The sequence below is a fragment of the Myotis daubentonii genome, chromosome 4 (genome assembly GCF_963259705.1).
Source record: "Myotis daubentonii chromosome 4, mMyoDau2.1, whole genome shotgun sequence".
Taxonomy (NCBI): Eukaryota; Metazoa; Chordata; class Mammalia; order Chiroptera; family Vespertilionidae; genus Myotis; species Myotis daubentonii.
Window position 1 is genome coordinate 113116094 of NC_081843.1, and position 124655 is coordinate 113240748.

General features: G+C 42.8%; 1 protein-coding gene across 6 annotated transcripts; it reads left to right on the forward strand.

The window, feature by feature from the left end:
• The first annotated feature begins 42129 nt into the window (after positions 1-42129).
• ZFR (zinc finger RNA binding protein) lies at positions 42130-114505 on the forward strand. Of its 6 annotated transcripts, XM_059694994.1 has the most exons (21): positions 42130-42284; positions 42592-42691; positions 60648-60671; positions 62077-62359; positions 64244-64388; positions 66523-66741; positions 70420-70667; positions 74461-74652; positions 75135-75426; positions 77559-77752; positions 79397-79516; positions 80410-80555; positions 87784-87946; positions 89187-89392; positions 90493-90643; positions 92447-92588; positions 97171-97268; positions 98134-98229; positions 111311-111422; positions 111529-111626; positions 112997-114505. In XM_059694994.1, the coding sequence occupies exons 1-21, from the start codon at positions 42248-42250 to the stop codon at positions 113174-113176; spliced, it is 3246 nt and encodes a 1081-aa protein (XP_059550977.1). In that variant the 5' UTR covers positions 42130-42247; the 3' UTR covers positions 113177-114505. The 6 variants fall into 6 exon arrangements, 5 of the variants coding, with proteins under 5 accessions (XP_059550977.1, XP_059550979.1, XP_059550978.1 ...); XM_059694996.1 differs by lacking the exon at positions 98134-98229; XM_059694995.1 differs by lacking the exon at positions 60648-60671.
• Positions 114506-124655: the final 10150 nt, after the last annotated feature.

Sequence of the window (124655 nt, forward strand, 5' to 3'; positions counted from 1 at the left end):
ATTTTATATTTTTAAAATATATTTTATTGATTTCAGAGAGGAAAGGAGAGGGAGAGATTGAAACATCAATGATGAGAGAGAATCATTGACCGGCTGCCTCCTGCACACCCCCACCTGGGGATCAAGCCTGCAACTGGGACATGTGCCCTTGACCGGAGTCGAACACAGGACCCTTCAGTCTGCAGGCCAACACTCTGAGCCAAACTGGCTAGGGCTTAATGATCTTTTTAAATTTATAATTCAGAGAATTTCAATGGAAATTGTCATATAGGTGATAATCTTTTAAGTGCTGAAATTTATTATATGTCATCTATTCATCTATCAAATCCATAGATAGATAAATAGATGACATATAATGTATATAATTTTATTTGCTACAGCAACCCAGGAGTTAATACAGGAATTCGTCTTCTCTAGGTACAGAGATAACAGCAAAATGGATGATGTTGGCGTAGCTTCAGGTGCTTCGACACAGGTCATCTCGCTGGATACTCACAATAAGGTGGGAACACATCGGTGTCATTTCTTGTGTATTTGGTGTCCATGTAGGTCACAGGGATAATGGGCCCTAACTACCTGTCACCAGAGGACGTGCAGGGCGCCAGGAAAGAAATGGCCTGTCAGGATTGTCCCTTTCTGCAGCCCCAAGTCCTGTCTCCCAGCTTTTTATTTGTGTTGCTTAAAAAAAAAAAAAAAAAAAGCCCAGGCCTACCTCGACCTTCTTCCCCACTACAGCCCGTCCCCTCCCTTATGGGTTCTGCCTGCAGCCAGCTCTAAATTCATCAATTTCAATCACCTCAAGCCAGCACCCCAGCATCCTCCCAGCCTCCCCTGCAGTCCCCCGCACCGCTGGCTGGTGATAAGCTGGCACAGGACAGAGATGGACCATCGTGGCCTTGACCGTCTCCTCTGTGCACACGCCCAAGGCGGTGGGGAGGCCGGAGTGGGGAGAATAAACAGCCTCAGGATGAGTAGATGGAGCTGCGATGGGGAAAGAGACTGATTTAAAAAATAAAAACGGTCCTTGGGAGGCAGGCTGCTGCCAAGCTCCCCTGCTGGTTAAATCAGCTGGCAGTGCGCGTGTATGTCCTCCAGGCCTCCTGGCCTCCAGGCCTCCTGTTGCCCCAGAGCCAGGCCACCCCACCAGCTGCAAGTACCCACCCTAACTCCAAATTCTAGGAGCGCAAAGGCCATGTGTCTTTGGACTTTATTGTATTATATTAGGGTTCTCCAAAGGAAAAACAAGTGATAGAGGGTATGCTGGGGGCTAGGGGGGTGTGTTTAGAGAGACAGAGAGACAGAGAGGGAGGGACAGAGACAGAGGGAGAGACAGAGAGAGTGGAGAGGGAAGGAGGGAAGGAGGGAAGGAGGGAAGGAGGGGGGGAAGAGAGAGAGATTAAGAATTGGCTCCCAGAATTGAGGGGACTAGCAAATCTGCAAGGCAGGCTGGACACCCAGGGAAGGGCCAGTGTCGCAGTCCTGAATACAAAGTCTTGAAGTTGCAGATTGCAGGCAGAATGCCACCTCACGTCCCTTGGGATGCCTACTATTCTTCCTGGGGAATTTCTGTCTTTGCTCCTAAAGCCTTCAGTTCACTGTACGAGGCCCACCCACATGATGGAGGATAATCTGCTTTACTCAAAGTCTACTGATTTAAATATGAATCCCGTCTAAAAAAATGCCTGCGTGGCAACATCTACAGCAGTGGTTCTCAACCTTCCTAATGCCGCGACCCTTTAATACAGTTCCTCAAGTTGTGGTGACCCCCAATTTCACTGTTACAAATTGAACATAATGAAAGCATAGCGATGAATCACAAAAACAATATGTAATGATATATGTGTTTCCCGATGGTCTTAGGCGACCCCCTGTGAAAGGGTCGTTCGACCCCCAAAGGGTCGCGACCCACAGGTTGAGAACCGCTGATCTAGATGGTGTTTGACCTTGCCATAGCCTAGCCACATTAACACATAACACTGCCCCTCACTGGAGTCCTCGAACCCTACCTCAGGGAGCAGGACTGGACTCAATAGGCCTCGAATCAGAGCTAACAGAGCCAGAATGTTATAGGACTTGAATCAGAGCTGAAGTACCAGCAGCTGCTCGAGGGAGCCTCTCTGCAGAGGCGTGGACTTGGGGAACCCCTGCATGAAGGAGAGGTCTGCCTTCCACAACCTTCTCCTTTCCCATCTTGCTACGCTGCCTCTGGAACCTCACCATTTCCCTCCCGAGCACTCACGGTGCCGGCACGAACCCCTCCTGCACGAGGGCTTGCTGGGCTTTGTCTCTAGTTCCGCGTCAGGAGGGTGTGCTCGGCGACATGAGCTCTCACCCAGCGCAATGTGTCAGACGTCCACTAAGAATGAATGAATGCCACCTCACACCCATTAGGATGGCTACTATTTAAAAGCAACAAAAACTAGGAAATAACAAGTGTGAGCAAGAATGTCGAAGAAATCACAACCCTTGTGACTGTTAGAGGGAATGTAAAATGGTACAGCCTGTGGGAAACAGTATGGCGGTTCCTCTAGACATTAAACATAGAATTATTGTGCGATCCAACAATTCCACTTCTGGGTATGTACCCAAAAGGAGTGAAAGCAGGGACCCAGATGTTTGTACTCCCATGTGTATAGCAGCGTTGTCCACAACAGCCAAGAGGCGGGAGCACCCAGTGACCACGGACAGGTGAGAGGATAAACGAAATGTGGTAGGTACATACAGAGGACTATTGCTCAGCTTAAAAAAGGAAGGAGACTCTGACATGTGCTACAAATGGATGTACTTTGAGGAGATTATGCTAAGTGATGTAAGCCAGTCACCAAAAGACAAACGCTATTAGGTACCTAAAGAAGTCAGGTTCATAGAGACAGAAAGTAGAATGGCGGGGGAGGGGGGGTGTGTGGCTAGGGGCAGGGGAGAATGAGGGGTTGTTGTTGAATGCATGTAGAACTTCAGTTTTGCAAGATGAAAAGAGTTCTGGGAACTGGTTGCATAACGATGGGAATGCACTTAACACGACTGAACTTAAAAACGGTTAAAATGGTACATTTTATGTTATGGGTATTTTACCACAACTTAAGCAACTCCTCAGTAATGAACGTAGATACGTTCAACATGAATCAACCGTGGATACATGGACTACGGGAAAGGAGCCAATAGCAAAAGACCACATACTGTATAAGTCTGTTTGTATGAACTGCCCAGATGCAGCAAATGCATAGACAGGAAGTAGGTTCGTGGTTTCCATGGGTTGGGAGAGGAGGGGGAATTGCGCATGACTGCTAACGGGAACGGGAACGAGGTTTCTTTGGGGGGTGATGAAAACGCCCTAAAATTAGACAGCAGTGATGCTAACTCTGTGAATACACTACAAACTACTAACCTGTACACTTTAAAAGAATGATGTTTATGGTGAATTATTTGTGAATTATTTTCAGTAAGCTCTTATTCTTTTTTTTTTTTAATGAATGTATGGATGAATTGGGTTCTAATTATATCCAGATCCTTGGGATCATTTTAACTCAGTGTCCATCCAACAGAACAGAGGTTTGTCATGAATAATGTGGGTCGAATATAAGGGAGCAAGAGGTTCAAGCAGGTCGCCCTGGCAGAGGCCCAGCACCTTTGAAATGTGTTGGCTTGTGGTCTGGTGAGGGCTGCCGGAGGCCGAGGCTTGGGCCGTTGGCCAAGGGACCCTCATCTCCCCGGAGCCAATGGTTGGTCAAACCCTGGCATCTCTTCAAGGCAATAGGATTAGAGAGAGGACATTTATGCCCCGGAAACGCCCTCCTGGGACTCAGTTTACTGCTTGTCGTTACGATGATGTCAGTGCATGCGACTCATTGATCACGTGCAACAAACATCACAGGAAAGTATAGACAGACAGCTGGTGAGCAACCTCCTTGCAAAATGCTTAAGGCAAACTTCAGAGGATTTGTTAAAATCGCCTTTGCCACCCCGATGCAGCCATCCCAAATGTGCAGCAGAGCATATGCGGCTGCTCGGAAGTGACATGGCACATGGTCAGAACCGTTCACAGGAGAAAACCCGCAGGCCATGACGAGCCAGAAAGAGGAATGATGATCCGCTGGTAGGCCTCCATTCCCAGCAACGATCCAAACTCCTCATGCTTCAGAGCGCCATCTGTCCCCAAGTGCGTCTTCATCCAGCAGGAAATTTCATCGGCTTCTCCCACCTGACTTTCCCCCTCAGCCAGCGGGAGCCTGGGAGCCTCCCTGATCAAGGAGCCCAACCTGTTGAGACCTGTGTGCTGTTGCCTGCTGGGCTCATGCGAAGGGTAGTCCCCAAGATAGAAGCCTGCACTGAATTTCTAACAATCTGAATGGGCTTCTAGAATTGGATGTTTGAAAAATAACACACACACAAAATTAACTAAGTCTTTGAAAATTAATACACCTCTTGCAGAAAGACATACAAACAGCCAACAATCTATGAAAGGATGTTCAACCTCACTAGCAATCAGGGGAATGCAAATCCAAACCACACTCTTACAATGGCTGTAATTAATAAGATGGGCAGCAACAAGTGCTGGAGAGGTGGTGGAGAAAAGGGAACCCTCATTCACTGCTGGTGGGAATATAGGCTGGTCCAGCCACTAATAAAAACAGTCTGTGATTCCTCAAAAAGTTAAGAATAGAGTTACCATTTGACCCAGCAAACCCTCTTTTAGGTACCTACCCAAAAAACTCACAACATGTATTTGCAAAGACATATGCACCCCTACATTCATTGCAGCACTATTCACGGTGGCCAAGACACGGAGACACCAAAGCGTCCTTTGACAGAGGACTGGATACAGAAGATGTGGTCCATGTACTCAATGGAATCCTACTCAGCCATGAGAAAGCATGAAATACTGTCATTTGTGACAACCTGGAGGGACCTTGAGAATATGATGCTAAGCGAAATAGTAAGTCAGAAAAAGCTAAGAACCATATGATTTCACTCATATGTGGGATATAAAACTGAAACTCACAGACATACACAGCAGGGTGGTGCTTGCCCTGGGAAAGGGGCTTGGGGTGGGGGGTGGGGGTTGAGGATGAAGGGGTCTAATAGATGGTGACGGAAGATGATTTGACTTTGGGTGGTGGCCGCACAGTGCGATATACAGGTCTCGTATCATAGAAATGTACACTTGAAACCTATTTGATCCTAGTAACCAATGTCACCCCAATAAATTAACAAAAAATATGAACAAACCAGCCCTGTGGCTGGAATATAAACATATGTAAACTATCAATGTAGGTAGGCTGAGAAATAAACCATTATTGCAAGTATAATAGGCATAGTTTTGCTAATCACCAATTCCTCGTTTCTGAGAAACGGATAAATTCTTCAAGCCCCAGGGGGGAAAAAAAACAAAACACAAAACCGTCTTAGGCTCTACCAGGCTTATCACCTGAACCCTGGGGCTCTATCTGCAATCTCTTGAGGCAGAACAGGCTCTGTGCTGCTTCTGAGTTTTTATCCACAGGATGTGGGCTAGCTTTATTTACTGTGGTTGCTCCTTTCTTTAAAAAATTTTTTTTAATTGAGATATAATTTATATACCATAAAATTCACTTTTATAGGGTTCTGTTCAGTGGGTTTTAATATATTCCCAAGATTGTGCACTATCTCACTTCAGAACTTTCTTCCCCCAAAAGGGAACCCCATGCCCATTCACAGTCACTCCTCATTTCCTCCTTCCCCAGCCCCTGGACACCACTTAGCTATCGTCTGTGTCTACAGATTTTCTTATTCTGAACATTTCGTGTAAACGGAAGCCGACAATATGTGTCTTTTGTGACTGGCTTCTTTCGCGTGGCATAATGTTCTCAGTGTCCACCCGTCCTGTTGCCGTAGCAGATTTCACCCTTTTCTGTGACTGAGTAATATTCCACTCTAAGGCCCCCTCATGTCGGTCCACCCATTCCTCCCGTGATGGGCCCGTGGGTTGGTCCCCGTTCGGCTGTGATGAGCAGTGCTGCTGGGAACATTGGTAGCAGGTGTGTGTGAACATGTGCCTCCTGCTCTCTCTCTGTACCGAGGCGTGGGTTTGATGGGTCGGAGGGTGGCACTGTGTCTGGCCTTTCCGAGGAGTGTGCACGCTGTTTCCCACAGCGGCGGCACCGTCTCATATCTATGGCCGCTCCTGGTGATGTCTGGGCCTCTTCTCGGCCTTTGCATTTTGTGCTCCTCGTTCTCCCGCCTGATCGGCAGGTCCTCTCACAACACGTTCCGGGCGTGTTCTTTCCTCCTCCCACTTGCCTCTCCCTTCGGGCAGCTGCGCCCGAGCAAAGGGAAGGGAGAGAGAAGGAACACAAGGCGAGGGCCGCTGCGCGCCAACCTCTGTACTCCACACTCCATGTGTCTGGTTCTTTCTTACTCACAGGACAACCGTGAGGTGTCCCCACCCTGTCGACCAGGGAACCGAACGGCCTGTGCTGGTTTCACTGCTCCGAGCTGTCTCCCAGACCCGGGACCGGGGTTCTCCATCTGTGCCCATAGAATCCACTGCTACAGCAGAACCCCCTGTGGGTTTTAACATATTCCCAACAAATTCACAGGGATGGAGGGATAAATGCATACCATGCAAGCAAGCTTGGGTTTCCCCTTCTCTCCACCAATCAGAACGAGGCAGGAGTTCCCACAGGCTCAGTTCTTCTTTCAAAGTGTCGGAAGCCTTCGGGCCCATAGAATGGCCTGGAAAGGTTCTGACTCGGTAGACCTTGGGTGGGGCGCAGGGATCTGGGTGTGTAGCAAGCACACAGGTGATGGTGACGCCAGAAGTCCCAACTGGTTTAGTTCTGGATGGGCAACATGAGGTTCCCACCCCTGTGCGCGCACTATGTTCGGCAGGCTTACCCAATATTTCCCTTGTATTCTTCTCTTTTGCCCATTCTCCGTTTCCAACAGATAGTCTATTTCATGCCATTGCCATTTGGAAGTGCTGTGAGAGGACAGAAAGCTAAAGAGAGTGAGAGCAAGAGACACAGGCAGACAGACAGACAGACTTCCTGACTGTGGAAGTGAGAGGAGTTGGACAGAGCCAGGGGACTGGCGGAGAGGGGACCTGAACTGTCTACCCCAGAAAGACCAATTCATGCTAAAAGCGTCGCCTTTGTACCGGGCGATGGAAAGGCGGCTTTTACACCAGCTCCGGGAGTCCAGTGGCCAGTGAGGGGCGGTAGCATCTCGGTCTCCTTCCTGCAGTGAGACCTGGATGGACGCAGATATGCAGAGGGCAAGAGAGAACCCCACACGCATTCTCCAGCCACAGCTGTTTCTGCATAGGAACCTTTCCCGCTCAATGAAAAAGCAGCAAGGTCTGGCCTGGCCGGTGTGGCTCAGTGGTTGGACCTGTGAACCAGGAGGTCACAGTTCGATTCCGGTCACGGCACATGCCCGGGTTGCGAGCTCGATCCCCAGTGGGGGGCATGCAGGAGGCAGCCCATTAATATTTCTCTGTTGTCATTGATGTTTCCATCTCTCTCCCTCTCCCTTCCTCTCTGAAATCAATAAAAACATATTAAAAAACAAATCAAAAAAAAAAAAAAACTCAGAGAGGTGTGTCCTTGTGCCAGCCCCACCTCTCCACACCTGCCAGGAGCCTCCACGGGGCAGCCTGCCCAAAGCCCCCTGGGGACAGGGGTGGGCCTCATTCCTCCTCCAAATGCCGCAAGGCTTTTGCTTCCCCTTTTCCAGGCTTGGAGAAATGGCACCGGCGGTCGCAAAGTGGGTACAGACAGCTTGCTTAAGTGACTCAGATGACAACCACCATGTCTGCCTGCCCCCGCTTCCTCTTCCCGCTCAGCATCCCCGAGAGCTACCCGTGGCGCCGCCTCCTTTGGCGGTGGCACCTACATTGACAGTATGGCCTCCCCGCTCTATGGTGGGACAGCCAAGTGGAGGGGAGCCCATCGGTTGTAGGGTGGCTGACGACAGTCATGTGGACAGAGAAGGGGAAAGGCGGGCGTTGGAGGGAAGGAACTGTGAGGCGGAAAAGTGAGAGACCGTCGGCCAGTCCTGCTCCTGCGAGTTCACTTCCTGCCTCTGTACTTCCACAAACTTAACAGCCCTTGGGTTCCATAGAGCATCATTGTGCATCATCCCAGCATCTTATGACTCCATCTGGGATCCACCAACTGGACTGTCTACTCCTCTCACAGTCATGCAGGCTCTCCGGGACACCAGCGGTCTCCTCCATTATATGTCTAACTCCAGCCCTTGATGGAGAAATCTGGCACAGAGAAAGTGGTTCAAGTGTTGGTTGAATGAATAAAAGGATATCACACGTTATCCTTAAAGGACATATGTGTCATGACCAAAATTGTTAGATGTCATGTTTAGTGCTTTGTGCACACGCACACATGCACACACACAGACACACACACACAACTTTTTTTTTTCCAACCACAGTTGACGGTTAAATAGGATATTCTTTTGTAAGTAAACATGATTATTTTTTCATCACATGCTTTTTAAAAATATATTTTTGAATTGATTTTAGGAAGAGGAAGTGAGAGGGATAGAGAGATAGAAACCTCAATGATGAGAGAGAAACATTGATTGGCTGCCTCCTGCACACTCCTTACTGGGGATCAGGTCCGAAACCCGGGCATGTGCCCTGACTGGGAATTGAACTATGACCTCCTGGTTCATGGGCCGATGCTCAACCACTGAGCCACACTGGCCGGGCTCATCACACGTGCTCTGTTGGGCCTAGAAATAAGGGCTCCTGAGTGGCACTCACGCCTGTGAACTCCCCTGCAGGACCTTCAAGAGTGAGTTGTTGCCTCCCTAGCAGCCATTCTCCCGCTGGGCAGCAGCACCCACAGCCGCCGGAGAAGTTAGCAATGCCAGAGCGCAACTTCCGCCTCCTGTGCAGCTAGAGCACAGACAGATGGCCCGGTCCTGGCTCCTGGACCTGCCACGCATCTGCCCTGACCCTCGGGGAAAGCAGGTCCTCCTTGGTGATGAAGAGGAAGGACGGAAACAGCCTCCCTTGTTGCTGTGAACAGGCCTCGTGAGGATGTGATGCTTAGAGCCCTAACGCGACGTTCAAACCTCCAGGGGAGACGGTTTTCCATTGAGAATGGATGAGCTGCCGCTATAAACATGAAAACTTGGATGGATACGGAGGGCATTATGCTTCACTTACATGTAGAATCTAAAAAACAAAACAAGCCAGCACACAAAATAAAACAGGAACAATCTCATAAATACAGAGAACAAACTGATGGTTGCCAGAAGTGGGGGAGAAGGAGGAAGGAAATTAAGAAGTACAAACTTTAAAAAAAAGTACGAACTTCCAGTTACAACAATCGTCAAGGGGTGTGATGTACAGCATAGGGAACACAGTCAATAATATTGTAATAACTGCCTATGGTGACGGTTCCAGTCTGTGGAACCTGCAAATCTTACCTTATATAACCAAAGGGGCTTTACAGAGGTGACTAAGCTAAAGACTTTGAGCTGAAGAGATTCTCTGGGATTGAGCAGGCGGGCCCTAAATGTACCCACCGGTGTCCGCACAGGAGGCAGGCGGAGGGAGACTTGGCAGAAGCAAGAGGGTTGGAGTCATTTGGGGAGGATCATGAGCCAAGGAATGCAGAAGTCTCCAGAAGCTAAAAAAAAAAAACAAAAAAAACAACACAAAAAAAACAAACAAAGAAACAGATTCTTCCTAGCGCCTCAGAAAGCAAACAAGCAAATAAAAACCCCCAGTCCCGCCAAATGACTTTTGTCCAGGGAAACTGACCCGGGCTCCTGGCCTCCGGAGCTGGAAGAGAGCACAGATGGCTGAGCAAAGCCACCAAGTTGCTGGTAATTTGTCACAGCAGCAACTTGTCAACAGCGAGCCAGGCTCCCACCTCTGGACTCCTGGTGGAGCGACAGCCTGTCCTGTTGACGCCCACGCTTCTAAGCCGCTTCCAGCAAGGCTGCTGCTGACAGCACAACGGGCTCGCCCCCCCCCCCCCCCCCCCCCCCCCCCCCCGGTGCCGTGGCCAGCCCGAGGTCCCGGAGCCACACCTCCCGGTCAGGGGAGCTGGGAGTCTTTATTCCAAGGGGCCCACTTAGGAACCCAGGACGAGAAGGGGAAAGCACGCGTTGGGGAGTGGCAGGCCTGGGCACCTCTGGAGCATTCGTGTTCAGGGAACACGCTTTGGAGCAGTGCGTTGCTCTATGAGGAAGCAAAACTGTGCCGCCTGGACTGCAGGCCCACACTGCCAGGCAGCAGTGCTTGGGGGTTCCCAACTCTGCGGCGTTCATTTCTCCTGCGAGAGCTCCCCAGCCCTGCAAAGAAGCAGGACTAGCCCTCGCCGGTTTGGCTCAGTGGGTAGAGCATTGGCGGCCCGAAGGGTCCCTGGTTTGATTCCCCTCAAGGGCATGTAACTCCGGTTGCAGGCTCCTCCCCAGCCTGGGCCCTGGTCGGGGCTAATGCAGGAGGCAACCCATTGAGGTGTTTCTCTCACATCGATGTTTCTCTCTGTCTTTCCCTCTCTCTTCCACTCTCTCTAAAAAAGAAATCAATGGGAAAATATCCTTGGGTGAAGATTAACAAAGCAAAACAAAACAAAACAGGGGCTGGACTAGTCCTATTGCTGCATCCAGGGCCTGGTACCTTTTAGAGTCAGTGGCCGTGGGGGAAACGGAGGCCTGAGCACTCCACTCAGCAAGTGAGAAGCCATTTTCAATTACACCCTGTGGCTCACGGTGCTACCTGAGGCCAGAGTGAATGCTGGTTGCCATGGCACTGCTTTAATCATGTTTGTGCCCACACACTGTCACATGCTGCCCCCATACACTGGAGCCACAGCGCTCTCCCTACCGCGTCTTGATTGATGCTTGAGCTCTGCACCAGGCATGGAGACGATCAGCAGGAGAGCGGTTCCTATGCCAGGCACCAGGCATTGGAGACGCCTGAACCAGGAAACAAGAGCCAGCTCTGCTTGCAGATCTCCGCTGGGTGGCTTTGGGCAAAGGTTTTCATCTCTGTGCCCGGGGTCCCTCCCCCCGTGCCCTGACAGATGGAGGGCACGCGCCCAAGGTCTCCTGACCTCCTGGGGTAACGGGCCCTGGTTCCCCTTCGAAGCTGCAGGGTGAGCAGAGTTGTGGGGAGTGAACATCACGGCCTGAGGGAGGCCATTCCTGTAAGCTCCTGCACAGTCCTCGCCCACCGACTGCTTCTGCAGCTCCCCTCCAGCCCCTCCGGGGCCCTCGAGATGTGTCTTGAGTCAAGTCCCTGGCAAGATGCCACTTGCCACTTCCCTTCTGAAGGGCTAAGGGAGCTGTTTTGCACTTGGGTTGAGTCATTATTTGCCCTGGAAATGATTTCTTCTTGGGGGAGCCCCTGGTTCAATGCTCAAGACTCGGGTCCCAAACATTGTTTGTTCCCCCCTCAAATAAAGTCTGTCACAAAACTAGAGAAAGGCACTCCGTGAGCCTGGCCCAGGGGCCTGCTGGACAGGGAGTGTCTCCTGGGACAGAGGGAGCCATGAGGGAGCAGCTGTCATGCTGGTCTAACCAGCCGTGTACAGCTGGGACCACCAGGCAGCATGCCAATGAGGTCATCTCTACATTCCTGCCTACAGTGTCCTGACCCCTCACCTGCTGACTGCAGGGCTCCTCCCCAGCCCGGCCGGCGTGGCTCCGTGGTTGAGCATCGACCTATGAACCAGGAGGTCACAGTTCGATTCCTGGTCAGGGCACATGCCCAGGTTGCGGGCTCTATCCCCAGTGTGGGGTGTGCAGGAGGCAGATGATCGATCTTTCTCTCTCATCATGGATGTTTCTATCTCTCTCTCCCTCTCCCTTCCTCTCTGAAATCAATACAAATGTTCTTTAAAAATCTAAAGTCTCCTCCCCCACCCTCAGTTATTTCTGAGTGTCTCATGTATCTCCACAGAACAAAAGCATGGCCTGGGAAACAGAGGTTACAACAAAGGTTTATGTCTTGTCATAAACCAGAGCTACACATGTCATAGGGAAAAAGTCCAGGCCCTCGACAACAATCACCATCTCAGTAGCAAGGATTGAGCACCTCAGTTTGCCTGATGGGGGGGGAGGGGGGGGCACAGAAAACTCTAGGTAGACTTTACAGAGGAAGCGGACCTCTGGCTTCCCTCTCAAGGACAGATGGTAGATCATGATGATACCTTCGGAGAAGACACGATGAAGCAGATGTGTAGGGCCTTGCTCCCTGACTAGCTAGCTAACTAACTGGCCCGCTCTCGACTGGAACATTTGTTCATTCATTCTGGTTTTTTTAATTGTCCAAACTTAGAATTAAGGCAAAAAGGTCAGTGCGTGTCCTTTTGATGTCACGCTGACCCTCCCGGGTGCCATCAGACACTCAAGCAGAGTGCCTTGGAGAGAGGGGATGGGTGCAGAATCTTGTGAATCTACTGAAACCACTGAATTGCACACTTTAAAATGGAGACTTTTATGATATGTGCGTTATATCTCCATAAAGCTGTTATTTACAGAACAAAAGAGCCCTACCTGGTTTGGCTCGGTGGATAGAGCGTCAGCCTGCGGACTGAAGGGTCCTGGGTTCGATTCTGGTCAAGGGCACGTACCTCGGTTGCAGGTTCCCGGCCCTGGCAGGTGGCAAGCGGTAGGCAACCAACAATGTGTCTCTCTCACATCAGTGTTTCTCTCTGTCTCTCCCTCTCCCTTCCACTCTCTCTAAAAATCAATGGAAAAAAATATCCTTGAGTGGGGATTAAAAAAATAAAATAATGAACAAAAAGAATAGTTACTTCCCCCAGGCTGTGGGTCTAAGGTGGCCTGTATCCTGGGACCAGATGTCAAATCTGATTTCCAGATGCTGAGCTTTTTGTATTGTAGTAATACCAGTGCCTTGAATCGCTTTGAAAGCTATTTTCACTGCAGAAAGAGAGAAGACAACCTCACCTGTCCATGCCAGCATATAACTGCACCAAAGAGCGCTAAATTCAGCCCAAATGAAACCACGTTCCACCATTCTTGTTTAAGCATCCTCCAAATCCATTCTCAGCACATCATGGGGACTGTTACAAATGTAAGCAAGCAATGAGCTACAGATGTGGAGTTCCTGGTCCCCTCCCGGCGGCGGTGGCTGGGTGGAGCCGGGAAATGGAACCCCTGGACTGGTCACCCCAGCTGTAAGCAATTGCGTCTGTGTAACCCGCCTGCTGGACACAGGATCATTTTTTATTGTCATGTTCTGGCTCATTTCACAACCTGCTCTGCCCTCCCCGCTCCACCCCCGGCCATGGCGTTTTTAGAGTTTGGTTACTGGGGAATAGTAAATGGGAAGGAGGGCCTGCATCAATTCCTACTCCATGGTGGCGGTGGCGGGCCGAGGTGGGGGGGAGGGGCTACTCCCTCCTTCAGGCAAAGGAGGGACCCCTCCTGAGGCAGAAAAGCTGAGGGAGTTGGGGTTCAGAAGCCTTTGATGTTGGAATATTCCATTTTTAGTTATTGTTGTTGACCTAATGGATCTCCTTGATTTTGCTTTCTAATTTAATGCTCCCCAACTTTTTTTTTTTTTTTCCCATATCATGGCACAGTCTAACCCAAGCATGTCAAACTCACAGGCTAACACAGGCCAAATAAATAAGGTGTAAATGTATGTGGGCCACAAAAAAACAAAAGCTTCACTTTTCATAGAAACATAGGTTTATTTCGATAGAGACATGCTGAATACAAGGGCTGAAATAAATGAGTCATCAACATAAAATAACAGAACATTTTAATAAAAATTAATATTTTTTCTTGAACATTAACTTACCAGACACTGAATAACTGCACAAATTAATAAGCGTAATGCAAATAAACCTATTTTTCTTGTTTGCCGGAAGCGAAGTATTTCCTGTTATACACTCAAAACAAGTCAGTCCAAGAATAATGACATGGCAGTCGGCTGCTAAAATATTCGCTGCTGGTATTAGTGGAGAGAAATGATGCACCTGCGCATAAGGCATGTAAGGGAAATGAATGCAACATGATTATAGTAATCAGTCATTAGTGAGCGTTGTAGTTCATTATTAGTAACTAGGGGCCCAGTGCACGAATTTGTGCACTATGAAAGGAACTGTGGGCCGAGAGGCTGCATTGGGCACAGGGGTGGTTCTCAGCCCCTCCTGCCGCAGCCCAGGTCCCCTGTCTGCCTTCAGCCCCACTCCTGCCGCAATGCGATGACAGCGCCGGCCCCACTCTCACCTGCTGACGATGGGGCGGTGCCAGGCACTGGCAGCGAGTTCGAGTGCCAGGTGGGACCGCAGCACACGGGAGCAAAGAATTTTCAGTAATCACCAGAGGCTTGCCCCGATGACAGCGACTGGTGCCCCGCCTTGGTCTGGCACCTCGCTCACCTGCTCCACCATCCCGCCCTGGCCAACGCTCGCCATGTTCCGCACTCTGCCACCTGCTGCTGATACCCACCATGTTCTGCACGTGCCCCCTGGTGGTCAGCGCACGTTATAGCGACCGGTTGTTCAGTTGTTCCGCCACTGTCTATTTGCATATTAGCCTTTTATTATATAGGATTATGTATAACAGGCTATCATAAAAATTAAGCTACAAAATTTTTATTAAAATGTTTCTTACATACCCTTATATTGACTGGGCTGCAAAAATATTTGTCGTAGGCCAATGGGCTGTGAGTCTGACATGCTTGGTATAACCCCCACTGCCTCTAAGTCACCACACCAAAGTGTGTGCTCTTACCCAGAGATGCCAAGTGCGGTCATACCTCTGGACCGTTGTCCGTGCCATTTCCTCTGGATGATGTGTTCGTAAGATCAGTTAAGTCCCACAAACATATGGGTCCATACCACATAACAGGCTGTAGCACTGTACCTTCCCTCCACCCCACACCAGCTCTAAGTGGCCTGGCCCGAATGTCACCTCCACACAAATTATGCCTTGTCTCCACCACAGGTGGATTTAATAGTTTCCTTATTCTGTGCTCCCACACAGTTTTTATACACATTTCCAGTTCAGCCAGTTCAAAAGGTACTCCACAGAGCGAGTCTATAAAGTGTCATCATTTGTCATTTGCCAACACACAAATGGGCGCCATCCTCCCTGAAGAGCTGTGAAATCAGAGTGAATTGCCTCCTCGCAGGAGCCTTTCCTGACACTCCATCCCACTCACTCTCGGACTGGGGGCCCTCGGAACCAGTGGCCACACGTACAACTCTCCCTGCAAAGGGGAATGACAGCATTGCATTGTTCACACCACAGAGAGCTTGAAGGTGGACGATTCCGGGGTTCGCTTCGCTCCTCAGCACTGTCCAGGCTCTGGGTCAGGTGTTTGCAGGACACAGCCATGTCCACATGGACACAACATGACAGTGGCAGCTCCAGAGAGTGTCTTCTCACGTAGCTCTGCTCACGTTTCCCCAGGAGGCAAAACTTCCTCCTGAAATTCCTCCATAGGCTTTCCTGCTCACTTCATTGGCCAGACCTTGGTCATGTGCCCAACCCTAAACCACATGCCAGAGCAGGTGGGCCATGTGGCCACGCTTGATTTAGCTGAGCGACCCTCCGGCCAGCAGCAGCAGCATGGCCTGGGAACTGGTTAGAGTGCAGATTCTTGGGCCTCACCTGGACCTCTTGAGTCCGCAACTCTGAGGGTGAGGCCTGGGGTTCTGGGTGTTGAAAGCCCTCTAGGTCAGCGGTTCTCAACCTGTGGGTCACGACCCCTTTGGGGGTCGGACGACCCTTTCACAGGGGTCGCCTAAGACCATTGGGAAACACATATATCATTACATATTGTTTTTGTGATTAATCACAATGCTTTAATTATGTTCAATTTGTAACAATGAAATTGGGGGTCACCACAACATGAGGAATTGTATTAAAAGGTCCCGGCATTCGGAAGGTTGAGAACCACTGCTCTAGGTGATCCTGATGCATTCGAACATCTGAGCGGCACTGGCTAAGATCTCTCATGTTCATCCCGAGCCTGTGCAAGTCCCGAGCATCTTGCCTCCTTGAATAAAATCAGGATTCCATGAACTAAGGAAGAAGAGAGGGATGCTGGTGGGTAGGCATCACACTTGGATCATTTCCAGTTAACATAGCACTGATTACATTATTTATCCATCCATTTTCTTGCCTGACTCTCTAACGCACCTACAAGCTTCCTGAGAATAGTAAACAAGAAACTCACACGGCCAAAAGCTTTTCTGAAAGAAGGGGTTTATTGAGCCAAACACTGGCCAGAAAAGGCCCAGGTCCTGGGGGAATGCAGGCCCCAGAATCGCAGCAGAGCTCCTGGGCAAAGGGCTCTCTAGGCAAACAGCTGGGGGAGGGAGGGGGAGGTTGTTTGGAGAGAATTCACATTGGCTATAGATGCAGGGGCAGGAGGCGGTGAGGTGGGCCGTCCTGCCACAGGTGCGGACGTGTAGGGAGGAAGTGTTTGTGCCTCTGGATTGGTTGTGCACAACAGTCCAGAAAGTCAGTGCTGGGCCCAGAGGGGTGGCGCCTGCCGGCCTGTGGCTCCTGGCTGTTCTCTTCCGGTGTTCCTGCCACGGCTCCCTGGGCGTTCATGTAAAACTTCTGTTGGCTTTGCCCTGCAGCTGTTACCTGACTAACCTCTCCTGTCTGTCCCCTCCGGCCTGCTGTGACTTCATGCGGGGCATCAGAAAGTTCTCCTTGTCCAGGGCGTGAACGCTGTCTTTTATTCGTGTTTCCATCCCTGGCACAATAGGAGGCACTCGGTCAATATTTGCGGGACAGATGCATAAATACGAAGGTGGCCTCTCCTTTCTACTCGCCACGCCCTTCCCAGCTGCTTCCTGCTGCCTTCACTCAAGAACATTCTCACGGCGGCTCCTGTCAGCGAGCCAAGAGCTGTCTCTTCCAGGGGCTGGGGACAGTTCTTCCTTTACACTCGGTGCCAGTGGAAGGGCTGGCTTTCGGGACGTGTGTGGGGCTTGTACACACATGCGTTTGTGTGCGGGTGTCCTGGGAGAGTCCTGCTCACCATAGCACAGCTCTGAACATGCTGACTGTTCCGCGGGTGCCGGCCGCCAGCCTTTCTCGGGAGCAGCTGTGCTCCCAGGCAGCCGTGACCCGGAACCGGGCAGCCCGCTCCATCCACAGCGGGTGCGGCCCGGGCACCGCCAAGCAGCAGCGCCCACTGTGCTGCCCGGCACAGGGGCCGGGACGAGCCTCCCGGGCCCTCCAGCCACGTGTCCTAGGCAGGACCCTCTGGGTTGTCAGTGACAGAAACCCAAATGGAAAAGGGTGAAAATAAAAGGGAGGGAAGTAGGCTTTTAGGCACATATATTTGAAAAGTCCTGGGGTGTGTCAACGTAAAAAAAATGTCCAAACCTGTAAGAATGTTTATGAATTTATTTGAGCCAAGCTGGTGACAATGGCTAGGAAGCAAAATCTCAATGAATTGAGAAAATGCTCCGGAAAGTGGTTGTTTGACCACTTATTTATACATCAGAATCAAGGGGGGAAAGCACAGGGGTTACATGAAATCCATTGGTGATAGATTAGGGAGGTGGGAAGAAAGCAAAGTGGGGGAATCTCTGGGATTGGATAAAAAATAAAACAAATAGACACACTTCTTTTACATGGGTGGGTGCAGGAGAGTTGACAGTCAACAATTAACAGGATCGCAATGACCATGAGGGGCTCTGTGGGCCCCCGCTGTGGTGGGAGACTGTGCCCTGAGGGGTCTGGGGGGAAAAATGAGATCACCTGACACTCCCCAGGTATGATATGTAGCTGTAGAAAGACTATAGGCAGGCTGTTAAGGTAAAGACTGACCTTTGTCATGAAAGGTACGGGCCTAGGCCTTGACTACCCACCACACCTGCTTTTAGCTGGAGAGTTTCCATGGCAGACCCTCCTGCGTGGTCACCGGAGGCCTCTGAGTTTGGGAGGCCCCTGCTGCAGGCCTCCCCTGCGCTTGTCAGCTTTAGCACGCAGCCCCCTTTGCGCCCACAGATAGTATCAGTTCCAGCTGCAGCCACTGGCTGGCTTCTTCCTGGCCTCCTTCTCAGGCAAGCTGTCACGCCTGCCTTCTAGCCCACCCACTTAGCAGCCACCGCAGGAAGCCACCCTCTTCCACAGAAGGGACCCCCGAAGTCCTGAGCTGACTCCCATCTTCCTAACTCAAGTCTTGTGGACACCCCCCCCCTTCACCCCCCTCCCCCACCGCCATGTACGGTCACAGGGACCAATGGCTCAGGTTGGTGTAAGTGCCCAGTTTGGAGTAGGGGTGCTGGGCAGGGTGAGAGCCAGTCGCACTGACCATGTGGACTGAGAGTGAGGAACGGGGTGTTCCCCATGAACCACCGGCTGTTGCCAGAGGAGAGGGAACGGCTGCAGGAGGCAGGATCCACACAGGCCCGGGCTGATGCTGAGTCTCCGGTGACACTTCAAGAAAGTCGCCCACATACAGACATGCAGAGCTGGGAATAATTTCCCCAAACCAGGGAGAAAAGAAAGTGCCTGCTAAAAGGTACAGTGCACTCTTTCCCACTGGCTTGAAAGAGCTCCCACCCTACTGAGCTTGGGGGAGAGTGGAGGCGGGGAGGAGGTCGGGGGGAGCTCGGGGAGGGCCGAGGACGAGGGGCACCTACCACCTCATTCTCTGTAATTCGATCCCCGGGAGCATCTGCCCTGAACAGTCAGCTCTGAGAACAACCCCCTCTCCTCCAAGGGTTTCTTGGCCCGCTTGGCGGTCTTTTGTAATCATCAGCTAACATCTGCGATATTTTCTATGTGGCAGGAAAGATATTTTTTTCCTCCTTTACCCTTCTTCCTCCTGGGGTTGAATACAAAATAGATTAGAACGAGTGAGGCAGCCTTGCTCTTAACAGCATAGCCTGCAGATTTGTTCAGCTGGGAGCTTCCGTGGTCTGGACACTTCCCTAGGCCACTCCCCGAGGGCAGGCTCTTGCAAAGGCCTCTCCGGCCCTCCTTTCCAGTGTGCTCCTGGCCCAAAGCCCTGGATCTGGTGGCAGTGGGACGGCACCACAATGTTACCAGCGATGGGACCTCGGGTCAGCGACCTCGGTATTTGAGTTCTGGCTGAGAAAGAATTCAGAGCCAAGACTCAAACTCTAAGACAAAGTTTATGTAGAAAGTCTCTGAGGTAGAAGTGAGCTGTAGAAGAACTGGACTCAGGAAACAAGTAACAGAGGCAAAAGAAGGGCCCTTGGGGTGGCGGGGTGGGGGTGGGGGGCAGGAAGGAAACGGCACCTGGGGCAGGTGGGGAGAGCATGGCTGTGCTCCAGAGAAAAGCAGAGCTGGGTCTCCCATTGAGGGCATTGATCTGGGCCTCGCAGGGGAGGGTCCTCATAGAATATTCACCAGCTGTCCAGGTGTGCCCTTCCGGGATCCTGGTCTCCCCTGATTGGTCAGTCGGTGCCAGGGCAGGGGGTCATTTGTCCACGCAGCTGGTCCTGCTGTCAGCTATGGCTTGTCTGGTTTTGCTGCTTTTCTGGGCCTGGAGCTGAAACAAAACTGGGGCATGCAGGAGGCAGCCCATGGAGGTTGCATCCTCCCAGCAATGTTTCTCTCTTCTCCCTTCCTCTTTCTCTAAGAATCAATAAACTCTTCTTTAAAAAAAAAAGTAGATGGCTGGATGTACATTCTGTGGAACAGGATTTCATCACGTCTTGAGCAATGTTAACAAATGTTAATAGCGCACTGCCCTGCTGGTGCCAACAGGCTGGTGGTTGGATTCCTGGTCAGGGTACACGCCCGGGTTGTGGGCTTGATCCGGGGCGAGGGGTGTTTAGTTCTTACATCCATGTTTTTCTTTCTCCCCCTCTCCCATCCTCCTTCTCTAAAAATCAATTATTAAACATCTAAAAGAGAGAGAGAGAGAGAGAGAGAGAGAATACTTTCTTAGCACTTAGACTCCTAAGGATACCAAGGAGTTGACAAAGAAATTTAGTGTTCCTCGGAAGCAGTGGCGTCAGACCAGCGGACTTTACCCTCCCGGGAGCACTTTGCAAAAGCTGAAGACATTTCAGTTGTCACAACAGGAGGGGCTGTTTCAGGCCCACAGCAGAAAGCTGGGCTCGGAGGCACTTGTGAGAGAAAGAGCTCTAATGGTCTTGGGTCTTCAGTGCCAGGGATCAGGGGGAAGATAAAACCCAGAGAAGGAGGCAGGGGAGGGAAATAGAATCTGAGTTGGAAACTTGGAGCTTGGCTAACAGACCTGCCAAGGAGCCCTCCAGCTTACCAAGTATCGGAAAACTTCACGGGGTGGTCCCCGCGGGCCCTCACACAGAAGGGTCCAATGCTCAGTTGATGTTCAACTGCCTCCACCTAGAGCGTCTTAATTTTTAAAAAAATATATTTTATTGATTTTTTACAGAGAGGAAGGGAGAGAGATAGAGAGCTAGAAACATCGATGAGAGAGAAACATCGATCAGCTGCCTCCTGCACACCTCCTATTGGGGATGTACCCGCAATCAAGGTATATGCCCTTGATCGGAATCAAACCCGGGATCCTTGAGTCCACAGGCCAACGTTCTATCCACTGAGCCAAACTGGTCAGGGTACATCTTAATTTTTTTTATTTAATTTAGTTTTATTTCTTAAAGTATTACAAAGAGTATTACACATGTCTCCTTTTTTCCCCCCCTTGACATTCCCCCGGCCACCCCCACCCCCCAGAGTCCTGTGTCCATTGGTTATTCTTATATGCATGCATACAAGTCCTTCGGTTGATCTCCTACCCCCCCGCAACCCTCCCCAGGCTTCACACTGTAGTTTGACATTCTGCTCAATGCTGCTCTACCTCTGTATCCATTTTTGTTCATCAGTCTATAATGGTCCTTATTATCCATAAATGAGTGAGATCATGTGGTATTTTTCTTGGCTTCCCAGGGGCTGTCCCAGCCTCACCGGGGCCATCTCAACCCCACCGGGACCATCTCAACCCCACCGGGGCTGTCTCAACCCCACCGGGGCCGTCTCAGCCTCACCAGGGCCGCTTCAGCCTCATGAGGGCCATCTCAGCCTCATGGGGGCCGCCTCAGCCTCATGGGGGCCGCTTCAGCCTCATGGGGGCCATCTCAGCCTCATGGGGGCCGCCTCAGCCTCACGGGGGCTGCCTCAGCCTCACGGGGGCCGCCTCAGCCTCATGGGGGCCGTTTCAGCAACACGAAGTTTGGCATTCTGTCTTTTGTTGGGCGGCTCCTTGCTGGACAAAATCTCCAGGCGTTCTTGGTGGCTGAATATTTGGTATGCTTGCTTGGATTTTGTTTTCTACTAAGTGCACAGACTGCCTGTCTGCCATCTCCCAGCATCCCATGTGAGACTGGATGTGATGGACCTGTTTGTGTGTTTGCTGGTACAGCGGTTCCACGTTGCCGGCCCAGCCGGGTCCGGCTCCGGCTTCCTCCGAACCTGATTCTGCTTCTTGAGTATGTCCCTTATGTATGCGAGGAGTTGAAATCTGCAGTCTGCTGGGCTGGGCTGCAAAAGCGCAGGTGGTTCATTTTGTGCCACTGGCACAGCTTGGGTGGGGATGTAAATTGAGTAGGGCGGGCCTCCGGGAATCACCAGGGTGGGGCAAGGGGCAATGGCGTCTCCGAGACTCCGAGTCTCCGTGTCCCCGAGTGCCAGCGAGCAGCTCCGAGAGACAGCCACCCTTGCTCTCCAGGCCATTGCAAGGACGTCCCGCCTCTCCCCGTAGGGGTCTGGGACCTCAGAATCCCGCCCCAAACAAGCTCAGTGGACTTGAGACTCTGCAGCCTCTTCCGATTGAAAAAAAACCGCGCATCCAGTTGCAGCCCACCTGGCGCGCGACTCCGTACCTCCGTTCTTGGAGCCTCTGCACAACCTACTCAGTCTCAATGCTCTTCTTCCTTTCCTTCCAGTTGTAGAGCTTCCACTGGGCCAGCTTTCCCATGGTTCTGAATGACAGCTGTTTGTCTTATAGTTGGTAGTCTCGACGTTGTTGTGGGAGGCAGCACGCACAGGTCTGTATCCTATGCCGCCATCTTGGTTCTCCTTAATTTTTAAAAAATTGATTTCAGAGACAGGAGGAGAGAGAGAAACATCAATGACGAGAGAGAATCATTGATCAGCTGCCCCTGCACACTCCCCACTGGGGATCAAGCCCAAAACCCGGGCATGTGCCCCCACCAGGAATCCAACCCTGACCTTCTAATTCATGAGTCGACGCTCCACTGAGCCACACCAGCCAGGCCTCAATTAATTATTGGTAAACAAAGGCCCCTGCATTTTTACTTCCTATGAGTCCCCACGTATTATTTGCTTGTCCTTAGCAAAGGCATTTACTGTATGGGACCTGAGAATCAGAATCCTGAGCAGCTATTTCCTGGCTTCCATTTAAGCGAGGGAATGAGCATAGCTGGCTCCTTTCCTAAAGGAAAGATTCTTTTTGTTCCTTCTCTGATGAGCTGGTGTCACAGAAGGAAATGCATTGAAGGAGCCACAGCAGACGCGAGCGTGGGCCCAGCTCCCTGGGCACCGGCCACCACATCCACTGCGGTCCCTGCACCGAGGGCTGCTTACTGACCACACCTTCCTCCGCCTGAAGACACCTTCCTGCTTGGCCTGCCCGTGGCCAGTCCTGAGGGCCAGAGTGGAAATGCCTCCAGAAACGGCCTCCAGCCAATGAGGTCCAGAGATCTCATGGATGTTCCTCACCCTCCTCACCCCTCTGGACCAGGGACACTTGAGATGATGCTCAGCGCTCCCTCCGGAGTGAGCCTAGGGGCCCTGCAGTGGCCGCTCGCTGGCTGACACACACTCGATTGGCTCCCTTCCCCTTCCCACCTCAATTTCCCATCCCCCTATTAGAGTTTCCCCGAGTTACCTCCTGAAGAGACAACTTGCACTCAGTTCTTCATTTTGGGATACTTCTGGGGGAACCCAAACAAAGGCAACAAGTCATTTCATCAAATCCAGGGCAGGTTCAAAGAGTGAGCTCAGGGAGCTGATGTCACGTGATATACTTCAGCCAATGACTTAGAGTACAAGTGAGATGCATCCTGTGTGAGCTGAACGTTAAGAGCCTATGATGGCTAATTTCATGCGTCCACCTGGCGAGGCCATGGGACCCAGTTTGGGTCAAACACCAGTCTAGGTGTTGCTGTGAACGTGTGTTTTAGATGTGACCAACATGTAACACAATAGGCTCTGAGTAAAGCCGATCGAGCTCCATCATGTGGGTGGGCCTCATCCAATCAGTTAGAGGCTTTAAGAGAAAAGACGAGGTCCCCCAGGGAAGAAGGAAATCTGCCTCCAGACTGCCTTTGAACTTCAGCTACAACATGAACTCTTCCCTGGTCTCCAGCCTGCCCTGCAGAGTTTGGATTCCCCAGCCCCTGCAATTGTGTGGGCCAAATCTTTAAGAAAAATCTCTGTCTGCTCTCTCTGTTTCTCTCTCTCCTCCCCCTCCCCCCTCCCCCCCTCCCTCCCTCCGTGCACATGCACATGTTCCCTGCTTTTGTTCTCTGGAGAACCTGGATCAGTGCAGAGTCTTTGTGCAATTCATCACATTTTCTTTTTTCCCTGCATAGTGACTTTGGCGTGTGGAAATGAGGCCCCAGCCTGGGTTCCTGAGTGACACTATCAAGTCTAGTTCCTCTACCCTCCATGGTTAAGCCACCGAGATGTGGGAGATATCTATACTAATGAAAGGCTAATATGCAAACTGACTGAAAGGCAGAACGACCGGTTGCTATGACACGCACTGACCACCAGGGTGGCAGCTCCTGGGTTGAGCATCTGCCCCCTGGTGGTCAGTGCGCTCCCACATGGGAAACGCGGCTCAGTCAGAAGCCCTGAGCCAGGCTCATGGCTGGCGAGCACAGCGGTGGTGGCGGGATCCTCTCCCACTTCCGTGGCAGCGCTAAGGATGTCTGACTGACGGCTTAGGCCCGCTCCCTAAGCCATCAGTCGGACATCCCCCGAGGGCTCCCAGGCTGCAAGAGGGTGCAGGCCGGGCTGAGAGACCTCCCCCACAAGTGCACGGATTTCATCCACCGGGCCTCTAGTTTGTTTATAAATGGGTCCAGGGAGGTAAAGCAAATATGAGGGTGACATAGAAGCATAAAGAAAGCTCTGTGTCTTCAAGCCTGGAATTGGCAGACTAAGATTTCACTCCTGCTACAAGTCCTCACTCTGTCTCATTTCCTCTGACCAGGACCCTCCTGGCTTGAAGCCCTGCAGGTCCAGGAGCAACCCTTGGAGTTTTCCCCACTCACAGTGTCCCTGGAACCCATTTCTGTTCCTTTCATTCAAGCTCTCCAGGCTTCGCAATTCCCTCTCCCTCTCAATTCAATAAAAATGTTTCTTTTCTTCTGCACGTAAGAGATCACAACTGTGCAACAAGAGGCAATCAGCGAATTCCTTCCCATGTCGGAGTAGGAGCTTCTCTTTCCCAAAGGGATTTGTATTTGAAAAGATTTCAAAACAAAACAAAATCCCACACAAATGTAGCTGTACTTGGTGAAACTCCAGGAAGTGCAATCAAGTGCGGAGATTTCCTGAAGCAAGAGAGACACTGTGGGGGAGGCGATAGGAATGCTTCACAGGTGCTCTGCAGATGGTGCCCATCCTGTGGATGCTGTGCTTTGAATTTCTGGGTGCATCTGAGAGGCCGAAAACAGGGGTCCTCAGGGAAGTGATGGAGCCACTTCCTGTGTTGTCCAATAAATCCCCACGTCTCCTTCCAGATGGCTCCCAGTGACATTAGCCGCGGCCTCCCAGCCTCTCCTGTCCATCCTCAGGCCCAGCTTGCCAGCCACTGGGCTTTCCACAGGGCACGTGACCTTTACCTCAGGGTAAAGGCCTTGAAACCTGACACAGAAATACCCTCCCATGCCGCCCCCCCCCCCTCCCCATCTCCCCTCTTCCTCCTAGGAGGCTGACCTCTAATCTCAAATGTAATGCGTATTCGTAAGAAGTCAACGAGGGGTCAAACGCAGATTCGGAGACAGATTCTGATTGAGTAGCTGGGACGCCGCCCAGAAAACTGCATTTCTACAGGCCTCCTTCTGGGCGGCTCAGATTCCCATGGCAGTCAGACTGTACTTGGAGAAACTGCCCCCGGGAGAGGGGGGAGCTGCTAGCGCAGCCAGCCCCCCTGAACCCACGCGCGGACACCGTATTGATGCAGCTGGGCCATCTGCTCACATCCTCAAAACAAAGCAGGCAAATGAAAAGCAGATTGTTGCTTCCAGGGATTTCTCTTCTATTTCTGTTCACCAGGGGATTTTTTGTGTGGGTGTGATTTCGTCTTTAATGACAAAAACCAGGACAAATGATCTCCGCCCCCACTCAATTTGTGCCATGTTTACTTAGGGCTGGAAAGTAAACACGTGAGAAAGAGGCACAGGCGTGAGGAGTTCTCAGATGAAAGTCGGGATGACAAAGAGTTAAATTAATTAATGCAGAGTCTTTATAAACCTGTTTAGAGCCAAAAGCCTCCGGGCAGGACCACATGTCAAGAAGACAAACTCGAACTGGCCAATGGAAGGGTTCATTGCTATGGGCTCTGGGGGGAAAAGGATGCAGACTCTCCTACACCTGGAAGGAATTATCCCCTCCTGGCTCCTGCCCAGCCCCAAGCCGGGCCTCTGACCGAAATGCGTGTGCCCCCTGGTGGTTAAAAAGGCACACTACACTTTACTTTTACAGGGACAGCTGCAGGTACAGTCCTCTTCAAAGATGCATCAGGACTGTTGGATAGAAAGGTGTATCATGGCTCTGGTGGCATCCTCACACTTTATTCTACACTAGGGGCCCAATACATGAAAATTTGTGCAAGAGTAGGCCTTCCTTCCCCCAGCTGCCCGCACCAGTTTTCCTCTGGCAACCGGGACCCAGGCTTCCCTCCTCGGGCCGGCCACAGGCACCCGGGACCCCGGGCGTCTTTGCCCAGGCCCTGGCTTTGTCAGGAAGGACATCCGGAATGACATCTGGAAGATGTCTGGTCTATCCAATCTAATTAGCATATTACCCTTTTATTAGTATAGATACCTTCAACACTTGGGTATTTTCATACTTGACATATGCAGACATTAGCAAACCTTAAAACCAGTTCTTGCTGGGCCCAACTCTACATACAGAATCAGGCCCACCGTGCATGTCACAGAAAGCACTCAATAAAAATCAGGCCCCCCCAGCACCCCTACTTCAAATCCCAGGCCACCTGCCCAGTTTCTGGGTCTGTTTTCCCAACCCAACACTCGCCCCTCTTATGGACCCCGGAATACGCTCCCGGGGACAGAGCTTGCATTTACCCTGTGTCCCCTGGCCTCCATCCGGCTCACACATTCCCTCCATCCCCACCACCCTCATTAGGGGAAAACCTCCCCACTTCTCATCAGAGAGTGACCGGGAAAGGCCTCTGGACCCTCAGAAGGGGTTGTGCGGGCGCGGCTAGAGTGGCTCCATTGGTTGAGGGTTGTCCTGTGCACCTGGGTTTCAGGTTGAATCCCCAGGGATCCCCAGGAATCCCGGGTCTGGGCACATACAGAAGGCAACCAATCGATGTTTCTCTCTCATAGTCTGATGTCTCCCTCTCTTCCTGTCCCTCTCCCTCCCCCTGTTATATTGTAAATCAGAAGACGCCTTAATCAACAAGCCAAATTTCTTTGGAGCCCTTTTCATTTTTGCTAGCACTGGCGGGCCCAGAGGAACTCTTGCTTCTCAAATTCTGGGGCCCAATATGGTGGAAGTCTTCCTTATTTATCCGTTTTTCAGCTCTTCGTCTTCCAAATTTGGAACGAGACTTCCGGACCTTCTGAGAAAAAGTCCTGCATGCTGGGACAGGGCTGTGAGACTATATCTCAAGGCCTGGCCTGGCGCCAGCACTGACAGCTCTGTCTGGGGCATAGTTTCTGGCCTCTCTGGAATGGAGAGTAGTCTTATTTTTCCTTATCATTTAAGCAAGCAAATGTTTACAGAAGCCAGAATAGCAGGGTTAAAATTTTAAACAGCAGTTTTTACCGAAGATGGAGGTTACTATGCTTCACCCCCTCCTCTCTCTAAGCATATCCTCGGGTGAGAATTTTAAAAAAGGAGGGGGGGATGGGCTTTAGCCAGATACTTGACTCATACATAAGAATTTTGTTAAATACAGATACATTCTATTGTTTAAAATATCAAATACAACATACAGAAGCCATTGGTATCAGTTTGGAGCATGTCCTTCCAGAACTTTCTATATATATTTGCTTACATAAATGTATAGAGAGAGTTTTGTGAACCTGTGGAGCTTTTTTTGAAAAACAAGTACCTATCTTCTTTCATAGCTTGATTTAAAAAAAAAAATTAGGGATAAGACTTCATTTATCAATACATCTTTCCATGTGCATATATATGGAGCCAGTTCGTTCTTTTTAACTGCTGCATGCTATTCTGTAGTGTTGGGAGTTTAGAAAGCCAAAGTACTCCCTTTCTTTCCTAAGCCTGGGATTAATGGAGAAAGAAGACAATAGAGGCGGACAGATATAACTAAAAAACTGACAGAAATCAAAATGCCTGTGCTGCTCACCAGCTGCTCGGCAAGCATGGCGTACGGAACATCTAGAAGGACTTGCAGTACTTCACCCCGAGTGAGTAAAACCTTACCTGTCAGGTGGCGGGAATGTCAGGACACCCACCGTGCAGCAGGCTTCAGAGCTTGCTGCAGAGAAGTGAGCGCACAGGCTGGAAGGCTCTCCCAGCCGGCACCGTGGAAGACGGTGGTGAGGGCTGAGCCAAGGCGCCCAGATCCTTCTTCCCAACTTACTCATCACGCGAGCCAGGCCTCTTCCCACAGGGATGGACGAGGGAATGACAGGGAACCCTTGTAGGCCAAAACCCACAGGGGCGTGGTTAACTCCCCCATCCCTACTGGGAGAAGAGAGCAGGCATTTATTCGAATGTTCCTGTCTTCTTTCTTTACCGACCTATTCCCTCAATACCAACCACTGCTCGTCTGTAGGCCCATCTTATGGACAGTTTTTATTTTGGCCGCAGAAGACCCTAATATGGGCAGGGACCGTTCGTTTGTTAAAGTAACTCCTAGATCTCGATGTTGCCTAAGCCAAAAATGTGCTCCATATTCTATTTCCCATCAAAAACACACCCAATCACAATGGTCAATGCAATTCACCAAAGGTTATGCAACAAGAAGATATGCCTTTCAAGAATGCAGTATCTAACATAATAAAGGCAATACGTTAGAGACACACAGCTAACGTCACACTACGCAGTGAAAGACTGAAAGTTTTTCCTCTAACATCAGGAACAAGACAGGGATGTGTGCTTTCACCACTTCTACTCATAAGGCATCCAAATCTGAAAGGAAGAACTAAAGCTATCAATATTTGCAGAGAGCATGATGTTACATATAGAAAACCCTAAAGATTCCACCAAAAAACTGTTAGAATTAATCAGCAAATTTGGTAAAGTTGCAGGATACAACCTCAATGTACAAATCTGTTGTGTTTCTGTACAATAATAATGAATTATTAGGAAAAGAAGTTAAGAAAACAATTCCATTTACAATTGCATCAAAAATAATGAAATACTTGGGAATAAATTTAACCAAGGAGGTGGAAGACTTACACACTGAAAACTAGAAGATATTGATGAAAGAAATTGGAGAAGACACAAATAAATAGAAAAATATTCTGTGCTCATGGATTGGAAGAATTAATATTGTTAAAATATCCATTCTACCCAAAGTGGTTTACAGATTCAATGCAATTCCTATCAAAATTTCAATGTCATTTTTCACAGAAATTGAAAAAATAATTCTAAAATTTGTATAGAACCACAAAAGATCCTGAATAGCCAAAGCAATTTTGAGAATGAACAGAAGTGGAAGCATCATGCTCCCTGATTTCAAACTATATTACAAAGTTATAGTAATCAAAACAGTATGATATTATCCTAAAAACAGACGCATAGATCAATGTGACAGAATAAAGAGCTTAGATAAACCCACATATATATGGTCAATTAATTTATGACAAGGGAGCCAAGAATATACATTGGAGAAAGAACAGTCCCTTCAATAAATTGTGTCAGGAAAACTGGACAGCCACAATCAAAAGGATTAAAATGGGCCACCATCTTATATCATACACAAAAATTAATTAAAAATAGATCAAAGATTTTAACATAAGACCTGAAACTCCTAGAGGAAAATACAGGCAGTAAGCAACATGGTATCACTTTTGGTAATGATTTTTTTTTAGATTTGGCACCAAAAGCAAATGCAACAAAAGCAAAAATAAACAATTGAGACTATGTCAAACTAGAAGGCTTCTACACAGCAAAGGAAACAATCAGCAAAATGAAAAAGCAATCTACCCAAATGGGAGAAAACATTTGCAAGTCATATGTTGATAAGGGGTGAATAGCCACAATATATAAAGAACTCATACACCTCCATAACAACAACAACAAAAACACCCACTTAAAAAATGGGTAGAGGAACTTGAATAGACATTTACCTAAAGAAGGCATACAAATGGCCTACAGGTACATGAAAAGGTGCTCAACATTATAATCATCAGGGAAATGCAAATCAAAGTCACATTGACCTATCGCCTCACACCTGTTAGGATGTCCACCATCAAAAAGACAACACATAGAGAGCACTGGCAAAGATGTGGAGAAAAGGGAGCCCACCCCCGGAGCTTTGATGAATTTGATGCATTTCTAACAAGTTCCCAGTGACCTCCCACTGAAGCCTGGCTCTCAGACCTCAATCTCCTCTTAAGGGAAACTCTCCCTCTATTTTGCTTGAATCCTTCCACTGCTCCATCCTAAAGCATATTTCTTTCAAACTTTTATCCGTTCCTCCTTAACTCTCTGACTCCTAGAGATAGGCCTTTTAATCCCTTCTCAGCCTTTAGCTTTCCGGTAATTTTATTGAGCTGTTTCTCTACTTCACCCCAAGAATTTCGCATAACTGGTTAGTAACAAAACGCATTTCTGTTTCTTGATCTGGTGGGGGGAGTGGAGAGTGTTCACTTTGTAATCATCCATTGAGTGGGTACTCTTATGATTTGAGCACCTATGTGCATGGGTGCTACATTTTAATTTCTTAAAAAGGTTTATTAAACACACATCCATTCTGGTGATGAAGCCATAGCGTGTGAGGCTCAAACATCCAAAGCCGTGGCTAGAAGGTGCAGCATTGGCCAACGTGGTGGGCTGGACTCCTTTCCTTGTTCTCTTTGTGATGACCTTCGAAAACACCGCATTTTGACCTGTTCGCCACCGCGTGGCAGGTTCTAGTCCTCGGGGACCAGCTGTGACCGAGTGAGGAAGCCTATCTAATTTAACCCTGTCTGCTTGCAGGAGGAAATGCCTTTAGCCAAAGGTCTGAATCCATGTTTAGTTCGGTGCTTGTCAGTAAAAAAGCACACACTGTGTATTTGTCAGTTGGTCCTGTTTTGGACTAAAGCACGAACACAGCGGTCTCCTGAAAACCCAACAACTTGGAACCGTGGGCGGTAGGACAGGGCTGCCCTGAGGACAGGAAGAACAATGGGGGGGGGGGGCGGGACTGAGGCCCTGGCACCGCCGGGCTGCTGGCACCGGGCGTGGTTCTGCTGTAGGAAGAGCAGGGCCGGGGCACTTGTGCCCTTGGCTGTTTGAAATACGGTTTGAAATGTGGTCACTTTTTACACCAGTTTTCCAGCCCGTTGTTTGTCCTCCTCACAGGATTGTATGTTCATTTCCTTTGCCCATGTTTCTATTAGGTTATTTTTTCCTTAGTAGACATTCTTGTACATTTTAGTTACTGATATTTCACCTTTTATATCTGTGACGACTGTTCTCTCCAGCCTTTTGCCTGTTAAGTCGAAGGTGTATCTTTGGTAGTGTAGAGAATTGTACTTGTATGAGAGTGTCGGAATTTATTTATTTGGACTTCATCGCTTCTGCAGTTTGTTTCTTGGATTAAAAAGGTCTTCACCATTTCAAGTTTCTTCCATGTTTTATGTTTTGACATTTTATTCAAATGCTTTTGTTCTTTTGCTTTTGAAATAAATGTAAAAATTCCTCTGGAACTTACAATGGAATGAAGGAAGTCATATTATTTATTTTTTCCCAAATGGATAGCTAATTTCCCATTTGTTCCCTACTGATTTTAAAATCTCATCTCTGCCCTACCTGTTCTGGCTCAGTGGATAGAGCTTCGGCCTGTGGACTGAAGGGTCGCAGGTTCAATTCCAGTCAAGGACACATGCCTGGACTGCAGGCGCCATCCCCAGTAGGGGGCGTGCAGGAAGCAGCTGATCAATGAGTCTCTCACATCATTGATGTTTCTGACTCTCTCTCCCTCCCCCTTCCTCTCTGAAATCAATAAAAATATATTTTAAAAATATAAAAATAAATAAAAAGTTGATGCTTAAAAGAAGATCTCATTTCTATCAAATACCGACTTCCCTTGACTGCATAGTCTTAACATAGGATTCTAATAAAATTTGATAACCAATTTCCTTATCTACTTTAGAATGGAAGCAAGGAAATAAAAGTAGGATTTTTCTTTAAAGAAACAAGTCCAATGATAGTAAAAGGAAGTAAAAGTTGAATACAAAAAAGAACACAGAAAATCAGAAGAGAAACTGTGATGTATTGCACAATAATAGACATAGATTAATATTCTGGGTCTTTAAGAAAATATTGACTTATGTTTAGGCCCCTTTGATTTTAGGACAGGTAATAAATTATATATTTTATAACAATTTCTATTTTTAAAAGGTTGTTAAATGAAGGGCCACTGTTTTGGCACTTGAAGGAGCAAGTTTCTGTTAAATAGAAAGATCAGCCTGGCCGGTGTGGCTCAGTAGTTGAGTACCGACCCATGCACCAGGAGGTCACTGGTTCAACTCCTGGTCAGGGCACATGCCCAGGTTGCGGGTTCAATCCCCAGTAGGGGGAGTGCAAGGGGCAGCCAATAGATGTTGATGCTTCTCTCTCATTGATGTTTCTAACTCCCTCTCCCCTCTCCTCTCTCTAAAATCAATAAAAACTTTTATTTTTAAAGAAAGATCAGTTATGTGGAACCTTGATTCTCATATCATGTCCGTAGGGTCATTACTGATATAATTCTTAAGTATGAAAAGAAGTTACTGCAGAACCAAGCTCATTAAATGCAGAGCAAGGGAGATCTTACCTGTACTTTCCTTTATAATTTTTCTTTCTTTTTTTAAAAATTTTTCTCTTACCTGTGTTTTTAAACAAAACTGAAGACCCAGGTGTGTCTCTCCCAGGCCAGGCCTGGCTGCTGCGTTGTACTGCGTGGGTGCGCAGCCTCTTACGTTACAGGTTGCAAGCGCTGTGCTCCTCAGTCTGATTGCTTCCTGCCAGGTTTGGGGATTTTTTTGTTTGTTTGTTTTGTGTGTTTTTTAAGTGATTTTTGAGAGAGGAAGGGAGAGAGAAAGCAAGAGAAACATGGATCGGTTACCTCCCGCACCTGCCCCTACCTGGGATCGAACTGGAAACCTGGGTATGTGCCCTGACCGGGAATGGAACCTGCCACCTTTTGGGGGACAGGAGCCGCTGCAATCAACTGAGCCACACAGGCCCCTGTCATTGGAGCTGCCGCACTCTCCTATTTAGCCTGGGGGTAAAAGTAGAAGAGGCTCAAATTTTACCCTGGAGGCTCAAAATCAAGGATTATATATCACAGAACCAGTAATGAGGGACCAATCCTCCGCAGCATGCCTTCACCACTGCGATTTCACTCTTCTCATTCAAGGTGTCTCCATGGTAACTCACTGGTGCTTCCAAACAGCCTCCATGGCCCCCTGGGAGATAGGGCTGCTGCTCCCTCCCTCTCTCCCTCCCTCCCTGCGGTGGAAGGAAACACCCACAGCCTTTGGGTGGCTCACAGGGGCTCCCACTACAGCGCATTTTCATGCCCCCCTGACGCTGGGCTTGCCTATGCGATTTGTCCGTCAGTGGAGTATTTGTGTCACCCGAGCCGAGGCTTTAAACGTCCTTGCGTGGTTTGTCCTGGCTTCTGCATCTCTGTCCCCTGCCAGGAGAAGATGCTAGTCCCAGCATGAGAGGCATGTGGGTGGGGCTGACCTGAACCGGGCCCCAGCGGACTGAAGACCTACAGTGAGAAGCAGACACGTGGCATCGATGCTGTAAGCCGCTGAAACCAGCTTCTGTTTGTTTACCAAAGTCACTGCAGTCGCACCTGGCCCACCCAGCACCTTTCTATGGCACACAGGGCTTCTTCCTGTCATTCCACAGTCACTCCTCACCAGACAAGCGCTGTGACTTGCTGCATGGGTGCCCACGCTCCCCGCTGTGGCTGGTGCCCCCCCCCCACCCTATCCTGTAATATCTCCCATGTCTGTGGGGTCAGAGGTCAGGTACAGCTCCCCCCAGTTGCTGTTGAAGGGACACACTTTCTTCCAACCTGGGTTAACCTCTCTGAGGCCATCAGCCAGCCATCCTGTGCTGCTGTCTACAGCTCTTAAGTTTTTTAAAAAATATATCTTTATTGATTGTCAGAGAGGAAGGGAGAGGGAGAGAGAGACAGAAACATCCCTGATGAGAGAGAATAATTGATCAGCTGCCTCCTGCACGCACCCTACTGGGGATGGAGCTCGCAACCCAGGCATGTGCCCTTGACAGGAATCAAACCCGGGACCCTTCAGTCCACAGGCCGCTGCTCTACCCACTGAGCCGAGCCAGCTAGGACTACTGTTTTCATTTTCCTGCCTGACTCCTCTCCCAGGAGCCTGATACATCAGAGCTGGGCATCAAGATCATTTGAGACCCTACTCAGGGCTTCAGTCAAACCCTCTCTCCTCGCCAGCCTAAACAGTACTCCTGGGCCAAGCAGGGCGCTCTTGTTGGGGCGAGTTGCTTTCCTTTTAGAACAGCACTGAGAAGGGCAAGGTGAAGTGAATGTTCTCTCCTTGAAGGTGGTTACAGTCCCGGGCCAGCTGTCAGTCCCAGCGCACCCAGCGCCTGGCTCTTTTGAGAAAATACTAGTAGTTCCTGGTGGAACCTCTTATGCCTGCTCTCTCTCTGGGATTCTGAGGACAGGAGTGGCTGGTAAATGGCATTGTCACCTTCCCATTCTCTAGAGAAAATAGGTCCGTTCAGACTAGTCCTGGAGGATTCATCCTTCCACTCATTCCGCAGGTATTTATTCGATGACTATGCTGAGCATAGAGATACCGAGGTGGAAAAGACAAGGTCCTTGCTTCATGAAGAACTTCTCTCTCTCTCTCTCTCTCTCTCTCTCTCTCTCTCTCTCTCTCTCTTTCTCTCTCTCTCTCTCTCCTTTTCTCTCTTCCTCTCCCCATCTCTCTGGTGATCATCCTCTTCCTATTTGGAAATAGCTGCCATCTTGCACATGATTTTATAATATCAAACTGGACATCCATGTACATGCAAAGTCTGTTTATAATAATCTGAGCCTAGAATCTATGCTGGCTTTGACATATGAACACAAAGTATATTTTCATAGTTTTAGTAACATGTTCTAGACTTGAAAGGAATGTCATTATTGCACAAATGGAAGAATGATTGTACTATAGCTCGGCCAGTGTGGCTCAGTTGTCGAGTGTCGACCATGAACCAGGAGATCACAGTTCGATTCCCAGTAAGGGCACATGCCCAGGTTTTGGACTCGATCCCAGTAGGAGGTGTGCAGGGGGCAGCCAATCAATGATTCTGCCTCATCATTGATGTTTCTATCTCTCTCTCCCTCTCCCTGTCCCTTCCTCTCTCTCTGAAATCAATAAAAAAATATATTTTTTAAAAAGACTTGAGCACAGATTGTTTACCATTTCAGAGAATCATATCACCAGTGCCCTATGCATTGGCTAGAATGTACTTGCAGCCGTTGCATGGCTGGAGATTGTCATCCTAGATGCAAACGCCTCATGTACCCAGTGTCTCCTAGCGTAGTTGTGACCGAACATTCACACCCTGAAATATGCATTATTTCATTATTAAGTCTTTCCCCCTCTCCTTTTTTCTTTATACTCCAACTAAGGCACTACAATGATTTTTAAGTAATAAAATTAACATTTTATTTTAAAAAGAAAATATTTTATTTATACCTGTATATACAATTGTCTCCAATTTTCAGGAGAGTGTAGAAAGTGTTACAAAACATTCGTTATAGCCCTGACCGGTTTGGCTCAGTGGATAGAGCGTCGGCCTGCAGACTGAAGGGTCCCAGGTTCAATTCTGGTCAAGGGCACATCCCCAGTAAGGGGTGTGCAGGAGGCAGCTGATCGATGTTTCTCTCTCATCAATGTTTCTAACTCTCTATCCCTCTCCCTTCCTCTCTGTAAAAAAATCAATAAAATATACTTTAAAAAATATTCGCTATATAAAAGGGGGGTGTTTGTGGCAAAGTGGAGAACCACTGCTCATGGGGACTGATTTTTGAGTAAACTTTACATGGAAATGAACATTTATGCAGAAAAATGTATAAAACATCAGTGGACCACTCAGTGGATTTTTATAAGTTACCCATTTGTTATCCAATTGTACTTATAAATTAAAGGTTTACAAGTTACCCGTTTCTTCTGATGGACCCTAATATCATTGGCTCCATAGAACTCTCCTCATATTCTCTTCTCATCACTTCCCACCCACTGTCCTGACTTATTATACCAGAGTTTAATTTTGCCTGTTTTTAATTAAAACTTTATGTAAAAAATTATAATTATGTGAGGTTATGGACCTATTAACTAATCTTATTGTGGTAAATATTTCACAATATATACATGTAGCAAATCAACACATCATATACCTTAAAGTTACACAACATAATATGTCTATTATTCCTCAATAAAGCTGGAAAGAAGTAAAAAGACTTGGTATAAATTACATCATATAAATTTATTTATGTCTGGCTTTTTTCTTCTTCTCAGTGTTAAATTGTAAGAACCATCTATACTGCTTCATGTATCAATAATTCATTCATTCTCATTACCGATAATATTCTATTGCATGAATATAATAGAATTTATTTTGCCCTTTTGGCTATTGATGAATATTTGGGTGGTTTCCAATTTTGGACAATATGAATAGTTGTTCCTACAAATATTCTGGCACATATATTTTAGTAAACACATATATTTTATATATATATATATGTATATAAAAGCCAAGAGACCAGAACGACGGAACCAGAACGACCGGAACAACCAGTTGCTATGATGTGCACTGCAGCAGCCAACCAGCCAGATCAGGGCCCAGATCAGCCGGCCCCGCACCCCAATCCGGGGGTAGGAGGCCAGCTAGCCAACTGCCTGCGGCTCCTCCCCCTGGCCAGCCCTGCTCTCGATCACCCCCCATCAGGGCAGGCTGGCTGGACCCCACCTGTGCACGAATTCGTGCACCGGGTCTCTAGTATTTATATAATTTCTGGTAGGTATACCGGGAGTAGTATTATTGGGTAAGTATGCATTTGTTGAGCTTTAATTTAACAGTTCTCCAAAGTGGTTGAAATAATTGGCATGCTCACTGCAGTGATGAGAGTTCTACTTGTTCCACACTCTCCTGTTTAGATGTTTAAATGTATTCTTCCAACCCCACCTTGCACAGCATCTTGCTTGTGTGGCTTTAAGACGTGGCTGTGAGAAACCAGGAAGGTGGGAATGTGGCCACCTCAGCAGAGGCCTTTCTGAAAGTACTCGAGGTTGAGCGTGACTTAGGCGTGTGGCTGGCACGGGCTAAGAGAAAGGCCTTGGCTGTCACATCCGCACCCAGCAGTCTCTGGGGCTCCCGTGGCATCTCAGGGGGAGGATGACTCAACTCCGAGGCCCTGCAGGCAAAGGAGGGTTTATTCAAAGGCTCCTGGCCTCCAGGCTGGCTGAGCTGCGCATGGTGGGGAGGAGTCTGGAGTGGGCCGAGGAAAGGGACGTGAGGGGGCTGATTGGCAGCCAGAAAGCTGACTCAGGGTGGGTGGGAGTGGGGGCAGTGAGGGCACAAATGACTATATTTCCAGGATGTATGCAAATCAGATGTACTTAGAATTGGGTTTTAATAGAAACATTCGTGTATTCTATGGTAAAACCTTTTCTTTCCAACCACCATTTTAAAAAGTGGGTGGTGGTGAGAATAAAGAACAACACTCACAGAAGAGCTTGCAAAGGGCCCAGCACGGATCTAGAAACTTTACATCGGGGGGTTGTTCAGCCCTACCAACACCCCGCTGCATCTTCAGATGTGACTTTTACCAACCCTATTTACAGAGGAGGAAGATGAGGCAGGGAGAGGTCATGGCTGAGTTAAAAATATGTATCTTATATTGATTTCAGAGAGGAAGGAAGAGGGAGAGAGGGAGGAAGGGAGGGAGAGAGAGAGAGAGAGAGAGAAAGAGAGAGAGAGAGAGAGAGACATCAATGGTGAGAGAAAATCATTGATAAACTACCTCCTGCACATCCCCTACTGGAGACTGAGCTTACAACCTGGGCGTGTGCCCTGACTGGAACCAAACTGTGACCTCCTGGTTTATAGGGTGACGCTCAACCACTGAGCCACACCGGCCGGGCAGGAGTCCATACTTACTCAGCATGCCCTACTCCTCTTGGTACAGAATAGCTTTTAAGTTATCCTTTCTGGCTGACATGCTTGTGTTTTCACAAGGCCTTTCATCAGGGGACCAGGCCTGGACTCAAAGGTGTGACTAAAGGCGAGTAAATACATTTCCCCTGAGTTTAGGGGCAGGCTTTCTCAGGCTCGCTCCACCCTGTGGTTATTGGCCAGCCAATGGGCACTGCCTCACTTGCCCTCGGATGCTGTTGTGAATGATGGGAATGATGGCCGTGGCCCCCCGAGCTCCTGAACTGTCTTCCGAGTCATTTAAGGGAGATCACGCTGTGCACAGCCTGGTTCATTCACTCAGCGCTTCTGGGGCCCTCTCACCAGGCGCCCTGCCTTCTTCGAGCTACAGTTTGATGGGGGAAATAGATGCTGAAGAACAACATCCAACCGAGGAAACCGGGATCTAATTGGCTTTCTTCAGTGATTCATGAGTCAGGCAGCAACCCATCTAGCAACTAGAAGGCTCTCCCGGGAGTTGTACAAAATGGGAGGTTTTTATAGGCCGGAGGAGTGTGGGACAAAGAACTGAAAAGAGTGAATTATTTCAGACAAGGACACATTCCCTTCGAGCAGTGGTTTTCAACCGATGGGCTGCAAGAGTTTTTTAAGCATGCAGTACCTGACTATGTACTCAGGGGCACTGCCCTCTTTTGCCTTAGAGCAGCGGTTCTCAACCTGGGGGTCGAACGTCCCTTTCACAGGGGTCGCCTAAGACCATCGGAAAACACCTAGATAATTACATATTGTTTTTGTGATTCATCACTATGCTTTAATTATGTTCAATTTGTAACAGTGAAAATACATCCTGCATATCAGATATTTACATGCTGGTTCATAGTAGTAGCAAAATTCCAGTGATGAAGTAGCCACGAAAATAATTTTATGGGTGGGGGTCACCACAACATGAGGAACTGTATTAAAGGGTTGCGGCGTTAGGAAGGTTGAGAACCACTGCCTTAGATTGTCAATTAAAAAAAAAAAAGACAACAGCCCTGGCTGGTTTGGCTCAGTGGATAGAGCGTCGGCCTGTGGACTGAAGGGTCTGGGTTTGATTTCGGTTAAGGGCGCATGCCTGGGTCACAGGTTCCATCCCCAGTAGGTGGCGTGCAGGAGGCAGCCAAACCATGATTCTCTCTCATCGGTAATGTTTCTATCTCTCTCCCTCTCCCTCTCTGAAATCAATAAAAATATATTTTTTTAAAAATGACAACAGCCAACACAACAATCACCATCCAGTGTGAATGAATCAAAATTATACCTATTTTTGTCAGGTCAGCAAAAAAATAATTATTGTTTCTGGTGTGCCGCAGGACTTTCGCTGTTTATGTGTGCCAGGAGGTTTTTTCTTTAGAGGCTGAACATGGCTGCCTTAGCGGACAGCAGGGGTCCTAGGCAGATCACCTGGCTCGTGTTGATCAGGGAGTCCCACCGATTGGTTTAACATTTCGCTCCGGGAAGAGGCTAGCACGGCCAGGAGGTTAGTTATTCAGTTTTGCTCGGGGGATGTGGCTTAGCAACAGTGCCTCTAGTTTGGCCTTTTCTTGTTTTCGTTTGCAGGTACATATTAACCAAGTACTCACACAACGAGTAAAAGACGGCAACTGTGACACAGGCCTCGAAGGCGAGGTGCCTGGTGTCTGAGACCCTAACGAAGGGGCGAGGGAAGGCGGAGGGCCCACCGAGCGGAGACCTGAAGCCCGAGGGCCCACTGGGCGCGGAGGCCATGCCATGCGGGCCTGGGAGGACCCAGTCCTGTGGGGAGCACGGCGAACAGCCGGCCAGGAAGCTGGGATGGAGAGACGGGGCGCAAGAGGCTGAAAAGGCAGGGAGGCCAGACGGCACAGGGCTCTGCGGCCACACCGGCGAGTGCGCTTCATCCTCGGAGGGAGGGAGGGCAGCGCCGAAGGGTTGCACCAGCTTTGCGTTTGGAGAGCCCATGCCTCTAGCCGAAGCGCGGAGCAGGACTGCGAAGTGTACCTCTTTGGATTCTGATGCAGCCATTTCTGGGCGCGAAGAATGACAGGTGTTCTAACTGGCCGCTTCCAGGCAAGTCTCCCGGCTGCTGGGGTTGGCCGGAGGATGGCATCCTGCTCTGTGGCCGAGACTGGGTCTACATTTTAACGAGATTTGCCACCACCCGGCCTCGTTCTTTTCACGTAAACGCCTTGTGCTTGGGGCTGTTGAGCAGAAATGCTGTCTCATTCAGCCCCCACCGCAGCCCGGGGAGAGAGGCGGTGTTATTCCTGTCCTACAGGTTTGAAAAGATTCAATGACGTCGTTCCGCTACGAAATACCCAGGAAAAGGACCCAAGTCCTCTTCATTCCAAATTCATTCCCAAACTCCTTTGAATAAGCCCCCGGCAGGGCAAGGGCGGCGGGGAGGCCCTTGCCGCAGATCCGCTGGAGGAGGGCAGTCCTTAGCCCTCCGGCGCCTACGCTGACCTCGGAGAACAGTTACAAAGCAACGCGGCCGCCTCCCTCTCCCAGTTACCAGCTCGCTGGCTGGGGTGTGCCAGCTGCCCTCCTCCGTCCTCTGAAGGCCAGCCAAGTAAACAAGCATAACATTAGCCCAAAAAGGGACCTTCTTGGCAGGTGATTAACACCTGTCTGTTGTCCTCCAGTCTTATTCAAATGGCCTTGTAATTAATAGTGCAAACCCATCAAAGCACTCAACTGTACGGGTAGCGAAGGCTTGATGCCCCGAGAAGTTCAAGGCAAATGACTTTACAATTCCGTTCTAAGAGCCGTGTGCTGAAGATTTCTTTCCCCAGCAACACACTTGGAACACAGACAACTTTAGCCTTGGGAAACATCGGTGCTCTCAAAAACAATGATACCGATTTTTCTCAAACATTTTACAGCCTCTCTCTCTCTCTCTCTCTCTCTCTCTCTCTCTCTCTCTCTCTCTCTCTCTCTCTCTCTTTCTCTCTCTCTCTCTCTGAAATGAATAAGCAGATAAATCAGACAGGTCCTTAGAACCCGTACCTTTACAGGAGGTGTGGGGGAGCAGGGTTGGCACAAATAGGGGAGGTATTGTTTCTGCTCTGCTATAAGAAGGTGGGATAGAGCCCTAACTTCATGAGTGCGTTCTGGCCCACCCTTTGCCTTTCTCTTTAATGCTCATATCTAACACTGAAGAGAAGCCAGTGACAGGGACTGGGGAAAGGCCATGGAGAAAGTGAGGCAGAGGAGAGATGGAGAACTTGTGCAATGACGGGAGGCAGGGAGGAGGTCCGGGGGGGAGAAGAGTCAACCAGAAGAGGGACTGCAGGAGGAAAGAGAGTGGTTGGAAAGGACTGGGAAAAAATAAAGAGGAAACGGCGAGAAAGCAGAGGGAAGAATGAACACTTGCACGGAGAGAGTGAAGTTCTGTCCTTACCACGAAAGATCTGGCACATTTACCAGGGCCCCGTCTCATCCTGTCTCCCTATCCCTCATCTCCAGTGAGGCTCCCAGCTGCTCTTTTTTTTTTTTTTTAAATATATTTTTATTGATTTCAGAGAGGAAGGGGGAGAGAGAAACATCAATGATGAGAGAGAATCCTTGATTGGCTGCCTCCTACATGCCCCCCACTGAGGACTAAGCCTGCAACCCAGGCATGTGCCCCCGTCCAGAATCCAACCCGGAACCCTCCAGTCCACAGGCCGACGCTCTACCCACTGAGCCAAACCAGCCAGGGTCCCCACTGCCCCGGAGCACTCCTGCTCTAGGACCCTCCACCTGCGGCTCCTCCCCAGGTATCTACCCGGCTAGTCCCTAACTCCCTTCAGGGTGCCCGCCCTCTCCACACCCTACTTAAAACCCTACTGACAGCAGCAACTGCACTGCTCTCTATCTTCTTACCCTGCTTTATCCTTAAAGCTGCCATACCGCCCACACGCCACTCAACTGGCTATTGTCTAGCACCCTCCCCGCTTTCCCGGGATCTAAATTCCATGTGGGCAGGCACTCTGTTTTGTTCAAAGCTAGATCGCCAGCACCTCGCTTGACATTTTTGGGAGGGAGGCCTCAATAGACGTTGAGTGGGTCGAGGAGTGGCTGCCAGTGGGAGAGAGCAGCAGTGGAGGAGTGTCCGAGAGGGAAGTTTGGGGGTGTGCTTCCAGCTCATCAGGACGGCCCACTTGCCGTTCTTTCTTCTTTCTCTCCTCCGTCTTTCCCTCCCTAATTCAGGGGCCAGGGACAAGGAGCGGGAATGCGGGCACTGATGGAGCATCCACGCTGATCCAGCTCCAATCCCGAGGGGAAGTGCGCAGGCCACGAGGGCTGCAAGGTGGAGAACACATGCACACGCAGTCGTGGAAGGAGAGTGGAAAGAAGAAAAGGCCAACAGACGTCACCCTCTTGGCCACTCTCCCCGATGCCCCCACGGCCCGGCCAGGCGCTCCTCGCCCTCTCCTCTGCCGCCCCGACGGCGGCTCGCTGGCCCGGCCACTTTGAAGGAGACGGGGCCTGCCTTGTCGCTCGGGGGAACCCTCCCGCCCCTCCGCCATCCAGCCTCGGCGGAGGCCCGGCACGCGCCCCGTGGAGCCGCGCGGGCGGCGGGGACTACAACTCCCAGCGTGCCGAGCGCGGCGGCGCCTGCGCAGTGCGGCGGGAGGCGGCGGTCTGTTCTCCGCTGAGGAGGAGCAGGGCCGAGGAGGGAGGCAGCGGGTGAGAGTTCAGAGTTCAGCAGCAGCAGCCCGAGCCCATGATTCCCATATGCCCGGTCGTCTCCTTCACCTATGGTGAGTCTCATGTGCCCCCTCGGGGCCCGGCCCGGCCCCTGGCCCGGCCCGGGGCGGCGGGGAGGCGCGGGCTTGGGGCTGGCCCCGGGGAGGAGGCGGCGGCCGCCACCGGGGCCCCCGTGCGAGTGAGTGAGGGAGTGCGAGGCGGGCGGGGAGGCGGCGGCCGCCACCAGGGCCCCGGCCCGGCGAGGGCGGCTTCTCACGGCGCCTCTCTCTCTCTCTCTCTCTCCCTCTCCCGCCCTCGGCGTCCGCGCGCCTCCGCGCCTCTCCGGCCGCCATGGGACCCTGCGCTCGGCGCCCGCCGCAGTGCCCAGCCGGCTGGGGGAAGATGCCAAAATGGCGACCGGCAACTACTTTGGATTCACCCACAGCGGGGCGGCGGCGGCGGCGGCTGCGGCCCAGTATAGGTAACGGCTCCCGCCCTCTCCCTCCCGCCCTCCCTCCCCTCCCCGGCCCGCTCCTCCGCCCGGATCCCGCCGGCGCGACGCCCCCGCGCCGTCCCCGCCCCGCGGCCCCGAGCCCCCCGCGCGGCGGGCCCGGCCCGGCCCCTCCCGCTGCGCCCGGCCCGCGGCGGGGAGCGGCCCCCGTGGGGGGCGGGCCGAGAGCGGCGAGGTTTGGGGACGTGGAGGGCGGCCGGGGCTCTCGGCCGCCCCGCAGCCAAAATGGCCTCCCGCGGCTGGGAGCCCGGCCGCCGCCCCCGCCCGGCGGGCCGTGGAGGGAACCGGGGCCCCGGCGCCGGGTTCCCGCCGGCCCCGTGCCCACCTCGGGGCGCCCTCCCTCCGGGTCTCGGAGCGGGCGGGCGCCGGGGGTGGTGGGGTGCCGAGTCGCAGGCGCATCGGTCTCCGCCCGGCCCCGTCCGGGCCCCCGGAGCCCAGATAACGTGCCGTCTCGGGTGCTTTCTCCTCCGGCCTGCGGCTCCCCGGGCCCTGCACCCGAGCCCCGCGAGCAAACTGCGGGTGCCCCTCCCGGCCCTGCTGCTCCCGGGCTCCCTCCGGGCGGGATGCGCACCCTGCAACCACCTGTGCAGCGGGTGCGGGTCGGAGGCTGCGGAGGCGGCCAGGTTCCAGGCGGCCGCCGCCTCCCCTGGTTTGCCAGTTGGGCTCCTTTGGGCCCGTCGTTTACCGGAGCGAGCCTGTGCCCTGGGGAAAGGGCGGTGCAGGGGAGATTGCACGGAGTGACTGCCATGCGCCTTAGGAAATGCCTACCGGAAGGGGGGCCTTAATCTCTCAGGTGTCACCAACCAAAAAAGGGGGGTGTTTTGTTGTCATCGCTGTTACTTTTGGGTCATTCTGAGACAGCCTGTCTCCAGGTTCAGGCCGTGAGCATGGAGAGTCCAGATTCAGGCCGCAAGCATGGAGATCTAGGTTCAGGCCGTGAGCATGGAGAGTCCAGATTCAGGCCGCGAGCATGGAGAGTCCAGATTCAGGCCGCGAGCATGTAGATCCAGGTTCAGGCCGTGAGCATGGAGAGTCCAGATTCAGCCCACGAGCATGGAGAGTCCAGATTCAGGCCGCGAGCATGTAGATCCAGGTTCAGGCCGTGAGCATGGAGAGTCCAGATTCAGCCCACGAGCATGGAGAGTCCAGATACAGGCCGTGAGCATGTAGATCCAGGTTCAGGCCGTGAGCATGGAGAATCCAGATTCAGCCCACGAGCATGGAGAGTCCAGATACAGGCCGTGAGCATGTAGATCCAGGTTCAGCAGGTTCATGCCGAGAGCATGGAGAGTCCAGATGCAGGGTGTGAGCATGTAGAGTTACTACATGGCAGGCTTCCTGTGGCGAGATGGACTGTATCTGTGTGAGTGAGTACGAGACATGGTCACTGTCGAACCCGGTCGCTTTCCCCGCTCATCACTCCAGGCAGCGGGAGGTGTCGTGCAAAGGGCATCAGCGGGAACCAGAAGACCTGGGTGCCAGTCTTGTTTGCTCTCGATTTTATGACGTTGGGGGGCAACACTCTATCCGGGCTTTCTTTTTCCCTCATGTAGAAAATGAGATTCTCGGTCATCTTTTGGGGTTAAAAATTTGTAATTCTGAGAAAGTTGCCTTATTCCATGGAATTTCTAAGATGCCATTTATTGTAAAGGGGCATCATTATTTTCCTATACCCCTAAAAATGTGCTACCAATTAAAACATGACAGTGCTTACCACCATTGATTTTAGGAGATGTTAACATGTATAAATGTGCCATTTATTGATGAAATTGGTGTTTTGCTAATTATTGAATGCATGTGGACTTTTTTTTACAACTCTCTTTTATCTGGGTACATATTTCAGATAAATAAATAAATAAATACTGAGATGACAGGTAACTGGGGCAAAATGTTGGGGCTTTTTAAACATTAGCAAATCCCTTTGCTTACAAGTTGTAAACTAGTAAAGTCTCAGCTACTTTGTTAAAAGCTTTTAGGGCTAATAGTTTTTGTGGAGAGAGAAAAAAAATTAGCTGTTTTCTTTTTCTGGGAAACGAGATAGCTACTCCGCATCTGTGCCATAAATCCAGTGCTACCAAGTACTTTGTGTTCTAGACAAGGCTGTATTTAACCACTCAAACTTTTACTCGTTTTACCCAGTATTTTTCTGTTAAAATGGGCAGAGATAGCTTTTTGGTTTATTTACTGAAAATGTAGTGGGTTTCTTGTTTGTGGCAGTTTTGAAATATTTTTCTTATGCCGACCTACAGATAGAAATGAGGGGAGCAAATGCCAATTTAAAGGTAATTTTTTTTAAATAAAATAGTTGCATGTATGTATTTTATCCTAATATAGGAAACTATTAAATAATTTCTGTACCTAATTTTTCTTCGGCTTTGAATCTCATAGTTTCAGTAAACCAACAACAATCTAATTATTACTTGCTACATATATGTCTAGTGAGAATACTTTTAAAAATGTTATTTATGCATATATTGGCAAAACTAATTAAGATGCTCTGTCCTCATATAAATATAGTACGTGAAAATTGTTTGCTTTTGATAGGAATAAATGAGGCCCAATAAGGCTAATATTTTGGCTCAACAAAATGAACACGTACAGTAAGCTCTCGATTTTTCAGACCTCAATTTAACAACCTTCAGATTTAACGGACAAAATTTCTAGTTTGTATATCACATGTGGAAATTAACACCTTATTCATTTTAAAATGCTTTTAACCAAGATTTGCTTATAATGAAATTAAGAGGTTATATTTTTTGTTATTAACTGCTTTAAATTTTTTTTAAATAGTCCTTTTGTTGTTTTAAATATATTTTTTCGGATTTCAGAGAGGAAGGGAGAGGGGGGGAGAGACATAGAAACATCAATGATGAGAGAGAATTGTTGATTGGCTGCCTCTTGCACACGCTCTACTGGGGATCGAACTTGAACAACTGCGAACTGCGACCTCCTGATTCTTAGGTCAATGCTCAACCACTGAGCCACACCAGCCTGGGCTCACTGTTATTTGTAACAAATTTTAGCCAATAGGCCAGTCATATGTTAGAAAAAACACTGTAGTAATTTCGCCCACATAAATATTACACATCTGCAACTACCTATAATAATAAGAATGTAATACTCTAATTAGATCAGACAGCCAAACAACCTTCCGGATGAAGCCATGGCGGTGGGGGCCGAGGCAGAGGCAGTTAGGGGCGATCAGGCAGGCAGACGAGCAGTTAGGGGCAGGCAGGCAGAATGGTTAGGGGTGATCAGACAGGCAGGCAAGTGGTTAGGGGCGATCAGGCAGGCAGGTGAGGGGGTAGGGGTGATCAGGCAGGCAGGCAAATGGTTAGGGGTGATCAGGCAGGCAGGCAGGTGAGCGGTTAGGAGCCAGTAGTCCCAGATTGCGAGAGGGATGTCTGGCTGCCGGTTTAGGCCCGATCCCCTGCAGGATTGGGCTTAAACCAGCAGTCGGACGTCCCCCAAGCGGTCTGGATTGCAAGAGGGTGCAGGTCAAGGTGAAGGGACCTCCCCTCCCGTTGCACGAGTTTTGTGCACTAAGCCTCTAGTCCTATGTAATAAGAGGGTAATATGCAGATTGACCAAACGTTGGATGACCAGTCGCTATGACGCATTGACCCCCAGGGGGCAGACTCTTAACACAGGAGCTGAACCCTGGTGGTCAGTATGCTCCCACAGGGGGAGCACCGTTCAGCCAGGCTGATGACTAGCGAGCGCAGCGGTGGTGGTGGGAGCCTCTCCCGTCTCTGCAGCAGCGCTAAGGAGCAGCAGGCTGAGGGGTAAGGAGCAGTGAGCAGGCGGGTAGTAATGAGTGAGGGCTCCTGGATTGCGAGAGGGTGCTGGCTGGGCTGAGGGGACACTCCCTCCCCTCCTCCCCAGTGTAGGAATTTCATGCACCCGGCCTCTGGTAGTCTACAAATTTAAATCCCAGAATCATTGCTGGTAAACAGTATTCAGAGAATGATCACAGTCACACTGTATCACTTGATCACTTTGTATCGCTCACAGTGATTGGTTTTGTTCTTTACATGACTTTCTGCAGCAGTTTTAACAATGTTCCCATGTCAAAAATTTCTGTGAAAGTGAACTTCTCATACATACTTAATTTTAATTACACAAATGTGTCTGTATAAATAACAGGTGAACTAATTTGTCAATTTTTAAACATACACATTTGGAAAACCTATTTCAGCCCTTTTTAAAAAAAAATATATTGGTACTGATTTCAGAGAGGAAGGGAGAGAGAGCAAGAGATATAGAAACATCAATGATGAGAGAGAATTATTGATTGGCTGCCTCCTGCACGCCCCTGCTGGGGATCAAGCCCGTAACCCAGGCATGTGCCCTTGACTGGAATCGAAACCAGGGCCCTTCAGTCTGCAGGCCAATGCTCTATCTACTGAGCTAAACCAGCTAGGGCTCAGCCTTTTTTTTTTTTTTTTTAATGTTTTTATTGATTTCAAAAAGAGGAAGGGAGAGGAAGAGAGGAATAGAAATATCAGTGATAAGAGAGAATCATCAATTGGCTGCCCCTTGCACGCTTCCTACTGGGGATGGAGCCCACAACCCAGGCCTGTGCCCTGACTGGGAATCAAACTATGACCTCCTGGTTCTTGGGTCCATGCTCAACCATTGAGCCACACTGGCTGGACCAGACTTTTGGCTTTAATGGACACGCCCTCACCTGAATTAGTCCATTATATTGAGGTCTTATTGTAGCATTAATAGTAAAAGCATATACAAAAAATGCAATAAGGATGCTCTTTTTCTTCCTGTTTAGAAATCATTACAATGTAACTTTTAAACATGGAAGACTAAGGCCTACTTTGAAGGGTGCAAACTCAAATCTTAAGCAGTTATATGTGGATGCTGTGGGTAGTTGCTTCATCTGTCATTGAATTCAGAGAAATGAAAGTAACTCTTAAGTCTAGATTTAATTCTGGTTCTAAGCTATTTTGGTTACAGCTATGTAAGGTATTTGATTAAATTTATTTGGAGCTTAGACTATTGCTTGTTAATATTTGAGATTCATAATGGAATTTTAAAAATCAAGGTTTTAAAAAGGATTTTTTAAAGATCTCATAAGTTCTGCTACTAATAACTTTAAGATAAACCAAGGTTTTCATTTATATATGCATATGAAACATTTTTGTGGTAGGCATTTGTTCAGTTCTTATGCTACATGTTCCATCAGCTGCTGAGTTTTTCTTCCTGCTTTGTGTTATTTTTTTAAGACAAGTAAATAAACTTATTATGCCATTTGCCACTCTTGCAGATGTAATCTTTTCATTTTCTGACCTTTAATTTGTCCGTTCCCCCCCCCTTGGAAATGAAGAAATCAAAAACATTTTTTATAAGTATTTGTGTATGTATATGTATGTATTAAATATGTTGATAGAATGTTAATTTGGGGTGTGTGGGACAAGGCAGACCTCAAGCACAGTGAAAAAATAGAGATGGCTTCATGGCAGAAAGGGAACTTGGTTGGGTAGATCACCTACTTCATTCAGTAGAGTACCTTTTTGGTTTGAGAAGATAAACTTCCTTTTAGACAGACAAATCTAATTTATAATAAATCTTGGAAACTATTTTAATAGTTATAAGGACTTAGGTTAGCAAAGAAAGTGAGGAAGGGCCGGCTGGCATGGTTCAATGGTTGAGCAACCACCTATGAACCAGGAGGTCATGGTTCGATACTTGGTCAGGGCACATGCCAGCCGGGTTGTGGGCGTGATCCCCAGTGTGGGGTGTGCAGGAGGTAGCTGATCGGTGATTCTCTCTCATCATTGATGTTTCTCTCTCTCCCTTTCTGAAATAAATAAAAATATATTTTAAAAAAATGTGAGGAAGGAAAAACTTTCTAATTAATAGTTTCATAGAATCAAAATCATTACCACTCTTTCATTGGCAGTGATACAAAAGTTGATTTGTGGTATACATAAATATATGTATATTTAATGTAAAATAAAGTAATCCCACTAAATATCACTATTAATAAGACACAACCATTTTTTTGAGACCTTTAAACCAGCAGTTTCCCTTATTCTTTAGAAAAGCTTTGCACGTATCAGTTCCTTGTCATCTTTCCAGCTACTCAAGATACTTGTCTTTTACCTGGATAACCTAAATCTTTAGCATGTGTTTAATTAAACTAGTTTTCTTTGTCCTATATATAATGCTTAGTATATCATTGATATCTGAATGTTATTTTACCTTTCAGTATAGTTAGCTATTTAAAATAATCAGTTGGCAACATTTTTTACACTTTTTATATCCACCATTTATTGAATTTGAAGACTTTAGAGATTGCATAAAGGTTGCAAAATAATTGCTTTACCCCCATATTATTAGAGTCTTAGCAAATGCTAAGGGATAAATGTTTAAGTGGGATTTTGACTGTTTTCAGGACATTAGTTTAAGTATCTGCTAGTCAAAAGAAGGCATATCATCTAATGATTCTTGAGATGTCTTTAGGACAATCTGTTCCTAAATTATAATTATCTCACATCACTAAGATAACTTGGGTAGGCTGCTTGGGTAAGCAGGGGGGATTTTCCCTTCTCTTTCTTTTTAACTTTTTATTTGAATGTAGTGTTATGAATATTGTGTCTTGAAGGAAAGAATAAAAGTAACTAGTATAAAATATTGTGTCTTGAAGGAAAGATTAAAAGTAACACTAGTAAGGTAAAAAAGGAATAATCACTGAGAAGCTGCAAAAACCAGGTGAACAGGTTTTTGAAACCAATCATGGTGATGGAAATTTACTGGCTCTACAAAAATAAAAAATAAAAAAAAAATACTGCAACTGCTAATTATATCAGCTCTTCCATTGTTGAATCAGAGATCTTAGGATTCATAGTGCATGAGTGAGTTTGAAATAATGAAAATTTTTCTTTCCAAAAAGACTGTTGCTGTTAATGTTGACGATATTTCCTTTTTAATGTTATTAATAATTTTAAGAGTAGGGTGAGCCAGAGTATCCCTGAATAGAATGCTGTTTAAGGTGTGTACTTTACTGTGCTTTTGTAAACTACCTTACAAATTACTAGGATGAAAGGGCCTGCATTGTAGCTGGTTAGACTTGGGATTTGAATCCCAGCTCTGTCCCTTCAGTCACTTAACGTTTCTAAGACTCAGTTTCCTTACCTAATTTGCCTTGAGGTAAAGATTTAAATATAAAACTTACTAGCCTATTCCCTGATTTTTAGAAGGCATTTTATCACTGCTAGTTTTCTATGAAGTAGAGATTTGAATAATACTATAATGGTTTTTAAAGTACTCCTTAGTTGATTTTTATCATATACTTAATATATAGAGCTTTATAATCTCAAAGTAAAATGTTTTATTTTTTATTATTTTTTTTAAATATATTTTATTGATTTTTTACAGAGAGGAAGGGAGAGAGATAGAGAGTTAGAAACATCGATGAGAGAGAAACATCGATCAGCCGCCTCCTGCACATCTCCTACTGGGGATGTGCCCGCAACCCAGGTACATGCCCTTGACCAGAATCGAACCTGGGACCTTTCAGTCCACAGGCCGACGCTCTATCCACTGAGCCAAACCGGTTTCGGCTCAAAGTAAAATGTTTTAAAAGTAGGTACTTGAGTATGGGTAGACCTCAGTTTCAGTGTAAAGTAAGTCCTGTTTATATATAGCCATAAAACTAACTGAATAAGTAGAAATAAAACTAATGAGATATGCAAACACTTTAAGGAAAAAAATATATTAGGCCATAAAAGAAGACATAAATAAATGAGTTATGTTCATGGAGTGAAAAAAAATCAGTACCATCAAGTTATCAGTTTCCCTAAGTGATCCATATATTTAATGTATTTCCAATAAATATCTCAACAGGATTTTTGGGGTAACTTGATAAAGGACTTCTAATATTGGTTTTGAAGAGCGTATTGGTCCAAAAGTAGTCATGAGGTGTGATAAGGAATTCTTGTATTATCCTGTATCCACCTTTATTTAACAGGAAAATGGGGTATTGATATGAGATAGACAAATAGATCATTGAATTAAATAGAGCGCCCAGAGATTTATGCTTATGGGCAGTTGGATTACAATGTATAGCTGTTTAAGTAGAGGTATTTATAAAAATAAAATAAGCCAAATTATTCAGAAATATGCCATCAGGTTAATCAAGACAGTTCTTGGGCTTGTAAATGTAGTAATTAACAAAGTAAGTTAGGATCACTTAGACGCATGATTACAGGTGAGGAGTGCACCCACTGTGCTTGTCCATAAATTGCTTTGGCACCACTCTGTCAGAATTAGAGTCATTGTTCTGAGGACAACATTTCTTAGTGTTTTGTGAAAGCTGTGCAGGGCAGTTCTTAATTCTTACTTATAGAGCACAGATTGATGAAATAAAGAACACTGGGCTTTTTTGTTTTATTATTAGTCTTATATGATATGTATATTAAAATACACTTGTAGGGAGTAACTCACATGATATTTAATGAGCAGCTACAATATGCACATTCCCTGCTCTCAAGGAGTTTACACTTCTGAGGGATGAGAGTGGGAACAGATCAGATATACCCAGAAATAACTATGCCATGATAATGATCATAATTAAGTTTTACTGAAATAGTAAAATGAGAATTGGAGGATTCTGACTAGGAATTTGAGGTAGACTTCATGGTCTGTCTGTCTGGAAATCCAGGGAATGTCATTTTATTTTTAAAAATTTTCTATTAAATATATTTTTATTGATTTCAGAGAGGAAGGTAGAAGGAGAGAGATATGTAAACATCAGTGATGAGAGAGAATCATTGATTGGTTACCTTCTGCACGACACCTACTGGGGAATCGAGCCCACAACCCGGGCATGTGCCCTTGACTGGAATCGAACCCGGGACCCTTCAGCCTGCAGGCCAGTGCTCTGTCCACTGAGCCAAACCACCTAGGGCCAGGGAATGTTATTTTAGACAAAGGAAATGTATTGAGACAAGATAGGAATGTAAGATCTGCTTCAGAGTGGTTGGGCTCTGAAGTCAGCCCACCTCAGCTGAATCCTGGTTCCCTCTACCACCTGCCTTGTGATCTGAAGCAAACAGTCACTTGATATTTCAGTTTCTTCATCTATAAATGGGATTCTTACCTCATGGGATTGAGATTTTTTAAAAATTCTTTGTTGAAGTGTAATATATCACCCAGATGAAAAATTGGAACATTACCAGCGTTTTTGGGAGGCCTGTATAGTCCCCATTGTGCTGTTTTGAGAATCAAATGAGATAATATTTATAATGTGCTCAGAACAATTCTTGGCATATACTACATCCCCATCAATGTTAGTACTACATTCAGTAGACAGTTGGAAATGGCGCTTAGAAAAGGGATAAAGATTGGTAATGTAAGTCTGGATATTACTCATATGGTAGTGATCCACCATAAATAGTTTATAGGTATGGTTGAAACATGATAAAATATAGTGCCTGGCATACATCAAATATTAGTAAACATTTTTTTGAATGAATGAAAAATAGAAAAAAGTAGTGCTGTGGTTATAAACTGGGGTAATGTCTGTGTTTAAAGTAGGGCCAGAGAAAGAACAAATACTGGCTGAGCAGAGAGCTGGAGGAAAGTAATGTCATAAAAATCAAGACAGAGGTAGTCAGCAACGTTAGGGCTTTAGAGAGATTGGATCAAGAATTTGATAGTTATCAAATTATTGGTATAATTTTAATGGGTAGCTACCATAGGAAAATTAGAATCGAATCATTTGGCGCTACAAAAAAAAACTAGTATAAAACTTTGCTTAGCCCGGCTGGTGTGGGTCAGTGGTTGAGCGTCTATCTATGAACCAAAAGATCATGGTTTGATTCCAGGCCAGTGCATATGCCTGGGTTGCGGGCTTGATATCCGGTGTGGGGCATGCAGGAGGCAGCCAATCAATGATTCTCATCATTGATCCCTCCCCCTCCCCCTCCTTTTCTGAAATCGGTAAAAATATTTTTCATCTCTTTGGTCTCTGCACATTCTAGGTAATTTTTATAGACACTTTCTGGTTCACTAATTTTTTTGCCAGCCATGTCTAATCAGTTACGTAGTATCTTTCTGAGTTTCTAATGATAATTTTTATATACTGTATTTCATTCTGTTCGCTTCTTTTAAAAATGTATCTGGCCCTGGCCGGGTGGCTTATTTGATTGGAGCATCATCCCGTACACCAAAAGGTTGTGAGTTCAATTCTTGGTCAGGGCACATAACCTAGTTTTTGGGTTCGATCCCCAGTTCAGGGTATGCATGGGAGGCAACTGTTTGATGTTTCTTTCTCACATCAGTGTTTCTCTCCCTCTCTCTCTAAATTTAATCAATAAAAACATCCTTTGGTGAGGATTGAAAATTTTATCTGGTTTTTGATCAATCTTTTGGTTGTTGGTCTTAGTTTTGATAGCCTCTTTTACTTCTTTAAGTGTACTTATTTTATATCCAATAATTCTAATACTTTTAGTCTTTTAAGAAAACCTTTATTCTGCAAATTCTTTCTCATAGTAACTTGTTTCCTTACAGGTTTTGTTGTGATTTTTTTTATTGAGATCTCTTGTTTCTTGGAACATGGTAGCATTTAGTGAGGAATATGCATTCTGTGGCACTTGGGAACATTGCTTTCCCAGATATACATTGGCTTAGAACAGTGATGGCGAACCTATGACACGCGTGTCAGAAGTGGCACGCGAACTCATTTTTTTGGTTGATTTTTCTTTGTTAAATGGCATTTAAATATATAAAATAAATGTCAAAAATATAAGTCTTTGTTTTACTATGGTTGCAAATATCAAAAAATTTCTATATGTGACACGACACCAGAGTTAAGTTAGGGTTTTTGAAAATGCTGACACGCCGAGCTCAAAAGGTTCGCCATCACTGGCTTAGAATCTTCCTGTTCAAATAATGTGAATTCTAGAGCCCAAGCCTAGGGGAAGGGCTAGGGGGAGGGAGGGATAGGGAGACTTTTTTCCTCTACCCAGAGCCAGGACTGAGACAAGAGTTTCCTTACGGTTCTCCCTTAAAGGGGGAAGTAGTAGGTTTTTTAAAAATTCACCCTATGTGCTGGTTTCTTGTGTGAGTTCCAGAGTTCTAGGCCATTACTTCCCTGTGCCTTTCATGTGTCTGCTAACAAAGAAAATGATACTTGTACAGCAGCATACTGGGTAAACTTGGAGATTTGGAGCCCTGGACACAGATACTGCAGCTGCAGGTGACAGACTTGGGGCTCTGGTCACTCAGGCACTGCCCCCTTTCCCTAGGAACTAACAGTTTCCCTGTTGGATAGAAGGAAACATTTTGCTTAAAGGTAATTAAAAAGCAGAAAAATGAAAGGTGACTACTCGTGAATGTTTTGTATCATGAAATAGCAGGTCTCAAACTTTTTGGTTTTTGTTAATCCTCACCCGAGGATATTTTTCCATTGAATTTTAGAGAGAGTGATATGAAGTAGACACATCTATTAGCACACACGCCCTGATCCGGGGCCCCGATGTACGTGCTCTTGACCAGAAAGGAAACTGGGACCCTTCAGTCCGTGGGCAGGCCCTCTGTCCACTGAGCCAGACCAGCCAGGGCGCAATCTCTTTGGTTTTGGGACCTCTCTAATACTTCTAATTATTGAAGACCCCAAAGAGCTTTGTTTATATGGGTTATATAATACTATAAGACATTTTAAAAAATATTTATCAAATCATCTTAAAATAAGAATAACAAATCACTATGTGCTGTTCTGGCCGGTTTGGCTCAGTGGATAGAGCATCAGCCTGCTGACCAAAGGGTCCCGGGTTCGATTCCAGTCATGGGCACATGCCTGGGTTGCGGGCTTGATCCCCACTAGGGGGCGTGCAGGAGGCAGCTGATTCACAATTCTCTCATTGATGATATTTCTTTCTCCTCCCTTCCTCTCTGAAATCAATAAAAATACATATTTTTTCAAAAATCACTATATGCTAACCAAAAGTATCATTATGAAAAATACCTATATTCCTACCTCCCCCAAAATAGTGAAACACGAGGGCCATTGTTTTATATTTTTACAAATCCTTTTAATATCTCAATTAGATGGTTGGATTCTTAAATCTGCTTCTGCATTCAGTCTGTTGTAATAAATTGTTTGGGTTAAAATATATGAAGGCAGTCTGTAATTACAAAAGGGAACCTTCTCGGCTCTCTGAAAAGTCCCTTAGGAATCCTCTTAGGACCCTTAGCCGTCTTTGGATCACATTTTGAGAACCACTGTTGTATGGAAACTAAAGGAAGTATAGAAATGTTTTCTCTGTTACCAGATGCCATTTATATGGCAAGCTGTTTGTTCATAAGTTATTTTAATTTCAGTTGTGACTATAAATTTAGTATAATGTAAAGCCAGATCATGATAATGGAATTTGAAAGCATTAAAAATGGGTTCAGAGTTGGACATAAGTAAGGGTGGAGGCCAGAACGTAGAAGTTAGAGTGGAGTTGGAATAACTAGAAAGAAGTATTTAAAGTTGGGGTTTGTTAGTCATTCTAGTTGTCAGTTTAAGAATTCTATTCCAATGCTTGTATGCTTCTTTTCCCCACCAGAGTAATACATGATGTAATTAAAAATAAAGTAGCCGAAACCGGTTTGGCTCGGTGGATAGAGCGTCGGCCTGTGGACTGAAAGGTCCCAGGTTCGATTCCGGTCAGGGGCATGTACTTGGGTTGCGGGCACGTCCCCAGTAGGGGATGTGCAGGAGGCGGCTGATGGATGTTTCTCTCTCATCGATGTTTCTAACTATCTCTCTCCCTTCCTCTCTGTGGAAAATCAATAAATTTTTTTTTTTTTTTAAATAAAGTAGTGGCCCTAGCTGGTTTGGTTCAGTGGATAGTGTCGACCCATGAACTGAAGGGCACATACCTTGGTTGCAGGTTTGATCCCCAGTCCTAGTTGGGGCACCTGTGGGAGGCAATCAGTCAATGTGTCTCTCTCACATCAACGTTTCTCTCTTTCTCTGTCTCTCCCTCGCCTTTCCACTCTCTAAAAATCAATTGAAAAATATCCTCAGGTGAGGATTAACCAAAAATAAATAAGTAAAAAATAAAGTAATATAGGAGGGTTTACAATGAAAACAACATTCCCTTATTTTTTCTTCTTCTTGCCTCCCAATTCTGCCCATTCTGGTTTTATATCTAAACTTTGTATCACTAAATAATATGCTTTTCTAGGACTTAATTTGTTGAATTTATTATACATTATAATTTTATATTCTGTATATTAGTTTGATTCTAAAACTTTAAAGCAAAAATTTCCACTGTTATGACTGTGTAAATAGTACATACTGTAAGCCAAGTACTGTCTTATGATTGTAATTCCTATGTTTCATTTTTACAGCCCTGTACCACTTAATAGAAGCCTCTTCCTAGGCTCAAATTAAAATGAATTTCTTCCTTTTTACACCCTACTAATTGCTCAAAATGTGATGTCTTTTACTGGGATCGAGCAGTTTTATATTTCCTGAAGTGTTTTCTTACTCCCCCCCACCCCCAATCTTGTTGGTGCCTTGATTATATTTTAAGATATTTCCAGTCTCCCAGTCTACTGCCTACTGTCCAGTCCTCTTTCCTAAACGTCTTGCTCCTGGAGGCTTCTGTCCTTCCTTTGATTCTACTCTAAGCTCATTGCCTCTCTGGGCTGCTACACAGCTTCTAACCTGGGCTTTCATCTCCCTCCTGGGTTTGGATCCATGTTTGCAGGATTTTACAATCTTTTTCTTGATTGGTTTAAAAAAATACACTATCGTGTAGTGCCCTAAAAATACATTATCATGTAATATAGAGGTGGTAAACTCTTTCAGTCCTTGAATGCCAAGAAAAATATGTATTCTTCCTTAATTTATCTGGGTACAGAATTGTGCATTAATAATAATTTTCCCTTGAATTTTCAAGGCATCCTATTGTCTTCTAGCTACTAGCCTCAGTGAGAGACTGATTTACATTTAGGTGTGTGTAGGTGACCTGTTTTTCTTCTCTCTGGAGACCTGAAGGATCTTTTTTGTTGTTGTGAGATGTGAAATGCTGTTTGTCTCTTGGTGTGGTTCTTTCATTCTGCTTTGCACTGTGTAGGTCCTTTGAATTTGAAAATTTGTGCCTCCCTTTGAGGGAAATTTTATTTCTTTCATTTGCTTTTTTCTTTATTCTCTAGAATTCCTTCTAGTTGAATATTGGACCTCTTAGATTTCTCTCCATTTATAGTTTTCAAATCTTTATCTTGTCTGTATCCCTCGACTTTATCTTCTAAGTAGTATAAAGGTCTTGTTTTAAGGATACACATTAGGATTTTGGAAAATTGTTGCCTTGAAATAGTCTATTTCCACAGGGTCATTCTTTTTTTATTTTTCCTTTTTTAAATGTATTTTTATTTATTTCAGAGAGGAAGGGAGAGGGAGAGAGAGATAGAAACATCAATGATGAGAGAGAACCATTGATCAGCTGCCTCCTGCACGCCCCCTACTGGGGATGGAGCCCTCAACCCGGGCACGTGTCCTTGGCCAGAACTGAACCTGAGACCCTTTAGTCTGCAGGCTGACACTTTATCCACTGAGCCACACAGGGTCATTCTTGAGGGGTTTTGTTTGTTTGTTTGTTTTTGCAGTTTATAGTAGGCTTTCTTTAACTATGTGGTAATTTTGGTTGGCTATCTATTTTGAATCTTTTTTTTATAACATTTTTTATTAATTTCAGAGAGGAAGGGAGAGGGAGAGAGAGATAGAAACGTCGGTGATGAGAGGGAATCATTGATCGGCTGTCTCCTGCACGCCCCCTACTGGGGATCGAGCCCACAACCCAGGCATGTGCCCTTGACCAGAATCGAACCCGGGACCCTTTAGTCTGCAGGCCAACGCTCTATCCACTGAGCCAGATCAGCTAGGGCAGATTGGTTGGCTATCTATTTTGGTAAGCCCTCTGGCTGGCTTCACTTTTTGGTAAGCAGGTGGATTTAATAATTCCCTAATATTAATAATTCCCTAAATTCTTTTCCTGTTTCTCTTTCCAAGAGAAACACCCTTCATTTTATGTCTGACTCTTCAGTTATTTCTTAACATTTTTTTAACTGCAAAGAAAATTTTATTTTATATATCACTAGCCATGAATGTTTGTCAGTAGTTATTACATAAATGTATCTGATGCCATTATATAAGTGGCATAATCATTTTATGTCCACAGTTCACTTTGTATTTACAGAATATTCATTATTTACATAAGTATATCAGTGAAGATTTACCATTGAGATGCAATGTAACATCCATATGATCTGTAGATAGTAATGTGGATGTATTTTTAATCACCTTTTATTTGAGTCACCTTATATAAAAAAATAAATCAATAACTTAGAGCATCTAAGCCTCTAAAGGAAGTTTTCCAGTGTGCTCTTAGAAATAGTTACACAGTAAGATGATCAGAAACAACTTCCATGTCCACATCCTCTTGTAGTTTCTCTATCATTTTGTCTCCTAGGTGCTTTCCTTTGCATGCAAAAGGGACCCGGATGAGATGAATGTTTTGCTTGAATTTTTTGACGTCCTGAGCTTTCTGTAGCTCTTTATTTTTTTTAACTTGTTCATTATAAATTTAGCTTGATGTTGCTGTTTAATCTCTTCAGCTCTTCATTGCATCTGTCGTTTATTCCACAGCGCTCTCTGGTATTTGACAGGTTTGTTTCTACGTTGTTTTTCAAATTCAAATGAATTATCCACTGTAAGCTCCCTACGGGCTGCTTTGTGGGATGCTTTAGTCCACCTGACCTTGGGCGGATTGCACTTCCTTTTAACGTTGCTATGACATTTGGGTTTACAAAACCTGAACACCTTGCAGTTGTTGTGGATGAACATCCTGCAGCGTCCCGGGGAAATGGGCCACAAGGGAACTAGCACTGCTCTGATGCATGCTGAGCACACGTCGGGACCCACCACCCAAACCCCAAGTCTTCTTCACCATTTTTACCCACTTTTTTATGTTTGTTTCATCATTTATTATTTTATTTGTTCTGGCTAAAAACTGACTGAGGCTGATTAGATTTAATTTATTCACAAAGGATATAATTATCTAAATAGAAGCTTCCGCTGTACTGGATGGTTAGTAAATGAAAGTCTTCTCGTATTTCACAAATGTATTTTCCCCCATTGATTTTCATAGAATGGAAAGGAGGGGGGAGGGTGGGTGGAGAGAGAAAAACATCAATGTCAGAGAGACACATCGATTGATTGCCTCCTGCATGTGCCCGACCAGGCATTGAACTGGCAACCTAAATACGAGCCTTTACTGGGAATCAAACCAGAGATCCTTCAGTGTACAGATCAATATTATTACCAATGAGCCGCGTTGGCCAGGGCCACTAATGTATTTTTATGGCACAAGATTTGGGTTATTTACTTTATTTTCTGCTATATTTAAGAAATAATTTAAAGATTGTAAGTCTTACATTTTATGTAGGGATATAATTTAACACCTTTTATTCTATCAAAAGCTAGGCAAAAAAAACAACAACACCTTGATTTGAACTATTTCCCCTTAGACAAATTTTACTTAAATGAATTTGAATTTGATTTGACCTGGATTTTAAAAATTAACTTGTTGCCGAAACCGGTTTGGCTCAGTGGATAGAATGTCGGCCTGCGGACTGAAGGGTCCCGGGTTCAATTCCGGTCAAGGGCATGTACCTGGGTTGCAGGCACATCCCCAGTAGGAGATGTGCAGGAGGCAGCTGATCGATCTTTCTAACTCTCTATCTCTCTCCCTTCCTCTCTGTAAAAAATCAATAAAATATGTTTTTTTTTTTTTAAAATTAACTTGTTTATTTAGACTTATCACTGGATACTTAATTGAATTGGTACAGTCCAGTGTGGTCGTCTACGTCATATAAAGGACAGATTTTCTAAGGATATTTGAAACAGAAAGAGAAATTCCCAGATGGGTCTAAGACGACAGCCCAGAGGATCTTTATTCTGAACAGCAAGTAGTCAGCTGCTCTCGCCTTGACTCCCCTGGGAACTGGGACTGGATTATTATCATTCATGATACTTTTGGTGGAGGATATGGTCAGTCCAGATGATGGGTAGGGACCTGGCTATACAGAGCAGAGTTAGGTTAAGCAGCCTTAGAGATAGATGTATGTGGTAATTGCTAAATGCACTGGCATCTTTTTATATGGTTTCTTGGAAGGCTGACTGTAAAATCTATTGTTGACACTGAGACACATAGGAGAGTGAAAGAGAATACTACTAATAATTATGCTGGGATAGGGGCATAAACCAGAGCATATGGTCATCTCATCCTGAGTCACATGGACTCTTAATTATATGAGACAGTGTAAGTCAAATTGCCTGCCTAGTTGACTTGACATTTCTATTCTATCCCCACCCTGTTTTTTATCCAATAGGACAAACATAGGGGAGAAAGAAATGTGAATAGTTTGATAAAGAGTAGTAGGATGAATAAAAATAGTATAGGAATCCAAGATTATCTGAGTTTTTACATAATCAAAACCCCTTTTATGTATGCAGTGTAGTCTGGATGTGTAAAATCTTATTAGTAAATGTTAAACACAAGCTTCACAGAACTGGTATATTTATATTTTAATATAATTCTTCTTCATAGTTCTAGGAGTTTTGAAGAAGCTGTTGCTGGCATTTTTTCTTAAGGATGTGGAATTATCCATAGAAAATGTCAATCCCAAACCAGTTTCCCATTATTACAATGGAAACTTGCTTTGCCTGTCTTATAATTGGCATACATGTAGAAAATGTTAGCTAATTTTAACATCAAAATATGGAAAACCTCATCCAAATAGAAATTATAGGAGTTTCTTTGAACTCTGTTCTAAGTTTTTTTTGTGTTTTTTTTCTTTTTCTTTTTCATATTGGGCTGAATTCTGCCACCCTTCCATCCATTGGTTCTAGTTCTGTTCTCTGGAGCAGCATGGAGTAAGTCTCGTATATTAGAAGGCAGCTAATCATATCACCTTTTCTAGGCTGAATGTCCCCAGGTCCTCCACTTTTTATATGAACTTGTAAGCTTCATAGTCATTCCCTTTTAATAATTCCTAATTATCAGCGATTTCCATAATACCAGTTAAAATATGATGGTCTCAAAATTTAATTCTATGCCATGTTTCTATGATATTGTGAACACCAGTGAAGAATTCTGTTTTATTCTTGACTCATTATAACTATAGTCAGCTAAACACTGTCAGCTAAATAACTGTTGGAGCTGTCATTTTTTTAGAAGGCATTTCTGTCTTGGTAATAAAGCTTTAGCACGTAATTGTGAGTGTATTATTCAGAGATCATAGAACAACAAATAAACTTATTAATATGCCAACATCTTTAGGCCTTGGTTTATGTGACATAGGCTCTCAATGTAAAGGTTAAAGCAAAAATTTAAGAATTTTGGCTGTAAATTTTTTGATTTACGATTTTGGAAAATTTTTGCCTCTTTGAGGTTTAACTGGTTATGATTGCAAAACATCTGACTTAGATCTTCTTTTGCAACATCTGCTACATTTTAAAGAGAAAAATGTGCATAATGAAATTATGCCTGTCATCTGGAAAATTTATCTAAAATAACAGATTCTACATTATAGATTTTGTATCCTAGAGCAGTATTTCTCAACCTCAGCACTATTGACACTCTTTGCATAATTCTTTGTTGTGAGTAGCTATCCTGTGCATTGTAGGATGTGTAACAGCATCACTGGCCTCTACCCACTAGATGTCAGTAGCACTCATCACCCACCACCAACTTCTCTGCAGTTTGACCATCAAAAATATGTTCAGACATGGCCAAATGTCCCTGGGGTGAAGGGCAAGAGGGTTGGCGGCAAAATCTCCCCCAGTTGAGAACCACTGCCCTAGCCTGAGCGGGAGAAGTATTTCCTAGGTCAATTGGGTTATAGTTTTTACCTTAAATGTTTTCTATAATTGGAGTTAGAATACAATATTTTTCTTAACATCTCTTTGTAGAGTTTTTTAAAAAAAACTGTAGAGCATAATAAAGAACTTTAGGTACAACAAATATTTTTTTAAATTTCAAGTTTGATCAACTTCATTTCTTCCTAATACTGCTTTTTATCCCAGTTTGTCATCCCTGCTTTGTGATCTGATCTGTGATCTGAAACATAATGTGTGATTATCTAATGTATTGAGATTAAGGAATGAAAAGTATGTAACAACAAATATGGTATTGATTGGGAGGTTAAGTTCAAATAAAATACTGTTTTTTTTGTAGTCCATGAGTAAATTCCTTGAAAATGCACTTTTATTTAAGTTGATTAAACTCCTAGATTTTTAATAAATTGTATTATGTTTATTCTTCTTCTCCACAATATAGCCAGCAGCCAGCTTCGGGTGTAGCCTACTCTCATCCAACTACAGTTGCTAGCTACACTGTCCATCAGGCTCCAGTAGCTGCTCACACAGTTACTGCTGCCTATGCACCAGCAGCTGCTACAGTTGCGGTTGCCAGGCCTGCTCCTGTAGCTGTTGCAGCTGCTGCAACTGCTGCTGCTTATGGAGGCTACCCCACTGCACACACAGCAACGGATTATGGTTATACCCAGAGACAAGAAGCAGCACCACCCCCGCCACCCCCAGCTACTACACAAAACTACCAGGTAAGAAAACTTAGTTTCAATAGCCTTAACATATAGGCTTCAGTTTCCTCAATGTATGGTATCCTGTCCAAGCCAGTTCTTCTCAAACTTGGATCTTTCAGAATGTACCTGTAATGATAGAAAAAAGTAAATGTGTATTCCTAGGTAATGTAGGGGCATATTCTAAGCATTACGTTTCCTTACTGTAAGTTTTTTTTTTTCTTTTTTAAAAAAATATATTTTTATTGATTTCAGAGAGGAAGGGAGAGGGAGAGATAGAAACATCAATGAAGAGAGAGAATCATTGATTGGTTGCCTCCTACACGCCTCCTACTAGGGATCTAGCTTACAGCCTGGGCATGTGCCATGACCAGGAATTGAACAATGGCCTCCTGGTTCATACATCGATGCTTATCCATTGAGTCATACTGGCCAGGCTGTGCATTTTATATTAATAATCTCCCCTAGTCTATTCCACTATATCTGCTTGCTTTAATTTTGAAAAATTTACATTGATTAAATATTTTAATTTTACCCCAAGTTTTTAAGAAAAATTAAGATAATAGGGAAAATGCCCCTTGTTTGTATTGTGGCATTATTTGTCCACTTGGAACACAGCTGTGCCTCCTATTTTGAGAACTACAAGCCCAAGCTATGTATCATTGCGAATATGTTCTCTCATTAGTGGGTTGTCTTTTCATTTTGTTGATGGTTTCCTTTACTGTGCAAATTAACCCATTTTTTGGTTTGTTTGCTTTTAGGATCTGTTTTTTAAACTTTGATCCTTCTGGACTTGGCCTGGTTTTTCTATATTCTTTCTAATTATAGGAATTTGAATTAAGAAATTGACATATGAATTAACAATATTAGTATTTGCTATAATATATGGCAAGTTACTAACATGGAATTCCTTTTGACTTTTGCGATTGTCTTCATTATGTCCAGAGGCAGAATATAATAAATTCCATTTTTTTTAATAGGGTGTATGAAGCCCATCTTTTTTTGCACCCTGCCTATTTCTTCAGCCTTTCTATCCGCATGCCTTCTCATCCCTCACTTTATGCAGCATAGGAATTCACGTAGTTCACCTTGATCTTCATTGCCTTGGAGATTTATATATAACTAGAGGCCTGGCCCACGAAATTTGTGCACGGGTACTGTCCCTAGGCCTGGCTTGTGATCAGGGCCATCTTCCCCAGCTACCTGCAGCTGGCTCCGCCCACCCCTCCCCTTCCCTGTTCGCCATCAGGTGATCGGTGCCAGACGGCTGGGGGAAGGGACCTGAGAGGTCAGCTGTTCCCACCCACTCGCTGGCCCTGCCCCCGCCACGGGTGGCCATCAGGCAATCGGAGCCTGCTGGCCGGGGAAAGGGGCCAACAGGTGGTCAGTGCGCCTCATAGTGATTGGTCCAGCGGTCGTTCTGCCCTTAGGGTCAGTTTTCATAATACCCTTTTATTATGTAGGATGTGCCTTCTCCCTGGCACCTCCGTTCCCCTCTCCTCCATCTGGAAGCTCCTATTCATTACTGTGTTAATGTCAGTAGTAAATAAAGGAGAATGAAAAAGTTGGAGCAAACGCAAAATTTAGTTCACACAGGTGTTCTTTACTAGGGGATCCATTTTTAAGGAAAAGCTGCCATGAGTTTTTTTAATAAAACTGATTTTTAAAAAATAAGCATTGCTAATTTTTCTAATTTTAAAAGTTAAACATGATGCTTGAAATGGTTTTGACCTTATTTAATGAAGTCCAAAACGTATCCCCTTTGTAATTGAATTTGACTCATGTCTAGTTCTAAGTATATATTTGGTTTTTTAATTTCCTTTATTATACTTTTGTATAGTAAAGAGGAGGAGCATTTACTGCCTCTTCCTCATAGCAAGGTTTTCTTTCATTCTTTTTCCTTAGGACTCATACTCGTATGTAAGATCCACGGCTCCTGCTGTAGCTTACGATAGTAAGCAGTACTACCAACAACCAACAGCAACTGCTGCTGCTGTAGCTGCCGCTGCCCAGCCTCAGCCTTCTGTTGCTGAAACCTACTATCAGACAGGTGGGTTTTATTAACTTTCACAGTTTCATTGTACACTGTTGAAATATATTACTTAGCGTCTTTTTAATGAAGTTAATCTAAACTCATTGTGTTATATTCTAGCCATGTCTTTCTCTTCCTCTGCTAGAATGCCTTTGAGTCCCAAAGAGAAGGCCATGGAAGCAATTCATAATCATGCCCTTCTCTCCTGGTCTTCAGCTTACAGTTCACTTCCTGCTGAAATGAGCTTTACAAAAGAGGTTGCGGTAGTATCTTCTGGCCACCTTCTTGTCTTTGCCAGAAATGCCCAGGACATGCTGCTGACTGCCTTTGTAACCAGTAGAGACTCTTTGTGGGCCCATATCTTTAAATCCTCTTTCCCTGATCTGTAATGGCAGTTGATTCTGTAACCAGCCACAGATATTACAGTGGGCTCAAATGCAGGCGGTGTTTCGTTTGCAAAGAACCCTATATACTAGGAGTCTTTAAAAGATGGATTTTTTCATAGAGATTTCACAATTTTCTTTTTAAAAAAATTCTTACCCAAAGATAAGTTTTTATTGATTTTTTTAGAGAGAGAAACATTGGTCAGCTGCTTCCCACATGTGCCCGACTAGGAATCGATCCTGTCACCATTTAGGTGTACAGGACAATGCTTCAACCAACCGAGCCACCTGGCCAGGGCGAAATTTGACAACTTTTAAAACAAAGCTCTCTGGGCTTTGGAAAGTAGGCAGCTCCTTTACTTTCATTATTTTTGAAGGAGCATGAGAGTGTGGGTGGAGCCTTGGGTAGGAAAGAGTAGAATTGGCTTACCACTATATGTTCTCTTATTTGTAAATGAGGTAGTGGACCTGTATCTCTCTAGGGCACTTCTAATTCTAAGATGTTATGTGTTTTTAAAAGTGATTTAAAAAGATTTTGAATTAAAATGACCCTGAATTTTCTTATAGTCTCATCTATGATATGCAGGTACAGCAGTCTATTGTGAATTTCCTGGTTAATTATCAAAATTAGATTGTGCTTAAAAGTATTGAGTTGTCTGAGAGTCAAAAGAGCTTGATTTAGTGTAAGTGCTGACATTAACTACACAGTTTTAGTTTTCTAAACTCTTGCCCTGGACGGTATGGCTCAATTGATTGGTGCGTCATCCTGACACCAAAGATGGTGGATTTGATTCCTGATCAGGGCACATACCCAGGTTACAGGTTCCATCTCTAGTCGGGGTGCATGTGGGAGGCAGCCAGTCGATGCTCGCGTGCTCTTTCTCTTGCTCTCTCTTGCTCGCTCTCTCTGTCTCTCTCTTTTTCCCCCTTCCTCTCTCTAGAAAAAATGTTTTATGCTCTTAGGTGCTATTTACTTAAGCTACCTTTTGGTAATTGAGCATAAAATGAGTTTGCCCCGGTGATATTTGGGCCTTTCTTAGAAATGACATTTGTATGCTTTGGTGATCATTAATTAGTGACTAATTATTAAATTATTGATTGGTACTAAAGCTCATAAGATTTGTTTTGAATATGGTCAAAGGCAGCCGAAAGTTTAGCAGAGACATTAATGGTAGCCATTTAAGAGTAGCTGCACTCAAGCTATTGCTTTGGAAGAATGGTTAGCACCTTGTGAGTTGTAATTATGGAAAAGTCAATAAAGTGTGATGGCTGATATATAAACAAGTCCCATATAATTAAACATTGAAATTTTTACTGTGAATTGAAATATGTACTTTGAGGTCCTATCTCTTCTGTTCCCAGTATTAAGCATAACTTTCAAGTAGGCTAGCCTAAATACACACACGTTTTTCAAAAACTTTATTTATTAGTACCTGTTTTAAGTAGTACTGCTATTTCAGTTAGTTGTAAATTTTTACAAAATATTATTTTGGAAATATATGGAAAGCATCTGGGATGGGATAGTAATTTATATAGATGTTTTATTTTGTTCAGTTGGTAATAAGAATTTCACCCCTTTTGCCAAGAAGAAATTACTGGCATCTAATTTACAGTTAAAATTTAACCTACTTTCTCTAGTTTTCCAAGATGTTGGTATAGTAACTGCAGGCATACCTTGGAGATATTGTGGGTTTGGCTCCAGACCACCACAGTAAGGTATTATAAGTGGTTTACCCTTCTAATTTTCCGATGTCTCTTGTTTAATTTAGCCCCCAAAGCAGGTTATAGTCAAGGTGCAACTCAGTATACACAAGCCCAGCAAACTCGACAAGTGACAGCCATAAAACCAGCGACACCGAGTCCAGCTACCACTACTTTCTCCATTTATCCTGTATCTTCCACCGTACAGCCAGTAGCAGCTGCAGCTACTGTGGTGCCATCCTACACCCAGAGTGCTACTTACAGTACCACGGCAGTCACTTATTCTGGTAAGCTGATAAAAAGTGTTTAAATAAATCAAGAAACTAGAAAGACTTTCTAATTGTATGGTTTGCTTGTGTGTTTGTTTTTTTTTAAGCCAGCAAGATTTTAGCAGAACATTAATGCTCTTTGGACATTTGAAAGCTAGTCATGAGTCCTGGGCCTACCATTACAATTAGAAAAAATAACAGTATTCTACTAGTAGTATTCTATTCTCTTTCTGACTTTTCCAAATGAGTTTGAAAAGTTAAAGAAATATTGCCGACAAGTTATATTCTTTATTTCAGCCCCCAAGGAGCTAGCATTCAATATTTATTATCAGGAAGAAGTAATCTTGACAATACTGGTTAACACTTGTAAACATTCATAAGATAATGGTTATATAACACACCTCAGAAGTACAGAGTAGTTTCATTTTCTTTAAATAATCATATATTTTTCTTAGAGAACTATAATTACTGAAACCGTACTATGTCCAGTGCTCTTGCTAATTTCTGACTGAGGTAACCTCAGTATTTCAGTAATTAAAGTCACACGTTACTTTTTTGTTGACACTTAATCTTCTGGTACTACTGTATGGTTTATTGTTTTGCATTTTATTTATTCCTTAATACCTATTTTGTTCTGTAGAGGATTTAAGGTGACATTGGTAATTTCATTTCTTACCTCTTGATACTTTGTGTTAGAATCCTAGCTACTGAATTAACTATTTAATTTCTTAAGAGATTTTTTTGGTCTCTTACTCTATGCCAAATGCTATGTTGGTAGGGATACAGTGGTGAATTAGGCAGGCGTAGAGTATTGCGGAATGAGAGTTCAGTGTGCCTGGAACACAGGATCTATGGGATAATACCAGGAGAAGAGGCTGGAAATGTCAGTGTGAAAAAGCCTTGTAGGCTCTGCTATAGTGTCTTTTTGTTGTTGTTAATCCTCACCCGAGGATAGTTTTTCCATTGCTTTTCAGAGAGTGAAAGAGAGGGAGGGAGGGGGAGAGAGAGAGAAAATACATCATCATGAGAGAGACAAATCAATTGGTTGCCTCCTGCACACGCCTCCACCAGTGCCCAGGAACAAACCTGCAGCCGAGGTACGTGCCCTTGACCGAAATTGAAGCCATGAGCCTTTGGTACATAGGCCAACACTCTACCACTGAGCACACTGGCTAGGGCTGTGGAGTCTGTCTTTATCTTGTGGGTAGAAAGGGTGCCAAGAGGAGATCTTATGAAAGGAGCAATGGGAGCAGAGTTTAAGTTCACTATGACAGTCCTGTGGAAGTGAGCTGGAGTGAGGAGATGTGATTACTCCCAGATCTGTCATTTAGGACTTCCCAGATAGAGCTTTCCTGCCTCTCTGTATCTGATTAGCCAGTTAGAACTGTACTGGAGTTATTCCAGTGAAATGGAGTGGAGAGTTGCTTTTTAAAGGTTCACATTTTCTTCAGAATACGGAGTATGACGGTATCCCTTTCTTTATATTACACTAGTAGCCCTGTGCACGAATCCGTGCGTCAGTAGCTCGCTGCCCACTGCCCCACCCTCCTGTAGCTCTCCCCGCCACTCCCCTATAGCTTGCTGCCCTGCCCCCCCCCCGTAGCTCTCCGCCGCCCGCTTGTAGCTCGCTGCCCCACCCTCCTGCTGATCCGTGATCCTGTCATTATGCGGCTGGTCGTTACGCTTCACAGCATATTACATCTTTATTATATAGGATTAATAATACATCATTATTTTAAAACTAGAAACTATAGATAAAAAGGAGAAAAAATTAAATCACTGGACACCTACTCCTAGACACTAACTGTCATTAACATTTTACTGCATATACTTTTTTTACATGGGAATATACATATCTAAACCTCATGATTTCTTTATAAAAAAGAATTTGTCTTATACATACTATTGTGTAAACTACTTTCTTATTGTGAATGTCTTTTCGTGTCACTAAATATGAAGATATATCTATCATTCCTTTGGTTAATGTTATTCACTAGCTTTTTATTTTAGAAAAGTTTCTTTCTGCAGAAAAGTTGAAATAGTTGTTCAGATGTTCATATGCCATTTACCTAGATTCACTGATTTATTAATATTTTGTCATATTTACTTTATCTCTCCTCTAAAATACATATTTTCAAATGGTTCAGAAATATACTGGTATAAAAGTTGCAGATGGAAGAAGACATGGTGTTTTGCCCAGAATTTTTCAGCATGTATTTCCTAAGAATAAGGTCTTTCTTTTAAATAGCCACATTGCACATGTCAGAAAAAGGATCTGAACATGGATTATCTAATAAATTTCTCTAGTTTCTCACAAATGTATCTTATGGCTGGGCTTTCTGTGTGCTTGTGCTTTGTTTTAAATTCAGGGCCCAATCAAGGATCATGTATTGTGTTTGGTTGTCATGTGTTGTTAGAGGGTGTTTTATTTTAATGTAGAATAATCCCCTATTTTTATCTTCTCTCTCATGACCTTGACATTTCTTAAAGCAGCGGTAGCCAACCGGTGGTCAGCAGACCACTGGTGGTCCGTGAGGTCCAAAAGGTTGGCAACCAATGTCTTAAAGAGTTAGGCCAGTTGTAGAATCTGGATTTATCTAATTTCTTTATGCTTAGTTTCTGGTAGCTTTTTAGCCAATAAAACAAAACAAACTTCCCATTTCATCATATCAGGAGCATATAGTAAATAATGTCAATTTATGTTTTATTGATGATACCAAGTATAAATCACTGTTAAAGGGTGTGTGGCGAGCCGGCATGGCCATGGCATACTCAGCCCCACATTGGGCACCTTATGTGCCACGCCAGCTCAGCCAGGTTCAGTGACCCTGAGAGGGGGTGGTGAAGGATGGAGAAAAGACAGACAAGAGAATGAGCTGGGTCTGGGTGGGACGCTGTCCTCTCTGATGGAGAGCTAGCGACAGTGCCACAGACTATAAGCCGTGTCTTCATTTTATAGCAGATTCCACAAGGCAAAGTAAGGGCGTGGTCAAGATGTTTACAGCATTCTCGTGGGTTTCGATCCTACTCAGTTACATGCACCTGAACTCTATCAAGCCCACATTATACTCAGAAACATGTGGTAATGGGTTCGGACCATAGGTTCAAGCTTACGATAGCTGTTGGCTATAACTGTGCTGGGAGGGCTCTGCCTTCCAACCTGGGACTTGCACGTGGCCATGGGAGGACTGTGCCCTCTCATTAGTCCAAGGCTTGACCCTGTCCAAACACTGTAGCTGCTCTCCACAGTAGTGACTGCCAAATCTCTCCTTTGTAAAAATACCCCTTTCCCTTTGTAATTAACCAAGTAATCTGTGGGCCTGTTACCTTTCATCTACCTTTCACTCTTAAGTGAAATAGTAACCAGTTCTGTAGCCACAGAGGTTACCAAATACTCTGTCACGTTCCTCCAACTGAACTACAAGCTTCTTTAAGACAAGGACCAAATCTTATATCTTACACATTCTTTTTACTCCACAACACCCGGTAGGTGTTGAGTAAAACTTGTTGATTGACTTATATATAAAAGGAGGATAAATGTTTTCTAGATTTGTTTTTCAAGAAGGATACATTATTTGTAAATATGCATGTGTAAACCTACCTTTATTAACAGAATTTATGGGATTTAAATTTGTAACATTCAGCTTGGCCTTGTATAATTATGTAACAAAATCTTTGTATTATTTTGTTTGTAAGGTACATCTTATTCAGGTTATGAAGCAGCAGTGTATTCAGCTGCATCCTCCTACTACCAACAGCAGCAGCAGCAACAAAAGCAGGCAGCGGCAGCAGCTGCTGCTGCTGCTGCCACAGCTGCCTGGACAGGGACCACCTTTACTAAAAAAGCACCATTCCAAAATAAGCAACTGAAACCAAAACAGCCTCCTAAACCACCCCAGATTCACTATTGCGATGTTTGTAAGATCAGCTGTGCTGGACCACAGGTACTTATGTTATATGTTTTACCACAAGTCTTCAGTGGTTATTTTTTAACAGTTAAATATGGTTGATATTATAACTTGTGTTTACAAAGAAGGTTTCCAGTTTCTTCTCTGTTAGAGTTTAGCTAATACACATAGTTCATTAAATGGCCATTTTTGAAAAGGTATTTGTATTAAGACATAAGAATTGTATTAAGAAAAAACCGTAGGGTGGGTGGGTACCAGGTGGAGGGGGTTAATGGGGAAAAAAGTAGGACGTATGTAATACTTTCAACAATAAAGATAAATTTTTTTTAAACCTGTAAAAATGATTATGAATGTAAATGTAAAATGGGCAAATTGAGCTTTTTTTATTCAAGAAGAATACTTTGCTCTTTAAGTAAACCTTAAATTTAGCTTAAAAGTTTTATATTTGACTTAATTGGGTTTTTGGGAAAAGATTGAATTTTTATTTCTTTTTTAGCATTTATAACTTGCTTTTAAAAGACTTTATACAAAATTTTTGACTTTCCTATCTCTTCTTCAAGGTCTGTATATGAGTGTATATATAGAATTTTACAGCTGGAAAAGGATGATCATAAAGATAATTGTTTATACACTTGCATTAAAGATGAAAGAACTTTGTCAAATGTATTAGTTTTTGGAGCCTATAACTAGCAGGAAAAATTGTGTTTCTGGAATTAAAAAAAAATTCTTTTACTCTACAATTCTTGGGATACTTCTAATAAGACTGACTTTTATATTTGCTTTATAAGGTATTACTTATTTCTATATAATCTTCTCCATGAGGGTAGGAATTCAGGAAACAAGAAAGGTGTAGGGAAATGAATTTTTCAAAAATACTGACTAATGTAGCATGCAGAACCTTTATTCCCTTCTCCCCCATTTTTTGGTCTTTCATTCTGGTTGCTACACCTTAAAATATGTGATTTAGGCATGAGTCTAATTAGTACAACTCCCTTCCCAACTTTATTTGTTAACTAGCAGCCCTGCGCACAAATCCACGCGCCAGTAGCTCTCTGCGGGGCCTGGCCCCTCCGTGCCTGCTGCCCAGAGACTCTCTGCGGCCCAGAGGCCCATCCGTGGCTGGGCACGGAATGCTTGCCTTGTCGCTGTGGCGACGAAGCAAGCATTCCACCAGGCCACTCACGCTGCCCGCTCTCAGCAGCTGCCCCCCCCCTGGGACTGGGGGACACTGGTGGGGCTGAGAGGACTGGGCACCACCATCTTGTGGCTATGAGCACCACCATCTTTGTGACAGAGTGATGGTTAATTTGCATATTATCCTTTTATTAGATAGGATACTTTCCTTAAGAGTGTCTAGTTTTTTGTTATGTTTTTTTCTGAGAGGAAGGGAGAGAGAGAGAGAGAGGGAGAGAAAGAGAAAGAGAGAAATGATGAGAGAGAATCATTGACTGGCTGCCTCCTACATGCCCCCCACCCCCCAACCCCCCCCACCCCCCAGGATCGAGCCCACAACCCAGGCATGTGCCCTTGAATGGAATGGAATAGAATCTGGGACCCTTCAGCCCACAGGCTGACACTCTATCCACTGAGCCAAACCAGCCAGGGCAGAGTGTCTAGTTTTTATTTAAAAATTGGAAAAGCCATTTGGCAGGTAATAAGTATATTATTTGATTGAGACCAGATTTTGACTCTAATTATTTCTTCTGTCTCTCACCGCTGCCCCATCTGTATAACGTTACTTTTTAAGTTACCAGCATTCCTTGTATTACTGACATCAAATTAGGGAATATTTTAATGTATGGCTAGTCACATAAAACCTTTTTCTCTCTATTTTGAGTGTGATAGGAAATGGTCTCATTGTGATTGCATGGTTGGAGGAGAAGGGATAGGTAAAGAATATTTACAGTGACCAGGATTAAACATGAAAGGGAGCAAGGATGTTGGTCTTAGTATTTGAAGAGTGTATCCTACTCTATGATGGTGTTGTAGAGAGGATGATGCTATGAGTGACAAATGTAAACCTAAGAGATTTACTGAATCTTTGGCACCCATATGAAAGGATAGAACATGACTCTAGGGTGGTGTGTTAACAACAATATTTAGAATGAGTATATATATGGCTGACCATTGATTTGGAGTATCTGAATGGTTACACAAGAACAGGCCAAGGGTACTTCTGCAAGTCAGATGCAGTGCCTTAAGGGGTTAATGAAATGAGCCTTAAAGAAAAATATTGAGATTATGAGAGTGTAGGTGTGAACATAAGGAGGGAGAGTCATTAGTTCAGGATTAAGGGTCCATGGTTTCAGTCCTGGCTCTGTCACTTACTGTGGCCTTGGGCAAGTCAGAGCCCTTAAGTTCTTTGGGCTTTTATGTCTTTACTTCTATAATAGGAACTTGTCTTAAATAATTGAGGCTTTACTTGCTTCACAGAACCCTTCAGGCTGCCACAGACTAGAGAAGAATCAAATGGCTGAGTCTTAGATCTCTTTCATTTCAAAAACAGCAATTTTCCTTACTTGCGCATACTATTATTTATAGAAAGGATTCTCTCTTTTTTTTTTTTAATATATTTTTTATTAATTTTTTACAGAGAGGAAGGGAGAAAAGGATAGTTAGTTAGAAACATCAATGAGAGAGAAACATCGATCAGCTGCCTCCTGCACACCCCCTAGTGGGGATGTGCTTGCAACCAAGGTACATGCCCTTGACCGGAATCGAACCCGGGACCCCTCAGTCCGCAGGCCGACGCTCTGTCCACTGAGCCAAGCCGGTCAGGGCGGAAAGGATTCTCTTGTTTGAAAATTAGAAAGTCATTATTTTGGGTAATCTCTAAAGTTCCATCGAGCTTGGAAATTCTATGATAAATATATAATTTTATGGTAATTTTTGTCTCTCTTAAAAACAATTCTAAAAATAAAATATGTAAGAGTAACTAACTATTAGACCCCACTCAAGAACAAACAAACTAACCAGCAATCCATATTTACTTCCGCTCATTTTAATAAATCTGCATTCTTAATTGTCTGCATTCAAGACAGTTTTTAATGTATAATTTTACTATAATGATCACTGTCTAGTATTCTTTATTCAACATTATACATAACCAATAAAAGACATATCCTTTTTTTGTTTGTTCTTTAACTTTTTATTTATTGATTGATTTTTGAGAGAGAGATGGATTTGTTGTCCCACCCATCCATGCACTCATTGGATGATTCCTGCATGTGCTCTCACTGGGATCCAACCCGAAACCTTGGTTCCTGGAGATGATGCTCTAACCAACTGAGCTACCCAGCCAGAGCAAGATACAAATTCTTTTTTTTTTTAAATATATTTGATTGATTTTTACAGAAAGGAAGGGAAGAGTGATAGAGAGTTAGAAACATCGATGAGAGAATATCGATCAGCTGCCTCCTGCACACCCCCTACTGGGGATGTGCCCACAACCAAGGTCCATGCCCTTGACCGGAATTGAACCTGGGACCTTTCAGTCCGCAGGCCGATGCTCTTTCCACTGAGCCAAACCAGTTAGGGCAAGATACAAACTCTTGAAACTGAAAGCAGTGACCTATTGGTATTATGGCTCTGTGTGAAAGTCCTTTGTGAATCAAAGTGTTAGACAAATGTATTCTTGATGAACAAGGTACAGAGAACCTCAGATGTATCACGTGTATAGGGAGTCCCACATGCTTTTCTTAAATTGCTTTTAAAATTGTTTGGTGCTCATTTTTTAAATAAGTCTTAGAGATTTGAGAATTGAATAATTTAAATGACTTTGTATCTAGAAAATTAATAAAACAAAATGTATCCTTTTTGTTTGAAACAGACTTACAAAGAACATTTAGAAGGACAGAAACATAAAAAAAAAGAAGCTGCATTGAAAGCCTCACAAAATACCAGCAGCAGCAGCAACTCTGCTCGTGGGACTCAGAATCAGCTGCGCTGCGAGCTCTGCGATGTGTCTTGTACAGGAGCAGATGCATATGCTGCCCACATTCGTGGTGCTAAGCATCAGAAAGTAGGTGTTTTTCCCACACCGCCTTCTGTCTTCCTCTGTTGTTTTTTACCTTTTCAGTAGGGAGCTGGGGGGAGCGGTGTAAGCAAAAGTGGCTCCAAAACTCTGTGGGATAAGCCTTGTTTATGTGCTCACACACATAAAAGAAGACTAGAGGCCTGTCTTTAAATTGAACTAGATCATTTATTCTATCAATTGGAAAATTAATGTTTATTTTCCTCCTTTTGTCATGCTTAAGTGTAGGTTGGTATGCATGTGGCCAAGTCATTTCATCTCTCTCTGCCTTAGTTTTCTCACTGATAATAGGTGAAATATGTTTCCTTATCTGCTTCATAGAGGTTATTTGGAAAATAATGAGTTTGTGTATGAAAATATATAGCAAAAAATATCATTTGTATTTTAATTTTATTTCTTTTAGATGAACTTGAAAATCTATATTCTGAGTTTCCAACAAATAAATGTGCTTTTATTTATTTTTTTTGTAGGTGGTTAAATTACACACAAAACTTGGTAAACCCATTCCTTCAACAGAACCAAATGTTGTTAGCCAAGCTACTTCTTCAACAGCTGTGTCTGTTACAAAACCGACTGCCTCTCCTTCAAGCATTGCAGCAAGCAATTGTACTGTGAATACTTCATCAATTGCAACTTCTTCAGTGAAAGGTCTTACAGCTACAGGAAACTCGTCTCTTAATAGCACATCCAACACTAAAGTGTCAGCAGTGCCTACAAGTATGGCTGCCAAGAAGACATCTACACCCAAAATAAACTTTGTTGGCAAGTACTGAAGATTCTTTATGTTCTTCCCAACTCCATCAAAGTAACATTTCTCTTCCAGTCCAGGACTAACCCTTCTGCTTATGGTCTTGTACCCACCTCCTCCCTCCTTCTCTGGGACCTTGTTGAATCACATATCTCTATTTTTTTCTTGAATTTTTAGTCAGTCCTCTAATGGTTTCTTCTCTCTTCCCTTCAGCCATGCAGGTATACCTTTATCTTTCATGGTCTTAAATTTTAAAAAAGATCTTTTCCCATTCCGGTTATCCTTTCAAGCTGCTGAACTAATTCTTTCTCTACTTCTCTACTTCTTATCCAGTCTCCAGTCAGTTAGTGTTTCCACTCTACCCTTTTCTGAAACTGCTCTCAAGAATCACCAGAAACCTAATTGCAAAATTCAGTGGCCAGTTTTCAGTTTCATCCTGTAGACCTCTCTAACTTTTGACATAGTTGACTGCTATACCGTAAACCTTAAGATATGTCTCTGTCTCTCTAGTTATTGTCTGTCTACCCACCCCTTTCTCAGGTATCTTTATTGGTTCTCCTGCCTTCATGTTCACTGAGTGGTGGTGTTCTAAGATTCTGATTCTGTTCTCATCTTACTCTTCTCATCCAGTATTCATGAGTGGTCTCATCCATTCCAATGTGTACAGTAACTTTAAAATCTTTTGGGCAAACTCAAAACCCCCATCTGAGTCTAGAGCCATATTTTAGGTAGCCCTGGTCATGATCTGAACAGCTTTATCGATGCCTACCAGTGTCTCCTTACCCATTGTCTTATTACAAGAGTACCACGAAATGATCTCATAAAATTGCTTGGAAAACTGACATGTTTTCCTATTTATTGCCTCCTCTAATTGTTTACCTGTCCTTTTGTTTCTATCACTACAATATTTCTACCCCCCAAGAAAATGTCATCTTCAAGCCACTGCCTTGTTTTTAGGCCTTCAAAGTCTGCTCCTCAGCTGGCCAGTGTGGCTCAGCGGTTGAGTGTCGACCCAGGAACTAAGAGGTCACGGGTTAGATTCCTGGTCAGAGCACTTGTCCAAGTTGCAGGCTTGTTCCCGGGGGGTGGGGTGGGCATGTAGGAGGCAGCCCATTGATGATGTTTCTCTCTCATTGATGTTTCTATCTCTCGCCCTCTTCCTTCTCTCTCTAAAAATCAATAAAGACATATAACAGATACCTCTCCTTTAAAAAAAAAAAAGTCTGCTACTCCTTATTGCATCCAGTCTCTCCAACACATGTCGAAGTCATTTTGTGAAAATACACATCAAATTATATTAGACTCCTGATTAGAAGCTTTCAGTGTCATTCCTCTTGGTATGGGAAAAAAACCTCTATGTTCCTCAATTGTGTCATCAAGGCCTTTCCCATTCAGGCTCCTGCCTCATCATCGGTCATCATCTCTACTTAGGTAGTAATTCATAATGAATTACTGAAGCTGCCTTAAATTTACTGCAGTCTTTTTAACTTGATGTTGTTGTGCTTTTTTGTACATCCTATTCTTTTTGTTTAGACATTATTCTCTTTCTGCCTGGCCAGTTCATACTCGTTACTCTTCTTTCAAAGCCCAGCTCAAGTGTCACACACTTGGTGAAGCCTTTTCTAACTGGATCAGGTTAAAGGGTAGTGGTTTCTTTGCTTTGCATTCTACAGTACTCTACTCATACTTAGTACAGCCCTTATCACATTGTATTATAATTAGTTGTTTCTTCCCTTAATTGTTGGCACCTCAGAAGCAGCTACATTGTGTTATTCTTATTATATTACCAGAATGTAGGACAGTGCCCAGTTCCATTGGCAAAGAACTGGGGATACCAGCATGAATAAGGCTTTTCAGGCACTTGCTGTTTACTTTTAGGCACTTGATGTTACGAGAACCATAGTGGGGACAGAGAGGAGTGTTGAGTGTGGGTGGTGAAAAAGGGGAAAATCCAGATGTGTATTTCAATAGGGTAAAGAAGCCGAGTGGTTTATGTGGTTCTTCAAATTTCTGATCTATTGTGTGTCAAGCAGGGTTTGACTTTTGGTAGAAGAGATAATTTTTTCTGAAGTTTTTGTTGTATCAGGTTATACATTTACACAAAAAAGAAAGTTAAAATTACTGTAATTCTCTTATGCATTTCTAGGTGGTAATAAGCTGCAATCAACAGGAAATAAAACAGAAGACTTAAAAGGAACAGAATCTGTTAAAGGCACTCCTGTTCCTTCTGTACAGATCCCAGAAGTGAAGCCAGACACAGTGTCAGAACCAGTCCCGCCTGCTTCTCTGGCTGCTCTGCAGAGTGATGTGCAGCCAGTGGGCCATGACTACGTGGAGGAGGTACTGACTCAAGAACACCATTGCTGTGAGATGAGGAAAGGGGAAGGGATGCGGCTTTGTTGTAGGCATGTTTTTCATGGAAAATGAAATTATAGTCCATTAGGTTTGAGTTACTTGTGAAGGAATATCAAAGGGATCTTTTTAAGGGTTTTAAAAAGCATGTCCTTTAAGCTTGTCTAAGTAACATTACAATATTTTTGTTATCTCTTTCCCTGCTAAAACAGTAAAGTAACTCTCCATTTATTTGGTAGATATTCTTCTATCTTTCAACTGCCCTGAACATAAAAATTTTAAAAATTACGAACACCAAATATTTTGACAAAGCCAATACTTTTTTTCTAACAATCACTTAGTTTCATGTGTAAAATTAAGGTTGTTGATTTATTTTTTATTTATTTATTTATTTATTTTAATACGTTTTTATTCATTTCAGAGAGAGGAAAGGAGAGAGAGAGAGAGAAACATCAAAGATGAGAGAGAATCATTGATCAGTTGCCTCCTGCACATCCCCTACTGGGGTTAGAGCCCAAAACCTGTGCATGTGCCCTGACAAGGAAATGATCCAGTGATCTCTTGGTGCATGGGTCGATGTTCAGTCCACTGAGCCACACTGGCTGGGCAGGGTTGTTAATTTAAAAGATCCTGTTTATTTGGTTTTTCAAGCTGATTAGAAAATTATTCCTGTTTTATCGAAAAGTAAGCTCAGTAAATAGAGGAAAGAGGGAACATCAGAGAGTCTTGATATCAATATTTGCCGTTAGTAGAAAGACTAACATGGAGTGATGTAGCACTAGTCTTTACTCTTTACTGTAGAACATATGTAAGTCTCTGAAATTCAGTGTCTACATCTATAAAATTTGGCTGTTCCCTAACAAAGTTGTGAAGATTGAATGAAATAAAGTGCCTAGCATATTGTAGATTTTTGGTAAATATTTGTTCCTTTATTCTTTTTCTCTCAAGTTACGTTGAGTTCTTTGTTTACAAGGTAGAAAACTGGGTTATGCAGTTTATCAGTAGTTCACATACAATTTATTTTAAAAGAGTAAGATTTGAAAAAATGTATGCCTCCAGAACCCCATAATTTCCAGTGATAATAAAGTAATTCCAAACTTCAGATAGATGCATTCAAAGCTAGTCTTTAAATTGCCCTGACAATTTGAACATAGTATTCATCATAAACTTCTTAATAAGATTCTAGTCTACTTGTCTTCCTAACTGGTTGTACAGTTAGAAAAAATTGACATTGATTTTCCATGAAGTTACATTGAGCTTTATCTTTAATCATCTTTATCTTCATTTTCAATAACAGTACCTGGTATTCAGTAACTATTTATTAGAGAATTTAAGGTATCTAATTGTTTTTAAATGTTTACATACAGATAAAAGTATTAAAATTGCAGTTAATTACAAAAGCAAATACATGCTAACATCTTGTATGCTAACGCTGCAGTTAGAAAATTCTAACAGTTTGTTTTTATAGATCATCCTTTTAAAAAATTTTAGACATTGCCTATCTTTTTTCCTCTTAATTTTTCCACAATTTTTTTTTTTTTTTAATCAGAGAATCTGGGAGGCCATATGAATGAAATCTTCAACTGTAACATTTCCATTATAACTCTTGGATTTTTTTCCCCTTGCATCAAGGTACGAAACGATGAGGGAAAAGTAATTCGATTCCATTGTAAATTATGCGAGTGCAGCTTTAATGATCCCAATGCTAAGGAAATGCACTTAAAAGGGCGAAGACACAGACTTCAATATAAAGTGAGTAAACATTTCAACTTTTTCTCTTTTTTTTTTAAAACAGCTTGGAACATTCTAGATGTAAAATAAAGATTCTAAACATAACTCACTGAGTCCATGAATTCCCACTCCAAGATTAGCATATTATGTCTCACTTAGATTCAGATGTTTGATTTTTACTGATCAGTTTGTTATACTTAGGAAAGAAGATTATAACCATATTTCATCATTCTCAGTGACTGTAGCTAAATTATAACATTGCTCGGATCAAGTGATCATGTAAAGATAATTTTTTCACTTAATGAAGTGTTTTGAAAGAAGTGTCAGGTCTCCATTTACCTACTTTATCTTGGTAGAATTCCCACTAAAATGAATTTTGAGATAAGGAATTCTTTATTGAAAACACTTCAAGCACTAAGTTAAATATAAATATTATATGTAAAGTTTTTACTTAGGCTGAACTAATCTAATGCATTAGATTCATGTTTTCTCTTTTAAACACAGGGGTGGTGAAAATTAAATTGTTACAGGGCAATACTTTTTTATGAAAAGAAACTTTTTAATTCCACACTTAGACATTTAGAATCATCTATTTACAAAAAAATAAAGGAAAGTTAAATATTCATTCGTCCCCTAAGGATCTCTTCTATTGGTCAGCACTAAGGCATGTACTTTTTACATAGTAAGTATATAATTTTAAACTTGGAATAATTAAGAATTTTAGGGGTGGGAAGAAACGAATATTAATGTATTCTGAATCTTTCCTCTGATTCAACTTATATGTTGAATTTACTCTTTATATAATAGGAAATTTGTAACTAAAAAATCTCTATGATGAAAGAATATGTGGGATTGTATGTGTAGATTGTTGGAAGGGGGTGCTAGTTTTTGAAATGTCTTGTCTATATTAACAGAAAAAAGTCAATCCAGATTTGCAAGTAGAAGTAAAGCCCAGTATTCGAGCAAGAAAGATTCAAGAAGAGAAAATGAGGAAGCAAATGCAGAAAGAGGAGTATTGGCGGAGACGAGAAGAAGAAGAGCGCTGGAGAATGGAAATGAGGTAATTTCTTTAGCTTTCAGTAGCATAAGTGATTCAGCCTTCTTAAAAAAAAAATGGCTATTCTAAGTATGTGACTCCCATTCAAAGCAGTCCAGATTTATTTCATGTACTTTTAATTTTCACTTTTCAGGAAGATCCTAGGGGCAGAAAAGAAATGCATTAGAGTAAGTTATTGACTATTCTAATATTTGACTATGGCCTTGGTATTAGGAATTATGTGGTTAAGTGCATCTTACATTCTTACATGTATTAAATATGTGAAGAAATAGTTTAATGTTATAAATAAATGCCTCAGTTTAAAACAAGCAAAACATTTGGCTACATGCTAAAAATATTGAATATAAGATTTGGTAGAGCCTAGACATCTTAGTGTTTTTTTGTTTTTTCCACAGGTAACTTATACATTTATTTTATACCAAAAAAGTTACGTGCAACAAATAGACATTCTTACATATTTACATTTGGTTTTGTTTTTTTACCAGTTCATAAAACCATGTACTAAATCTCTTATAAAGAATATTCCTATGTAATATTAAAGGGGAAATCTGCCCAGTGAACCCCATTTTATTTATTTATTTATTTATTTCAATATATTGATTTTTTTACTGAGAGGAAGAGAGGGGGATAGAGAGTTAGAAACATCGATAAGAGAGAAACATTGATCGGCTGCCTCCTGCACATTCCCTACTGGGGATGTGCCTGCAACCAAGGTACATGCCCCTGACTGGAATCGAACCTGGGACCATTCAGTCTCCCCGCAGGCCGACGCTCTATCCACTGAGCCAAACTGGTTAGAGCCAGTGAACTCCATTTTAAATGAATGTTTACTCTGGAGTTTAAGGCATTAGTAATAAATATTTTTTATGGGACATACTATACAGATCATATACCTCATACTTCGGCCATGCTTAATAGTTTTATAAGAAAGCATTTCATCTTTTCTAATTTGTTAAAAATATGTGTAACCAAGTGGCCCGGGCTCCCACCACATCACACCCCTTTTGTTTTATTGAAGGGTAGTTCTCACAAATGAGGAATCATAAGTGCTGCCTAACATGTCTGAGTAGCGAGAGATTATTCCAGCGTTTGCATGTTAGGTGCTCCTTCCCAAATAAGTTACCAACAAAGGAAGTGGGTTTCTTATTGGCATGTGTTTGATACTGATTTTCAAGGTCTGTCAGCATTCCCTGCTGTCAGGTAGAGGTCCCGATCTAAATGATGAACTGATTGCTGGAGCTAACCTTGCACTTTTGCTGATAGTCTTAAAAGGCAATAAAAGCAAATTAAGGGTAACAAATAGTTTTAATCTCACTATTGTCTCGGTCCTCTATCTTAGCTAGTTGATCCAAAGATCTCTTGTACCAAAAGATCTTTGTGGCTTCGAATGCAAATAGTCACTGGACTTAAGATGTAAGTTTACCCTCACTGACAGCAACTAGCTGTAATGAAACATCAAATGAGGTTTGGAGAACCTAGATTCCCTAAAATTTATCATCTAACGACAACTTCTCTCATTTCTTCAAATGATATGACTGTCAAGTTAATAGGAGGCTTCAATTTACAAATCGTTTAAAAAATCAAGAAGTGTGGAATTACTGGCAAAAACAGAAATTCAATTTTTCCCCTAATCTGTTCTTCAATGTTGGTGGCTAGTAATTTTAAAATACAGTAGGTCCTCGGGTTACGTCGGAGATCCGTTCCTACGGCGTGACGTAAGGCGATTTTCGCCGTAAGTCAGACTCACCTCCGTAAGCACCTATGTCACTCAGATGGAGCACAGACACAGCACTAATGAAGTGAAACAGTAAAAAAAATTTAAAAGAAAGATAACAATTCCTGACCTTTACTTGTGGCAAATAAATAAGAAACATAAAGCACATATGTACATACGTCAAAATGATGGAACTTTTTTTTTTTTTTTTAATAAATAAATGGGAGATGGCGACGAAACGACGTGTGTCCGATGTAACCCGAGGACTATCTGTAGCCATAACTGTACTGGAATTTTAAAACATGGCATCTGTTTTCCCTCTCCTCTGGGATGACTTAGAGGATGTAGAGGGAGCCCACGCTCCTCCAGGGCACAAGTACCACATAGCACCCAGCAGGGCCTGTGGCTCACTGAGACGTCAGCATTACAAGCTGTCGTGCAGGCAGCACATGTTCGTCACTCAGCGAGAAAAAGGTGGTTAGTTCTGGATCATAGGAATGTGGCCATTTTATTAATACAACTTAGTGTGTTTTTTAAGAAGGCAGTTTATTCTAGAAAGTTTAGAGCAGTGGTTCTCAACCTTCCTAATGCTGCGACCCTTTAATACAGTTTCTCATGTTGTGGTGACCCCCAACCATAAAATTATTTTCGTTGCTACTTCATAACTGTAATTTTGCTACTGTTATGAATCATAATGTAAATATCTGATATGCAGGATGTATTTTCATTGTTACAAATTGAACATAATTAAAGCATAGTGATTAATCACAAAAACAATATGTAATTATATATGTGTTTTTTGATGGTCTTAGGCGACCCCTGTAAAAGGGTCGTTCGACCCCCAAAGGGGTCGCGACCCACAGGTTGAGAACTGCTGGTTTAGAGGCTACAGGGAAGGAGAAATGAGAAACATATCATTCAGAGAGATCTTCATTTTTATTGGTTTTAAGTGATATATCCTTAAATGGTACAATTCACATATATTTAGTTATGCAGTCATCACCACAATCAACTTTTGAACATTGTCATCACCTCCCCAAAAAACCACAAACCCATTAGCAACCCCTCCATCTACCCGTAGGCAACCATTACTACACTTCTGTCTCTGGAGATTTGCCTGTTCTGGAGATTTCATATAAATGGGATCATACAATAGTTGGTATTTTTTTTGTCTGGCTACTTTCATTTAGCATAAATGATTTCAAGATTCATGCATATTATTGTATATGTCAGTACTTCATTTCTTTTTATGGTTGTATCACATTTTGTTCATCAATCGATGGACAGTTGTGTTTCTACTTTTGTACTATCATGAATACTGCTGCTATGAGTATTTGTGGGCCAGTTTTAAAATGTAATTTCAAAAAATATGAATAAAAGCATAGTGTATGCATATTTTATAACACACTTTTTCATTTACATATCAACCTTTTAAAATACATTTTTATTGATTTCAGAGAGGAAGGGAGAGGGGGAGATAGAAACATCAATGATGAGAAAGAATCATGGGTCAGCTGCCTCCTGCATGCGCCCTACTGGGGATCGAGCCCCCAACCCGGGTGCCGGGGTCCAACCCCAGAAGGTCCAGGGGTCCCCAAAGGTGTGGACGGAGTCGGCGAAGAAGGAATGACACGGAGACAGCGTTCAGTTGATCAGCAGCCTAGCCAGGATCTCCAGCCAAGTTCTGGTCTGGATCTCCAGAGAGGTTCTGCTTCGGGTCTCCAGCCACCCGGGCATGTGCTCTGACTGGGAATTGAACCGTGATGGTTCACAGGCCAATGCTACATATCAACTTTTTTAAAAAAATTAAGCCAGGATTTTTTTTTTTCCAAGGCAGCATAGTATTTTTTTGTACAGAGGTAAAATCTTCTGTGTAACCAGTTATATATTGTTAGATATTTAGGTTGTTTCCAGTATTTCCCTATTAAAATTACATTGATCATCCTTGAGACTATAAATCATGATTAGTTGCTAACAATAAAATCCCAGAAATGGAAATGTTTGATTTAAAGATACCCATACTTCGGCCTGTACTAGATAGTATAACATTGTGGTCCTTAAATTTTTTGTCTCGGGACTCTTTGTGCTCAATATATGTGAAGACTTCAGTGAGTTTTTGCTTAAGTGGGTTATAGCTATCAAGATTTACTGTGTTAAAAATTAAAACTGAAAAGTTTAAATAGTTATGAATTTAAATTTTAAATGACAAACTATAGTTAAAATGTAGTTAAAATAACATTCAGCAATTATATTAGATTAAATATATGATGAAAATTAACTCTAAAATAACTATATTCTTCCCCAGAATCATGAGAATGACATTGTTTTACATTTTTGCAAATCTTTTTAATGTCTGACTTAAAAAAAGGCAGCATAATTCTCATATCTGCATCTATGTTCAATATGTCATGATTACCACATTTTGCCTCTGGATAACTGCATTGTACACAAATAAGAGAATGAAAATGGAAAAAGCAAAATAATGTATTAACCTTATTATGAAAGTAATTTTGAAGTCATTGATTCCTTGAAAAGGGGTCTCAGGGGCCATCTGGGGTTCTTGGGTCACACTTTGAGGTCTGTTGCTAGAACTTATTAAAATAAAATCTCTGCCAATGAGCGAGCCCTGGCTGGTGTGGCTCAGTTGGTTGGATGTCGTCTTGTGCACCAGGAGGTTGCCAGTTTGATTCCCAGTCCGATAACATGCCCAGGTTGCAGGGTCGATCTCCAGTAGGGAGGCGTGCAGGAGGCAGCTGATGGATGTTGCGCTCTCACGTTGATGTTTCTCTCTCTAAAAATCAGTAAACGATTCTTTAAAAAAAAATCTCTGCCAATGAGAGTGTGAAATGTGAAAGCCATTTGTGTTTCAATTTGAATTGTTTGTATGCTTGGCAAATTGAGTTTTTATTTCATGCTTGACCACTTAATTTCTTCTGTGGTAAATTGCCTGTTTAGTTTTTTACTTACCTGTTATTGATTCATATAGACACTTACGTTATAGATATTAAGTCATTATTAACATGTTACTTTTAAGTAGTTCTAATTTATGTATTGATTTTTTTAAAATGTATTTAAATCTACCAGTAAGTCACATTCTTTTATTTTTATTTTTTATTGATTTCAGAGAGGAAGGGAGAGGGTGGGAGAGATAGAAAAAACAATGATGAGAGAGAATCATTGGCTGCCTCTTGCACACCCTCTACTGGGGATTGAGCCCGAAACCCAGGCATGTGCCCTTGACTGGAATTGAACCAGAGACTCTTCAGTCAGCAGACTGACGCTCTATCCACTGAGCCAAACCGGCTAGGACTAAGTCACATCCTTTTTTTTTTTTTTTTTTTTTATTGCTTAAAGTATTACAAAGGGTATTACATATGTATCCATTTTATCCCCCCGCCCTAGACAGTCCCCTAGCCTCCCCTATCACCCAGTGTCTTATGTCCATTGGTTATGCTTATATGCATGCATACAAGTCCTTTAGTTGATCTCTTACCCCCCTACCTCCTGCCCCCCAACCCTCCCTGGCCTTCCCGCTGCAGTTTGACAATCTGTTTGAGGCAGCTCTGCCTCTGTATCTATTATTGTTCAAAAGTTTATAATGGTCTCTATTGTCCATGAATGAGTGAGATCATGTGGTATTTTTCCTTTATTGACTGGCTTATTTCACTTAGCATAATGCTCTCCAGTTCCATCCATGACGTTGCAAATGGTAAGAGTTCCTTCCTTTTTACAGCAGCATAGTATTCCATCGTGTAGATGTACCACAGTTTTCTAATCCATTCATCTACTGATGGGCACTTAGGCTGTTTCCAGATCTTAGCTATGGTGAATTGTGCTGCTATGAACATAGGGGTGCATATATCCTTTCTGATTGGTGTTTCTGGTTTCTTGGGATATATTCCTAGAAGTGGGATCACAGGGTCAAATGGGAGTTCCATTTTCAGTTTTTTAAGGAAACTCCATACTGTCTTCCATAGTGGCTGCACCAGTCTGCATTCCCACCAGCAGTGCACAAGTGTTCCTTTATCTCCACATCCTCTCCAGCACTTGTCGTTTGTTGATTTGTTGATGATAGCCAGTCTGACAGGTGTGAGATGGTACCTCATTGCTGTTTTGATTTGCATCTCTCGGATGATTAGTGACTAAGTCACATTCTTTATGAAGTTTCTGCCTTTGTCATGCTTTGGAAATTCTTTATTCCTGTATTATGCAGTTATTTTATCTGCACTGATATATATTTACTTAAGCACCTACGATGTGCCTGAAGTATTTGGCATTGAGTGTGATTTGGTAAACAATGGATAAAGTTCCCTCCCCTTATTTAACTTAAACATCTTTTGTAATAATTGTTCAAAACTGATTAGTTGCTAATAATAAAAGTATTTGGCATTGAGAGCCTTCAAACTGTTTTTATTATTTTTTCTCTCAAAGCCTAAATAACATTGAAAGTGTAGTCCTAAGTTGGATGACTTAAAAAGCACTGTATTCTCAATCTGACAAAATTGGTAATTTCTACGGTGCTACTTGAGAAGCATACTTCTTATGTTTGTATTAAAAAAAAATTAGTAAAAGCTTATTGTTATAAAAATTAGATTTCCCTTGGGAGTTACTGGTTTCCTAGTTTGAAGCTGAAAATGAGGATAGAAGTGAAAGAGAATCAGATAATGAAAAGAAGTTAGAAAGTGTTGACCATTAAAGCAGAGACTATCTACTAGCTGTCCACAGGCCAGGTTCAGCCATTGGGGGTTTTATTTGGTATACATAATATTTTTAAATCTGAACTAACGCTTAAAGACCAACATCAAAGATATTTTAAAAACATTAAAATCCTGGTGGCCTTGGGATTATATATATTACATTATGGCAATAATTAATAAGAGCTAAGTCACAACTGTTGTCTCTAGCCAGAACATGCATTTTCTACTTTTACCATAGTCTCCATCACTTGTAATATTCCCCAAAATGAGACAGAACGTGAGTTGCCATTTATCATTGTTGTATACTATTGTTGTTCCTCATAGTAGAGAAATGTCTTTGTTTCTACCTATATCATAGAGGAAAAAATTAAAGGTAGTCTTAAGAGGTTCTCTCTAAGCAAAAAAAAAAAAAAAAAAAATAGGAGAGAGCATATTTCTTTGGATACATGAAGAAATTCCTAAGTGTTTGCTTTGGATCTTTCATTCACACACATTATTGGTCTGGACCTGTTAGGCAGGCATTTAAGTTAACAATTTCTCCCTTAAAGAGAAGAAAAAGAGGTTGGAAGGAACGGAGATTCCTGATGCTTGTTCTTTCAACTTTGACCTTAGACTGAAATTTTGTTTTGCTTTTCTCTTTGTATTCTCATTTTTTCTTTTCACTTGTATTACTTCTAAATGAAAGCATATAAAGGAAATCAAAGGGGGAAAGGTGTTAGCAAGGCTGATTAGGGTTTTTAAATAGCCTTTTATGTCATTAATGTAAGTTCTTGGGTTGTAATTTTCTTATAGGCTTGTAATGTCACTTTCTGTGTTTCAGACGTTATGAAGAGGATATGTACTGGAGAAGAATGGAGGAAGAACAACATCATTGGGATGATCGCCGCCGAATGCCTGATGGTGGCTATCCTCATGGTCCCCCAGGTCCGCTAGGCCTTCTCGGAGTCCGACCAGGCATGCCTCCTCAGCCACAGGGGCCAGCAGTGAGTGTCCCCTTCATTTATGTGGGGTGAAAACATAGGACTAGTTCAGCATGGGAGGATAACAGTTTTGGGGAGCCAGTTCTTAGACTTAATAATCTCGTAATCACAATGTAAATTCATCTGATTTAGAATCCTCCCCCCTCCCCCCTTATTACAGGTTCTTAGTACCTGTCTTTATGTATAAGGAACTTCATAGAATTTCTATGAGTCGTTTCTTTCAACGTAAGCTAAATGGGAGTAGAGCTTCTTTGCCAATAGAAAAGATTGTCTTGCCTTTGTTGTTTAGATGTGATCAGCAGGAACTGATTATCTCTCCCTTACCTGTGGTTTAGAATATTTTTTCTTTCAAATCCTGACCATCTAAAACCTACTACTACTTCTGAATTGAGTGCAGGATAAGGGGTAGTACATAACTAGTTCAAAATTAGCACTACAGTTGATGAATTAGGAAAATTAGAGGAAAGATCTGCATCTCAGAGCGTGTGTTCTGTGGAATCTGGCTAAAAGAAGAGACATGGTGGAGGAGACGGGGGAGGGGGGGCTGGAAATTTCATAGAAGTGTTCAGACTACAGAAAACAAGAGGGTCTTTTTGCTTGTTTTGTTTTCTGGAGAGCACTTGGAATAAAACAGCAAATTTCTCCTTTTTAACCTTTTTCATTTGTCTTTACACAGAATAAGCAACAGTAAAACATTTATTAAAAGCAAAAGAATTCTGAATCACTGGTTTTTAAAGTTGAGTAAAAAAGTATCGTAACTTGCCCTAGCCGGTTTGCCTCAGTGGATGGAGTGTCAGCCTGTGGACTGAAGGGTCCCAGGCTCGATTCCAGCCAAGGGCACATGCCTGGGTTACAGGCTCGATCCCCAGTAGGGGGCGTGCAGGAGGCAGCCGATCAATGCTTCCCTCTCATCATTGATGTTTCTATCTCTCTATCCCTCTCCCTTCCTCTCTAAAATCAATAAAAATATATTAAAAAAGTATTGTTACTTGAGATGGCATGTATTATAATTTTGTTTTGAGGCCATGTATATACTTACATATTCTAGGTAGTATAACTTTCCATAGTTTGCATTTTTGTTTTTACTGAAGTAGAAAAAAGGAGAAGATAGTTTTAAATGGACATTTTGCATAATCGACTTTGTTATTGAAAAGATATGATGAAAATATGTGTATTTTTAAAATAATAGTTTACTTTTGCTCAGGAAACATTTCTTTAAATGAAGTATTTTTTTTTTCTGTAGCCTTTACGACGTCCTGACTCATCTGATGACCGTTATGTAATGACAAAACATGCAACGATTTACCCAACTGAAGAGGAATTACAGGCAGTTCAGAAAATTGTTTCTATCACTGAACGTGCTTTAAAACTTGTTTCAGACAGTTTGTCTGAACATGAGAAGAGCAAGAACAAGGAAGGAGATGATAAGAAAGAGGGAGGTAAAGACAGGTATGTCTTCAGAGTTATCTACTTTGTATGTTTTTGCTTTTCCTTTCATGGACTTACACTTGAAATAAAAGTTATAAAGATTGAAAACTCTGGTGTGGATCTACATGCTTATCATGCTTGTGTTAGATGCCTAGTGTAGTCACCTCTTTTTTGCCAAAACGAGAAATACACTATTCCCTACAATCTCCAGCCTTCTAAATTTACACGTTTTGTTTAAATTTATATAAAACTATTTTGAGTTTGTGTTCAATGCTGCCTTTGTAGTTTTCTAATTACATTCATATGCTGTTAGTTTTTATTTACTTACTAGAGGCCCGGTGCATGAAATTCGTGCACTTGGGGGGCGTCCCTCAGCCCAGCCTGCACCCTCTCGCAGTCCGGGAGCCCTCAGGGGATGTCTGACTGATGGGGAGAGGCCTAAGCTGGCAGTAGAACATCCTTAGTGCTGCCATGGAGGTGGGAGAGGCTCCTGCCACCGTCACTGTGCTTGCCAGCCATGAGCCCGGCTCAGGGCTTCTGGCTGAGCAGTGCTCCCCCTGTGGGAGCACACTGACTACCAGGGGGCAGCTCCTGCATTGACTGTCTGCCCCCTGGTGGTCAGTGCATGTCATAGCATCCAGTTGTTCTGCTGGTCAGTTGATTTGCATATTAGCCTTTTATTATATAGGATTGCGTCTGTCCTACATTGTATCTGTTTTATCAACTTTTTTCCTTAGTGCATTGACCATAAAGCCTGAATAAAACCAAACTTTTGCAACATCTTTCAAGTTTTACATTATGATCTATTCACTTTTAATGTTCCCTTTATTTGGGAATATTTTTGTATGATATTAGAAATGACTCTTATCCTAATTTGTAAAATGTGACACAGAAGTGTTAATGTTCTTTGTTTTTCAGTTCTCCCTATGATAACTTAACTCTTCATTTATTTATATTTCTTATCTAGATGAAAGGTACTTCTACAAATATTGAATGTGTTTATACTGTAGTTGATGGAAAATTTAATAGTATAGAAAGTTATTTAATTTACTCTGTGTGGTCAAAGACTATCATGGTTCTCGTTGAGAAGAGAAACATAATATAATTTGATTTTACTGCAGAGCTTTAAAAGGAGTTTTGCGAGTGGGAGTATTGGCAAAAGGATTACTTCTCCGAGGAGATAGAAATGTCAACCTTGTTTTGCTGTGCTCAGAGAAACCTTCAAAGACATTATTAACCCGTATTGCAGAAAACCTACCCAAACAGCTTGCTGTAAGTATTATGGAAATGTTCATTTTTACCCCTTGTCTGGTTCAAACGTTTTTGGCAGAACTAACTTACTATTTCAGCTTTAAACCTAAGCCAGCCTTTAAGTTTTTGGTTTCACTTTCCATGTTGAATTTTATTCTTGGTTGTGCGAATTAGTAGGGCTATTTTCTACTTTGTCGTTTTAGGTTTTATAGTGCTTGTAACTGGCATGAAGCCATCATAGGAATTTATTTTAAAATGTAAAGTTGCATGTCCTATTTGTGTTCTTTTTCTAAGATTTGAATCATCAGAGAGAAGGCAGTTGTTCAGAACAGAAAGTGATTTCTTTTAAACAAAGGCCACGTATAGCAAGCTTAACTTTTTAAAAATCATGAACCTCTTGGCTACTTACTTGAGTGCATGTTTTTAATAAAATATAATAAAGAAAATAAGCTTTCTGATTTGAATTTCCCTAGTTTATCGTAGTTATTTTAAGTTTTCTCCATATTATAACAGTATGAACTCCTTCTCCAATGTCCATTTATTAAATCATGGCAATACACAATTAACAGAATATCCCCTTTTGGCTCTACAAAAGCAATTGTTTGAATTTTTTAAGATTTATACATTAGCTTGTTAGAATCTCAGGCTGAGATTTAAAATACAGATTCCTTGAATAATTTTATGTATAAAACTTATTTTAAAACCTTGCAATTTAATTAGGCATTCTAAATCCAAGGACTGACATTTTATTGATACAGTGGGGCCTTGACTTACGAGTGTCCCGACTAACGAGTTTTTCGAGACACGAGCCGTCTCTCGGCCAATTGTTTGCTTTGAGTTGCGAGCTAAAATTCGGGTTACGAGCCAGCTTCAGATACCCCACCGCTAGTTGGCGCAGCGAACGTCACAGTGAACGCCACAACATCAGCCCAGCATCACGTGTCTCACTTGTTCACTTTTTGATTTGATGTACGAGTAATTTGAGTTACGAGCTCTGTCACGGAATGAATTAAACTCGTAAGTCAGGGCCCCACTGTATTGTAATGAGTCAGAATAAGTAGTACCTGACCACAGCAGAGCAACTATAGCAAGGAATAATGAAGCACACGGTTGAGCTTCAGCTGTTGTCTGCTTTGTATTACCCTTGTTCCAGAGATGAAATTTCTTATTGTGGATGAGTCTTTAAGTATTAGGAGCCAGCAGAATTGGCAATGCCTACTTCTTACCGATACTCGGTTGAGACTGCTGGAACAATGAGGAGAGCGAAGAAGAGGTTTGAGGTCCTTGAAAGAATCATGTAAATTTGCAGGAAACATCTTGATCCTAATTGTGGTGCTTAGTAAAACCACAAAGCAGGAAATGTTATATCTTAACTAATTAACAGTTAAATAATTAAGCGAAAAGCAGAATATTTTTTCCAAATCAGTCTGTACGTATTGTACAAGTGGATAAGCAAGAGTAATAGAATTCTTCATCATCGTCATAGTTAACATTTATATAGCACTTACTATGTATATACCAGTCTGGTACTGCTTTAAGTGTTTATATAGTTAATTCATTTATTCCTCCAACAATCCTATAAGATAGAATTACTTTTCCCATATTACAGAAGCAGGTATAAGGAAATTCAAACAATTCTAGAAGAAAGGCGGAGCAATAATTTAATGTTATTTTCATTTAATGCAAGGCTCCCAAAGGGCAGTAGTATATGATCTAGTCCTTATAAAATGGTTGTGGTAGTGAGAAAATGAAAGAGCCATGATGAAACTGCTTTGTCTGATAATGTCAAAGATCCAGCTAATTATTGTGCTCTTCATTACATAGGTTATAAGTCCTGAGAAGTATGACATAAAATGTGCTGTGTCTGAAGCGGCAATCATTTTGAATTCATGTGTGGAACCCAAAATGCAAGTCACTATCACCCTAACATCTCCAATTATTCGAGAAGAGAACATGAGGGAAGGAGGTTGGAAAGCCATTAAACATTCTATTTTTCTATTAACTTTTTTTTTTTCATTTACCTACTCTGAGATGGCATTAAGCCCTAGAAGGCAACATGCTGGCATTATATATGAAGTTGATGGATTTGATTTAATGTAGCAGCCAGTTTTACTTAAGGTCATTTTGCAGAAAGTAAATGTTCTTCTTAGTAATGTACTTTTATATAAAACACTCATGGTATTACTGATTTTCTCGATTTTTTTCTTTTCTTGCTAACCTCAGATTTCTGGAAAAAGAAGTTCAAAATTATTCTTACTGGCATAGTCGCAACACATAAAAAATTAAATGTTGCTTGTAAGGGCCACAAATTTAACTTCTTTTAAGAAGTTCTTGTTCTTGCCTTGTCTTACAAAAAAGACAAGAGTTTCAGAAGTAAAATTGGTTAAACACTCATAAGTTATATTTTTAGAGGCATTGTTATATATGTAATCATGGATTTGGCTTGTCCTGTGGTAAAAATATTTCTAGTTCTCTGAGGTTGTTCTTTGGTTTGGAGCACTTTCATAAATGCAGAGTATCCTATTGCATGTAGACATGGGCATTTGACCCCGCTATTATACTAGAGATACTGACAAACAAATGGGGTCGGTGTAGTTAGTGAGTTCTAGTACAGTTCAGGATTTCCTTTACAATTGTAGAATATGAAATCCTGCTGGTGCCAGCAATGTTGCTTTAGGGACTATTCTGTAACATTTTCAAAGCTTCAAAAGCTTAAGCCAAAAAGCATGGTCAGTGTCTGCCATATGTTGGTTCTGTTGTTTTATGGGTCAGATAAAATTTACTTTGTTTCCTTTCATGTTGTTGTTGATTATGGAGTTAAAGTCTACACTAGTATTTCTTTGTGATACATGTATAGGAGAAAAGAATACTATATATTGAATGTTAAAATTTGTCTAAAATAGCATCAGTAGGCTCTCAATTACTGTCACTTTAAATTTGTTTTCTTACAGCAAAGCAATTTATTTAAGGCACTGGGCTTTTTACTACCCAGAAAAAGAACATTTCATTTAAAACTTCATTGGGAGACTTGTCTAATTTTGCATACTTTGTATATAGACCATATCAGGACTTGTATGTTCTATAAGCTTTGCATCTTAAAAATAAATGGATTTTGTATAAAGGATCTTTTATATGAGCATGAATTTCCACTCAAGGTCTGGCTGTGGACATTACTGGAAACAGTTCCTGAGTCAAGCTGGTCAATTCATATGCAGCCTATGACTCTGAGGGCTCGGGGGGAAAATCTTCTAATGTATTATGTTATAAATAAAGGTGCTATATTTAGGGTGAAATTATACTTGTATAGCCATTTAGCTTTATTTTAGAGCATATTTTGTTCAATTACATTTAGGCTGTTTAATTTGTGCAGTATCAAGTCATTTATGTTGCAAGAGTCTAAAGTCAAGGTATCATAGTTGTAGTAGAATTTTTAATAACCTATCCCTTTTAAAGGAAACAAAATTATATTTTTGTCTGACCCAGACTTGATTTAGAATTATTGTTCTGAATTTCATAAATATTATATTGAGAGAAATGATCAGTCCAAAATTGAAAGATTTTACTTCAAGACACTGAGCTGAAAAGTTGTGCAAAAGTATAGAAACATTGATAGAATGTTCCTTGCTGCAGATTAGTGCAGTAAACCATTTCTTTAGCTTCATTATGAAGAGTGCTTCTTTTTTGCTGCAGAATAACGGTATGTATTCTCTCTCACTGCAGCTCCCAATGCTCTGTGTCTTAAAATCATGTAAAGCCTATAGCTTGCTTTGGGGAGTTAGTACAGGGGTTAAGGAAGGCTTTGCCGGAAGAGTGATTGTAAATCACGAGACTTGAGACTTGCGCATAGTGTGGTAGCCTCTTTAATGCCTAATGATCCCATTTAATGCCAAAAATTATTTAAAGGAAATTATTAAATTGTCCAAATAACTGTTAAACGCATGATGGATCTATTTTACAGTACGGTGTTTGACAGTTAAATATTAAGTAAAAGTTTAATTGACTTGAGGCTTGAAATGTTCAAAATGCTCTAACCCTTGCTACAGAGTGTTTTCTGCAGCAAGTCAAGTATTGTGTGTGTTTTTTTTTCACCTGTAGCTTATCAGGCCCGGTCCAAAGCCTTCTAGCAGAGGGGATTGATTCCTGTCAGGGGTTGCTGCCAAGACATCGGAAGGATTTTTGACCAAGGTTTTCAAAAGCTCAGTGTCACACCTGCCATTTGATTAAGAAGAGATTTTGGATGCAGAGCCTGGCATTTATTGTCCTCTGTGTGGCTGTTCTGTTTTGTCTTTGTGTCTTCTAGAATTGAGCAGTGTTCACACTAGTTTTTAAATGGTTGGGTGGATTATATATTTTACATAACCATGTTAATTTAAATTAATATATTCCTATTAACTTTTAATCATAAAATAGTGTGGACACAGCATGTTTTCTAACTAGTGATTAACCCCTTAAATTTTATGAAATACATTCATGTAGGGTAAGAATTTTTTTAAAAATAACCCATTTTTGTTTTGTTTTAACTGGGTATTAGGCAACAAGTATGCTTTTAGTACAGTATATCTAAGGGGTTAATCCACTTGAAGTATAAAATGGGTGCAAAAATCCACACTCTAACAGAAACTTTGTAGCTCTTAATTTGTTTTTAAATTTGCAATAGGTGTCTTGGCATCTTTGAAATTGTATCAGTAATTAAAATTTTCAAAGTTTTTGAATGCTTGTATCCAAAAAGAACATTTTTCTTACATATTAGAGGAAATTATAACATTAAGGATTAACATTAGAAATTTAGAAACATTTTTGGACAGAGATTGCACACTGTCACCTATTTGCATTCTAGCTTTAGCAAATAATGTAAGTAATTAGGGACATGGGAAGAGGGTCTTCCAGCATGTTCTGTAACCCTGCTTTGAGGAGTGGGTGGATTTGTTCTTTTTCGGTTCTTTTTTCCTTTCTTCTTCCTTCCTGAGTTAGCCATGCTTTCCTGTGTTTCTTATCAGAATAGCCCATTTCTTATGTTCAGTATATTTCTTGATTCAGTAGTTGGTCTTGCAGGTTTTGAGATTGTTTATTAATTTTAAAAAGTAAATACTATTTTTGTCTTGATAGTTTCTTTTGAGTACTCAGATTCCTCTTAGTGTTCATTCTTAGGATATGACATAGTGTTCTTTGATTATCAGTAGATCTCCCTTCTAAACTGTCTTCTGAGAAATCTGTGCCATCTGATTACTTTAGGAGTAAGAACTAACAATAGGCAATATAATTCTTTATCACTTAAAATACACTTTCTTATATGTTATCTATTCAAAATACGGACAAGTATCTCTTCAGACTTCTGAATGGTCATATAATATGCAATCAAGTAATTTGCCCAGAGTTGCAATGGTACTCTTAAAATAAAATAATCGTTTATTTTATCACTGTTTCTTTTATCACATACTTCTTTTTCTCTCATCCATTTGGTATCCTCAGTGAGTTATTAGATTATATCCTAAATGCACCTTCTGGTGCTCTTTTACCAGACTTAAATTCAATAGATTATTTGCCTGGTATATAATTTCCCTATAATTTAGAAAACATTTATACTGTTAAAAATCATCAAGAGTTGTGAATTTGATGGGCTTAATTGCTATTTACTTGTGAATAGTTTGATCAGCAAATTTACTGTTATATTTAAACACATTTTACAGATATGTTTAGGTGAATATAAAGCTGGCCCTCCAACTACTTTTGTGAATGTAAAGTTAACCTTTTGTCTTGGTTTAGGTTCAGATTTCCTTCTCAAGTTTTATGTAGCTCATTCATGTTTTAATATAATAATCTGATTAAAACCAATTATTATAACCTCAGGCCTTACATGTTATCATCAAAGTGCTCTGCTTAGTCCATCTCTTCTGTTTCTATACTTACTCCATTTAACCATGCTAGTTTCTACTGCCATTTTCTCTGTTACCCATTGTTTCTCTCCAGTTATGCTTTGGAACACCTTTTGGGAACTTTGAATTTTTAAAAGGCATTTTGTATTCCTTACAACTAAAAATCTCCTTGTGGAAGAGAAAGTATTAAACTCTTAGAAATGCCAATTTTTGCCTCTATTTTTTTCTATGATCATTACTCTGTTGTCATTCCATATTTATCATTAATTCTTGGCTATATTAGCCCCAGAATAACCTGTGACCATTTAAAATACCGAACAAACTCAGTAGTGTTTTGTACATTCTCATTTATTAAGGTGGATTTTTGTGTTCCCTCTTGTCTTGTCATCTTTGTGCTGGTGCACTGTGTCCAGTAATCCTTCCTTTTGATTTTATTTTGGTGGGTAGGGTTTATATTTGCAGAAATTATTATATTTCTAAATTAAGAGTTTAAGTCTCCGTTTGGTCGTCATGTTGGAATATGTAAATTTGTTGAAAATAATTCCCTGGGTACGTTAAAGTGCTGATAGACTCTCAAATGGCTCGTGTGACACTGATGCTACTTTAAGGAAGTGTCTTGCTCACCTGGTCAAACACCCATTCCTCACTGCATTTTGCCAATTCAATCCATTTTAGATGTAACCTCGGGTATGGTGAAAGACCCACCGGACGTCTTGGACAGGCAAAAATGCCTTGACGCTCTGGCTGCTCTACGCCACGCTAAGTGGTTCCAGGTTCGGAACATCATTTTACTTTTTTATTGTAGCCTTATGAGAGAGTAGTTCAGTACAACATGTTTAACTGTGTTTAAACATTTTGAAAGATTGCCCAAGCAACACTATTTTAAATTAAATTTCAGAAAATATGTTGACATAGAAAGCTGGGTTTGAAGATCTGCATATTGCAGTTACTATTATTTGACAATGAACTTAGGTTTTGGGGGTATTTTGTAGTTTGGGTTATTTTATTTTTATTTTTAGTAGCTATATTTAAAGTTGACTTGTTTAGGAACATCACATGTTTGTGTATATATATTATATTCCATAAGGCTGCAGATTAACTTTGCTTTACATAATGGAATATGTGTTTAAAGCTTTCTGTATAGTTTTAAGATCCCCTCTCTCCCCTCTTTCTCTAAGTTAATACGTGTAGGGAGTGAAAGGTGAGGAAGTAGCTGTTTGGTTTAGTGACTTTGCAGTCATGCAAAGGCACAGAAGGGAAACCAAACAGATTTCTTTAACCTTTCAGTCCCTAGACAAACTTTTTAGCTCTTTACTTTTTCTTTTATTTCTAATGTAGGCAGATTTTTTTTAAGTTTATTGATTTAAGTGATTACAGGTCAAGGTTCACAGGGTATCAAGAAATATTATTCTTGTATAATCTGTTTACTTTGACCTAAAATACCAGCTTTTAAATACTAACCCTGGCATAAAATACTGCTGTAAATGGCAGCTCATTGAATCCAATTTCAAGTGTGATTATTTTTGTTTCATTTTTATCTGAGCTTCCATTGAACAGCGGTATTTTAACTTTTTTTCATCAAGGGATAATTTCAGTATTTCTAAGATTAATTCAATTGGTTTTTGTGTTGCTCTCAAGGCTAGAGCTAATGGTCTACAGTCCTGTGTGATTATCATACGTATTCTTCGGGACCTTTGTCAGCGAGTTCCAACTTGGTCTGATTTTCCAAGCTGGGTAAGTAGTATGTAACTGTATGGTGTCAAAAATGAACATTTAGGAAATACTTTTGCAGTGTTTACAGTCTCATACTTTATTTTCATTTCCTAAGTATAGTTTCCTCTTCTGGTGAAAAAACCTGGAGGTCTTAGGGTTTTTAATCTTCAATAAGAATTTAATATTTAAAAAACTATACTTAAATATTTATTTCTTTTTTGCATTTTCCTTTTTCTGCTGGTCTCACAGTGACAGTAGTTATTAATTGGCTTTTATATAACAGCAGTAAAAAGACTAAAAATGAGCTGTTAATCTCCCTTTGCAGGGTTCTGTTGACATTTTCCTTTGAAATAATGGGTAAGGTTAGGAATTTTAAAAATTCAGATACATACATTATTAAGAAATCCTATAATAAAGAGATAATGTGCTAATTAGACCGGATGGCAGAATGACCTTCCAGGGTGACCTTCTGGAATGACCAATGGGCGGGGCTGCTGCGAGGGCCGAGCCCCTTGCACAAGCGTCATACATCGGGCCTCTAGTAATGTATGTAATGGTAGGACAGTCATATAATGCAGAAAGGCACAAAATAGGAAGCAATTAAGGCAGGTTAAATCTTAACAGTTTGTTGTGATTTCTTCCAGGGATAAAGGGCATGCATATACATCACATACGTTTTTATTTTCATATATGTACAAGTATCTCTTTGATATGTGAACCTCTTTGGTTCCTGAGTAGAATAAATTGAGATAGAGAGGGATTCATTAAAAAATATAATTGAACCCTTTGATTCCACAGTTGGATTGGATTTGTGAGAGTTGAATAGCCAGGGTTACCTTAAGTCAGTCTCACAGGAGTGATCATAATATTTTCATTATTTGCAGCAGCTTAACAAAATACATCTTGGAGTTTTTGAGAAGGGCACCTCATTCTCTATGTTGACTACATGGTATTCCCTTTGTATGGCCATGCCATATTTTATTTGACTGGTATCTATTTAGTGGACATTTGGGTTTGTAGTGTTTTGCTATTAAATGCTCATTTTGTCAAAGTTTTGTAAGTACTATACACGTGATAAATTACTAGGGCTGGAATTCCAAGGTGAAAGGACATGTGCTAAAACTCCCAAAAGTGGTGGTTTCCTTCATACCCTCACTAACTGGGATGTTATCATACTTATCCTGTCTAATAATATACAAACATGGTAATTGACCGTACCTTCGCTATGCCTCCCATGGGCTAATCAGCATGATATGCAAATTAACTGCCAACAAAGATGGCGGCTAATTTGCATACTGCAGGCAGGGCGGGACAGCGTGAGTTCGAGCCGCCATCCAGGCCCCCGTGTGCGACCCCCAAATGCCGCCTGCCTGCCGCCCGTGATCGGATCTGATCCCGGGTCACAGGCCTGCCCCAGAAGCCCCAGAAGCTGCCTGCCTGCCGCCCATGATTGGATCTGGTCCTGGGCTGCTGGCCGGCCCCAGAAGCCCCAGAAGCCACCTGATATGGCAGTAACTCTATTAGTAAGCACTCTGAAAGTCAGTGGCATAAATGCACCAATTAAAAGACAGATTATGAGGGTGAATCAAAAAACCCACTTTGAATATAAAGACACATATAGATGAAAAGTAAATGAATTAAGCTGCAGCCTGTTTTGCTCAGTGGAAAGAGCATTAGCCCGTGGACTGAAGGGGTCCCAGGTTCGATTCCAGTCAAGGGCATGTACATCAGTTGCTGGCTTGATCCTCAGTCCCTATCAGAGCATGTGCAGGAGGCAACCAATCAATGTGTCTCTCCCTTTCCCTTCACTCTCTCTAAAATTCAATGGAAAAATATCCTTGGGTGAAGATTAACAAAAACAAAGTAAATGGATTAAGTAACATTAAAGAGATTATAAGAAAAATACATTACAAATTTTGTTAGTTGTATAATGGTTATGTTTAAATTATTAACACCTAAGAAATTGGGTGAAGGGTACATATAATATGCTGTAGTATTTTACAGTTTTTTTACATGTATGAGATTATTTCAAATTAGAATATTAAAAAATTAAAAAAATATTAATTGAAATGTATCTGCATTACATGAAAAATCTCCTAATTGCTTCTAGCATAATATATTAACTGTGCTAAAATTTACAAGGGTTCAATTAAAAGATACCTTAATTCTAAATGATATAATAGGAAATATATAATAGTGCAGTTATAAGCACTTATCTGAAAATAAAAATTTAAAGAAGTGAATTTAAAGAAGGGATTAGCCAAAGAAAATATATGCACAACCCATGGACACAAACAACAGTATGGGGATGGCCAGAGAGAAGTGGGGGGCAAGAGCTGGGTAGAGGGGGCGAAAGGGGGGAAATAGGGGCATCCTATATAATCCTATCTAATAATAGACAAACATGGTAATTAACCATACCTCCGCTACACTTCCCATTGGCTAATCAGGATATGCAAATTAACTGCCAACAAAGATGGCGGCCGGCAGCCAAGCAGCTGCAGCGAACATGAGGCTTGCTTGCTCCAGTGATGGAGGAAGCCAAGGTTCCCTGTCTGCCTCGGCCCACCTCTCAGCTCCAGAAGCAACAATGTTTAAGTTATAGAAGCTAAACAAACCCCAGATACCTGCTTTCAGCCAGCCACGGCCTCAGAGTTGGAGCCGGGCCTCAGAGCTGGAGCCGGCTCTCAGCTCCAGTGATAGCTATAGAAGGTAAATAAATCTCAGAATAAAAAAAAAAGAGGCTGGGATCTTCAGTCGCCCGCCAGCCTGAAAACGGCCCTCAACCCTTCACCCAGGCTGGCCAGGCACCCAAGCGGGACCCCCACCCTGATCCAGATCACCCTTCAGGGCAAACCAGCCGGCCCCCACCCATGCACCAGGCCTCTATCCTATACAGTAAAAGGGTAATATGCAAACTGACCTTAACAGCAGAAAGACTGGGAATGACTGGTCACTATGACACACACTGACCACCAGGGGGCAGATGCTCAATGCAGGAGCTGCCCCCTGGTGGTCAGTGCACTTCCATATGGGGAGTGCCACTCAGCCAGAAGCTGGCTCATGGCTGGCCAGCGCAGAGGTGGTGGCAGAAGCCTCTCCCACCTCCATGGCAGCACTAAGAATGTCCAACTATCGGTTTAGACCCGATCCCTTGGGGGCCTAAGCCTTTAGTCGGACATCCCCCAAGGGCTCCCTGGCTGCCAGAAGGATGTCTGACTGCAAGCTTAGGCCTGATCCACTGGGGAGTGGGCCTGAGTTGACAGGTGGACATCCCCCAAGGGGTCCTGGACTGCAAATGGGCGCAGGCCGGGCTGAGGCGCGCGCGCCCCCCCCCCCCCCAGTGCACAAATTTTTGTGCACCGGGCCTCTAGTTAACAATATAATAAGTAAAACACTGTGTTTCCTTTTTTTAATGTCCATTTCTTTCAGTGATTGCTGGCATTTGTAATTATTTTTCTCTTTAACTGCCATTTCCTTTGTTACTCATTTTCTTAATAATTTATATCCTTTCTTTAAGAAATTAGCTCCCATTTGTATTGGAAAATTACTTTCTCTTGTCTTTTTATTTGCTTTTCAACTTCATGAAATGTTTGCTATATAAAAAATTTTTAAATTTTTACAAATTCTGACTCCTTAATCTTTTATGACTTCTGGGTTTTATATTCTACTTATCAACTCCTCATGTAGTTTAGGTCATAAATTAGTTCACACATGCTTTCTTTAGAATTTTTTTTTCCGATCAAATTTTATTTTCTACAAGTGTATGTGTATGTGTATATATAAATACCTAGCAAAAGCTCCTAGAAGGTTATATTCCAGTCTACTAGTTCTTGTCTCTGAGGAGTGGGAGGAAGGGATGGTTAGAATAGAGAACTGTAATGTTTGGTTTTTACCAGGATAAATTATACATCTGTTGCTTATAAAATTAAAAATTACAAATGGATTAAAGATGGATCCAGCTACATGTTTTACGAGACAATTGCCAATTATTTCAATATTATTTAGTGGTTTTAAAATGATGATTACTGTTCTTTGAAATATCATCACTATCATAAACAAGTTGTTCTCATCCAGAGACAGTTGCCCTCCAGGGGACAATTGGCAAATGTCCGGAGACATTGTCCAAACTGGTCAGCAGCAGCACTGAGGTTGAGGAACCCTGTCATAAACCAACGTTTCGTTTTCGTGGGCCTGTTTCTGCAGCTGTCTTTTGTTCCTCAGTTTGTCTTCTCTCATACTAAACTCTTAATTATTGAAGCTTCATAGTGTGTTCTGCAGTTCTGATGGTCCTCTTCATCACATTCCTCCCTCTCCATTCTCTAACCCCCATTGTAAACACCGTCTTGCACAGAAGAATTTTTTGGCTCTCATATGTTTGTTTTTCCAAATGAACTTGACTTACCATTTTGTTAATTTTCTTCAAAGTTCTACTGATGTTTTCTAAGTAGGACTGCATTGAATTAGTAGGTTAATTTGGGGAATATTACTTTTATAACATTAACTATTCTTAGCCAAGAATATGGGATATCCTACTTATTGAAATTAATTTTATGTACCTATTTAGATTTGAATAGGATCTTTGCATGTTGTTTCTTTGTACCTAAGTATTTTATCAGTTTTTTTCTCACACTGTCTTTTCTAGTATCTTTTGGATATTAATTTTGTAACCCACCACCTAACTGCATTCCTTTATTTGTAATAATTCTTTTCATATGATTCCCTTGTGATTTTCTAGTCTTAGAATCTTATGTAGGTCCTGGCCAGGTAGCTCAGTTGGTTAGAGTATCATCCCAAAAAGCCAAGGTTGTGGGTTTGATCTCTGGTCAGGCACATAAAAGAATCAGCCAATGATGCATAAATAACTGGGACAACAAATCCATACTTTCTCCCTCCCTCCCTCCCTCCCTCCCTCCCTCCCTCCCTCCCTTTCTGAAATCCATCAATAAATTTTTTTTAAAGGAATCATATGTAAAAGTGATATTTTGCCTTCTTTTTCTAACTTAATTGATTCATCTACAACAAATACGGAATAAAAGAAATAATACTTTCCTATGCATGTTATGTTCCTAATTGTATTGAAAATGCTTCTAGTGTGTTAATTGTATTTAGCATGATTCAGTCTTGAGATACTAGCTTTGTCATGTTAGAAGTATCAATTTTTTCCTAGTTAAGTAATTTTGAATCAGGAATGGAAGTTGAACTTTATTATAGAAATTAGCAAGATTTATTGACATGAATGCATAGTTTTTTCTCCTATAATCTGTTAGTATTATATATTATACAAATAGGTGTTCTCAATATTTAGCTACATTTGCATTCCAGAGTTGAGTCTTAAATAGTATATGACAGCCTTAATAAATTGTTAAGTTCTGTTTGGGGATGTCTATTTAGAAATTTCTAGTGACATAAAACAATGTCTGTAGTTTTATGCTTGTTCTCTTGGTCAGATTTTGAATCAATAATGAACTAACTATAAAAATAATTTGGGTCCTGGCCGGCTAGCTCAGTTGGTAAGAGCATGGTCCCAATGCGCCAAGGTAGCAGGTTCGGTCTCCAGTCAGGGCACATACAAGAAACAGCCAATATGTATAAATACGTGAAACAACAAATCGATGTTTCTTTCTCTCTTCCTCTCTCTTAAAAAAACAGAACAAAAACAATTTGGAAGTTTTGTTCTCTAAATTCTGAAACTGTTTTAGTAGTATCACAACTATCTGTTCCTTTACAGTTTATAAAATTCACGTGACATCATCTGTTCCCAATCTTTTTAGGGTTAGTGTGTGTGTTTTTATTTCTTCTATTGTGATTAATCAATTTTTCTCTCTCCTGGAGTTAATTTTGGTAACTTACATTTTTCCTAGAAAAGTCAACCAATTCAGCCAGATAACTCAGATTTGTATATAGTAGAGTTTTGCTAACTTAGGATTTGAAAAATATCTTACAACATATTTATTATAACTTTTTCTGGTTTTAATTTTACCTTGTTTGATTAAACTAGCCAGTAATAGCAGTGCTATGTAGAAGCAGTGACAAATGTGTATTTCAGTATTTATTTGTGATCAGAATTCATTAAATTCTTAATGATAAGCATTATGACCTCAGATGTTAAAAATTTTTAGCCCTGGCCGGTGTGGTTCAGTTTGTTGAGCACAGTCCCGTGCACTGAAAGGTTGCTGGCATGATTCCAGGACAGGGCACGTGCCCGGGTTTTGGGCTCCATCCTGGGTAGCGGGTGTGCAGGAGACAGCCAGTCAATGTTTGTCTCTTACATTGATGTTTCCCTCCCTCTCCTTCTCCCTCTCCCTTCCTCTCTGAAATCAGTAATAAAAAATATATATTTTAAAGTGTTAAAGTTTTGAGTATAAAGTAAGGTGCTGTGCATAAATATAATACATAAATATAATACATATATATATCATTCTGCAAATGGATTTAAGAATAGAAGTCTGTCATGCATGTATCAGTATTGCTCTATGTCAACTGGAATATAGAAATGGCTTTTGTATATACAATTACCTGTTGTGACAGTACTCAAAATCCTACTTTAATGATATAACCATCTTTATTTTTAAAATGGGAATAATAGTCATATCTATCTCCTAACAGTGATTATGATGATTAAAACTGGTTAATGTATGTAAAGCTCGGAATAGTGCTTAGAGTATAATAAATTACAATGGTGAAGAGGATAATTGTTACTGTTACAATTATTTAACCAGAATTCCTCGTGTTAGGTATTTCTGTTGTTTCCAGTCCATTACAGATAAATAGCCGCACTGAATATTTTTTAATGCATTCATTTAAGTATAAGAGCCCTATTGTAAATCTTTAGTACTGACATTGCTGGTGTATGCCCTTGAGCTTTCAAGTTGTGTACTAAAAAAGGTTTTACCAGTTTATATTCCTACCAAATGAAAATACCTATGTCACCACAATCTCACTGATTTTTATGTGGGGTTTTTTTTGTTTGTTTTTTTACTCTTGATATCTACCAGTATTAGAAAAGGATATTTACTGAAATATATAGTTTAAAACACACACACACACACACACACACACACACACACACACACACACACACAAAAAAAAAAAAAACAGGAGTTGAGCCAAACTGACCTGGGTTCAAATCCTAGTCTTTTTACCTTATAATTGTATGACTTTTTTTTTTTAACTTTAGTATTTCTTTTTCTTTTTAAAAAAAAATATATTTTTATTGATTTCAGAGAGGAAGGGTTAGGGAGAAAGAGAGAAACATCAATGATGAGAGAGAATCAGTGATTGGCTGCTTCCTGCGTGGCCCCTCCAGGGATCGAGCCCACAACCTGGGCATGTGCCCTGACCGGGAATCAAACTATTTAAGTTTTCTTTTTCTAATCTTTAAAGTTATAATATAATACTACCTAGTTATGAAAATATAATGAAATCATGCATTTGAAGTGTTTAGCAGGGTGCCTACCACTTCATAAACATTATACTAGGGATGGGGAAAAAAATGCTTCATTACTCTTTTTTATTTATTTATTTTAAAAATTTGTCTTTATTGTTGAAAGTACTATAGATGTCCCTTTATTTCCCCATTGACCCCTTCTAGCCACACCCTAACACTCCCAACCTTTGTCCCCGCCCTCAGCATACTATTGCCTGTGTCCATGGGTTATGCATACAGGTTCTTTGGTTAATGTCTCTCCACCCACCCACCCACTCCCACCTTCCCTCTGAGATTTGTCAGTCTTTTCCATGCTTCTCTGTCTCTGGATCTATTTTGTTCTTTAGTTTATTTCTTAGATTTCACATATGAGTGAGATCATGTGATACTTGTCTTTCTCTGACTGACATACAAGTTCTTTTTACAAGGCCAGCATTATACTAATTCCAAAACCAGATAAAGACACTACAGAGAAAGAGTATTAACCAGTCACTATCCCTGATAAACATAGATGCTAAGTAAAATCCTCAACAAAACATCAGCAAACCGGATCCATCAATATATTAAAAAGATCAAACACCATGACCAAGTGGAGACTTATTTCAGGGATACAAGGGTAGTATAATATACGCAAATCAATAAATGTGATACATCACATAAACAAATTCAAAGATAAAACCACATGATCTTATCAGTAGATGCAGAAAAAGCATTTGACAAAATTCAACACCCATTTTTAAAAAAACTTATTTTTATTGAATTCAGAGGGGAAGGGAGAGGGAGAGAAACATCAATGATGAGAGAGAATCATTGATTGATTGGCTGCCTCCTGCACGCCCCGCACTGGGGATGGAGCCTGCAATCTGGGCATGTGCCCTGACCAGGAATTGAACCATGACCTCCTGGTTCATAGGTCGTGCTCAACCACTGAGCTATGCCGGCCAGGCAACACCCATTTTTGATAAAAATTCTCAGCAAAGTGGTAATAGAGGGATCATTCCTCAACATAATAAAGGCTATATATGACAAACTTACAGCCAATATTATGCATAATAGGCAAACCTAGAACGATTTCATGACTTTTTAAAAACAAATGTTGAAGTTATTGATTTCAAATTATTTACTATGGGAACCTTCTCTCGTTAAGCCACCAAGATCCTTTACATTACAGCCTAGATGTTACTTCTGTAGTTTAATTCTTCTTCTTTGATGTCCTTTTAATGCATGTATTTCAGAGTTTATAAATCCATGTATATTGCACTTTTGTTGCGTTACTAACCGTAGGTATCTGCATGGAGCATAGCCATGTTCTGTAGAAAATTAATATATATATTTTTAAATGTTTTAATTGATTTTAGAGAGGAAGGGAGAGGGAGAGAGATCAATGATGAGAATCATTGATCAGCTGCCTCCTACACGCCCCCTACTGGGGATTTTGCCCGCAACCTGGTCATGGACCCCAACTTGGAATCAAGCTGTGACTTCCTGGTTAGTGGGTCCATGCTCAAGCACTGAGCCACTCCGGCTGGGTGAAAATTAATATTTTTAAATTGCTTGTTTCATAGCAAATGATTTCAGAACTTAGGTTGTTGGCTTAGTTTCATTGTATGTTTAAATATATTGACTATTGTTTTCCCTAAATAATTCATTTCTTTCTTGATTCTTAGTTTCTATCTACCTTTATATGCAAGTATAAATAACAAATTCCTACTTACGATCAGTCAATAAGCAGATTTTGAAAAAGCTTAGTATTATTTGAAACACATTCTCTATCTTGACATATAGATTATAGGTGATTATTTAATATTTATTTTTCTCTTAACATTACCTAAAAGTACTTAGTAAAAGTTTAGGTATTTATTGAGAGTTTCATATATTATTCAATTTTATATTTTAAGCACAGCATCAGTAAGTAATTTGCTTGTTACCCTTTTATCAGCAGGATTATTACCCTGATATAAGCAGGATTCTTATTGCACTAGAGGCCTGGTGCACGAAATTCGTGCACTTGGGAGGGGGGAGGTCCCCTCAGCCTGGCCTGCACCCTCTCGCAGCTCAGGAGCCCTCGGGATGTCTGACTAACATCTTAGGAATGGGCCTAAACCAGCAGTCAGACATCCTTAGCACTGCTACAGAGGCAGGAAAGGCTCCTGCCACCACCGCTGTGCTCGCCAGCCATGAGCATGGCTCAGGGCTCTGGCTGAGCGGTGCTCCCCCTATGGGAATGCACTGTACCACCAGGGGACAGCTCCTGTGTTGAGCATCTGCCCCCTGGTGGCCAGTGCATGTCATAGCGACTGGTTATTCTGCCGTTCGGTCTATCTGCATATTAGCCTTTTATTATATAGGACTAGAGGCCCGGTGCACAAAAATTTGTGTCTCACAGTGGACCCATGCCAGAGGAAGTTTCAGCCTCAAACCATTGCCCAGCCTCCTTACCCTTGGACTGTGAGCACTGAAGGGGGTTGTACAGTATTAAAAAAAAAAATTGTGCACTTTGGGGGCGGGGGGTTCCCTCAGCCCGGCCTGTGCCCTCTTGCAGTCTGGGACCCCCTCAGGGGATGACCATTTGCTGGCTTAGGCCTGCTTCCCGGAGTATTGGGCCTAAGCTGGCAATCAGACATCCCTCTGGCAGCCCTCGGGGGATGTCCACTTGCCAGCGGGGAGCAGGCCTAAGCTGCAGTTGGACATCCTTAGTGCTGCTGAGGAGGCAGGAGAGGCTCCCACCACCACTGCTGTGCTGGCAGCCATCAGCCTGGCTTGTGGCTGAGCAGAGCGCCCCCATGTGGGAGACACTGACCACCAGAGGGCAGCTCCTGCATTGAGCTTCTGCCCCCTGGTGGTCAGTGTGTGTCATAGTGACCAGTCATTCCCAGTCTTTCTGCTGTTAAGGTCAGTTTGCATATTAACCTTTTACTATATAGGATAGAAGCCTGGTGCACAGGTGGGGGCTGGCTGGTTTGCCCTGAAGGGTGATCTGGATCAGGGTGAGGGTCCCGCTTGGGTGCCTGGCCAGCCTGGGTGAGGGGCTGATGGCTGTTTGCAGCTGGTCACACCCCCTTCAGGGTGGGGGTCCCCATTGGGGTGCCTGGCCAGCCTGGATGAGGGGCTGATGGCTGTTTTCAGGCTGGCCACACTGCCTTTAGGGTGGGGGTCCCCACTGGGGTGCCTGGCCAGTCTGGGTGAAGGGCTGAGGGCCGTTTTCAGGCTGGCTGACGAGTGAAGCTCCCAGCCTCTCTTTTTCTTTTTTCTTTTTTAATCTGGGATTTATTTACCTTCTATAATTGAAACTTTGTTGCCGTCACTGAAGCTGAGAGCTGGCTCCTGCTCGCTCCAGCTCTAAGGCCACTGCCTGCTGAAAGCAGGTATCTGGGGTTTGTTTAGCTTCTATAATTGAAACTTTGTTGCCGTCACTGTAGCTAAGAACCAGCTCTTGCTCGCTCCAGCTCTGTGGCCACGGCCTGCTGAAAGCAGGTATCTGGGGTTGGTTTAGCTTCTATAATTGAAACTTTGTTGCTTTCGGAGCTCAGAGCGGGGCTGCAGCAGGTGGGGAACCTTGGCTTCCTCCATCACTGAAGCAAGCAAGCCTCCTGCTCGCTTCAGCTGCGTGGCTGCCGGCCGCCATCTTGGTTGGGTTAATTTGCATATCGTGCTGATTAGCCAATGGGAGGTGTAATGAAGGTACAGTCAATTACCATGTTTGCCTATTATTAGATAGGATTCTTTCCAAAAGTATTCTGTTTCACAAATATTTATTGAGTATTTTCTATATCCTGGTCATTTATTATAGGCAGAGGGGTTCAAAATATATGACTTTTTGACCTCCCTCAGGATTTCACAGTCTGTTGGACATCTTAAAATAATACTTTATTTGTTTGGCAAGGAGATACTTATTATACAGTCATAGAGTTGTTTGGAAAACTGAAGTTGAATCCTTAAAATACTAAAATTTTAAAATGAAAATCTTTTGAAAATGTGTTGAATATTTTTTATTCCTGAACTGGGTAAACTGAACATCATGATTTTTTTTTTAGTTGTGATTTACATGAATCATTTTGAACATTCACTTAAAAATGTTTTTCCCAATCCTGCTGCTGCCAGCAGTAGTCATTTTTTTTTTTTTACTGCTGTTAATATACACTCTTTAATGTGTCTCATTAAATTCCCATCTCTCTTATAATTTATTCCCAATTTGTTTGGGACTACAGTCTTCATGTATCCAAACATTTTAAAATTCTTATTTAAAACACCTGAGTAGTAGCTTTGGATTGAATGCCTTGACAGTTTTTCACCTCTGATTAATAAATTTGTGAGCTTTTCAAGCAGACAACTAAAAATGGATTCTCACTAAGGTATTTTCAACTTCAGTATTATTTTAGGGATTTCATTGTATTTCTAGTTTATTTACTTTCTCTGAATTGTTATTGGTAGTTTTATTTAAAACATAAGTTAAAAGCTACAGGATGGGTGAACTTGAAACATTATGCCAAGTGAACAAAGCCAAACACAAAAAGCCACATTTTCATGGTTTTATTTGTATGAAATATCCAGAACAAAGAAATCTTTAGAAATAGAAAGTGATTTAGTCATTGCCAGGGGGGTAGAGGAAAGGGAGAATGGAGAATGACTACTAATGGGTAAGGAGTTTCTTTTGTTGGGGATGAATGTGTCCTGGAATTAGATAGTGGTTATGGTTGAACAACTTTGTAAGTATACTAAAAACTACTGAATTGTAAACTTTAAGAGGGAATGTTATGGGAATTATAGCTCACTGTTAAAAATCTAAATGAAAGCAAATTTTCTAATAAGCCCTTCAAAATATTTCCTGGATTAGCTGCTTTCTAAACCTATACTTTTACTTTTGTATTTTGTTCATTGGCTTACATTTTAAGTCTCAAATATATTTTACAGTGAAAGCATAATTTGTATTTTCCTTCGGGATAATAGAAGTTCAGTTGTGAAGTAAATGAAAATTTAGTTAATGTACATTGTTTGTAAAGAAAAAACAAAAGTCCTCTCTATTGGCCTCCTGTAACTCCCTGGTATCATCAGTCTGTAGGTATTAAAGAACAAATGTATGTGAGCCCTACATATCTAAAGTATTTTTAAGGACTATCCTTGTTTAATAGAAAACGATAGCAATAATTTAAACAATAAAAAACAAGCAAACAAAACTATTAATATATTTTACTTTTCTTTTCTTTTTTTCCTTAAGAATAAATTGTAGCCCTGTCCAGGTAGAGTGTTGTCCCTATATGCCAAGATTGAGGGTTCAATTCCTGGTCAGGGCACATATAAGAATCAATCAATGAATACATAAATAAGTGAACAACAATTTACTTATGTTGTTTCTCTCTCTCTCTCTCACTGTCTCCCCCTCCCTCACCCATCCTCTTTCTCTCTCTTCTTTTCTCTCTCTCTCTCAAATCAGTAAATAAATTTTTTTAAAAAAAATATAACATATTTTTAAAATGTAATTTTTATATTGTCTTATGAGTTTTGTTTTCATTGTTTGTTTATTTTTATATTACATGCAATTTTTATTTTCCGTTTTTGTGATTTGTTCTATGTAACTTTTTCAGTCTTGAAAATTTTAATTTTTATCGAGTGGTTTATCATTCTGTTGTTTGGTCTGTAAGCTGTTAAACACATGTTGTATGTTTTTATTTTTAGGCTATGGAGTTATTAGTAGAGAAAGCAATCAGCAGTGCTTCTAGTCCTCAGAGCCCTGGAGATGCACTAAGAAGAGTGTTTGAGTGCATTTCTTCAGGGATTATTCTTAAAGGTAAGTTTTACTTCATTTTTGATGTGTATGTTTGATAATTGAATCAGAACTCTTCTTTCTTTTACAAAAAGCTAATATTTCTTTCTCACTGTGGTGATTACTGTAGGTAGTCCTGGCCTTCTGGATCCTTGTGAGAAGGATCCCTTTGATACCTTGGCCACAATGACTGACCAGCAGCGTGAGGACATCACATCCAGTGCACAGGTAAGGGTGTGTTCTTAATCCCAAAGCTTTATTGGGCCACTGCCTTTAAGGGTTTGTTTTTTTATAACTGTCCTTTAGAAGAAATACTGTATAGGATTCATTCTTTTGTTTCTTTATTAAGTTCTCAAAGGGGAGTATATTTTGAACTAGATTTCACTATTATAATCTGAAATTTTATTATTTTAACTATATGTATGTCTAATTAAAGTATATTATATAAATATAAAAATAAAGCAGCATTTTCAGTCTTGTTAAATCTGAGTATTAGGTTATATATATGAAAATCAGTAGGGAAACGAGGTCATCTGCTTGTACAGAAGTGATGTGGTTTGTGGTAATTATTGTTATAATTTAGCCTGTCCTGCCACTGGAAAGGCTGTCTCATGTAGTAATTAAGGTGTGGGCTCTGGAGTCAAGACCCTCTGGGTTTGAATACCAGCTCTGCCATCTCATCTGTAAAATGGGGATAAAAGCAGTGTCTGCCTCAAGCAGGATTGTTGGGAGGATTACATGAGTTAGTGTGTGTAACTGTAATAATGTGCTTGTTATGTGCCATTGAGTCAGCTCTGACCCAGGTCATGTCCACAGTGTCCTGTCCTCACCAGACCAGCGTGGCTCCTCTGGACTCATGCCTGTGGCTTCTTTCATGCAGCCAGCCCATCTCTTGTTTGGTCTTTCTCTTTTCCTGCTCTCTTCTCAGGATGTGCCCACAGTAGCACAGCTTCCATTTTGTCATTTTTGTGTCCAGTGGTGTTTCAGGCTTCCTTTGCTGTAGGACACACTTATTTGTCTTTCTGGTGATCCAAAGTATCCATCGAGCTCTCCTCCAACACCATATTGCCAATGAAACAATTTTTTTGCTACCAGCTTTCACTGTCCAGCTTTACGTTGGCTATCATCATTGTCATTATCAGTTATTAGTCCTATTAGAAGAATTATGGAAAAGGAAAACATGTGAGCCGAATGAATGAATGAAAAAAAATTGATCAATCAAAAACTGCTACAGCTTTCCTTTTTTTTAACCCAAAAGTATATTATCCTGGCTAAAGAAAATAAAGAGGGGTTAAGAATAGTCTAAACAGCAGCCATTTTGAAAAGTAGTGTGACTCGTAGATTTATACCCAACAGAACTGAAAACATGTCCATGAAAGACTTGTACATGACAACATTATGCATAATAGCCAAAAAGTGGAAACATCCCAAATGTTCATCAATTGTTGACTGGGTGGATGAATTGGTTTCAGTTATGAAATTAATCTTGTTTAAGGTATTTCTTTCATTAAGCAGAGGCGTTTTTACATATGGGGGTATAAACCTAACAAGAATTATTAATTAATTAATTAATTCTAAATTCTGACTCTTTATTCCAGTTTGCGTTGAGACTCCTTGCATTCCGCCAGATACACAAAGTTCTAGGCATGGACCCGTTACCCCAAATGAGCCAACGTTTTAACATCCACAACAACAGGAAACGAAGAAGGGATAGTGATGGAGTTGATGGATTTGAAGCTGAGGGGAAAAAAGACAAAAAAGATTATGATAACTTTTAAAAAAAGTTTCTGTAAATCTGCAGTGTTAAAAATAATAGGTGCCCATTTGTTGGCTGTTTTTCATTCATAATAATGTCTACAAAAAATTTATCAAGAATTTCATGGAAGAACCAAGTTTTTCTGTGACATTAAAATCTTCATGTACAGTGTTAGGTGTTATATGAATGGAAAGATACCCCCCCAAAATTGTGCTCCAACTAGGGGAAAAACAATGGTTCAGATTCTCTCCCTCTCTCCCCCCCGCCATTATTTTGGTTTTATTTACTGGTTGCCCTAGTTTCTTCTATTTTTGTGTCTTTTATTAACTAGTCTTATTAAATCTTCACTGTATTTAATGCAGTATTTGTACTTCAGTTACTATGTGTATTTTGAGAGGTTTATTTAGAGGTTTTGTTCTTTGACACTAGCTATTTGTGTTATAGATGATGTCCTTTACTCCTTAATATTTTACAGCAGTATGTTTTTTGTACTGTGAGACTGCAGAACTTTCCCGTTTGTTTGTTGTTCTGTGTGTGATGGATTATCACACAGTTGTCCTGCCGTTTAGTGCTCAGACCTGGGTGTTCCTGCAGATTTTGGGCCATTGGTCTCCCTAGTGTGACACAGAAAGGCGTAATGAAGACAGGTCTCTGCTACTCTAATCAAGTTTGCTGTTAGTCGCGCATTAGCAGTACAAAAGCTAATATATACTATGGTCTTGCAACAGTTTTAAAAGCCTCTGCATAAGTAATAAAAATGCATGAAATATTTGTTTTTAATAGACTTTTAAAATTATAATTTTAGGTTTGACACGTAGATCTTTGTACAGTTGACTTTTTGACATAGCAAGGCCAAAAATAACTTTCTGAATATTTTTTTCTTCTGCATAAGTGGAGAGGGCATTTTTCATACTATAAGTGGGCTAACCAATATTTTGAAAAGAACTTTATCATTGTGCAACTAACAACAGTAACTAGCCCTTAATTATGATGACAGTTCCTTGTTGGTGTGTGTGAGATTACTCTAGCGACTATTACAGTATAACACAATTGAATGATTCCTTTTCCCTGCCCCCATACCCTATCACCCAGAGAATTTACAGTTCTATTAACAGTGAGGTTGATAAAGTATTACTGATAAAAAATTAAGATTATCTAAGGAAAAAAAAACCAGAAAATTATTTGGTGTGGCCATCTTACATGCTTATGTGTCCTACAAAAAGCTAAATATTCTAGCAGTGGTGTAATGATAAGTTACATCTGACTGTTGATGTGTTTATGCTCTGGTACACAGGTGTCATTTTGTTGTCACAGCACTACAGTGAAATACACAAATAAAAATTTAAATTCATATTATGACTTAAATGTATTATATGTTAGAATTGACATAAACTACTATTGCTTTGAAATGACTTATGCTTTAGTAAAACTATATTCAAAAGTATTGGGTAGTTATATTTTGTTATTGCTGACAAATGTTTGTTGCCTGAGCATAGAATTTCCAAAAAATTTTATAATTTTCAATACTGTATTGGTTAAATATAGTCTATTGAATTGGGTCAGATCATCAGAGTTCTGTTGACTTAAAAGCCTAAGCTTTTAATCTTTAAGCCTTGTACCTCCTACAGTTGTGTTTTTAGCCAACCCTCTTTCTGTAGAATTTAAATGCTCAAGACATGGCATGCGGATAGATTTTAAGTCTCCCAATTTTGGTCTACGCTATTGGGCTATCCATCAACCTTTTTTACCCCTCTTTATTCTAAAGAACTTACAAAGCTATATCTCTTTCTAAGGCCAATGGTTAAGTAAGGATGGGAAAATAAAGGGAATCCCATCTCCTTTGCTCTGCATTTTAACCTTTTCCTGAGCCAGAAGTCAGAAAGGATATTGCATGTACTACATCCAGAATATAGATAGGTGTTATTTGTCCCAAATTCTGTTAGAGTCTCTGAGCCAATATTAAAGATTTTAAACACAAAAATTCTAATTTGACCTCTTGAAAAATCGGCAGATCTGATGACACTTAGCTAAAGCTGAGCGTAATGGCCACTCCTTGGAGGATGAATTTGAGACAAAGCCTCTCTGGACAGTGGACCACAGCCTTCTCGTTTGCTCCCTATTTCCCTACCAGGTTGGCCTGTGGGCATTCAGTTGTATCACATTTCAGATGCCGGCCATTTTGCCTGTGGACTCGCCCAATCTGTGTGTGTAACTACATCTGTTAAACTGAGGCACAGAGAATCTCTAAAATTACTTCATTTCAGAATTTTCCAGGCCTCTGATCCTGTGCTTCCTGCACTAGCACAGTTGAGGTTATCCACATTGAATGTAAGGGCAGTCATGAAGCAACACTTGCACTTCCTTCATTGATTGTTTGCAGAGAAATGTCAGGAGGAGGCCTGAAAGTCAAGTAAGCTACAGCCTGAAGGGCATCCTTTCTTTCAGAGTAGAGACCAAAATCTCTCTCCTGAAGATCTAACATCAGAGCAGCCTGCCTGTCTTCCTGTCTGCTCTTTGGTTGGACCAAGAGAAAGAGAAGAAAAGGCTGTGGGAGTTGAAGAGAACAAAGATGGGCTAAAGGAAAATAAGACTTTCTAGATGGCAAGATTCTTAGTTGTATAGGTGCTTAAATTTTTGAAATCTTCATGTACATCAAAAGAGATGAAATGGAGAGGGCTTCATTTATGGTGAAGTGGAAAGGGAGCTGCAGCTGAATTATTGACTGAGACCCAGTCTATGAGTCACAGCTCTGGATCAGATGAAGTAAGTACCCTCTTCCCTGTCTCTGAATGCAACTGTCACATCTGGATAAAATGCCTCGAGCAGCAGTGTGAGGACTCAAACGTATTTAGGCAGAGAGATTGGAGAAGATCACAAGTGAACTATCAGTTTACCCTCCAGAGGTGAACTCCCTGCTTAGCCGTGCACGTGAGCACAGCCATGGGAGAGTATGGCAGTGTGTGGTAATCAAAGCCCAGATTTTTGGCCAGAGGATGATAAAGATGAGCCCCCTGGGAACTGGAACATAACTGGGCAGGTTGGGGGGAGGGAAGAGCAAGGGTAAGTGACCCCATAAAGTTACTTGTGAATAATTTTATAATAGTTTTTTTTCCAGGGCTCAACCCCAAGTTATTTTGTAAGGCCAACATTACCCTGACACAAAAACGATTAAAAAAAAAAGTGCTTCAACAATAAAGCTTTAAAAAAAGAAAGAAAGCAGATGGAAAAGTTAAAAAAAATACAACTGAAATGCAAGGCTGATTCAATATGTGAAAATCAATATATGAATTTTTATAATTTTAATACTATCCTAGAATAAACAAAAGTTTAAAGAAATAACTGGGAAAGCCATTACAACATACTATACCAGAGAGTTGATATTGATAAAGATGTTAAAGTCATTTGAATCTGATTCCACTAAGAATTAGACATAGGCATAACGATTCACTACCTAAGTGGTCAAGAATTGGAAGAATGGGTCTAGCTGGTGTGTCTCAGTGGTTAAGTGTTGACCTATGAACCATGAGGTCACAGTTCGATTCCCAGGCAGAGCACATGCCTGGGTTTCAGGGCTCGATCCCCAGTGTGGAGCGTGCAGAAGGCAGCCGGTCAATGATTCTCGTCATTGATGTCTGTATCTCCCTCTCTCTTCCTCTCTGAGATCAATAAAACATTAAAAAAAAAAAAAGAATTGGGAAAATGGGACATCCATATAGTGGCTCATTACAAATAATGATGTAGCTATGTATCAGCAAGCTGAGATGTTCACAAATCAGTGTTTGCAAAACCAGCATCCGTTGACGATACATGCATCTGCATATGCACACACATACATAGGAAAGGTCCTAACTCAAAACCATTGACACTGGTTATTCTGGATGACTTTTTCAACTGGTTGAGATGTTTTGACAGAACAAGGAATACTTTGGTAATAAGATAAAAACTTTTATTGACATTTTTTTTTATACTGGATTTCCTCCTGGGCCACAGGTTATTGTTTCTTCAGTTCCTTCTGGGATACCTTTTTCTTCTGTGCAGCCTCCTCTTCTGGTTTAGGAACACTCTGCTCTTTTTCAAAAAGGATCATCTCCGATGGCAGGGAGCGCTCACGTGCGGGTTGACCTGCCAGTGAGCTTTAGGTTCTGCACCACCTCTCGGAGCTTTGTTCACCTGACTGCTCAGTGACGAGAGAATCTACACCTAAGCCCAGTTCAGCACTGCTCTCTGCATTCTTAAGCACGTGCAGCAAGATGCCCAGCACTCTTCATCCAGCCCCGTTTGGCCTGGACACCACCTACCAGCGCCATTTTAAGTGCGGAATGGCACACATGGCTTCCTACAGGGACACCCTTCAGGCACTTGGTGGCTTTTCGGATAGGCACGCCCTTGATGGCCCAGGCAGTTTCACAAATGTTCTTAGAGTGAACATGAAGATTTGAACCTCCTGATCGGCATGATTTCATGGGGGTTTCTGGGTCAAGTGAATAGTGAACGATTTTCAGTGGTCATCTCAGACCAAAAGCTTCTTTCTTTAAAAGGGTGAATGAACAATGTACATGGGTGGACAATTCTCAAAAGAAGTATATATTCTCAAAATAAATATAAGTGGCCGATAGCCATATGAAAAATTTTCAACCTTACTAGTAATCAAATAAATACAAATTTAAAAAAAATGAAGGTAATACACTTTTTGTCAACCAGATTGATAAAGGTTGGAAAGATAGAAAATAATCAGGTCTGAACTAGTAAAACCAAGATTGTAAAGGCAAGAGGCACTAGCTCAGTCGACATCAGAAGAACCCTTTTTTTAAAAAATTGTCTAGTTTTACATATGTCTCCTTTTCCCCCCGATTAACACCTCCTCCCCGCCCCCACCCCCCCAGCCGTTCCCACACTGGGCAAGCCCCCACCGTCCCAGTGTCTGTGTCCATTGGTTATCCTGATATGCATGCATACAAGTCCTTTGGTTGCTCTCTAACCACCCCCCTCCCCTGCCATTTGTCTCTGGGTCTATTTTTATTCATCAAATTGTGTTGATCATTATATCCCACATATGAGTGAGATCATATGATATTTATCTTTCTCCGACTGGCTTATTTCACTTAGCATAATGCTGTCCAGTTCCGTCCATGCTGTTGCAAATGGTAAAAGTTCCTTTTTTATAGCGGTGTAGTATTCCATTGTGTAGATGTACCATAGTTTTTTAATCCACTCATCTGCTGATGGGCACTTAGGTTGTTTCCAAATCTTAGCTATTGTAAATTGTGCTGCTATGAACATAGGAGTGCCTATATCAGAAGGACCTTTTTTTTAAAAAAAATATAAAACTACTAGAGGCCCAGTGCATGAAATTTGTGTGTGTGTGGGGGGTGGGGGGGTTGGGCGGTGGTTGTCCCTCAGCCCAGCCTGCACCCTCAGGGGATGTCTGACTGCTAGCCCCACCCCTGATTACCACCGCCGGTCACCTCCCTCTCGGGGGGCAGACGCTTAATGCAGGAGCTGCCCCCCCCCCCCACCACCACCAGTGGTCAGTGCACATCATAGCGACCTGTCGTTCTGCTGTTCGGTCGATTTGCATATTAGGGTTTTATTATATGGGATATATACAAATAAAGAGGGAGACTCTGACCCAGCAGCTGAACTTCAAAGACTTCATCTTAAAGAACGAAATCTAATCAGATAGATATACAAAACTATAAATTCAAATATTTTTACTGAAGCACTATTGGCAAGTGTGTAAGATTAGAAACAACTGAAATGTCCAATAAGTACTTGACTAAAATACTGCTCAACCATCTAATGATGTTAGAGACCAGCAACCCCAAAGGGAGTGTTCCCTCCTGAAAAGTCCTCGTCATTCAACCCGTTCCTCCTGAGAGGGGTCAGCTCCCTCAGGAATGTGACGTTGGAAAAAGTTGAAAATAACTATGTAGTAGAACAATACACGAAGAAATTTACTTCATGTGTAGTAAGAACCAGATTATAAAACACACACACACCATTCTCCATGTTCCAGCGGACTCAGCAGCTCATCTCTGTAGTGTGGTTATGGCTTGTTCAGTTTGGGGCTTTTGTTCCTATCAGATTAGGAGGTTTGATGATCTCTGTTTCTATAATACCTTTCACCACATAACTACTGACTAGTTCTTAAATAATTACAGCATAGTAATTCTTTAAAAAGAAAAAATGGTGTGAAAACCGCCCAATATCTCCACATGCCTTAAGGAGAGATTCCAGCAGCCTTAGCCTGGTACTCAGGGCTCCACTGACTGCCGTTCTGACCTGCTCTTCCCACCTCTCCTGCCTCGCCCTGCGCTGGAACGTGCGGTGCCAGCCCCCAGCAGAGCACTCCTCTCCACCGGCCTGTCTGCTCCCGCTGGGGCAGCGTCAGAGGCCTGGGGAGGGGCAGCGCCTTTCTTCTGGGATGGGGGGAAGGTGTCGCCCTGGCATTTGAGGAGACCAGGAAAAAATAAAGCGGAGAGAGGTTTACCTGAAAGTTAATCGACTACGTCTATGTGGTTCCGGTTTCTCTTAGCATTTTCCCTTCCGTTGCTGTCTCACGTTGGATGAGAGAATGAATGGATCCCCCCTTCTTTTTCTGGGACCCCAGTTGAGCTGAGCCATGAAACTTCTTAACCTACATAAGGTATTTGCAAGGTCTGAGAGGGTCTGGTTTGGTGCTTTATGTGGCTGCCCTCGGGATCCGCTCCGAGACCAGGTGAGTGTATGGAGAGTGGACGCCAGTGTCCCAGGGAAGGGAAATGGTGGGTCAGGAAGCTGCTGGGGAAGAAAGGCTGAGCGAGGCTCTGCAGCTCAGCCATTTCCACTCCCTGAATTCTCCTTTTGCCTTTGGACAGAAAGGATTTTGAAAAAACAATTTTGAATCCATTTTAACCTTGGGACAGACGAGCGTTTCAAACATGAAACAGTGGGTCTTTCACAACCTCTGTGCTTGCTCTGCAGCCACCTGAACAATAAGCCTTTCAGGTCTCAGTGAGTGGGAAGGGGCCGGCCAAGCTGGGCACAGGCCCGGCTGCTGGAGCAAAGATCAAATGTCCCAGTGGGGGGCATGCGGGGCCTGTTTCCATTTGGGCCGTTCTCCCTGCCCAGTGACAGCCCAGCTCCCCTCCTCCCCGCCCAGAGCACCAGTAGGCGCCACGCACTGTGGGAAAGGGTGTCCTCCGCTCCTGCGCCAGATTTTCTAACCAGATTCAGCCTCCAGCAAAACTGGGAGGGCAGGAGAGGTCCTCCCAGTGCCATTTCCCTTCCAATTAGCAAACAAACAGCCGGCAGGCCAGGCCCCTCGCTTTCCCCAGCCAGCTCTGTCCCACCAGAAAGTCAGATTGACACTGGATGCTTCCATCTCAGGAAACATTCAAGAAGGAATAACATGATTTTCACTTGGCGACACTCGGCCTTCGGATGATTGAATGACATGAAAAGCACGAGGTTACGTCAACCTTAATCATTTGAGACAGCAACAAGCTTTCTCATTCCTCTCTCCTGGAGGTCATCCCGCCTGGAATCAGATGCCAGATCTCCGTGCTGTTCTCCTGGAATGAATCGACCCAAATAACAGGTTTTTCTGCCCGCTGGTTCCACCCTCTCACCCCAGTCATACACACACTGACACCCGCCTGCCTGGGCTGCTGACACCATCCTCGCCCCTGCGCCCCTGCGCCCCTGCTCTGAGGCACAGAGAACTTGAAACCTTCCCAGAACTTGCAAAAGCCCCTTAACTCCTCTGTGTCTCCCAGGGGGTGAAAATGACCGTTTTTCATGGCCCCGAGAGACCTAGAAAGTGATCTGAGTGAGCCTCCCAGAGGTGCTACTGGGAGGCTGCCCAGCCCGGGAGGACTCCGCTGTAGCTCTGAGGACTTGCCATCCAGCCAGCTGGGCCGGGCAGGACAGAGGGACCGCAGGCCCCAAGCGGGCACCTTCCCTGCCCAGAAGCACACGGGACAAGCAATGGGACCAGGGGGACACACGGAAGGAAGGAGTTCGGAGATGGACTGCAACGGCCTTAGAAGACGAAGTGACACAGTTAAAGCTCAGAAGTCATCAGATCACGTCAGACCACAGTGGACTGGAATTCATGGTCAGAAAGCAGATTGGACGAGTTGTTCCACATCTCTGGGCCTTGCGACTTCCCCACCCCCCACCCCCAGGCTCTCCAAAATGAATTGGTGTCCCGCTCTGGGAGCTGTGGGTGGCGCAGCGGCTGACGCAAGCCAAGTTCTAGTGCATGCTTCACGCACCAGTGGGCCAGTCAGTGTGCCCAGCGGAGGCCTGGGGAGGGAGGATGGGAGGAGCAGTCCCAGCCTCCTCTTTTGTTATTCTTCTTCGTGCTAGCGAGTGCCTTCCCAGCTCCCCAGGTCTCTAACGGCCCTGTAGAGGGCACAGTCTCCCTGTCCCAGAGGCTGCGGGGTTCCGGAGTGTCAGGTTGGAAAGCTTATCCATCCACCTAGGACTGTGCTGTAGGGAGTATCGCGAAGCACAGGAGGGCGTCCTCTGACCTTGAGAAGCTCCGGGCATAGCTCTAGGGAGGGAGACAAAGGCCTGGACCCACTGCAGTGATTCTAAGGCAGGTTCAAGTTTACAGCCGAGGCAGCTGTGGGCTCTGGATGCCTAGGAATTCAGAAGCGTCTAGGTTGTCCCAACTGTCCCTAAGGAAGGTGCCAACGAGGTGGTGGCATTGGGAGGAGACCCTGATGGGTGGGGGTGAATGCCAAGACAAGCAGAGTCAGAAAATGGCAAGGACTTGTTAAAGGCTCTTGTTTATGAATGAAAATTCAACGTATTTTCATTGTTTACTTTAAAATGGCTGCTTTTACCTTATGTGATTTTTGCTTTAATTTTTTAAAAAAGTAAATGAGATAGGTATGTGTGTGTGTGTGTGTAACTTTTAATTTATTTATTGTTGAGCCAGGTAATAATGCTCATGGTTCAAAATCCAGAGATAAACAGTTAAAACTATTTTTTAAAAATAATTTTATTTTTCAGTTACAGTTTGATTTAATGTTATTATTTCTGCCCAAGGACACAGACAAAAGATGTAGGGTAGGCACCCGAGAGGAGGTGGGGAAAGGATGGCAAGTGGCACTTTGCAGGAGTTGAGGCTCCAAGACCCCAGGCTCCCTCCATTGTCTCATCGCACTTCACTCAAAACCACCAATTAGAGATACAATGATTCAGAATTTCAAGGCTGCAACCGCCGAGCATTAAACCCCACACCCTTCTATCAGGTGTGGGCCCTGCATGACTGCACTAGTTGCATGTCCAAGAAGCCAGCCCTGGCCATCGGTACCCACGCGAACATACGGACGCTGGTGGAAGATCACGGAAAACCTAAGTTATCCGAAAAGTAAGGGACTAAAAATTTGCTCAGAACGGCGCCCTGGTTGGGTGGCTCGGTTGTTTGGAGCGTCGTCCCATGCACCAAAAGGTTGTAGGTTTGACTCCTGGTCAGAGCATGCACCTAGGCTGCAGTTCCCTGGTGGGGGCTGCCGTTTCACTATGAAAAGTAAAAACTGTTGTGAAATAGAAAGTGGTGTTCTTAGTCCTGACAAAGAACTTCATGCTTCCACACCTCCTTCAGGGGGTCTTTCTTCGCGAAGCCTGACTTGCCTTCCCCAACAGAATGGACACACTTTCATGGTGCGCTGCCCTAATTCGTGTAATCACAATATTAAGAACATGGGCTTCGGAATCCGACAAACCTTGTTGGAGTCCCAGTTCTGTCAGTAACCAGTTGTCGGACCTGGGCAAATGACCTACATCTGTTTTCTCACCTGAAAACGGGGTAATGCAGCTCAGTGGCAGGCTTGCCAATGGCAATCTAGTAGGAAATGAGGCCGAGACAGTATAGGAGTAACATGGGACGCCATCTTGACTGAAACCACTCCATCTTAGAGGCCTGACTAAGGCAGCTTCCTCTCAATAAAATTCTGTAGTTAAAATTACCCAACCACATCCTTAAAGAATCTATGATGATTACATCATGTTCTGCAAAATAGTCTTGTCAATTAAATGGTAACTAGAATATTTGCACAAGCATCGTTTTACAGGCCCTTTGGGTGGCACAATGGCCGTGGAAGACATCTGTGACTCCCCTGGGATCACCTCCACCAGAGGATGATTTAGGGACAACTGACCTCCTCCCCATTCCCAAGCCCTGCACCCACCCCAAGGCTCCTAAGCCATCCACAAGAACCCCCCAGTGAGCTCCAAGAGAGGGAGAGAGAGGGACACACACACACACGCACACACACAGATTTGTTTTCTGCTTATTTATGTATTCACTAGAGGCCCGATGCACGAAATTCATGCAAGGGGCTTGGCCTTCGCAGCCACGGGGGCTTGCCTCAGCCCTCATAGCCCTGGCTTCGTCCAGAAGGTTGTCTGGAAGGTTGTATGGCTGTGCAGTCTAATTAGCATATTATGCTTTTATTATTATAGATTCACTAGAGGCCTGATGCATGAAATTCATGCAAGAGTAGGCCTTCCTTCCGCCGGCTGCAGGCACCGGCTTCCCTCTGGCACCTGGGACCCGGGCTTCCCTTGCAGCCCCAGCTTGGTCTGGAAGGTCATCCAGAAGGACGTCCGGTCTAATTAGCATATTATGCTTTTATTATTATAGATTAGTTGATTTTTGTATCAACCTCGACAGAGGGTTGAACTTGCAACCTTTCCATATCAGGAGAACGCTCTAATCAACTGAGCTACCCAGTTAGGGCCACAGGCTCTTTCCAATAAACTAATGAACTCCAGCTGCTTGGTCTTGTACTGAATTCAGTGCTCATTTCTACGGGACTGGGACTCAAGGCCTGGCATTCAAGGTCTGGGAACAAGGCTACAGGACTTGACCTAAATCTATGCTTGCAAAAGTAAGTGCATTCATTATCCATTAGATTTTGTGTTTATTCAGAGTTGCTTGGGAGAGCACTCCTGGTAATGAAGAGGGTGAGAGCATTAGTCCCTGACACAGAAAAAAGTAACTGAAAATATTTATTAGTGTTTCCTACTAGACTGAATTTCTTGGCAGTGGTTGTTAATCCTCACCCAAGGGTATTTTCCCTCTGATTTTTAGAATGGCAGTGAGGGGGAGAGACAGAAACATCCATCTCACGCCCATTGGTTGCCTCCCGCATGAGGACTGAGCCTGCAACCGAGGGGTGTGCCCGTGACCAGAATGGAACCAGATTCCTGCCCTGGTCCGGAATCGAACCCGGCACCCCTCTGCCGCTGGGCCTACGGTCTACCCACTGCGCCACACCGGCCAGGGCTGGGCGGCATTTCTTGAAAGCTGTGCCTAACTATGCGTGGCGCCACATGTGTTATTTAAATGACTTTTCTTTGCAGTCTTCACTAAAAAGGAGGGTTTTATCGGTAACTGGGGAGAGTGGTTACCAGAAGCCTCTTGTGGTCTTTTGATATTGTCAAACACAAACAAAAAATGTTGGAAAATGAGATGGGCAAGGCCTTTTATGATCGAACATTAA

Excerpts from the sequence above, each read along its gene's own strand:
- ZFR (XM_059694994.1), top strand. The coding sequence starts at position 42,248 with ATGATTCCCATATGCCCGGTCGTCTCCTTCACCTATG. Across the intron at positions 60,672-62,076 it reads GTTCTCTGGAGCAGCATGGA|CCAGCAGCCAGCTTCGGGTG; the intron begins GTAAGTCTCGTA and ends TCCACAATATAG. Across the intron at positions 92,589-97,170 it reads AGAGAACATGAGGGAAGGAG|ATGTAACCTCGGGTATGGTG; the intron begins GTTGGAAAGCCA and ends AATCCATTTTAG.